General features: G+C 46.8%; 4 protein-coding genes across 6 annotated transcripts; 1 reads left to right on the top strand and 3 right to left on the bottom strand.

Moving 5' to 3' along the window:
- Positions 1 to 2,916: 2,916 nt before the first annotated feature.
- CRACR2B (calcium release activated channel regulator 2B) lies at positions 2,917 to 49,001 on the bottom strand. Of its 3 annotated transcripts, none has more exons than XM_084207257.1 (18): positions 48,922 to 49,001; positions 29,481 to 29,736; positions 27,957 to 28,068; positions 25,317 to 25,491; positions 22,980 to 23,126; positions 22,586 to 22,676; positions 22,370 to 22,462; positions 19,264 to 19,451; positions 18,540 to 18,611; positions 18,056 to 18,110; positions 14,058 to 14,137; positions 11,430 to 11,724; positions 11,122 to 11,263; positions 10,812 to 10,893; positions 8,349 to 8,463; positions 6,790 to 6,897; positions 6,002 to 6,078; positions 2,917 to 4,994 (listed from the first exon to the last, which is right to left on the bottom strand). In XM_084207257.1, exons 2-18 carry the CDS (start codon positions 29,691 to 29,693, stop codon positions 4,910 to 4,912), a joined length of 2,130 nt encoding a protein of 709 aa, XP_084063383.1. In that variant the 5' UTR covers positions 29,694 to 29,736; positions 48,922 to 49,001; the 3' UTR covers positions 2,917 to 4,909. The 3 variants fall into 3 exon arrangements, with proteins under 3 accessions (XP_084063383.1, XP_084063384.1, XP_084063385.1); XM_084207258.1 differs by lacking the exon at positions 48,922 to 49,001 and adding an exon at positions 41,331 to 41,385; XM_084207259.1 differs by lacking the exon at positions 2,917 to 4,994 and having other exon boundaries at positions 6,001 to 6,078; positions 6,739 to 6,897.
- A 1,015-nt stretch (positions 49,002 to 50,016) lies between these two features.
- Positions 50,017 to 79,286, bottom strand: PNPLA2 (patatin like domain 2, triacylglycerol lipase). Its single transcript, XM_084207430.1, has 9 exons — positions 78,945 to 79,286; positions 63,540 to 63,772; positions 63,282 to 63,347; positions 59,108 to 59,317; positions 58,156 to 58,216; positions 57,281 to 57,448; positions 56,709 to 56,841; positions 56,183 to 56,305; positions 50,017 to 55,370 (listed from the first exon to the last, which is right to left on the bottom strand). Exons 1-9 carry the CDS (start codon positions 79,129 to 79,131, stop codon positions 55,106 to 55,108), a joined length of 1,446 nt encoding a protein of 481 aa, XP_084063556.1. The 5' UTR covers positions 79,132 to 79,286; the 3' UTR covers positions 50,017 to 55,105.
- Positions 79,287 to 85,232: 5,946 nt separating this feature from the next.
- RPLP2 (ribosomal protein lateral stalk subunit P2) lies at positions 85,233 to 89,881 on the bottom strand. Its single transcript, XM_084207628.1, has 5 exons — positions 89,784 to 89,881; positions 89,211 to 89,334; positions 87,443 to 87,491; positions 85,762 to 85,860; positions 85,233 to 85,354 (listed from the first exon to the last, which is right to left on the bottom strand). Exons 2-5 carry the CDS (start codon positions 89,331 to 89,333, stop codon positions 85,278 to 85,280), a joined length of 348 nt encoding a protein of 115 aa, XP_084063754.1. The 5' UTR covers position 89,334; positions 89,784 to 89,881; the 3' UTR covers positions 85,233 to 85,277.
- Positions 89,882 to 94,104: 4,223 nt separating this feature from the next.
- Positions 94,105 to 106,687, top strand: PIDD1 (p53-induced death domain protein 1; the record flags this gene model as incomplete). Its single annotated transcript, XM_084208711.1, has 15 exons — positions 94,105 to 94,378; positions 96,080 to 96,493; positions 97,140 to 97,343; positions 98,200 to 98,254; positions 98,433 to 98,634; positions 99,291 to 99,419; positions 99,716 to 99,895; positions 100,462 to 100,609; positions 101,600 to 101,735; positions 101,966 to 102,116; positions 103,454 to 103,577; positions 103,926 to 104,044; positions 104,459 to 104,566; positions 105,517 to 105,722; positions 106,450 to 106,687. 15 exons carry the CDS (start codon positions 94,105 to 94,107, stop codon positions 106,685 to 106,687), a joined length of 2,688 nt encoding a protein of 895 aa, XP_084064837.1.
- Between the last annotated feature and the right edge of the window lie 2,193 nt (positions 106,688 to 108,880).

The following is a 108,880-nucleotide window of genomic DNA, read 5'->3' as shown; positions in this document are numbered from 1 at the left end:
GGCCTCGCATGGTTTTTCAGGAGTCGGATGAAGAGAGGAGAGCTGGCAGGGAATGGAGAGGCCAGCTTAGTGCCTCCTGGGTGTTTGCCTTAACTTCCGCATGTGCCCAACTCAGAAATCACTTCGTGCTTCCCAAGGAGTAAGCTCGCTTTAGCTCAGAGCTGCCGGAGAACCGAGTGATCAAACAGAGCCTTGGGGGATCAGCTTGCTTGCACACTGACAGATTTGTTTGAGGGAATACAGATTTGTTTGTGGCAGAACCTGGTAGCCACAAGAGACACCGGCCCCTGCCCAGGTCCTGGCCCTCCTTGGTGGAGCCCTGGGCAGCCGCCACACTGGGCCACTGCCTTCTTGCCATGTCCAGGGATGTCATGCCTGAACAGGAAACCACATAACCTCCCCACCCCGGCAGATTTGGGTCAGCAAATGGGCATGACCAGGCACAAGGGCTTCTTTGTGCTTGGGAGAGCTGCAGATAAAGGCGAGATACACCACAGGACCCCCACCTCCCCGTCCTCAGTTTATTGCTGGAGTAATGGATTTCTTTTTTTACTGCAAATACTTGTTTACCTTGAGAAAATTAATTTTACCTGGTCAGGTCTCCTGTGGACCAGTATTTTCAGTGTGTGCAGCATTATATATATACATACATAAACATGCCCTGCAGGCTGGAGAGGCTGGAGCCGGGTTGTTGTAGCCACACCAACCAAAATTTCCGTGTGACTCATCCGCAGCCAGATAAGTAAGGAGCACCTCCTAACAAAGCTCTGAACTGCCTGGGTCTATTGGCTCTGAACGGGAGACTGCCAAACAGAGCATTTGAAGGTGTATCATGGGCTGTGAGATACATTTATAATTGGAGATTAAGTACTTGGTCTATATATGTTACATACAGGTAAAGATATTATGAAAGAAAGGCATTATGAAATCAGACCTTGCTCTGCTGAATTACCAGCTGGCCTGTTACTTCTTCTAAGTGCAGCTAGCTAAGTTCCCAGGTGAAGAAATCTTGAGAATCTGTTTGCATAACAACTTATTCTTAGAGAGGAAAATAAGTTGCACCTGTAATAAACAAGAAATCTGTCCCATAGGAATCTGTGAACAAAATATGTAAAGTAACCAAATATAGATTTGACAGACAAACAGCCTAGTCAGTTACCAGCCAATAAACTGTCAGTGTAGTGTTAGCCAATTAGATCTAAGTGCCTTCTGATATTTCCTATAAATATGAGCTTTGTGAATGAAGAACTGACTTTTCTGCATGAAGAAACTGAGTCCATCTACTTATTAATGCAACAAATATATATGTTTATAGTCTAAGCAATCAACAAGTAAGAAGTTCATGAAATGACACAAACAGAAGAAGGTGAAGGGACAGAAAATAATAATGTGTGACTGACTGCATGATCCCCATAACAGGAACTCATTAATTGTATGTAAATGGAAAAGGTCCCTTGGACCTGGAATAAAAAAGGGACTAGAAAACAAGATCTCAAACGTTTGCAATTTCTGCATTTGTCCTGTGGAAAAGCTTCAAATTTAACACTGTGGCTTAATGCTCTCTTTTCAGCCCTGTTTTGCCTTTTCAAAGAGGTGCTGTCAGCCTAATCCTCTTATGCTTACTCTTAGCATATTGACATGAAACAGACAAGTGAAAGCAAAGCAGAGTGAGGTCCCTTTGCTGGCTTGCAGGGATTTGTGGGGCCATGGCTACTTATCAGAGCAGCTGGCTTTTTGCTTTTGCCCCTACACCTGATTGTGTACACAGGTGCACTGTTGCATGTGCCAGGATAAGGTTTCCCAGGCTGTAAGAAGAGTACTTTCTTACGATATGATTCCAAAATATCTTACAGATTATGTGCAAAAAGTCACTTGTTCACTAAGAGGCTGGAGCCAGTATGGTGAATGTATAAGCCCCCAGGCAGTCTTATTTTGCATCCTCCCTCATTTCATGCCCCCTCAGGATATCTCATTATTTGCATTTATGCTACAGTTTCCAGCAGCCACTTACAAAGAGTGGCTGCTCCCAGAGCTTCCATTTAGAGGCAGGAGAGATTCTGACAAAAAAGGGGGATGTAGTAAAAATAAGAACTTTCTGGAAATTCTGGTCTCATTTAGGTCTGTTATCAGACAGGTTTAAAAACTAGCAACATACCCCTGGGTCTTCCAACAGGACATTTAATGATTGTGCTGAGAGACAACAAAAGACTTTCCAGTAATAAACCCCAACCCCACTGCTTACCATTGTCCAAGCTCAACCCACTCAAATTCTGTGCCACTTTGTCATCCTTGAAACAAAAATCCACCCTTTCCTGCTTACAAAAAATATACATTACAAGGAACTACTTGTGCTATCAGTTTATAGCAGGGGAAATGAGTAATAATTTGTTTGGTCAAAACTGCAGAGTGATTAGTTCTGTAAGGCATGAACATCCAGCTGGAGCCATGCCAAGGCACAAGGATTAAAAGCAACCAAATTCCTAACTCTAGTGAAAAGGATGTATGGGACATCAATAAAATAAAGGTTTTGTTCTATGGATACAGGTAACAAGGCGAGAACCCATCCCTCTCTGAAAGCACTCTACCCACAGACATTGGGGAAGTGTCTCCCCTTTTTCTCCTCCGTGCTCTGCCTTCCCTAATCAGCTGGACAGACTCTGGCTGCTTAAAGGAGGTAAAAAAAGACTGGAGATTAATTTCTCCTGAGCTGCCCCCAAGACATGGGTTCCTGGTTAACTCTCTCCCTGCTTGTAAGACCCCCTGTGTACCACCATGGGGGAGAGGCCACTTCCTGAGCAGTGAGAAGGGAAGGTCACACTAGGATCAGTGATTGAGGACAGGAGGCTGATCTCCTGCAGCACCTGAAAAAAATTTCTCAACACAACCACTTGTAAGACAGCATTTCTTTATTGCCTGTACTGTTTGCACACTAAGAAAACATACTTAAAGATGTACATTGAAAGAACCTGCTGGTTCTTGCCATTGCAGAATGACAGCACTGATAAAGGCAGTACACAGAACTGGCCCATATTTGTGTTTCACACCTTTGTCTCGGGTGTGCTGTGTATAGAGCACGGGAGGCACAGGTTCAGAACACCTTAGCACGGATTCCTCTTCCCAAAAATTGCTTCTTGCAAACACGAGCAGGTCCCCTGGCAGCACTGTAGGTCTTACTCCAGGCTCCACACCAGCTACCCTGGTTCCTTCAGGGCCTCTTGTAACTTTCAGATTCCCAGTCTCTGGAAGGTGTTAGAGCAGTTAAACAGTGTGAGCCACAGCCAGCTAACAGTAAGGACTGAGCAGGATCTCATTACTTTTAGCTCTTCCTTTTACTCAGAAATCCTGCTCTTCCAGAGAAAAATAACCTCTTTCCTAACAGAAGGGCACCGGGAGGTGCCATGGAAATTCTTTGTAATGTGATGTCTGTAGGTGACTCAGAGCAGTTTTCCTGCCTGGGATATTCCCAGCAAAATCTGTGCAATAAATAGACATTGAGAGTAACCGCCTCATCCCAAGAGAGGAAAAACCACAGACCTTCCGATGCCGCAAGGTTTGGGGGCTTCGTCACAGCTACAGTATCACATCTTGTGCCTAAAATGTCACTCACAGACAGAAACAGCCTTGAAGACAAAAGGGGAAAGGGCACTAACAAAAATCTCACTTAATCCCAAGGCTTTGAGAGCTGCTGAGCTGCAAACCAGAAAGCATCGCACCCTAGAAGCTCCATGGCCAGGCACCACAGCAGCTTTGCTGACAGGAGCACTTCTGGGGACAGTTTCTACCTCTGCCCTGCTTCTCCTCGCCCTGCTTTGCCCCGCCCCTTAGTGACAAAAAGGCTCCTTCCCAATGGGAACAGATTCAGTCTGGCTCTTTCTCAGGCCCTTCACCAGTCAAGTCAGGCTGTTGCTCAAGATCCCTGCAAGAGAAAAAGGTACATTTCACACAGGCAGCTGCCTTGTGCTTCCATCCAGGCGCATTTAAAAGCACTCTAGTGGGAATCTTTCAGGATGGCGGGTAAGGCAGTTGGAAGTTGCTGGAGATTCTTCAGGAAAGGATAAAAGAATGGGAGGAAACAGGCAGCATTCAGCCTTAAAACAGGCTAAATATGGCTCCCCTGGTTTGTACTGACAGCTCCTGCAATGGACTATGAATCAGCAGCACACACCAGCGCCTGCAGGTCCCAGGGCAGCAGCTCTGTATTCTGTAAACATACGACAGGACAGTGAAAAGGTCCATAAGGGTGACAAAGCAATGAAAGCCATTGGGATGACTCATCCTATCAAATCACATATGGAATCTGTTAGTACAATACTGACAAGTCCAACAAATGCTGCAGTAAATCCAGGGCCCAATCCAGATCTTGCAGGAAGTGGTGGAAGTGTTCTCATTCACCACAGTGGGCTCTCAGCTGCGCACTGCCGCTGCAGAGCCAAGAGGAGTTGCTTCCCTCTGAGACAGATGGATCACTTCGTAGAGCTAGCCCAAATTTAAAATAATATCTTTCTCTCTTACATGGAAATTCTATTTAATACAGACCCACTGTGTCCTCTGCTCTCTGCTGCTAGGCCACTTTTTTGCCAGAAGGATAGGAACAAGACTTCATCCCTTTACAGGGAACCAACCTCTCCAGACAGAAGGCCCAGTCTGTGCTGCTAGCTAAGACCAGCCAAATTCCCCTAAAGAAGCAGAGGCCTCTAGAGACCAGGGCTGCAGACTTGGGAAGTAGAACAGTGCAGATAATATGCACATTTTGGCCTGATTTATGCCTCAAAATTCACAGTTTGGGAAAAGCTGCACCCTCCCCAAGCCTCTAGAGAGCTGATACCATCAAATTCAGCTTGCTTGAAAGGAACCCCCAGCTTCATGATGCAGCATTGGCACATGTCTCTTGCTGACACCTTGGTGTGCTTTATGTGCAGCACCCCTTCCTCCTGCTGATATCTTCCAGCTGCAGGGCATTCTCCCTCTGCCTGTCTTCTTGTGCTGTCAGCAACCTGAAAGAGCAGCACAGATCAAGAACACAACCTGGTTACTGAGCTCTTCCTGCCAAGGCAGTTGCCTCTGCCCTTTGCTCACCACCAGCCATTCAGGATTTACATTTAAGATTGCAAGAAGTGACAGGCCCAAAGACTGGACTTCTCTGGAATGTGAGCTAGATAAATCACACATAGAGCATGAGCATGAATTTCTAGGGAACAGGGAAAGAAACTGGACATATACAAGAGGGGGTACCATGGCTTAGCAACCTGAGCACCAGTGTGAGCAGCCTGTGCCTCATTCCCAAGATCCCCTACTGATGTCAAAATCCTGGGTTGTTTGCTCCACGTGTCTGGGCCATATTGGGCAGCACCATGGTAATAAAGCATGGTGAAGGCATATGCTATGGGAGATGTGATTCACCTAGCTGATTAGTAAATCCACCCAGTTAATGAACAGCTAAGTCCGGCTGTGGGCTTCAACACATATGATGCAGGAGGATGTGAAGAGGTAAAAGCAAACAAAAGGATAGTTTTCTTGCAAGATTTGAAATATTTTTTTTCCAAAAACTACCTTTTTTTAATTAAAAATTTTAGAGCAGATTTCTTTCAGCTGAACAGCATTTTACCTCCTTTTAAAACGATTGCCACTGAAATAGCTCAGTCTGTACAGTGCTTATTAAGATAGGAGAGAAAGAACCCTTAGACCTGCATGAAGACTTCCAATTGAAAACATCAGCTTAAAATCTGAGACAGTATGCAATGTTTTTGTGATGAAATATTCAAATTGAACTCCTAATCTGGCAACAGCCAGTTCTACTAGGTGAAGCTTTTTGTGCAGAGTCCAGTCTACACCTGGTGCTTTCCAGACACAAAAGACAAGGACCTGGAGTCAGGTCTCTTTTGGGATGTGACAGAAAGTTCGTCTCTGATACCTCTCTCTTCTTGCCCATTCCCCAGGAGAGCCCACACCAGTCACCTCCAGCTGGGGAAGTGTCCCAGGGTGACGGCTCGTGTTCACTGACCTGGCCATGTGCAGCATGGGCTCCATGATGTTGTAGCCAGTCATGGCACTGCACTCGTAGAACACAGCCTTGTACTCCTGCCAGAGAGCACAGCAAGCACCCATGGTGACTGCCAGCTCTCCACCATCACCATTCAGCCACAGCCTTGGGAGCTGGCCCACCCTCATCCCCAGGAACCCTGCCAAGAGCCATTGGAGCCAGGAGGGTGGCTGCTACCCTGCTAGGTGCACACCCTGATCACCAACCCAGGAGGAGATGCTTTTTAAGCATGGGGGGCCAAGCCAGAGTGTCCAAAAGGGGGAGTTGTTTGGGAAGAAAAAACATCTGTCCAGGGTACTTTGATTCCCTTACCTTTTTTTTGCAAGTCCAGAAGGCAAGAAACCTTTGAAACCCTGTTTCCCCCAACCCAGGGGCCAAGGTGCCAGCAGAGAGGCAGACAAGGGAGTGAGGAAAGAGGCAGGATGATGTTGCATTAGGGAGCCCTCAAATGGGAAATCAGCCATGCATGTTCCCCTCAGAAAGACTGTAATGAGGCATCGAGCTCCAAGAGAAATATATGAGCCTGCTCAAGGGCCATTGTCTGCCACATACAGGACACCACCTCATCTTCCCTTGTACCAGAGGGACCTGGGTACCTGTCCACACTGGAGAAACAGGGGGTGGGAGGGAGAGGGAAGGTACCATACGGGAAAAGGGCTCCAAGAAGGGCTTTCTGCCAGCCAGTCTGCCCTGCTCACAGCTGGAGGGTGGCCGCAGAGCAAGTCAAACAGCAGAGCACTGAGTCACACCTTCGCCAGCCTTTCCCCCTCCACCTTGGGCACTTTCCGGGTCTCTCTCTGCACAGCATCCAGTTTATTTCCAAGCAGAAAGACCACAGCTCCGTCCTCTATACCTTCCTGCAAAAGAAATAAAGACCCCTAGAGACCCAGCCACTCAGAGCAGATCCTTTCCGCCCAAGCAAACAAGACCTTCAGTGGCAGCAGGATCAGGCCCATTAGATCATTAAAGGGCCATTCCTTCAATAGCCCCAGGGATTTGTGAAGGGAAGCTTGAACTAGAAAAACATTCCAAATGTTGGGTATGTTAAGCTGGGACAGTGACAGAGGGGAGACAGGACATTAAGTGCCTCTCAGGAAAATAAGAAGCCTAAAGAAAAGCAGCTTCCCCCATAGGCATTTTGGAATTTGTGATCTGGCAGATCTTCTAAATAAGCTCAGTAATTTTTGTATGTGATGTACAGTGTCTAATGTGCCGTCCTAAACTCAATGATCCCTTGCTGAAAATCCATTGGCCAAACAAGTTAAGCAACTTTCACCCCTTGTAAGCTGTCTCTGTAGGAACTGTTATTCCTAGGCAATTTCTGCAGCCCCTTACCTCTGGTCAAATTTTCTATAGTTCCAGTGGCTCACTAGAGCATGGTCAGAGTAAGAACAGGACTCAAAGTTATTTCCACATTCAAGTGCCCTGGATGGCATACAAAACCTGAACAGCTTCAAAACAAAATACATACACAGATGGGGAGAGGAAAAGATGACAGAGATTAAAATATATAGATTTCATGTGGTTTGATTTTCTGTGCACTCAGTTTAACCTTCCTCCTGAAAGGAACCTGATTTTCAGAGGCTGGTTAGTTTTGAAGATCTTAACATTTGATCTTTTAGAGTCCAAAGACGTAAGTGGTTGTTTGTTTTTTTTCCTCAACAGGCTTGTGGAAATTAACAGTGCCAGAATCCTCCAACCAATACTTACTCATTCCACTGAGATCTTGGTTTTTTGAGACTCAGCACAATCAAAACACAACTGCCCTTGAAAATTTTCCTTCACCTCTTATCATCTACACACAAATAATTTAAATTATAAAGAGAGGTATTTTTGTGTCCCCAAGAAGATATAAGCTACAGGATAAATTTTAGTGAGCGTTTGGAAATAAAAGACGGGGGAAACCAACAGTATTAATACATTGTTACCAAATGTTAAATTTAAAAAGGAAATAAAAAGAACCGCCTCCCTTTCCTGTGTATAGGCCAGACACCAGGAGATCTCCCTGCCTGAACACAGATGGGATGTAACCACATTTAGCAGATATAGCCAGCGCACATGGGCTGCTTGCAAACCCACACTACTGTTTACACAGAAACAGCCCTCCCTGATTTAATGGGCTACCGCTGGCTTTGTTACCTTCGACACAAAGCCTCTGGTTCTAAACTGACCAGAACAGGCATCTGCTTTGATAATTCAGCTCCACAAGGTCAACAGGACTTCCTGGGGCACTGAAAAATGTCACTTCCAGGCAGACTGTAGGAGCAAGGGAGCAGCAGCAGCACGGGAGGCCAGCCCCCGCTCTCACCTGGACACTGCTCATCCAGTTGCGCACGGCCACGAAGGAGCACTCGGCCGTGATGTCGTACATCACCAGGATCCCGTCCGCCTTCCGGAAGTACTGCTTGGTGACGCTCCGAAACCTGGGCCAGACAAACCAAAGGCACCCTCAGAACCACGGCTGTGCCGCAGCAAGTAACACGGTGGGACTGTCTGTCTGTCTGTCAGTGCAGGCTCCCTGCAGGGCTGGCAGCACCTGTGCGTGATGTGTCCCTCAGGGCTGGTGTCTACACACAGGTGACAGATCCCTGCGCCTTTGAGACAGGTCAGGCAGCCGTGGGTAGGCAGGAATCTTGCCAAATGTGTGGTGCTGAGAAAGCAAGAAGGAAGACCTTTGCAGGTCAGGAAGAAAGAAGCAGAAGAATCTATTTGGGTGGGATAGGAAAAGGTAATTTCCTATTAAAAGGGAAACTCGTGGAGAAAACATGATCTTTCTCTACGGTCTGGAAGAATCTGCAGACTAAGCTGTCCCACAGTACAAACTAGGCATGCGTAATGCCAGCCCCAGGGCTGCCAAAACAGCAATTAAGAACTCAGCATCAGTACAGTCTGTTTCCACTATTGAATCTGTAAACCAATGGCATTACACATAAAAAATTAGGAGCTAGACACAATTTCCAGGAAAAAATTCTGCCAGACATCTGCTTTTTGTTGTTTGTACCATTGAAAACCACAGGCTTGTATTTTGTGAATAAGTTCCAACCAAAGCAAACCAACCTAACAAAAAAAAAACCAAACCAAACAACCAAAACAACAAACCAAAACCTTAGAATCTGTAAGCACTTTGTGACAGAGCCATGATATAACCACAATGATTGCAAACTGATGGAATTAACAATGTAATTTGGGAATTAATAAATGTAACAAAAGTCCTGAGATCTCACTAGAGAGCTGTGTATTTCAGCCCTGCACAGGACAACAAACTCTCCTCTTACAAGCCAAGAAAACCTACAGCTGTTACCCTCCTGTACTCTTCAGATAGTTGCCTGAAGCCTGTTCTTTCTCACTACAATATTCTGGCACCTAGCCAACTGAGAAAGCACAGACTGTATCTTTGGCAATCAAGGTGCACCTCTGGAACTGCCAGCAAAATGCTCCAGAAAAGCCATCAAAGGTAGCGTGCATAAGTCTCAGGGAAGTCACCAAGGAGTTCTCCTTGCATGCTCCAAGGGGTTCTTCCAACTCTTCCTTAGATATTTACAACTGAACACTTCTAAAATATTCCTCCAGAAGAAGAAAAGGCTTTTTCTTCTTCACAGGTCTCCTATTTGGTATCAGCACTGAGCCAAGCTCTCTCTTGTGGGTACTCATCTAAGACCTGCTAGCGCTGCAGGGGCATGTGGTAAAGGTCCTTCTGTAGAGACAACATCTTGAATTTGGCCTCTGCTACAATCTGGCCTCAATAAAATGTCACATTTCATGTCATAGCAACTCCCCTTATTGCTCAGTTTCAGCATCAAAATAACCACAGGAGTCCCCTCAGAAATAATTATTTCTTCAGCATGAAGCCTAATTTTGGAAGAGAGAGTTGCTTTTCAATAGATACTCCTACTTAGTACATTCCCACCAGCTCTGCATGGTCTAGCTGCCTGAGATGGCATCACTGGCACAGTTTAGGATTAGAACATTCCCATGACCTTGGCTGCCCCCTGAAGGCCTGCCCCCATAACATATTTAGCTCAAAACACCCGGTGCCTATTTTTGTCAGGCCCTTGAGGTTCATGGTCCTCTTGAAATAGCTTTTCATCTTAAGCTTTGAGTTATATCCTGCATAAAATGTAATTTACATGGAGCCAGTGATGGGCCTTCATCTCTAGTAGCAGATAAGGGTCAAATGTGTCCTCTACTACTCTTGTCCTCACCAACACTGATGGTAACATCTAGAGATATCCCATGCTTTTAAAACTAGAGGGCTTCAAATGGGGGGCAAGTGTTCACTGTCACAGAATGCTGCACAACCCCTCTACCAGGGATTATCACTTGCACAAGTCTATCAGCAGAAGGGACAGTGAAAGGGGCCAATAGCCTCACTGACAGAGTGCAGCAGGGTAGTTCAAATCCCCTTCCCCACAGGCCATGCTAATTCAGCCAGTTTTGAGAGCAGAATCGGATCTGGAAAGGTTCACAGTCTTTTCCACCCTTTGAACCCCCATGACACACATCTATGGACAGATTGCTTGGAGCCACAAGCATGCAGGTCAGACACACGGAAAACTACTTTTCTGTCAACGGTCAGAGTGATCTCCCCAGGCCCTGCTTCACAGTCACAGCTTCTAGAAATCTCTGGAACAGACCTTTGCTGCAGGTTCAGCATGGGAATAGCTGTCATGACCTGTCTGGTCCTTCTGAAGCTGATAGTTTTCCCAAAACCAGAAACTAGCTGTGTGCACTCTTTCCCTTTCCTCCACTGAGCCCGGCAGAAATCGCTTACCTCTCTTGTCCAGCTGTATCCCACAGCTGCAAGGCAACCTGGGTGTTATCCACCATTAGACTCTTCACCTGGTAGTCGATACCTGTCAGGAAGGAAACAATGATTACGAGGTAGGATGGGGAGAGAGCAGCTTGCCATTACAATGTCCAGACAAACTCCATTTAGTTCAGGGAAATTGCAAGATTGATTCAATAGTGGGAGAGAGACCATCTTTACCCTCTAGCTGGGCTATAATACAGGCAAAAAAGCATTTTCCCAGGCTGCCTTTCCCACCATCCTTATCCAGATCAACCAGGACCCTGTTACTTACCAATGGTTGCATTGAGCTCAGCCAAGAACCTGTCATAGCAGAAGCGGTGGATGAAGGAACTCTTCCCAACACCGGAATTCCCCACAAACACCACTTTAAACATGCGGTCTGGAGAACAGCTGGCTGGTTCCAGTGCTTGGAGCTACAATGGGGAAAGGCATGAGGTGTTGAAGAGCCCAGCTGCAGGCAGTGCTTTGATTTAGGGATTGGACCCCTGCACTGAAAATCTGTGGAGCTGGAGTTTGATGGGAAGAGAGACACCAACCCGAGCAGGTATTTGAGGAATAACCCCAGGTAACTGCACTCACCCTAGTTTCAGTGCCAACAGGCCGGGCTCGGGGAAGCAGCAAAGCAGCATCTAGGCCATCTGCATTTTTTCTGCAGTCAGAGTCACCCTTCAAAGTCATCTTAAACCACTCAGGATCTGCTGCCAAGGGCCATCTCTCCTCATCTCTGCTGTTCTCTCCAAAGTTTGTGCTGCCTTCTTCTCCTGTCTTCAAGCAAACCCCATTGCCTGGGAAGTATTTACAGTTCTTTCTGTTGGGTTCTTCCACTGCCACGTCCACGGGGAAGGTGAAGGGAGGGTCCGTAGAGGCCAGTTGTCTGTATTAAAGTCCACAGGCAGCACAGATAGGGTGGGAGGGGGGAGGACATAAGGAAAGAAGGAGGTTGCAAATTCCCAACCAACCATTGCAATCCAATTAGTGTATATGAAGCTCTCAAAGGAACTCTATATATTCACTCCCCACACTCCCTGTGACCAAGGCATCAGTGGCTCCCCGACGGAAAGAGAGACAGAGCTCACCAGAGCTGTGCTATACTCTCATGTGCTGACAAATATTTAATTAATTTTAATAAAAATTACCACTTTGGGTTTTTCAAGAATTCTTTGCCTACCACTTCCCCCAGTAGTGAAAAAATGAGGCAAAACGTACAAAACAAAAGCCCCTTTAAAAAAAAAAATAAAAAGGAAAAAAAAAAAGAAGAAGCAATAATTAGCCCCGTATTTTTGTTACTAAATATCCTGTGAAAAGAAATAACAGACTGTGCCCACACAAGAGCAGGCTGATACACTGGGGGTAGAGCTGATGTGGTAGCTGAAGCAACAACCTTCAAAAGAACACCTAAAATAACCAAGTTAAACTTCTTGCTGAGGAGCAAGGCAGCATCACTGGTTTTCTATGGTTAAAGAACTAGGCAAGGAATGAGAAGACCTAGAATTAAGCTGAAGATATTTATCCCCCACAGATGTCTCCATTGCTTTCACTGTCCAGCAGATTGCATTTGGAAGGAAATTAGAGTGACCAGAGTGTACTACAGTCAGTCTCCTCGGAGGCACAACATCCCACCCCCTCGGCAACTTTTCGATTAGTGCAGGAATCCAGACAATTCTTCTTTCTCACTCCAGCAAGCACACTTCATCTGGGTTGCAAAATCCATGTGCTGCCATGCCTACACTTTTTTCTATGAAAGGGAGCTCACATTCCTGGTTGCGCCCCCTGCATTTGCCCCAAATGCCAGTCCAGAGCCAGGCCAGCTGGAACTCCTCCCTCTTGACAATGGACACACAGTCTCAGGCTCTGGAGAATGATGCCCATCTCCCAAGGCTGGCAAAATCACACAATGAGGAGTCTCAAGACCCTCTTTAGTGGGAGCAAAGGGAAACACAAAACTCTGAACAGTGACCCCAGATCTAATGGGTTTCTTTTCATGTTTCTCAAGGAATGTGGTGTGTCACAGCACCGGGACAGAAATGACACAAACAACTACTTCTCCCCTTCTCTCATCACCTTCATTGCCAAACTTCTCCAGCTGTAAAGCCTTTCCAGGAAGTTTATTCCAGTAGCAGCTACAAGGATCTTTGCAAGAAATAATTGGGGAGGAAGATGGGACAACTTGGTTATCTGATTCAATGGATAGAATGTGGCAGTCACACAACCATGAAAGAGCTCTGCCTCAGACCTCACCAGGCAACCTCCTACCCTGGGCTCAAGAATCAGCCCTCTCCAGAGTCTGCCTGGTTTTCCATAAGTCCACGAGCCAAGAAGCCTTGAGCTAAATCCTTAAATGCCACTACCAGAACTGCAAGCGTTAAGGGTGAGTTGAAGTTGGAAGAAACAGAGCCTACACCTTGTGTCTCTGGCTGGCACCAGGAGAAACTGAGGAACAATGGGACTTTCTGCAGAGACCTGGTAAGAAGCAGAGGAGCACACTGCCTCTAAAACTTGTTTGGGGCCAGCAGTTGCAGGCAAGACCCAGCTCCAAGCCAGGTCATTGTATATTCTGCATGCAGAGTAGGAAAAAAAATAAAAGGCCTTGGCCACACAGATGAGTTGCCTGCCCTGGCTGAAGGGAGGTTTGGTGTGCCAGGTGAGCATCTGCATAGGTGTAGAGGGAGATGAGCAGGATAAACCCATCTGGAGCCAGGCCCTCTCCCTGAGGCTTTCAGCTGCCAGAAAGAACCCAGCCCTTGTGCAATTTTTGCCCTCTCCCATGCCCCAGAGATAAGGACTCTGGCACGAGGCACCAGTGGACAGGATTTGTGCCTGAGGACAAACTGGCACACTTGGGAGTTGATCCAGTCATTTCAAGAGAGCTGTCTGACTCAGAAAGAGGCAGCCTTTGTGACTCCCACCCCATTAACAATCCCAGACCTTCTGGTGATATTTAAATTTTCTCCCCCATTGCTGCAGGCATAAGCAGCAGCAGGGCCACCTCCCTGTGAAATTAGTGAACAGTATCCTCAGCTTCACGCTGAGCTAACACCACCTGATGCCAAGAGACAGCTAAAGCCACAAAAAAGCTGCACCCCACCTCACTCCCAAAACCAGCCAGCACCAAGGTGGGAGAACCAGACCCAGGACACAGCTTGACTGACAGGGTAGTGCAGTGGGCACGGACTGACACCATGGACACGACACAGACACCCATCTAACCGTTTGACAGGCTTGTCCTCCAGCAGGTAACTGCCTAGCACTGACCCTTTCTTCAACAGGGGATTTTTGTTCTGAGGCACCTGGAAGTTGAAAAGAGAAGGAATGAAGAATGTGATTACAGCCCCAGTTCAACCTCTCCCACCTCTGTAGAGCACTTTGGGGAGGCAAGGCTGGAGCCCTGGCAGCCCCACACCATGCAGTGATAGTGCCTCACTGGAAGGCTGAAAGAGGTGAGCACAGGGCTTGCTTTCCTCAGTTCAAATAATTTAATTCCTGCAAGAAGCCATCACTGTTGCTGCTTTCTCCTTCACTTTAAAATCCATCAGAATGGTGATGCCCCTAACTGATTTCTTCCTCTAGCCAGCCAGAATTGTTATTTTCTGGCTTGTTCTCCACTTGGTCTCACAGCTGAATCTCTTCCCCCACCTGCCTCTTTCTTATGCTGATGTTTTGTGGGCCAGACCAATTGCCCTTTCCTCAGAAGACACTAATACCCTTCCTCAACCTGTACTCACCTAGAGCTGCACAGGAACCCCAGGAAAGGGAGGGGGCAGCTCAGGAAAGGAAGGAGGCAGCTCTACAAAGGGTGGTGTACATGCTCTGCCTTACACCAGCATCCCTCCCCATGCTTTCCTCCTACTTACCACAGAATGAACACTTCCTACAGCCAGTATTTACCAGCTCCTCAGAGAAGGAGAAAGCAGGACAACCTCTCTCCCAACCCTCTTCCCCCCATACAGCAGCATTGCCATTCCCAGCAGAGTCACTGCTCTGGCCACACAACTCAATGTGAAGTGAGAGACAGCATGGAAAGGTACCCATCACATGGGCACTAGGGGAAAGGGAGAGGTATTCAGTCTGCAAATCTGAAGATTTCTAACACGTCCTTACTGGTTATTTTGGGGGGAAAGGTGGAGGAAGAAGGGTTTGCAGTCTGCCAGATCTGCCTCTCTCAGCAGTTTTGAACTGACCAAACACCTGCAGGCAGCTCTGGACAGGCCTTCCTTCATGCTTCCCAAAGCCTAGGGGAGTACAAAGATTATTTCTTCAATAATCCTTACTGAAGGCTCATTTTAAAATGCAAAAACATTAGGAAGCTGTTCTGTTTGTCAGAATTCCCAGAACACCTTTACTGCAATGCAGTCTAACAAAGGGAGACACTCCAGACTCCACAGAGGGCCTGACCCAACTAGGAGCTTTGCACAGAAAGAGCAAAACATTTTTTACATATGAAACTGATGTTCAAAAGAACATCTCCAGCCACAGAAACAATCCAGCACTGAGAGGCTCACAAGGGTGCAGCACAAATCTCCCAAAGCAAATTACTCCCAAGCCCATAACAACACTCCAGTCAACACAGCCAGGCTGTGGTACAGACAACCAGTGGTTCTCCAGCTGGGACAGAAGGGCAAGTTTTCATTGTTTGAGCAGCTTCACTCGAGGGCACCCTCTAGCTACACAGGAGGAGGAAATTGTGTTACTGGCCACTGGAGCTGAGTTACAACCTTTAAGTCACCTGTGGAGCAAAAGGACTCCCACACAACCTGCTCTGCCACCACCTTACCTGGAGAGGGAACAGCCTGCAGAGCACGGACTTGGGTAAGAAAGGAGGAACAATGGGGCATGTTTTGCCATTGGTTCTGCCATGCTTTATTGGCCTGCCAGGTTTGTGTAACATTTGGCTTTTCACCAGGAAGATAAAGGGACAGATGCGACATCACAGCTGTGTAACACATGATGACAAGGATTCTGCAACAGCACATGTACAAGCATTTTGGATGGGAAAGACTGTGGTTTACCAGAGAAATAAAAATACATGTCAAAAGTAGTCAAAGTACCAAAACACTCTTCATGATGAACAGATTTGAAATTTGCTCTGTCAACATAAAGCATACAAGCATAACTCCACAGCCAGATGGGTCATGGGTGTGAAACTGAACCTGCAACTCCTGGGTCTTAAAAATACCCGTCAGTGGTTTGCACATTGACAGAAATAGCCACATATCCCTATCTGTGAGCCAGCCTCTCTTCCTAGGACAAGAGAGTGCCCCACAGTGCAGTGGGGCCAGGGTCTGCTCACCCTGGCAAGGCAAGAAACTCTTATGAAGAGCAAGGTATTAAGCTGGGAACTGAGAAGAGCGAAGGAGCAGTGACTGGGTTGCTATCAGCCACATACAGCCCAACTCCTCCTACCAACCACTTCAAAATCTTTGCTATGAAAGAACCTCTGTTCACCACACCTTGATTTCACAGAAATAACTCTTTCCAGCACTAAAAGAGGGTATTAAGGCCTTGGGTCTCTTTTTAGCCTGTAAAAGCACTGATAGTCTCTGGCAGAGAGTGTGTCGCACACTAAGGATCCCCATCAGAAGGCTGGACTCTCCTTTTTGCTTCTGCAGGGAAGTATTGCCATTTCTTCCTCCCTTACTGTGAGACAGCTGGAGAGCAGACCTTCTGCAGGTGTATGATGACAGCAGCATCTCTGCAAGCCCTTGGAGCCCTGCTTCCCTGCGGACTGAAATGAGAGCAGCCAAAGGAAAAAACCTTATTCCAGTACAGGCTTCAACTGCCCAGCAAGACACAGCCTTGCCAGATGAACAGTGGTGGTAGGAGTTCACCCTGTGCCTCCTCCCCTATTGCCAGTGCTGGGAGAAGGGAGAAAGCAGCCCCTCTGTGCTTTGACTCTCTGCTAGGCTCTCTCTTGGGTCCCCCTGCAGCAGCAGGTCTTAGCAAGACAAGAACAGAGGAGAAGCAGACAAGCTTTGCACACACAGAGGTACAGACATGAGCTGTGGTCTCCACAGGCCACCCACCCACCCACAGGAACCCACGAGCTGATGAAGCACAACACATGGAAAGAGAAGAAACCATTTTCTTTGCCTGCTTGCATTGGACTCTGCTACAGAGTGACTGTGTTTATGGCTTTTCCAAGAGGGAGCAAGAAGCTCTGGTGTACATCCACATAGTTAGCAGCTTTAAAAATGAAGATTGAATAAAAAAAATCATCCGGACTTTAGAAACACACATACCTCACCTCTATCCAAAATTGTCACTGACATTATTTTATACACTCTCCACCTGGAGAACTCCAACCTCTGGACTGAACAGGGCATTTTGTCTCCCATACAGGCACAATCCCTGTGTTTCCTTCCAGAGTCATTTACGCAGCAGTCAAAAAAGCTCTTGCAGCCTATCACAGCTTATCACTGTCCTCCCAGCAAGTCACCTACTTCCAGATCTTCAGGTGGGGCATGATCCCAGAGCAGGCAAAGACATGGTGGCAAGGATGGGTCCTAGAGGGCAGAGCAGCTGTGCAAGCAACATTTGGGAACACAAAAGCTTTATAATGAAAAAATAATAAGAATTAAAAATAGACCACATATCTGTGCTTATCTTGGTGCCTGGGAAAGGCCAGAGATTGACAGTTCCAGACGGGAGAGATCCTGCTTTCTCCTAGTTCTCTGACACAAGGCTCACTGCTGCACCCAGCAGAGTTCACAGGAATGGGGAGCTCCTGAGAGGAAACTCTGAAAACACCTGCTACAAACTCAGGGGGTCAGAAAAACTCCAAAACCCTCCTGTACCACTCCATGCCCAGTCAGCCAGCAGCACATCTGAGAATCCATCTTCCTCCTCACCACCCAGCTCCAGGATGCATCCAGCTTCTCTCCCCTCCTTGCATGTGCCCAGTGCCTGGCACAACACACAGACCCACACGTGCAGCAGGCAGCACCCACTGCAGCCCTGCACAGTGCTGTGTGACAGTCCCCAGCCAACGTGCCCTGGGTTAAACCCAGGCAGCTGGCAGCAGCAACCAGCAGAGCTTGCCTCCAGCACGGACACAGAGGCGCTGTAAAGTCTGTATTAAGCACAACACCAGGCCCCGAGAGCTCTTGTCATTGTCCCCCGTGGAAGTGACAGGCCCCCGAGTGGTGACAGCAACAGCAGCAGATGAGAGGAGGGTGGTTGGGAATTAAGGTTTTCTTTCTTAGACTAACCAGCTTCTTGGCTTCAAAAGCATCTCGCTCATCTCGAAGTTTCTTGTTCATTTCTCTGCTCCATAGGAAGACACAGGAAAGACACAATGAGATGCTTGTCAAAAATTAAGTAAACCTCAGCATTTGAAAGTGAGAACAGAAAGAGAGCTTGGGAACAGAGATAAAGATGTTGTTTATAGCCAGATGTGTTGGGATTTCCACGTATCCCGCCAAGGTCATGGGCTCTACATGGTTGCTTTAGCCAGCAGGAAAGCCTAAATTCCTCCAGAGGAGGGATTACCTCGCAAAATAACATAGTCTGTAATGTGCCAGAGCTGGCCAAATTGCACAACTCTGTCTGGACCTAGAAAAGCAAGCAGAGTCTAAACACTGCTTGAATACATCCCTGTAGCTTTCCATGGGAGAAATGAGCACAGTGCTGAAACCTCAGCCCTCTACAGGCTTAAGAGCTCAGCATTTCCCTCCAGCTTTCACCAGTTCTCACCTGAGGAGCTCCAGCTGTCGAAGGAGGCTTTGTTTCTCTTTCTGCATGTTCTTGGAGACTCTAAACACATCCCTGGACAAAAGATATTTTAAAATAAGAGGAAATAAATTAATGGGAAAGAAAATACAAACATCCCTCTCTCAGGGGCACTCATGGTATTCTCAAAGACAAGGGTGTGCCTTATGCTTAGCAGAATTCAGAGGAAGCAGCACTGTTCTGGGAGCCGGGATGATTGTACCAGAGCTCTCTTGCTCTCCTCAAATATGAGAGCAGGCAACTCATCCTCTCCAGTTCCTCAGCTGCTGGAAATGGGAAGGATACTCACTGCCATCGGGATCTGAAACCTCTCAATGTTTTATACAGGTATTGTTAGATTTAACCCAGAAATGGAAACAGAACTGATTAGAAGATCTTTAAAGCAAACATTATAGAGGGGACGATGAACTGGAAAATACATGGAGAAGCCTCCTTTAGGCTGAGGAACATCTGTATTTTTGTACTGATTTTCTAAACATATTCATTTCCCACAGAAGGTAGGCAAGAGTTAGCAATATCACTCTCTATTTAGCCCATAAGACCATTGGGATGCTTCTTCTTTTCCCCAAAACGTGACAGGCAATCTTCTAATGAGACCAAGGCTCCTAACTAGGGATACTTATTAATTAACTGCTTGCCCACCTTTCCTTCTCTGTCCATGTACTTGCCCTTTTCTGTTTTTTCCCACCTGTCCTTCTGCTCTTGCTCAATCTGAGCCTCTTTCTGGAGCTTCTGTAATTGTCCCTTCACTGCCTCTAGCTCCCATTTGCTTTTCTCCAGCTCTTCCAGCAGGTTTTCATTCAGGTGCCGGAGCCTTTCGTTCTGCACACGCGTCTCCAGCTGCTCCGAGTTCAGTGACTGTAGCTGATGTTCCAGCTGCAATGGGAGAGGAGGAAGAGGAGGGGTTAAACACAGAGGAAGGGTTTTGTGCTACAATCACAACTGCAAAAACAAGCTGAAAAAGCAGATGCAAACAGTGAGGCACAAGGGGGTAAAAAACCCGTAAGTCTACAGAGCCACCAGTGGCATCGAGAAAGTGAACTGGAAGGAATTCTCTCTCATCATGTCAGCACTGGGGAACCAAGCAATGCAATTAGGCACAGCTGAGGAACTGCTTCAGGCAGCAGGAGCAGCCTGATGCTGTCAGGCATTGTAGGACTCAGAGTGCAAATGGGGGTCAAAGGAGGACTGGAAAAATTTGGGTGGAAGCAGGGTTGTGTCTGTCAGGACTTATTAAGCAGAGTTGTTGAAGTGCATCCTCTAGTTTAGAGGCTTCCTGAGCCCATGGCAGCTGAAAGGAGGATATATTGAGGCGCTAGGGGCATTTCACACTACAGCTGGAAAGTGAAGCGATTGGGTGGCCTGCTAGAGACAGGACCTTGGGCTAGACATGTAATTTAAGTGCCACCGGGGCGCAGCTGCACTCTAGGCAGCACAAGCCCCCAGCACAACTAACAAGCCTGATTTGGGAAGTTCAAAGCATGCTGCCAGTGACTCAATTCCTTACAAATGGCTGGCATAGTCTGGAAAAGAGACAGACAGATGTAGCAGCCAAAGCTGCCCACCTCAGATGACATGGAGGGCATTCCAAGAGGGATCATGGTGACACTGCAGTATCCAGCCAGCCACACCAGCTAACCAGGGCCCTCTGCTGAAGCTCCTGCTACACAGAAATGCCAGTACCCATCTGAGAACTTACAGCCCAAAATAACAGCATGCAATCCATGCTCATAACTAGAGAGAAACACCAGGAATCAGGTCTGATCAGGGTAGCAGGTGGCAGAGTCAGCCTCCACATTTACACCTTCAGCTTGCCTTTTCTCTCAGCCTACTTTCTCCCCCCTCTCAAAAGAAAAATAAAGCAGTACACCATGGCAGAAGATAAAACGCTTTTTTCTTGCTACCCTCCTCTCTGCCAGCACACATGTACTACTGTCAAGAGCAGGAATTAATAGATCTGACGTTTCCTAGGTTCCTTGAAACACAAGCCTCACTTCTCTCCTCACGGAGGCTAGAAGGGCAAGCCACACCCAGCTTTGCCTGGAGTCCTCCACTCCTGTGGACACTGGGGAATATTTCAGCAAGACTGCATGAGCTGAGCAGTGGAGTTGAGACCAAAAACCAGCAATCCCTGCTTACAGCCTTCGGATCTTCCAATAAGTCAAGGAATCAGCTTTAAATAAAGCACACCTGCCCCCCCCTGAAAAGCCTCCATCGCACTCAATTCTCCCATGTATGTGGTCTGTCCTTGGAAGCGATGCTGTAGAATAGCACCCTCACAGTACCGGTCTTAGGCCACAAGAGGGACCCGATTATCCACGCAGCTCAGTACAAGCCTCCGTTAAGAGCACCAGAGCTGACTATTTGAGTAACAGCAACAGCAAGTGTCCATGAAGCCCAAGTTTTCTACTCTGTCCCTCAGCAAGAGGAGATGCTACCTAGGAAGAGCATGCCTGAGCTCCTAACTATGGTCCATTCCACTCATATACCCCTTCCATCTATGGTCCCTGGACTAGGGATGCTAGAGACCACATCTCTGACTATTCTTCCTTTCAATGAATATTTACAAGCCTATTTGTTTGTCCAATTCATTTTTGAACTGCTGATACTGCCTGCCTCTTGGGGCCAAAAGTCCAGCACTGATCTCTATATAAAGAAGTGTGTTCTTCTAAATCAAATTCATACTGGTGTCATTGAGTGTCCCTCACCTTGGCTCTTGCAGGACTCGGGGAATAACAGTTTTGTGTGGACCTTATCCATCACTTTTCTGAGTTCATAAATCTCACATGCATCTTCCCTCAAAAATCACATGCACCTTCTCTCCAAAATCTAAAAGTCTAGACTTTCCTGGTTTCTCTTCCTGAGGCAAATTTTCCATTTTCTCAATAATATTAGCACTCTGTATTTCATACTTGAGAAGGACACAGTGGAATTAGAGGAGACCAGAACTGCACACACTAAGGCACATCAAAGATGTGGGCATTAGTAAAACCACATCCTCTATGCTATTCTCAATATCCTTGCTGATGGCACCTCAGTTGTGCTGGCTTTTCCAGATGCTGGACAATGAGCTGATGATTTCAGAGAAGTCCTGTTTTATCCACATCACAGCTGGGTATCCAACTGGGACACCCCCGGTCTTCAGCATCTTGCAGGTACCTGCCATGACTTGTTACTTTAGGGGCCACATCTCAGTTCTTGAGACACTGAGGAAAAAGACACCTGGAATGGACCATCCATACAAATGTCCATGCTGGGGATGGCAGGCTAAAGGGAAGCTTCTGCTTTGATCTTTTATGTGGATAATCAATCAGAATGTCATCCAGTGCCCAAATGCAAGTAATACAATATGCACCTCTCTAAGCGTCACAGAACTAACTGTTCACTCTGGATCATTTTGGAGTAGCCAGAATATAAAAACTAGAGAAATCTGGCTTTTATGTCCACACACATCTTCCTTACACACCAGAAAAAGCTTCAAACTCACAAATTTTTACCCCATCTTCCTTGCCAGCATTGTAAAATTGATAGGAAGATTGTGCCAAGAGAACACAGAGCAGATAAGAAAATGCATGAACAAAACATTCACAGAACAGCATTACAGCTGAAGACAAACCAATTATTTGACAAACCATCTCAACACCTTCAGAGACAGGAGAGGACTTCACTAGTTAGAGCCAAATTATCTAGTGCCAAACCCTCAGCAGCTGAACACCATTTTCCATCAGAAAATGCCTGAGCAGAAAGAAGCAGAGGGGAACGTGCTTTGGTAGAAAGGATTTGGATCCCATTACCTTCTTCTGGCGGTAGAGGATTTTCTCCAGCTCCTGCTCTTTGTTGTGCAGTTCCTTCTGGAGCAGGTTACTCCTGTCGTGTCTCAGCGCCTCCTGCAGAATTAAAGACACAGAACTGTGCACAGCACCCAGCACAGAGCTTTTCCTTGGCCAGATGAGCCACCACCTCTACTTCAGAACAAAGGAAGGTTGCCTTGAAGCCAAGAGAGAAAGTACCTGGCAGACCAGCCTCTCCCTTTCTGCTTTGATCTGTTGCTCCATTTCTTCATAAAGGCACCTGACTTCTCGATCATGGTCTGACTCCTTCCTACAAAACACAGGTGCAAGCAGGTCAGGAGAGAAAAAGAGTACAGAAAGGAAAGAGGAGGGTGGGAACAGATTCCTACTAACAGCTGTGTGGCACTGAGTGGGACTTTAACCAGACTGAATGTTATGGGTGAGGACTGCTGCAGAGCAAACCCATGGGAACAGACCAAGATAGAGTCATTTTATTACAGCAAGAAATATCTTTTTTACTGGTGCATCCGTAACCCAGTCTCTCCTTGCACCTGAGGCAGGATCCAAGCATCAGCTGGCTCCTGGCAGCAAATGGCCATGATGTTTTCCTTACCTCTTCAATGCTTGCTCCATAGACTCCTTCTCATGATTCACCTCCTTTATGTACGATGAAACACGCAACAGAAACTCTTCAAAATTGGATAAGAGCTCTGGACGCTCCTTTCGTAGGCGAGCCCAGAGCTCCCGAATCTCATGTGGGCTGCAGCAAGCACACAGGAGAGAAGGAAAGCAAAAGGGTTACTGTGTCATCTTATGGACTGCTATTCCAGCTCCAACATGCACTCAGGACAGACTGCCATTCTCCTGTGATGATCTCTGTTACACCATTACAGCAGAGAGGGAAATTGGACAGTGACAGAGCATGCTTGTGGAGTAAGATCTATTGTGAGGTCAAAATAAAGGAAGTCATCTGCAAAATGGAAAGAAAAATAATCTAGGAAGCAAACATGGAATGATTGCTTTTCCAAATATTCATAGATAAATTTGGTGTCTACATTAAGACTTGGAGAAATTAATATTCAGCAAATTTGCTATGTGTTATAGTCAAACTGTTATAGCACACAAAGTTTAGCACACATGACACATTATTGGTGTTTTTCTTACACTTAGACTGTACTGGTGGCTGCTACAGTCCTCCTTATTTTTTTAATAGGTTTGGAAACCGTGGCACAAAAAAAGATGCAAATTTGCTGAAGTGTCACATCAGAATAACAATGGAGGAAGCCCTGGAAAACCAAAGATGTCTTTTTCTGAACCTGCAATAATGATTACACTATTTTGACATTTAATTCATTGCAACTTGAACACAGTACTTCCAAACTTCATTCCAAAAGTGTCTTTTAAGCCTGCAGACATCACTTCATGCTTCTTTATAGGGAAGAGCTTCTTTAATTATTATTTTTTTAAATCATTAAACACTTTGGAAAAACTGCCTTGGAAGATACAGAATAATTATACCTATAGTCAGAATCCAAATAGCTATTTTTCTTTGCCTATGTATTTGTCTCCCTTAGTATTCTTTGGGGAAACACACAAGCAAAACAAACCAACCAAAAAGCTTTTGATTTCCTCTGCCAGTATTGCATAACAGCCTTCTTTTTCTGTCCCAAGTTTAAAAAGTTGTAGCACTTCATCAGATCTTTATATTCAAAATAAAATAACATATTGAGTCCTGCTAGGAAATGAAACTATTTATTTCTAGAAAAAGCAGTGAAAATTTCTCATATTCCTGCTTTCACCCCAATTAGCTTCTGTTTGATATTACTGCTCTACAACAGCTGGTTTGGCACAAAGATGTGACATGTAGTAGCTACTAAACTCATTGCATAAAACTGCCAGTAAGTGGTCAAAATAAAACACAAGATAATTCCACTTTGGACTTCTGCTTCTCAAAGCAGAGTTATAAACAGTAGAGACTGTTTTCCCAGAACATTAATATGGCCTTTCACAGTGTCATCCTGTTGTTTGAAGCGTTAAGAGCTTTCCAGAATTTCTTCCAGACAGAAGTTGTTTATCACTAAAACATGCAGGTGCTTTGCATCACAATGAAAATAAGGGGGGAAAAGTCTGGTTTGTGACAGATGCGCCTCTGAAAGCAGCAAACTCCATCACTTTCAGCTTCTGTCTCCAAACCTGTCCACCTCTTTCCCTAACCTGGACTGCTTCTTGCAGAATGGCAACACAGTTGGAGTGCAAAGCCTGAAAAGGAGGACAGCCACAGATGCAGCTGGGGACCCCAGGCCCTGCAGATGTGCATCAGTAAGAACCAGTTATGCATAATGTCTCATGTTGGTAAGCCTAAAAAAAGGCTGGATGACACTGGGGCCTGTAGACTCCACTGGGGCTATGTGCAAGGGCATTAGTAGTACCAAGTTTCTCACAGGAACCCCCCCTTTGCCCAGTTTAGCCTTTCACACTCTCTTCAAGACCAGCACAGTCCCGAGCAGCTCCTTGAGCACAGATCCTTCACAGAGACTCTTGGAACTGATTGTCTGAAAACATGTGAACAGTCACACACCATTCTGGAAGAGAGAGCACACTCGTCCCCCTTACCTCATCTAACCCTCGCATGCTTCTTTTCATTTGCTGCCTGTGCTGGACTTGCATGCCACCAGCTGTTCCATTTAACAGCTGTGTTATGAACTTGAATTTGGGAAACTCTGAAAAGCACCGAGCTAAAAGGAATTGGTAACCCACAAGGAAACCCAGACCACAGTGCATTTGCTACCAAGCACATGAAAACCCATGGCAGCAGTGCAGAGAGCCCACACAGTGCTTCAGAGAGCAAGCAGCTCAGTTCACCCTCTTTGGTCTTTTCTGGTACTTTGAAGTTTTGGTACTGCAAGATCAAAACACAGTAGAAGCAATGCCATATGACTCCCCTACTTACTCTTCAAACAACTGGGCTGCTCCAAGCTGCTCCATCATGGAACAGAATCGTTTCTCTTCATCATCATCATCTGCAGGCTCCAAGTCATCTGACCAGCCTGACTCAAAGGTCTCCTCGTGTCTGGAGTGATCCATTCTCCCAGCCCCTTGACACAATTCAATCCCTATTAACTTTCCTGGTGGAAGATGAAGAGAAGAAGAATAAATAAAGTCAAATTGGATGTCATTGAATGAGCTGCTATTTACATGGCAGCCTGACAGTGCTCCAGGAGAAGCCTCGTGCATGCTGCTGGTGCAGGATGCAGCTCCTGGTCAGTGAAGTGCCTCTTGCTCTGACGTCCCGAGTGATGTCAGTGTCCGTTCCGCAGCGCTGGGACTGACCCTGGCCGCCAGCCCAGCGCAGGCTGCCGGGCTCCGCTCACATCTGTGCGCGGATGAGCCACCACGCCCGGCCCCGGGCTGCCAGCACGGGAAGCGCGGCCGGAGCTCGCTGCGCACGGAGCGGCGCTCCGGGCTCAGCCAGCGCTGCCGCCGGACTGCGTGCCCCCGGCTGCACCATGCTGCAGCTCCTCCGCTTAAAAACAGGAGAGGAGGGGCTCAGTACCCTCCGCTCTGAGTCAAGCGCTGCGCAACAAGGACTGCCTCTAGCTAGGATTGTGTAGAGCAGAATGAACTCGCCCTCCAAGCACCTCCTCCTGCCCCGTCCCACGTCCAGACGGCTTCCAGCTATCGGGATTGTTTCGTGCTGAGAATGCCACGAGAACCTCCTGCTATGCAAGGCATGTGACAAATACTGGTGCTGGGAACAAATCTTTCTCAAAGAAACAAACCGAGCAGTCCTATCCAAAACAAAGCCCCTCATCTGTTTACAGAGGTCAGGCCTTCAGCCTGAGCTACTCTTCCTTTCCAAAATACATCTGCTTGGTTCAAAAGGCAGAAATTACATCCCAGCTAGGAAACTAGGAGTCAAAGGATGTTCACAGAGCACAGATGAGAACATGAAGCTACCCTAAGGGGAAAAATATCCATCGTTATTATACTTCAAGGACTCAACTTTACCTCTTCTTACCTCCATAAACCCAGAATTTAGCTGCTTCTCTCCCACTCTTAAAATGTGCTGTAAAAAAACTTGCAATGTGGAGAGCCAGGCCCTATTTAGTTAAGACCTGATGACCAGACAGTTAATTAAGGAGAATGGTTTAGATTAGGCACTTTTGATGTCTGCTTTTGAGGAAGAGTCATTATGTCTCATTATTTCTCTTTTACAGATGGGAAAATTGAAGTAGAGAATGATCTGAAGATTGTTTTGATATCCTAGAAGGAGCAAGGAGCCCTCTCAAGAAGCAGACTTGATTGAAGCTTGAACTGCTTTCCCTTGATTTGCTCCTGCACACTCCATAAGAAAGACAGCCAGGCCAAACTCTTGAGTTAGCGCCAAAGTCAGTCTGAAAAGGATTTCCGTGATGCCAGACACAAAGAATAACCATAAAGCAAAGAAATGCAGAAATTAAGTGCTTTGCCTAGACTGGAGCAAGTGCCATGGAGCCAGGCTGCCAGCACAGGGTGGTACCTGATACAAAGAGAAGACTTCCAGCAATGGCACTGAGGCAGGTGCCCTCATGATGCCCATGGGACAAATGCCTCATACAATGAGATTTGGGAGTAACCAAGTCATAACAGAGAAGGCACCGTGGATGCCAATGTGCCCAAATTGTGCCCATTCACTTGCTACATATATGGACTGGAAAGCCCCCACTCCTGACAGGACTCTTGTTTCTGCCAAAGAAGTGGAACCAGACAAGAAGGACAGAGGCACAGGGCAGGAACAGGTGTAGTCAGCAGGCACTCAGTGGAATAAAGAAGTCCCTGTACAGGCTGGGCCAAGACACAGGTTACTGGGTTTATTTAAATGAAATCTTTGCAACTTCTCCTCTCATGGTGGCTGTTTCTAACCATTCAAATTGCATCATTAAAAAGCCCTCTCTCCCAAGTTGTGAGAAACCTAGGAGCAAACAGAATCTGAGCAATCAGGACAGCAAAATTCAGGAGCCTCTTCCATCACTTCTGTAAACCCTAGACTACCTATGTACACTTGCTTTGACCTGATCCACTTAACACCTCTGCATGTCCAAAGAAGGCACTCTCAGAGGTGCAGATTTTCTGAGAGCTGACAAGGCAGATGAGCACCTGGGTGAGGACTCTGGTCAAGGATTAGTATTCTAGTGTTTGGAAAAGACAGCAGTAAGAAGGGAACAAAGGCTTATTTGCCAGTGTTCTAGCCTACCAACAAGGCTCCTACTAATGCCCTTGAACAGCAATGCTACCAGCTGGGGACAGTTGCCAAGGGACATATTTCCATACAGATGAACAACTTTCCAATCAGATAGCCAGGCACAGTTTGCAGCATGTACCCTCTCCAGCAGGAGATGTTCTGTGGCTGGCTCTAGCAGGTAGGCAGCACAAAGCCTCCAGGAGGGGGATACACACCCACCCTTCTCCAGTGATGCTCACATGAGCATGGGGCACTGTCCTGCACTGCTGGTGCAGCTTCAGCAGAACCACTGCACTGTCTTTCTTACCAACAAAAAACAGCCTGTCACAGGTGGGCTTTTTCCTTACTCTGCCTCTATGCAGTCCTTACCTAGACCCATGCTGAACTCCACAGGTGTCAGGTATCCTTTATTATTCTGTTCCAAGCTGTCAAAAACAGTCTCCAGCTGCTCAGGGGTTAGGGGGAGTTCACTCTGGAGCCGCTGCAAAGACAAAATAATGCACAAACTTGAGGCATAGCTCAAGTCTTCCCTGTGAGTGTCCCTGCCATCCTCAGCTCTGGCCCACAGCAATGTGCCCTTTCAGCACTGCATCCTGCCCAGTCTGCCAGTAGAGCTGAGTGATGACACTAACACCTGTCTGCAGTCATTGCTATGTTGACTTTTTCCATTACTGGATGATCAACCTGGACTTCAGAGAGGGAATTTCAGGTTATTTTGTTTGGAGAAAGCTCAACCTGCTTCCTCCCCACTACAGAAGCACTGTCTCTAGCTCACTGCCTGCCTCCCTCCCCTCCTGCTCAGAGGTGGCACTGCCAGCCTCCTGTGACCACAGCTGCTCCCAGGAGAGCTCTGGGCACAGCAGTACCAGCTCCCTCTCTTTGGCCAGGGAGGGAGGTCAGACATGTGGGTATCTGGATTCAGTTCCAAGCTCTTGCAGATCCTAAAGGAAATGTTCAGTCCATAACAGTGAGTTAGCTTTCCTCTGTCACCTTCTGCCTGCTGGGACTGTATCACTACTCCCATGGACAAGGAGCAAAACAATTCCCCTTCATAATGCACGTCCAGAGCACCTAGTGTGGAGGGGCACCCAAAGAAACAAATAACAAAGGGGTGTAGGCTAAAACCTCGTAACTGTCCATTAAACATGCAGCTTTACATAAAAACTTAATAAATTAATATAACTATAAAAATTAGGCATCACACCAAAGCAAAATGAGTCAATATTTAAAGTGGCATGAACCTGTCAAGTGTTATTTATGGATGTGGGGAGAGATGGGGCAGGAGAAAAACAATCCACATGTAACCTTTCTGATAAACTTTTAAAGCAAAAGTCACTAAGAACTACAAGGAATTTGTTAACAAGTACTTTTGTAATAGAAAGCAGCAAAACACATAATTGTAGAGCAAAGTTATGGCTCTGGTCAAAGGTGAATTCTTGGATTAGGCTTTAACTATGACTGTATAACTTTGTCATCTCAACTTTTTTTAGAGAGGTTGATGCTTTGTTCATTGTGTAGGTTTTTTGGGGGGCTTGTTTGGTTTTTTTTTTTAATTAGACCAAAGATTTTTTTTCCCCTCCAGATTTCCCATCCACTACCTACTTGATGTTTGTAAGAACAGTCATAACTTTTTTTATTTTATGCATTCCTTAAAAATTTTGAATTGCAGTCCCACTTGTCTCAGGAATTCCCTGGAGGTGCGAGGCCCTCCTGGGAATTTTAGTTCCTAGCAGGTGTCTGTGCCAGAGTCTGGTTCTTAGAAATCTGAATAAGACAGAAGGCACATGCACACCCACACTTGCCAAGAATGGAGGCGTGCCACATTGTCCCCTGTTTTGCCACCCATGACTTTACAGATCCTCCCAGGACAGAGGAAGACTTTTTTTCCCTCACCTGCATGTCCACCTTGGTGATAAAACCCTTCTCATCCTTGTCACACAGCTGGAAGAGCTCCCTTGCCTTCTCAAGCATCTCCACCTGCACATCTTCCAGTCTGCTCATTTGGCTGGGAGGAGAAACACGAGGAGCCACCCCATTCTCCTCACCCCCTTCCCCTTTTCCTTCCCAGCAGACATATCCCAAGAGCACTCCACTCTGGTTCTCCATCTTCTCAAAGTCTTCCTACCCCAGGCACGGCCAATCAGAAGAGCTGTGGGGCAGGAAACAGAGAAAACCCAGTCAAACGTGACCCTCCACTTCCAAGCCACACATGATATCCTTAAATGCCTCCATGGTTGACAGAACAACATTCAGCATCTGTATCTGAACAAATAACCTTTGAAGTCCCTTCCAACCCAAAGTATTCCATGGTTCTATGAACTGAGCAGAGGAGGGAAGGAAGTTTGTGTCTGAGACACACCACACTGAGGCACACACCACATATGGATTAAACCCTGTACACAAGGTGGGTGTGCTAAGCCTTCCACACATCTGTAACCCTCCGCCCTGCACCCAGCAGCAGGGCTCTGTGGCCATCTCTCCTCCTCTGCCTCAGACCCACAGTCCGGTCAGAGTTCTCTGCTGGTGAAAGCCAGCTGCCAAGGGAAGGTTTCAGTGGGGACAAGAGGGTGAGAAGGGAACATTAAAGCACACAGGTAAATCTGCATGGGAGCACAGTGACAGTCCCATGTCAGCTAAGATGGGGCTCAAACGCTGCAAGCTGCTCCTCCTCTGGTCTTGGTTTCTCTGGCAATAACATGTACTTTTCCTTCTCTTGTTGCTTTTCTGCAGCACACCTTCAAGCACCCAGCCTGCATTAAAACTGCAAAAACCCAGAGCAGGATGAGAACAGATAGGAGGATGATCTGTGCAAGTGACAGAAGAAAGAGAAGAAATGTCCCTCCCAGCCCTCTCTCAGCCAGGTCTTCTGCCTGGCCTTCCACCTCTGACATTTTCTTATTAACGCTTTCCAAATAGTAGCTCCATCTCTTTTTTTTTTTTTTTCCCATATGCTGTTACAGTACAAAGAAAGGTCAGACAATTCCTACACTGGGAAAAATTTAATAAGCTGGGCACTCCTGACCTCTTGCCTTTAAGAGTCTGTTTTGAGAACTCATGAGAATTTTAATCTGAAACATTCACCTTTATAGGAAGGAAACCACAAAACTATGGAGACATTTCAGAGGCCAAAGAAAATATTTCCCATCACTTACAAGTACCTAAAGCAAAAAGGAAGGGGAGCACCCATTTCAGCTTGGCACTGTGACTGTAAAATGCCTACAATGCTTCCCTACACCAAGCCACCTTCTGACTTACTGATCTCATGGAATCAGACACCTTTTCCAGACAGATCCTCTTCAGCAATGCCACCAGATTTCTGAAGCCTTGTTGCACCGATTGCTTTAGATTTCTCCGTCTGCAGACTTGTTTTCTGCATTGCAGGGCAGAAGTGAGCTGTGCAAGCAGGCTGAGAGCAGATTTAAACACTGCTGGACAAAGAGGGCTTGAGGGTTGGGTTGCTTGCGTTTTTTTAACCTCCAAGAAATTAAAAGCCACGTACAGATGCCACGATAACAAACAAACTAAATTCTGTTTGCACTGTTGGTACAATGGGAGGATAAAGAGCACGATGGCCAGGAAGAATGTCACATGTGAGCACGATAGGAAGCTGACACAAAAGGAGAAGGCGATTGCGCCCCACGCTCTCTGACTCCGTTTATTACTGCTGCTCCGTGAGCCAGCGGGTGGTTCTGCTTCACAGAACAAGCAGAACACTTCATTCCCCCTTTCAAATCACTGTTTTTCCAGGGCACCTCTGTTCCAAATAAATATCTGCTTAAGTGACACTCAACTCTGCAGAAGACTACCTATAAATGGGGACTATTATATGTTTCTATCAAGTAAACACCCCTGGCAAGCAATGGGCACAGAGTTGGACCCAAGCTATGGGGAACACAGCAGAGGAAGGAAAGGGAGAAAGCATAAAAAATAAGGAGGCAGACCATGTTTTTCTCTTTTGCTCTTTCTCAAACAAACCCTCCTACCAAACACTTTTTGTGTTATGGAGCCAACACAGCAAAATTTGGAGACTACACATTAGTGGACAGTCAACTTGCTTCTGATGGCAAGTCTGTGTGTTTAAGTCGTAAAGAAGTCAGAAGGAACACCAGCTTACTTTTCATGGTCAAGTAAAAGTGACAAAGCTGGCCTTGAAAGAAAAACAAAAAGGACCCAAATATCTTATGCTTCCTAGATTTTACAGGTGATTATGGTGAGGAATAACAGCCACACTGGTGAATGATAATTACTGGCTTCTACAGGCCACCTTCCTAAGGGTTTTTTCCAGACCCATTCCTTTTGCAAAGATACAGCCTCAGCACAAGCAGCATCCTGTTCCAGACAGCAGCAGGGGTGGAAAGCAAAAGGGATTTCAAAACAAGAGCCAGGACAGGATTGTAGAAAATAGCCAGAATAAGAAAAGGCACAAGTAAGTAAAGTTTTCTAAAACATCCCTCTAGCTGCCTAAGAGACACTGAGAACCCCAGAAGTAAAGATGACCTTACTTTCTTATTATCAGCTTCATCAGTTCTAGAGCAGCCCACACAGTTGATGTCTCCCCAGCTTTGCTGCAGCAAACAAAAGGTGCTGCAAGGAGGATGTTCTGTTCTTTCTCAGAGACATTTTTTTGAAGCTGAAATCCAACCCATTACATCCCTACCTCTAGCATTTCCTCATTTTATCAAAAGCCCAGCTGCACTGTAGCTCCCAAACACTGGCTGAGTTAAAAGCCTCTTAATTAGAAGAGCTGACATGGGAGCCTGACATGGAAAAAAGTCTGAAAGGATTTCAGTCGTGTAAAAGACCAAGCCCATTAATTCAGTGTTCAGAGCAGGAAGTCTCTTGTCCAAGCTGCTTCAAGTGGCTTCAAGCCAGATGTGACTTTTTCAATGGTGAGACAGCACTTGTAAAGGAGCAAAGCAGCAAATAAGAGAGAGCCCCAGGAAGCAAAACACATTGCAGCTCTGAGGGACTTCTCTCCCCGAAGCCTGTGACTGAGAAATTCTTCCTCTCTGTCCCTGTTTGCAAGGGCTCTGCATGGTACAGGTGGGGCACAAAGCAGATCTCAGTCTAACAAGTGCTGCCATACCTTCCCTAGTTACAGATCATCACTGCAAAGGACTGGGGCAGCAGCTTCATCAGCATGATGTACAAGATCACAGAAGGACCACTTTGAAAGAGACTGAGGTCATTGGAGTACCAGAACTGTGGACTAGCATCCAAAAGTGAGGGAAGCAGAGCTGGCTTAAGTGCAGAGAGATCAGCTTGGGAAGAACCATGCTTTCCTAACACAAGGGGCAAAGGCAGAGGAGATGTGTACAGGCAGCTAAGGCTTTTGGTCGGCAAACTTGCCAGGCTCTGCCAGAGAGATGACGTCAAGCCACCTCCAGTGACAAAGCCAGTGGTTGTTACCGAAACTTTTTGCCAGGATTAGTTTTTCCAGGTCCCTTCTGGCAGGAAAAGGTGAGCACCAGTAAGAATCAATTTCCACACTTAATCTGGAGACAGGACAATCTCTGCATCTTGAGCTGTTGATTTCCATCATAAAAAGGTGTGCAATGGGTCACAACAGAGTTGGTCGAGCCTAGCACCCTGCCCTCAACAGTGGCTGTGAATGGCTGGTGAAGGAAGAGTTACAGCAGGGCAAGCAAAGAGAAGACTTCCCTGAAGACATCTGCCAATTAACAGCCACTGTCAGCCTGGGGCAGTTCCTGAGCCACTGGCTCCTTCCTTATCTTCCAAGACACCTGTCCAGCCTCCCTTTGAAACTTTATGAAAGCATTCCCTGTTCCCATGAACATGCTGACGGAAACAGGGTGCCTGCTGCAGCCAGTGGCTGCTGACAGAGCTTCATGGGACTATTCCAGTTTTCTGGATACACAGTTCAACCAGCATCAACTCCACGAGAGATGGAGTCCTAACTTCACACAAGCCCTTCACCTCTGGGAACTGTGTTGGAGACCAAACACTCCTCTCCCAGGGCCTGGGATATATAATGGGAAGATGGGGAGTGCCAGTGATGGGAAGGCTCCAATTTCCCTGGCCAGCAATGTTCTTCTCGAGCCCTGTCTTCCCCCACCCCACAGGATTGGCTGCCTATGCTCAAGGTCAGCTCTGATACAGCACAGCCCAGGTTTGGGCAGTGTCCAACACCTCAAAAACCTGATCCAGAGCTATGGATAATACCAGGTAACCCCTGCCATAGTATGTGCTGGGGCTTAGCAAGCAAAAATTCACCTGCTCCTGCAAGATGACTTTCCCAGAGCATGGAAAGCAAACAGGTCTTCTCAGACACAGCACAGAACAGGAAATTGCCTGCCATAAAGAAAGCTAGCACCAGCTCCTGTGTTTCTACACTGAGGAAACTCAGACCAGTCTTACATGACTATTTTAACTACCTAAGGCATAAACTGAGTTTTGTCCTCTGCAAAGCTGTGGCAGAAAGTCAGCTGGCTCCCACGGGCTTGGCACTGTTTAGGAAAATCATTAGGCTTGAATTGTAACCCTGACTCAGCTGGCCATATGGCCGTGGGTAAGTCACGTCACCTGCCTATGCCTATAGACTGTCAGCTCCTCCAGTTTGTTTCCTGATGCTTGTGACAGCTGGCACTTTAAGATTCAATATCTGGAGACTGATATTTACATGTGAAATGCAAGCATCCAAATAGTTTCAAAGCCTCGAAGCTGAAGAATGAAAAACTTGAACACAGAAACTACAAATTTCAACAAACAGAAAGAACAGACACAAGTTGCTTTTCCGGGAAAAGGGAGGTACTACTTTCAAGGTAGCAATACAAGGTCATCATTTACAAATTACTGCCTCAAAAAACTTCTCTTGTAGCTGTAAGCAGTGTTAAAGAGGTACAGGAAATAAATAATATAAAAAAATGATAAAATGCTATCAACAGCCAAGCCCTTATCTTGGTGACCCTGACCACCATGTGCACATGACAACTTTGGGGTGTTGGGGTGTTTTTTTGTTTTTTCTACAACCTAATGACAAGGAGGGAAGGAAAGTGAGGAGTGCAGCCAAATTTCCACAGCTGGTCCTTAGATGACCCTAGTTACTGCAGTGCATTGTGCATGCACTGAATACACTGCATTCCTAGCAGTCCTCCCCAGTGCAAGACAATGAACCAACAGTTAATGAAGGAGGGAAAAACTAAGCACAACTGGCTAAGTGGCTTACCCAGGATTACAGAAGAGGGTTAGAAGCATTTGTTGTTTGGGTCCTGTAGAGGGAACCTATAAGGAAAAGCTTTCCTCTACCAACGAATTTTTGGTGACAGAGCGGTAGAAGGGAAAATTAAAGAAGAATAATATGTAGGTGTACCACAAACTGAAGTGCTCAGATACTTGCTGGGAGGTTTCCCAAAAGACATCCTCCTGTATCTCCGCCTAAGACAATATTATTAGAAACAACAAAACCACCCCCATACTAAAGCTAAATATTTAAGCCATTTATTTAAACAAATCAGAAGAACACACACCCTTTCCTTTCTATTCCTGAAGCAGAAAAAGAAGCCTTACCAATTCAAAGGAAGGAATTCACCAGGTGTTTAGGCACACAGTGATCACACTCCTGGTGCACACATTGGATGAGACAGTCTTGATGCCATACATGAGAAGTTACTACACAAAGAGGGCATGAAGGGTATCACTGGGTAAGGGATCACTGCAGCACAAGTGATCACTGCTGCTCCAGCACATTACAAATGCATCTTGGCCTGCTTTTGTTGTGCAGCAAAGCATTTGTTGCTTGGTCATGGAATGGACGCATCACGCAGGAGCGCGTGAGCTCCAGGTAAGTTTTACAAGAAAAGGGCAATAAAAACTTTACAGGTCCTTATACCATTTTATATCAAACATATGCCACTTGCTCTGTTTGTTCTACCTACCTTTTGCTCCCAAGGTTTTGAAAGCTAGCAATTGCTACACAAAGTGCTCATTGTAGGTCACAGTCACATCTACAAATCCCAGATTTTATAGCACTGTGAGATTTAGTGATCAAATATAGGTATTTACAGTTACTATCCTAGTTGCAGGCAAAAAGCACATATGGATTGACAAAAATCCCAGCCATACAAAACTGACTAGGTGAAGGAAGAGCAGAGACCTTGCCAGGGAAAGACACTGACTGCTGTGACAAACCAGCTTCCATAGATGCAGGACTTCCAAAAGCTGCTCAAAGGAACTGGGTACTCAATTGATGAAAATTATTTTTAAAGGCTCTGACAAGTCTCAGCCTGAAAAGGCTGGGAGAAGGGCAAAAAGAAAGTAGTTATTTCTCTAGTGTACTTTGTTCAAAATTAATTTTGCTCTTTCCCTTCTCTAAGAAATTTGTTTCCATTGTTTGGAATTTGTTTGGGTGGTTGTTGGGTTCTCCCTTCCCAAAGGGAATGGCAGGAAAAGAATACACTAAAAAATGAGAAAAACATCAATTGTTTTGTGAAAGCTTTTTTTCTTTTAAAAAAACCTAAGAAACCCATACACACCCTGGGCAGAAAGCCTGAAATCAGGTGTTCATATCTAGAGCTACACTTTACTCTCTCTCTTTTAATTGCCTGCACTTGACTGTATCCCTTCAAGGAAACAGGAACAAATCCAGGAACCTTTGTGTTGTTTATTCAGCAGGGGATTAGCCCAGCCTGATAGCCCTGAGCTAACCCCTGCTGCTGTACCTTGGATGACTTCATCGTGGGATATGCCAGTAGGATACCGAGGTATATCCCAGAAACACCGACAAGCTCAAGAGACTTCACCATTCGGAAGAGCAACTTAAAAAGAGGCTCTGCTGCAATTCACTATTTCCCTCACCAAAGCTCATCAAAGAGGAATTATCAACTTTATTATCAGCTTCTTGATCTTTGCTAAAAAAATCTTGCCATGGGGAAAGTTGTTTGAATCAGACTCTATTCTCTTATCACCAAGCAACCTGAGAGTGGTAATGGTTCTCTTTTTCCATTTCAAGAGGTGAACAAATAAACTTGTTAAATCTGCACTCACCCATGCTTCCTGATTCGACAGCTCAACAGAAACCACCGACTGTGCCAACAGCTATCAACATAAGCAGTCTGCAACATAGATAGGTATTTACAGCATCCCAAAACAACATCCTTCACCCCAGAAATTGCCACAAGTCCTCCGTCACACCCTCGTGCTGCCCCCAGCTTTGGCACTGCCAGCTAGTGGCATTTTGCAGCTCTCTCACACTGGCACAGCACTGGCACAACAAACAGTGAGGGAAAGTGTTTGCACTGGAACCTCTCCTACTAATTGGGCTTTTGGCTTTGCTGGGTTGTTTTGCTTTGGGAATGGAGAGAGAAAGCATCAGTTTTTCCTCTAATAATATTTGGGCCAAGAGTTAATTCTCAGCAATTAAAAACAAAATCCAAACCACATTTTTTCCATAAACAGCTAATGGTCTTGGATCGGTCAGTGTAACTAGCACACAGCGGATTTCTCAGAAAATAAAGAGCACGCCTGCAATAAGACATGACAAATAACAACAGCTAGTTTAAAAACAAGTGCCATTTTCATTAATTCCTTTGCTTTACGTAAAGGCTAACAGGTTTCCTGAAACTTTTCTTTAAAGAGACAGAACAGAGCATTGCATCACATAAGGATTCATCTTTACACTGCAGCATTAGCTGAACACCACTAACAGTCCTGTGAAGTTGGAGGTAGATGCTGCTTGGAGTTCAGCAATCAGAAATTAGATCATGCCTAACACCAAGTATGTGGACAACAGAATATGTTGTATGTGAGAGATACCTACAGACCAGGCAGGAGGCAAAGAAACTTTATTTGCCAGCCCAGATGTGGGAAAAAGAGGATAGAAGACAGAGGACTTGGTGCTTGACATCAGATACACTGGATCATTTTTGAATCAAAGGAAAAACTGGGCACTGAGCACCCAGGCTAAGGAGATCCCTGCTCTCTTCTATTCCTCTTTTCCAGGGGTTGTTGAGGCAAGTAGGAATGTCCCATAAGGAATACAAGATCCAAACCTATTCTGGCATTTAAAGCTCTTCAGGAAATTACATAAATCCAGGGCAGATCCAGAGCTCATTTAATGGAACATGAGTGGCAACTCTCTCCTGCCTTACCTGCCCCTTTAAAGAAGGGAGCTCTTGCATGCAGAGCAGGTTGTACCAGAGACAACAACCAGGATTCAGCACCCTTCTGCTGGGCTCATGCCACCGTTTACTGAACAGCTAAGGTGTCATCGAGCTAAAAAGGACCTCAGCTGCTGCAACTCAGCAGGGACACATCAGGAGAAAGAAAGGCTGCTGAGGAAACTCCGTTCACACCCTGCAAGCAGCAGAGGCACCGGGTACATGAGGCTCTTCCCCAGCCCTCAGGAATGCAACCACACTTGGTGTCCTGCAGACAAAAATTCAGGCTGAAAGCAGGTACACCTCAGTCCTCTGCTGCTGGAGGGCCAGACACCTTTCATCAGTGCTCTTGAAGTATGTCTAAGGCAAAATTATGCAGAAACAGCATTTTGTTTAATAAATGGATAAAAGATTCTAAAGGATAAACAAAGCTCCAAATGCTAAAATTTGGGCGTTGTGGAGTGGCCTGTGTAACCAATTCCCGAATGGCAGAGATGGTGAAGAATTGTCCTCAGTCACTGCTTCCTTTAAGAAAAGAATCCAGGAGCCTCAGATTAAGCTGATGATGGCACTTGCACATCAAACAGAAGGAAGCACTTCTCTATAAACCCTTTGAGTGTGTCATCTCACTGACATGAAATGATGAGAATGTCACAGGCATTCATGAGCTACAGAAGTGGCTGTTTTCTTCTGCTCTGAGTCTGTCCGTGAAGGACTATTACAAAAAAATAGCTGTTTTGGAGAAAATTTTCTTTTCCACAAATAGCTAGAAGAGTGTCCTAGGAGAGTATCATCCCATTTTATGCTGGGAGGATGAGGGTATCAGCCATTAGCTGCTGTAGGAGACACAGGGCTGGTTCAGCTTGTTCCTCAGTGTGAATAGAGGCTGCTATCACAGCTGCAGATACGCCCCTCAAAATACATCAAATCTTTGACCCAAAGGGCCACAACATTTGCTGCATTTTCACCAGCAATAAGTCCAATGAGCTGGACTTGGTCCTCCAACAGCCAAAGGCCAGGCTTCTCCCCACAGCTGTCACGGCCGTCATGGGTACTGAAATGCACTCAGTTCTTCCTTGGAGTCCTCAGATTTTAGCCGCCTGTGTCATACCAGAACAAAGATTTTCTTTTCCAATAAGGATCTGAACCTCTCCATGACAGCCTCACACCTTGCCTGGCCTCAGCAGGATCCCTCCTGGACTGCTGGTACATATGCACCCTCACCCAGCAGAGTCACTGTTTAAGTCAGTCCCACTCTCTAGGCTGGAGTAGTTTTCATCTCTTGTAGAGGGAGAAACATTTGGCGCTGCTTCATGGAGGATGAGCTTTCTGCCAGCCAGCCTCAGGATGCTGAACAAGAAGAGTGTCCATGGCTTCCTCCAGGGGATTCCCAATCCTGTTTTACCACTTCTTCATTAAACTTCCCAACAGCCACCCACTGACTTGAGCACAAGTCCCTCCCGGCCAGCTACAAGTTTTCCTCATCCACTTCAGTGCCCTCTTTGTACAAAGGCTAAAAATCCTGTGACAATGCCATCTGACCTGGAGTACCACAGGTGTGAGCTCAGAGAAGTGCGCAAGAGCCTCACCTTTGTTGATCAAGAGCCTTTGTCTTGAAATCAGCCTCACACCATCAAAAATTCATAGCCTTATGTTGTCCTCAGACTGCTCCCTCAACATGCACAGATAAAATATCAAACCACAACATCAGACTGCCCAATCCTTTTCTCCTTTCCCCTTTCAAAGGAAAAAATTGTTTTTGGTAAAACATTTACATTGTTGACTGAATACATGTGGTAAACAGTGATTTCTTCTCCAGCTGAGCCAGCAAGTTCTCTGCAGAACCTGAAACTTCCTTACCCAGAGGGCTGGATATGACTGCTGGGGGGATGCGAGAAATTCAGGCATATTTTCCTCATCCCAAGAAGCTCTCCTCCAATATTTTGAGAGCTGAACACCACTATCTCACCCCCATAATATTTTCTAAGCTACATGTTAGCAATGGGAACAGTGGGAAAACTTTATCTCACTGTTCTGAGCTTGCAAGGTGCACTTAAAAAATATTTGCAAACATTAACGAGTAGGGATGAGTTTGGATAGGATTTACAGGCACCACAGCTCCCTGTACAAGTATCTCTCTAGCTGATGCTGTATTGGTTTTGCCCAGGAGGGATGCATGGACAGTTTGACCTTTCTGTTGTTAGAACAACAAACAGAGCTGAGACAGATGGGTGAAGCCAATTCCCAAGAAGACTGTTAACCCATTCTCTGCCTCCCAGAGTGGAAAACTGCCCTGTGCATGGGTGTGTGACACTTGGTTACCGCTCACCTCTTGATCTACTTGCCAACAGTAAGGTAAAGGTAAAAATTCACTCCTTCCTGTGAGCTCAGGAGGTGTTGGCTGTGCAAAACACCTTTCCTGAAATACCAGTGTAACCTATGCACTGGAAAAGAGTGAAGTCCATGCCCTGAGTAGAGACACTGCCTGGCTGTCAGATCATTGTGGGGAGCACAGGTAAAAGTCCTGAATCCAAATACCACCACTCCCTCCACTCCCAAAAGAAGAAAGGATAGGTCTGAATGTACAAGAATTCCAGGATCTAGTACATGATACCAGAAATATCCTCTCCTTTTCTCATTCAGAGGGGACAATCACAACAAAGTACTAAAAGCCTCAGACTTCTACAAGACAGAAAACTGGAGAATGTTTTGAGCAGCCACAAGCCTTGAGCTCCTCCTCCACAAAGCAGGATAACACTGGCACATGAAGGGCACCTGTTCCTGGCATACCAGGCACAGCTTAGGGCAAAGAGCAATCAAAGCAAGCAACAGCATGTGAAGCAAAGTTGGGAGCAGATGCTGTTTGAGAGGAGCTTTTGTTCAGTGTGTACAACTGTTCTAGGAAAAGTAAAGTCACTGCAAGGTTGGGGGGATATTCCTGTCTTTGACAAAATCTGTCACTGAGTCAGAAGCCCACAGCAGAACAATGACGTGGGATTGCAAAAGAGGGTGGAGGAGAAGAGGGGAATAGCTATGTTTATGAGATATAGTGGGAAATTTCCTGCCAAATGCTTTTAAAGAAAAATTTCTAGTTGCCTTCAGAAAGCATGCAGCGGAAAAACCTTAGTCAGACCAGCACAAAATATCCATTTCTTTTAAAAAAAGAATTTTAAAAAAATCACAATCTTACACATTCTAATATTCAGCTATTACTCCAAATCAGCAAGTCACTAGAATCAGTTAAGCATCTCTCACAACCACATGAGAACTGAGAGCAAGTTTCTTCAATTCGGCATTTGCAAAGACCTCAAGTGATCCAAAATGAAGCATTAATTAATTAAGCAACCCCAGCTCTTGAAAACCAAACAATTAATTTTCCTTCGTCACAGGACTAACAACTCGTTTTTGCAGTGATAGACAATGCCACTGCACTCAGTGAGCTCCACTTTGCTGCTTTAAAGCAAAAGCAGGAAGTCAGAACAGAAAATTCCTAGGGAGAAACTCTGCTGAGACAGAGCAACTCAAACACTCATCCAGACTTCCTGCTAAAACAATTCTTTGCCCAAATGAGAGACGTTCTTCCCTCCCCTCCACCCCAATTTATCTCTCTGTAGGTGCCCCCAAATACCTGGAGCAGCAGGACAGTGTTGCTCCCCTTCCCTGGAAGCAGCAGTATATTCCACAGCAAAAAGCTAGCGGGGAAGGAACACGGCCACTGTAAATAGAGGATCAGAGCCGGTCCAAGCCAGGAGGTGTGGTCTGCACTGCTCCCTACGCATCTCAGCCCCTTTCCAACACAGCCTCCGAGTCCTCAGTTCAGAGGGCAGCACAAGAAATCCTGCCCTTGAGCTTCCAAGGTAAATTCCCTGTAATCCTGCCTTGTGCACAGCTTTGAGGGAGAAGGGCTTTCTGGGCTGCCTTAGGCAAGAGGGGAAGAAGGGGTAAGAAAGCAGATGATCCCTCATCTCACATTGAACTTACCTTCCCTGAGAAACTCTAGCTGTGTTTCTGCTTAGCTTGCTGCCTTGCCCTTGACTAGTTTCTTCCAGGCAAGAGCTGGAAATACCCCTGTGAATCCTGCTTCAAGTTTAACTCCAGTTTTACGAGGCTGGCAACCTGCTTTCACAAAGAGAAGCACGGAGAACTCAGAAAAGAGAGAAGCAAAGCATAAGATGACAGGACAAAGAGCATGTTTCCAAAGTATCATAAAACACACACCAGGGCTGGGGTGCACATCCCAGGACTATCTCACTAAAGCAGCCTCTGTCCTGCCACTGACAGAGCATCACTCTGTCCCACAGCATCCCCAAAAGGGAAGCAAAGCCATCCCTGCCTGCTGACAGCTGGAGATGCTGATGGGGATTTGTCACTCAGTGGCAGCTCCTGACTCTCCAGGCAGCACAAAGATGCTCTCAGCTGTGTCAGGTCCTACTAGCTAACCCTGAGGTCTTCTCAGGAAAGGTGACAGAGGAAAGACAAAAAGGAAAGTGTCAAGACCCTGGCAGGCTGTCTCTTCATCACCTGGCAAGGTTTTGTACCCTTTTCTCACCCCTACCCAAATGCCTGTTTTGCCCAGGAAACAAGCTTTGCCATACAAATCCTGAGCAGACAAGTCTACCCTTACAGAGGGGAAAACTCCCTCTTCCACCAAATTTCCACTGAGAAGACTCCAGCTGGTGTCTGAAGAGCAGAGACCTCATTAATCTGAAAAGAGAGGAGCTCCAAACAGCGCCATTCTCCCAGCAGCAAACAAATGGGACTTGCAGAAGGCAAAGACAGGTCCTTCCTTATTATTTTAAGATTGTTGTTTCAAAACCCAGACTAAAAAATGGACATGAAGCCTACTACAAACAATCACAGTTGTCTTTACTAGAGATTTAACAGGGCCAGGGAGTCCCCCTAAACAGCTGGAAGGTCTCTCTACTAGCAGAGGGCATGATTACCTTTCCATTCATTACAGGCTGAGCTTTGCCTCAGCTGCAGGACAAAATCCCTGGGGCAAAAATCCCAATAAAACCAAACAAACCCATACCAAGTAAGGTATCTGCCTCCAAACAGGAGAATTTACTCACTATTTTGTTCACCATTCCTGCAGAAGTCCTGCTTGACACTGATCCATGGTCTTGGCTGGGATGCTGCTAGAACAGCACAAAAAAGGGAGCAAACTGCTTTCCTGCACCTTGCACCCTGTCCTATCTCTAATCTCCTCCCGGGGTTCTTTATAAAGGTTCTCTTAGTACTGACCACAACAAAAAAGCTTATAAAACACACCAAAAAAAAAACCCCAAAACCCCACACTTTGGAGGCACATTAATGAATCCTTAGTGTTACATGGATAAAGGTCAGGAAATACAAAAAGTTATGGTTCCCATAGTAATGCTAATTCAACCATACTGCACATCCTGTGTATTTAGAAAGAAAGAAAAGAAAAAGGCTTCATCTACCAATGCTTAAAAGGTTTTTGATTTAGTAAAGACACTTGAATACCACCCCCCACACGCAACATTTATTGTTCAGAGCAATGGATTTTCAGATGGAATTGGATTAAGCCAATCTAAGCATCATTCCAGCTCCCCATATCTAGGGCAATAGCAAGAGCTCTCAAGCGTGATTACAGACTGAACATTATTTGCCCAGCCTGAATACAGGAAAGGGATCCAGGCGTCAGAGTGGCTTGAGTCACCAAATCGCAGTCGGCACAGATTCTGCACTGGGGCGCAGCAGGGACTTGCTAAGGAGAGAGGGGAGACAATAACCAGCCAAGCCCCCCCCCCACCCACAACTAACAGGTGTTAATCGATTCCTACAAACACTCATTTATTTGATGCCAACAGCTTGAAATATTCTGCCTGGTGTCCCACCTCGCAAGTCTGGGAACAGGTGAACCACAGCCATGCTGACCCTCTCTCCGGCACAAATCCGTGTGTTGCTCTGCTCTCCCAGCTCCTGAGGGCTCATCCCCATGCTTTGCATAAAGCCCACACCACTCTTGGAGAGGGAACAGCTACAAGTGGTCCATTTGCATTTAGCGGCTTTGACTGAGCAGCCCAATTTGCATAGGAAGCGAAAGGGACTTTGTGCCATAGGAAATCCATTAAATCAAAGGGGTTTGAGCACCTCTACCGGAGCAGAGGATTACCCCTCTGGCTACGTGTCTGGGAGAAAGGAAAGGTAGATCAGGCATCTTGCAAACTCCTTAAAGAGGAAAAGAGGATAAGGAAGGAGGAAGGCAGCTCTCAAGCACAGGAGCAAAGCATGCAACAGAAGAAACATGAACATTTGTGGGGGCGCCCACATGTCCTTCCTCCCTCCAATAAATCAGCATTTTTTCCTAGTTCCCATGATTTCAGACAGTTCAGGACAACAGATATCTCAGAACTTCAAAAACCAAAGGAGAAGAGAGAGAGATGTTGCTGCTAAAGAGGTTCTCAGCCCTGAGAGACACCAGGTCACCCACACAGCCCTGCTCGGAGGGCACCAAGCTGATGGAGCTGCCATGGAGCAGCATGCACACCGGAGTCTGCAGAGGGGACAGCCACAGGGACACACAGCAGATGTCCTTCTGGGAACAGCCATCCAGAGGGTTACTGGGGGGGCTGTTCCTTCACTCACAGCCTTGCACTCACCTTCCCTGTTGGGCTCCAGCATCAAGTCTCCATGTTTTAAAGAGGCTTTTCCACCCTCCCCACAGCTGAAGCACCTGGCTATTCCTCTGAGCTGCACCAGTTCCAGTCAGATTCTAGCCACACCTGCCAAGGGTTTGGGTCATGCTTTATCTTATCTAAGCAATGATGACGCTTGTCTTTCTTCTTGGGCAAAGCTCAGTAGCTCAGCACCTGCTGAGGAGGAAAGCTGGGCAGGGGCCAGGAGCTTCAGTCTGAAGCAATTCACCCCAGAGCAGATGGCTCTGCTGGCCTGCCTGTCCCACCCCACAAAAATTGGGCATTCAGTCCACAAACTAGGGCTGGGGGGGAAAATAAAGCTCAGCAATACATATGCTTCTTGCCCCACCTTCAGCTCAGGTGCTGGCACAGGCACAGCTCATCTTCCCTAGACACAATACAGCCCAGCCCCACCATTCCTTGCCAGGAGACAAAGCAGAGCTTTACAGGGAGGCAGAAGTCTGGAGATAAGATTTCAACATCTCGTCCTGCTGTTGGACTTGTAGGTCACCTACCACTTCAATTCCCAGCTGGATATGAGCTTGGTTTCCTCCTCTTCATTTTCCAGAGGGAAGAAGGGAAAATGAGGCAGATAAAAGCATTACTCTTACTCACAGATGTTATACTGAACAAACTGGAGAGGAACTGTAACAGTCAGGGCCACCAAGTTCCTGTAGGATGTGTTAAATCTGCCTCCCTGCACTTGAACCTCTGCCCAGCTCCCACCATGCCTAGCCAGGGGTTCACAGCTAGCCTGCAAGTTTGCTGTCTTCCTTTTCCAGAGGCTTGACTCACCTAGCTATATCCAAACATAGCTGAAGTTTTCCCCAAAGGTTTGCTTTCCATAGCCTAAATGACATATTTAGACATTCCGCAATTTTATTTTTAACACCACACAGCTACTCCTCCAAAGGTCTGCAGATATCCTGCCTGCTGTTCATTGGAAGAGCTTGAAGTAGGAAGCAATAAACAGGTAGATACATTACCTTTATTGCACAGTTACAAAAATTAGGCTTTTTTCAAGCCTTTACCGCACTGCTTTACTTTCATCCAGCATATGTGCTAAGGGCTAATTCTTTCAAAAAGCTGTAGGATAGGTCTTCAGAGCTTTCCCCTTATTCATAGTCTCATCTTTCCAGAAATACAGGTTGCCTCAGCCCAGGATATCTCACCTGCTGTGGGCAGGGACACCTTTACACCTGCCAGGATTTTACCAGCCCCAAGCCCCACACAGTGCTGGACCACCACAGCAAATCTCAGGAGGTTCACGGTTCCCAGGCACATTTTCAGAGCTCTTCTGCCATCCCCACAACACAAGCCTTTCCTGCAAGGCTTTCAGGTGTGTGTAATCCTCAGACATCCTTCTGAACCAGGCAATCCCTTCCACACAGATGGGACAGTAACTGGTGCAGAACAGTGATACAAAGCCTTGCACCAGCAGAGACTGAAGGTACAGAAGCAGAGGCAAGAGCTCCTCCTTCAGATGACATCTCTGCTAAATTAACTGCAATCACACACTCCACTGGATAGAAAGCAGGGATGTTACAAGCCTCCTTGCTCTCACTCTTTTTACTTGACAGATTTTCCTCCAGTTATGCCAAGCAGATAAGAACACCGTACCCTTCCAAAGCATTGCACCATATCTCATTTCCTCCAAAACAAACCTATGATTAGATTAAAGCCACAGTCTCTGAGAACACAAGACAGTATTTGCTGCTGCTTTAGCACTCTGTCACACAAGGTTAAGAGAAAAACATTTGGTTAAAAAGCCCACAGGGCTTCCCAGCCATGTTACTCCAGACTGAACTAGGCAGAGGAAAGCCCAGCATGGCTCCAGCCTTCATTTGAAAGTCCACAGAACCACAACCCACAGCTACTTTGGGTGTTGTTTTCTCCCAAAGCTCACAATATTTGTTATTTCGCTTGAGGCACCTAGGTCCTGGCAGTCAGGTGAAATACTGAGATTCAAGCATTCCTGGCAGCTTATACAGACATGCAGAAATCTTCAAAACAGTCAGAAATAAGCAGGAAAAAGCAAATTAAGAACATGACTTAAAAAAAAAAAAAAAAGTCATTTTATGGTTTGGTTTTTTTAATGTGTGGCTGGTGGTATATAAAATCTTAGGGTTGGCAAACCTTTTGATCATGTGGCTGGAGGGGAGCACCTGGTGCTCCTAGCCACAGCAGAAGCCCATGGGAATACTTAGGAGATCCCCCCAGCTCCTTGCACAGCTGCAGAGGTCAAGTTTTCTTAGCAAAATATGCATTAGGGCCATGCGGAGGGAATTCTTCTCAGCATCAGCCAAGAAATTAAAGGCTAGGGATGCAGGATGAGGAAAAGAGATCATGGCAAGGAAAATATTAGGAGGGTCAATGAGGACATCCAGAGCACCTCCCTTTCAAGCTGCTGGGCTAGGGGTACCTCCAAGGACACACAGTGACAAAGGACAGAAGCTCTTGCTAATTGTTGCAATGCTGCTGTTCTGGTAGGGGGGACAGCAAATGAATCCTGAGAGATTCAGACATAAAGAGTAAACCAAGTATTTCCAGCCCAGACTTCACATGGACAGCAAGCCAAGGCAGCTGGCAGGAAGGATGGAGACACTGCTCCACTCAGTGAAAGATGACACATTTGCTACAGCTGAAGTTTCTTGTCACTGTCCTTAAATCCAAGATGAGCTCCTGCAAGCAGGGGAGGAGAGGAGGGAGGATTCAGTCCCCAGAGCAGCCTTATGAAATCAAAAATATTTAGACAGTGAGTAGCTGCATTACAGAAACCAAACCTAGCTTGCTGTACAGAGGGATCGATACCCTTAAAGCTCTCTGACCATGAAGAGCACGGTGCACAGAGCTGAGCCCATGTGATTTCTGTTGCTGTCAATTGTCCTCGTTCCATTAGTTCATTTTCTGAGGCTGCCTGGCCAAGTCATGAGGAACAGCAGTTCCCCAGCACTGTGTGTGTGCTGCTAAAGACAGCCCCACATGGAGCCCTCCTTTGCAGCACCATCTTCAGGTCAGTAGACAGGAGGCTCTTGAGTCATCAAATGCATCAAACTGGGGTGTGGGGGAGAAATTTTCCTATCTGATGGTGACAAAATGACCAAGCAGATTTTCCAGTTGGATAGTTGATAGTCCCACTGTAGCTTGCCACAAGAAGCCAAGAGAAGAGTGACGCTCCAGGGAATATTTTTTGCCCAGCAAGGTAACTTCAAAGACCTTTTATACCATCTCATGAAGGATTCTAAAATGTTTTATCTCAGGCCTCACATGACTCTGTGGAGCAGGGTGTCCTGGCAAAGAGAGGATTCTTCTACCCCAGCTCACTACAGCTTTTCAGAACCTCCTCTGCACCACCTGAACTGAACAGTGAAAGGGCACACTAAACTGATTATCTGTTTGATAACGAAAAGCATTTCCATAGCCCTCAGGAGATGTATATGTATAGATATATATTCATCTACATATAGCGTGTTAGATGATCCTCAGAAATATAGCTCAAGAACATGAAAAATAAGGTACAACTGCCCCTGAGCCTGCATAAAGCAAAGCTAGAAATTAAGGTATTCTGAGCCCCCTCTGATGCAGAACAACCATCAGAATAATCAAGAACTCAGCAGATCACAACTAAACAAGGAAGCTGTGTTTGGACTACCCTGCCTCCTGAGGATATTCCTGAGCACAGCCATCTCCCTGTGTCTGACACTCTTTTCCCCTCAGCTGACCTCTTTTCCCCTCAGCTGTTTTCAGGAAGTCCTACAGGAAGGACTTAGGTTCAACACACAAATTCACCAAAGCGCATCCCAAGATATTAAAGAGAAAGACGCCGCAGTCTTAGGAGAGGGAAAGCTCTGGTACTTTTTTCCTTCCAGAGAAGGAGAAGCAGCACCAACACGGCTGCTGTAGGAACCTGCAGCATCTTTATATGGTGCAGTGTCATCTGCACCTGGACCATGGCAAGAAATAATATCTCATGAACAAGCGATGTTGGAAAAAGGAAAAGAGAAAATAACAAGGTCTCCACTCAGATTCAACAAGAAAGACCAGAGTTCCGTGACCGCATACCAAAGGAGCCTGCAGACTTCACAGCGACAGAAGAGGAGAGAAGGTATAAGAGACAGCAGCTCCCCGTGCCGGACCCCACCAGGCTAGCGCGCCCCATCCCGTGGCACGGCCGCAGCTCCGCATCAGGAGCGCCGTGTGTGGGAGAAGGCAGCGTTGCACAGGAACGTGGATGCTCCGTACCCGTCCGGCACCGCCGAGGGACCTCGGACAGCTGGGGACGGGGCAGGTGTGCGGCAGCGGCCAGGCGAGGACCCCGCAGCACGCAGGGCCCCCAGCCCTCCGCTGCCCTCTCCCCACAGCCGCAGGGGAGGCCGGCGAGGCGAGGATGAAGGCACTGGCGGGGCCCTTCGCTGGGACAGCCGCTCCCCAGCACCCGGCTGCGGGTCCCGGCCGGGCAGAGCTGGCAGCTGCCCCGGAGAGGGGACCGGCCCCGGAGCACCGCACCCCCGCCCCGCTGCCGCCAGTGCCGCCCCGGACTGCCCGCACGGCGCTTACCTGGCCCGGCCCGGCCCGACCGGAGCGAGCGGCACCTGCGGCCGCCCTGGCGGGAGCGGAGCCGCCGCTGGCGCCGGGGCGGCCCCGGCCGGAAATGAGCGGGGCCGCGGGAGGGCGGCCGGGCCGAACCCGGCGGGCGGGCGGCAGCGGGAACCGGGCCGGGCCCTTGGGATAGGCGGCACTGCCCCCGCCCGAGCGGCAGCACCCCCGAGGGCCGGGAGAGCCGCGCACCCAGCCCCACTCGCGGCCACTCCCCCGGCGGAGCCGCTGGCACCGCCCGGGCGGCTTTATGGGAGAAGGATCCATTTCACTGATTCGCAGCACCGGGCGGGCGGTTTTGTTATTTGGCAGTCATCAGAGGCTAAGAAAGCTGTTTGCTTTACCAGCTGCGTCCTATAATGCTGGTTACAGCGCTTGTCCCCGTCACGCGACAGCACATAACAAAGTGTCTCCCTAAAGTTTCCGGCTGCCAAAAGCCTGGACAAAGAGGAGCCCGAGCCCTGTAGCGTCCACCAGAGCCGCGCAGCGCCAAGCCCCACCGGTGTGAGGCTCTTGTCCCGGCTCCGGGCGATCCCGGCCGCGGCTCAAGGGCGGCCGTGCCCAGATCCCTGGGCTGGCACCAAGGAGGGCCCCGGCCTTCCCAGAACGCAGGGGCCGGTGGTTCCCATGCGCTCCAGCTGGATACCGGGGCAGGCCTCGGTATCTGTCATAACAGGCAGACACACAACAGCCACTACATCCATTTCACCAGCAAGGAAACAGACTCTCTAGAAAGACAGGTCAGTTTCCTCAAGAGGCGGTCCAGTAATGGAGAAGTTTCAGATTTGCGAAAGAGTTTTACTAACAATTTCACAGGTGCCAAACACCTGCTATTCCCACAAGAAGGTGCTTAATTCCTCCTGGAAACCCGGGTCTGCCACAGATCTCCAATAAACAGAGGCTAATAGCAATTGGGGTACTTAAGCTTGAGTAAATCAGAACTGGACCAAAATGCACCTCTAGATCAATGCCCCCTTTATTTGTGTACTGATAAATGTTGACCCCAAGAGGAACTTGAATGGGCTTGGGCCTAGCAAAACAAACCCACATCATACAGCACATCCAAAAAAATATTTAATAAACCTTTAACCAGCAAGAGAAGCAGCCTACCAGAGCCAGGTATATATATTGAGAAAGTTTTTATTAGAAGATATAGTTCTGCCAAAATAAATAGTTACATTTTCTTCAGCAAAACATTAGAAAATAGAAACAGGAAGGAAAAAAAAGCATCAACAATTTAATACTGAACTTTTAAAGTGACTGTGAACACTACTTAGTGACATTGCCACATAAATACATAACTTGTTATGCTATTGCTGGTTTAGTTGCTGCTCTGATACCAGTAATTTCCACTGGTGGAACCTCCACATGTGTCGTGTGCTTAAGGGTCTTCTCAAACTCAGTGGCAGCAGTGGAGTAGTCCCAGGACACACAAAGCTCAGAGAGCTGCTTTAGATGCTGTTTTCAAGACCAAGAGAAAACCCCAGAAGTGAGAGGTATTTATTTCAAAGTTACATTTCTAAGTCCTCTGTTTGGAACTAGAGTTTTGTGCTCCCTGTGCAGGAGGGCTGATGTGGATCCAAAGAGTGAGGTGGATGCAGTTAGGGGCTGTCCTAGTGGAGCTGCCTGCAGGTTGGAAAAGGAGCAAAGTCCTACCAGCCAGCAAGGGGAAGGAGGGAGAGGAGAGGGGAGCGAGTCCTGCTGCACTCAGAAAAACAGACACCAGAGGGACAGGAGGCCAGAGCCCACTGTAAAGGCACAGCGTGTGTTTGGCACAAACAAGCTGGCTGACATGGCAGCCAGGTGAGGTGGTCCATTCTCTCACTGATTTAAGGAGAAGACAGATACAAAGCTTGAGAAAATTGTTGGCAAGGCCCTCTGACTTTGGTGGCCCTGCCATCCACCACATCTGGAATATATTTAGCAGAAATTTACTATTTTTTTATTCCACTAAGGAATAAACACACACAGAGTTTCAGGTATTTCTCCCACAACTGCTTTGGCAAAAGTGAGAGCTCTTTTCTCCAAGGAAGTAGTGAATTACTAGATAATTTTTATAAATTAATAAAACCACTGGGGAATATAAAAGTACTAGGGGCACCCCAGTGCTGGCAGACAGCAGATTCTCTTTTATTCTCTGAGTGTTGCAGGTACACAGCCTTCCAAGAAGACATGAGAAAACAATTCCTAGGTCCTATACATAGTGGTCAGTATTTTCTCCTATCCCTTGAAAATCAGCTTTCAACAGTATTAGCAGTAGGGCAGGCAGCAAACCAAACCAATTACACTACACACTAATTGTGGGTGTGTGCCTAGGGCAGAGCATGCCATAGGCACAGACTGTTGTACACAGCCTACAGTGTCGTGCAGGTTAGGGGCTGGTTAGATGCACAACAAGGTCACCATTAGCCTTGTTAAAAGCAGCAATTAATAAGACAGGAAGGAGGAAAAAATAGTGGATTCCTGAATGCACAGACCCTTTATGTGAAACAGTGGAAAGGGCAAGGAATCCAGTGAATGCTGTAAGGACCACTGGACATGGACTAACAGATGAATTTTTGTCCAGGAACCTGACCTCTCACTCAACATACACTGGGGAGCCCTGCTGGGCTGCCCAGTCACACAATTTGGAGCAGAAAGGACTGACTGCCACAGATGACCTTGCTCCTATGGACTTGGCAAGTGAGGGTTAATCAGCAATGGCTGCCCAGAAGGTAACTTTGTACACCAAGAGCTACACACAGAACAAGGGGCTGAACAGTTCCAGTGAGCACTACTGTAATAAACCCCTCCATATCCAATCCAGAGCCTATCATAAGGTTTCCAGAAATTTCAAAAAGAGTGGGGTCTCATCTAGACAAGGCAGCACTGCATAACAAAAATCTATTCACAAGCTGACACAGCCTTTTTCTACATTAGTGGGAAAGGTGATCTTCCCTAACTCCTTCATCCTTTGCAATCTGTGATGGATAAGCAGCAGGAATTTCAAGCAAATGGGTGAAACTTTTCAAAAGGAAAATGAGGCTAGTGTCAGGTATTTTTAACAGAACTACAGTTCCTTTATCAGAGCTCAAATCTATAAAGCCAACAGGCTACCACACAATAGCCATTGTAACACTTGGGAGAAAAAATAGGCAAAGAAAGAGTTAATACAGAGTGGTACTTTCCCAGTATCCTTCACACCCTGCAAATTAGCATAGGAAAACAAGGAATTTCCTTGTGAAGAGTTAGATCTTTATTTTTAAAGCCAGGCTTTGATTTGTGGTTATAGTTTGAAGTGTACAAAAGTTTCTGTGGAGAAGTTAATATAATAAATTAAACTACAGATGAGGTGAAACACAGAACAAAACTCAGGCCTTCTACCAGGCACAGCTGTTGGTCTCCTCAAATGCATGAGCCAAAATCCTCAAGCCTTCTGGATCAGAGCACTGGAAGACAGTGGCATCAGCCCAGTCAGCACCGGACCAGTCAGTTCTGATGCAAAAGGCAAGGGATAAGGGTGCCAAGCTGCAACTTCTTAGCACACTCTGTTGCCAGGAGTATTTTGTTTCATAGTTTAGTGGTTTACATAATAACTCAGTGGTTTTACCAGTCCAGGAAGAAGGGATAAAAAAATACTTGCATCATTTTCTCCACCCATATATTAACTCAAAAAACCAAAACAAAACAAAAAAGGCAGTCAAAAGGGCAGCAGCTTCTAAACACAAGATTTTCCTTAGGCAGTTTTGCCCCTCTCAGATGTTTTGCTTCTAGACAAAATGCCTTAATTTCTTGCCACTAAATATCTCTATGTTCTTGCCAATTGCTCTGTGTGCAGATATGTATTTAGCAATCTAAGTAGCTGTGCGTGTGCCATTCCCCCCAAGAAGGTAGTCCAAAACAGTGGAAGAAAAGAAATCCTGTACCAACCCACTAGATGAACACCTTTTCTCAGTTCCAATTTTCATCAAATTAATCTTGCTCCCTCTAAGTGACAGTAGCTTGTTGCTGTTCACTTCCACTAGCATCTAGCACTTTTTTTCTGTGGGCTTTAAACAATCACAAGATCAACTTGTTTGGTAATTGAATGTTCTAACCTGATTTCAGAATCCTCCAATTTTTTCTCTTCCTGTAGTGACTTCCCTGTTCCCTGACTTAATAATGCAAAGCTTAAGACTAAATCTGACTGCGTTAAGTGCAGGCCTGCTTTGTAAACTGCACAGGCCCTTGTGTTACATAGTTTCAGCAAGGGCAGTGGGGTGACAATCTAAGTCACAAGTTCATTCTCGCACTGCCTCCTGGGCAGAGGCCCACTCCATTGCCTCCCAGCTTGGCACAGCCACTGCAGCTAAGTCCTGATGCTTATCTGTCTCCACACAAACACCAAACCTGTGCCCAGCGCACAACTGTGCTCATAGGAAACAGCATCCACCCCGTCACCCACACTGCTCATGAAGATTTACTACTTTCTCCAGTGATTAGCACAACTTCTGTGTTTATTTTCCCTTTCTAAATCTAAGGTGCAAAACAGAGTCTATTAAAAATTACTATTCTGTGTATAAGCTACATAATCAGCTTCTGATACCCTTGTCCTGCTCCCCAGCAAAGACAGCATATGTTTGCTTTGGCCATTGCACACTGTTTGTACTAGGAGAGGTAGAAGACGCCTCAAGTAGCAAGACAAGCAGCAGAAAAAGATACCAAGGAACTGGGTTTGTCAGAGTGTGAAGACTTAAGTCCATGCAATCCCCACAGGAAGCCACGTCTCACCCTGTGAAGAACAGGGAGTTCATACTTCTCACACAAGCCAGGACCAGACCACTGCAGAGAAGGCAGTGCCTCAAGGCAGAGTCCTGCTCTGCTACAGCTCTGGACTTTTAAGGGGCAAGACAAAGAGGAGCCAGTTCCAAGGGACTGCATGTGCATCAACAGTCTTCACTTCTCACGCTCCTGCTATTGCTAGCTGCAGAGCAGGACCTGTGAGCCACAACACGAGACAGGCAAGCTGGGATGCTGGTGTATCTACAAGCCTAAATCCTTCTTGTTCCAAAGCCTCAACAACCAAACTTTTTGAGCAAAAGAAAGATAAAAGCCTCAGTTTGGCAGGAGATCCATTCTGCATCACCCACTTGGAATTTGCCTCAGTTGTACAGCCCCTTAAGGAGCAAACCCCAACTGACCCCTGTCAGAGGCAGCCACTTCCCCAGCACTTGCTGTGACACTCCACCACAAGCCTTTCAAAACAACATGCCCTGCACAATTCTCATCTTCCTACAATCACTTCAAATTGCTTCAGCTGCTAAGCTGATCCTGAGATAGCCAGGCTAAGCTTTTTTCAGGGCAACCCCACACCAATTCCATTCACAGAGTGAGGAATAGGGCCTCAAATTCAACATGTTTCCCTGGAAAAAAAAAATCTGTCAAAATTACTTTTAAAAATAAGCTCAATCACTTAACACTCAGAGTTCAAGTCACAGTAGTTCCCTGACGACCCCAATCAAAAAGGGAGAGACAAGGACAACGTGGATCAGGGAAAACAGATATCTTTTCTACACTTCTGCATTTCCAGTGTAGTCTGCTGCAGGACCAGGTCTGGCTTCCAGCGTGGATGCAATTAAGGGAGAGAGGAAAGGACATGATTTCAGCAAAGAAGAAGGAGAGAGATTTGAAAGCCATGAGAAAAATTGGTTTGGCAAGAGGCTACTTCATCTTTCAGTAGCACAAAGAACTAGGGGTTGTCAGATGATTTAAGGAGAGGAAGCAAGACACATGCTCTGAAAAACCAAGGGAGGTAAAAGCTGTATGAACTTGAGAGCGTCATCTACATCCTGGTTATTTGGCGGTAAAAAGCCAGCGGCAATTCAAAGTGCACTATTTGGGAGAGCCCAGCTGGGTCAGCATCAGCCTGGCCACAGGCAATGGCCAGGCCTCACCACAAGTCTAGAGCAAGGAATCAGCCTGTGTGTGGCTGTGAACACAAAGGTCCCTTGCTTGGCCCAGTGGGCAAAAAACGTCTACAGTCAATTCCACCCAGTCTCCATCCCGAGGAAATCCCCTTTGCAACATATTCTGGAGCATGGGGCAGCCTGCTGCTGAGGGATGAGACTGGTCCCATCCTATGTCCGTTCCCCTTCCCACCCACTCTCATCCCCTCACAGCAGCAGGCTCAGAAGAGTGGCAGGCACTCTTTTGCACAGCCTAGAGGTGGAAGCTTTAACTGAAACCCTTCTCGAGGGAAGAGGGAGGCTTGCATGTCCACGTTGATGCAGAGCAAGCCCAGCATGAGCTGGCGCTGGTACTCCTCCCACTTCATCATGACGTCAGAAACCGAGCGGTGGCTCCTCATCCACATGGGCAGTGCTTCACCACAAGGTGCCGGGGGAGAAATTGGGAGCTTCTGGGGCTCTCCAAGCTCGAGGTGGTAGTAAAGCCTGAAAGGCAAATACATGCAAAGACTCAGTACATGGGAAGTCTTGGGCAGGTCACCAGACTAGAGCTCCACTACCACAGTCCCGTTTTGTACTGAACTGACGACATGATTTTAGTGAGAAGTCTCTGTGTGCCCATTTTCCCCCCCCTCACATCTCTCAGTTATTCAGACCATGAACTCTTTTGGGTAAGAATCACACCTCTGTACTCAAATCAAACCACAGCGGGGCCCCTTGACTATTACTGAGAGAGTTTCCTATTCTCATCCACACAACAGTCTTGACACAGCCTCAAGCCAGGGGTTCAGTCCAGAAGCACAGGCACACACTCAGGCCCAAAGCACTCTGTTGCATTTAGAAACTCTCTTGTGTTCCCTGGCCACCATATTCCCTCCCCACAAAAACCAGGCTTGAGGTAGAAGAGGTCATTTGAACACAAGTACTTCTTGGAAAGGATTTCCAGGAGATCCTGGACCAGCAAATGCCACAAAGACAAGCATTTCTGTCTTCCAGAAGGAGCATGAAATAAGCTGGCAAATCAGACTTACTTTAGGCCATGTCCCCCATAATAGGGGACAATTAGACTTTGTCCCCTATAATGGGACAAAGGAAGGGGACCATGTACTGAGTCTATCCAACAGTTAGGAAGCCAAGAAACCCTGGAGCAGATTTGCATTTCAGCCGAAGTGCTAAATCCTTCTGGTCAATTTGTGGCTTACTTGCTCTGCTCCCGTGGAATAGTCTCTAGAATTCAAAGGTGTAAGGGGAAATGAAGGGCTCCTCCAGAACAGTGCTCTGAAGAAAAGCAGACATACCTGGCTGAAAGATGGCTGCCCAGTTTCTTCTTGGCTTTCTTCACAAGATGGTTGCAGATTTCTGTCATCTGCTCCCTCATCCATCTTATATCCTCAGGGATATCCGGGAGCCATTCCAGCAACCTGTAAAGAGAGAGGAGACAACCATTAGCCGAGCCATGCAAGGGAATATGATTAAAAGAGCACCAGTTCCAAAGTCTCTCTTAAGGCTCAAAAATTTATCACCATTTTCTGAGGCAAGTTCTAGCACACAACAATCTTCTTTCAAGCTAGAAGTAGTGGATGTAACTAAATGACATAGGAAGACAGGAAAAGTTTGGGGTTCTTGGTTTTTCTAGTTTTGTAGGGGTTTGTTTGGTTGGTATTTTTAGTCATGTCTGGTACATGTCAAGAACTTCTTCCCCAGGAATACCAGCAGTGCAGAATTAGAGAGAATCCCACTCTCTGGCCATTCAAACACTACAGCTGCATCAAATACCTGTCTGCCCTGGGAAGAGCACCACTGAGGGACCAGCCCAAGGCTTACCTGACAGTGAAGGAAACTGCAGACTCCAGAGGCAGCATGTAGGGGACCATCATGGCCGTGGCCACACGCACAGGCAGCATGTTGCTCAGGCCAGTCAAGAAACTTCTTCTTTCAGCACAAGCCTCCAGGAGAGCTGAAGACAGAAGAAAACATGGTTGAATACCCCCAGTGGGACACTCTTTTCTTGTTATACCTCAAAAGTTACTCAGCCTGAGGCAGCTACCTCCCATTTCTAAGGAAGTCTTGCTCAGGTTAGTAATTCCCTGAGCAAAGCTAAAACCAGCAGCTTTCACTTTTATCAGACTCTGAAGGAGTGAGCAGCCAGACCCTCTCCTCTCCTTACCATGCAGAACACTGTCAAATGAATCAACCTCTCCCAGTCCAGCCTCCACAGTATGAGCCATGACTTTATCTGAGAGCCCCCCAATCCATCTAACCCTCAGCAGGTGTAATTTCAATCCCTGGGCATGACCAACCCCAGGTATAAACAATAACCACATATCCCAGTGATCTTCTGAGGCAGACCAGGCAGCACAGGAAGATTACCCGTGATCTTCCCCTTTGAATCATACCTTGGTTCAGTCTGGGAGGCAAGTGTTCCAAGATATGCTCTTCAACAACAGCAAGGGCAGTGTTGTCCTCTAGTTGGTCCTCAGCTTCTGTTTCTTCCTCTTTCTTCTCTTCTGGAGGTGCTTCTATGGCAAGGAGAGGACGGGCAGGACTTGGACGATGAAGGAGACCTGAGAAGAGAAGTTATTCTGTAAGGATGACACAAACCAGCTGCCCTGCCTGGCCTTTAGAGTGTCAGTCTAGCTCCCCTCAGGCTGAGGTCATGCCCAGCCCCTTTAGCTTACATCTCTTGTAATGCTTACCACAAGGAGATACAGATCTTGTGGTTTAAGTTCATTCTCTCCTTCCCCATCAGTTCTCACATTTCCCCTTGAAGTTCTGCAGGGTGCTGTTTTGCAGAGTTTTGTTGCTATAATCTGCCAGTCCCCCATCTTGCAGACAAGATTTCCCTCCTTCAGGGCAATCCCAGTTATCCCGGTCTGCATCCCTGTCCACGGACACGAGGTGGCAGCAAGCGCACACCCAGCGCTACAGCGGTTGGAGGCAGGAGAGCAGCGCTCAAGTGTCCTGCACCGGGGCTCTGAGGGCAGCACCACACAGACCCAGCTGCACACGGAGAGCAGCAGGGTGTCTGCAGGAGGTCCAAGTGGCACTGCTGCCCAGCAACTGTGTTGGTAACTGCAAAGGTCACCACTCCACCTCTCCTTCCTGAAGTGCTACACTCATTAATGAGAATTCCATACCCTAGTATCTGAGGCATAGTTCAGTTCTTCCCTTCCTCCTTTCATATGCACCATCAACTACTCTCAAAGCCAAGGCACAAAGTGTGGCACAGAACAGGCAAGTCAGTGCACCCTACAAATAGCCAGTGCCTTACCATTCTTCTTCAGGAAGTGCAGTGCATCTCGATAGCCCTGCTTGCACATATTCCGCAGCACCTGTGGGCAGAGGAAGGAAAGTTTCATGTGGAAACTGGCTGAGCAAACATCTACCACAATGCTGGCTTCAGAGGAATTCTCCTGACTCCTGAGCTATCCCAAGAACAAGTCTCATTCCTGCTAGCCTTGCTCAGTCTTTGAGCAGGAATGGGAGGTACAGCATCAACACACTGGCTATGGTAATCACAGGACAATTTAGATTGGAAGGGACACCTAGAATCCTACTGAAGTGTGGGCACAGAGTTGCAGCTACCCATCTACAGCTGATGCTGCTGGGGGCAGCCTTCACTCAGTCACTCTGACAAGCAGCCCAGAATAATTCCCTGCAGATGCCAGGAAGGGCCATTGTGTTTGCAGATAAAGCCAGCTAAGACAAGAGAAGAGGTGGGAAAAAACTTGCCCAAGTAATTCAGCACCTGAATGCATGCTTACTACATCCAAATGTCAGGGCTGTTTGGCACTTGCATCTTCTCAGAAGTACACAAAGTTTGCAGAGCCACTTGCTACACTGATATAGTAGAAAGGCTTCATACTGGCAGCTCCATCCTTACCTTAACACACTGAAGTGCACATTGGTTTTGATGGCCAATACATCTTTGTTTAGAGTGAGCCTGATTTCCAGGCAAAGACTGCTCTAGAGAGAGCAACATGGGAATACTTTCCGAGCAACTGCTACCACCTGAATTCCAGATATTCGAGTAGAAAAAGAAGACAAACCCTTGTGTAGGTGCTCGAGGTTTAGTGAGTCACTGGGTTGATAATGTAGATTAAAGACAAAGCACAAGATACAAAACTACCGGTGTCTGAAATCTTCTCTTGCCAAAGTGCACACAGTTTAGCCAGTACCCAAGATCTGTGGTCCCCAAGTTCTGGTGTGGCCAGGAAACTCACCTGTGGCTCCGGAGGAAACAGGGCCTTGGAGAGGCGGTAGAGGTTGTGAAGGTTGAACTGGATGCTTGTGTTGGTGACTCTCAGCTCGTGCATATTTGTGGAACTGTCCCGTGGGCATATATCACTCTCTCCCGAGAAAGGAGACACTGTGATTGTGTTCTTCAGCTCATATTGGGGCAAATTGTCAGAAATCCCTCCATCAACATATCTCTGAAATCAAGACAAATGCAGGAACCTTCATTCTCACAACTGATCAAGCAGCTATTTTACTCCATGTCCCTTTTCCTGTTTGTGCCAAGAACTTGGGAAGAGAAAGGAATATATCCCCCAGCACCGGAGGAGTAAAAACCAGTGATGGCCCAGCTGTGTTGTTTATAACAACTCCTTTTGCTATGTGCTTTTTCTTGGTTGAGTGTGCTGCTCACAAGTGTTCAGTAAGAAAGGCACATTCACTTGTGTGACTGCTGACTTACAACTCCTATGCAGTCTGACTGCTGTCCAATTAAATAATAATACACACCAACAACCACCTGCAGTGCAAATTAGCACTGATCTAAGCTGTCACACTGTGACATTGCGCCATTTTTCACTTGTGTTCAAAATTAATAAGCTCAGACACAAGTCCCCACTGGCAGAAGGTTTGTTACCTGTGAGTAAAACCAGCTGATTTGTTGCTAGCAGGCTTATCAAGCAGCAATCCCAACACACGCATACACATTGGGAATCCACTTGCTGTGATGTGATAACAGAGCACAAGGACTTGGGTTTTGCTCTTAACAGGCACTCTCTTATCAGAGAATGTTCTGTACTTCTGTACCATAAACACATTTGTGTTATCCTTGCAGGAAGGGCAACCCCAGTAATATGTTCTCAAAACATTCTTTGGATACTGTGATTGCATAAGGGGCTGAGCAAGATGATCCCTATCACAGGTTTTGGTAGAGTAAGCAACATGCAAAAGATAATAGGAAAAGGATGTTGGTCAAGCCAAAAGAGAAGGAAGCTGGGGGTCTTTGCAGATCAACAAGTCCAGCTGTTGTGAACCTCAGTTACAGAAGAGCTCTGCTGGTTTCATATCAGGGTTGATCCTGCAGTTTGCTGCCTGGATCTGTTTCCTTCCTACCCAAACACAAATCATGGGGCTATGCAGCCCCACTAGAAGCAGCTGTAAACATCTTTCAGCTCTGCTGGGTGAGAAGCTGAGCCAGTAGAGGCTAAACTCAGACAGAGCACAGAAATGCTGATCGAAGGAGGAGGTGCTCCATTCTGTATCCTACTTCTTCCTGTTTCACAGGCAGACTGACCACCAACATTGCTCTTTAGCTGCACAATACCTAGGAAAACATCGGATGTGTTGCCTGGAGGGTGCTTTGCACTTTGTTCTCTCTTGCTCTGGATGGCAGACAAGACAGAGACCTTAAGCAGCTTCTCTGGGCCTGGGAACAGTTCACAGGCTCATGGGCTGAAAGCAGATAAATTCAGGTATAGCAAGCCAGCTGCCATTGATGCAACAGGGTCAGGGTGGACTGCACATTCCCTCCTTGGGAGGCAAACTAAACCTCAGGGCTACCTTTGCAAAGAGCCTACAGCTTCATGGGAGATGGCTTGTGATTACAGTGGTAGGCTACAGCAGCCCAAACTCAGAGCACAGGATATTTTATCCTCATGGCAGCCCTCGCTCACCAAACACTGTGCCAAGACAGGCACTTAGAGACTCCTACACCACCTGAATTTGGACAGTGAAGAAAGTGGAAGGACAGGACAGATTAAACTCAAGGGTAGAATACATCCTCTCAGAAACACTAACACAGCTTGCTCAAAAGATGTTTTCTAACAACAGAGATGCCAACAATCAACAGAACTCTGTCCCCCTTCTAAAGTGGGCATCAGTGTTCCCTAAGCCTAAAGCAACCACAGCAAACTGCCACTGTCATCCTCTTCCCAAAGCTGCTCCACTGAGAGCCAGACTAGGCACAGCTAGAGCTGGAGATGTCTGCCTGACTCCTCTTGCAAGGATGAGATTCCAACATGCTGAGTGGGACCAGAACACAGCAAAGCAGGCAGCATGCACTTTTGTTTCAAGAAAAAGGAGGTAAGCTTTAGTGTTGGACAACACTAGTTTTGCAGTAAGGATGCAGAAGACACATTTCCCTGAGGGTGGCAGCATGATTGCACAGATGCCATTAGAAAAAAGGCTCAACTACAACAGAGCTGACAGGCAAACCCTTCTGACTCCATAGAAACCCAGGAATACACAGGCACACCCCCCTCTCTGGTCCACTGCTTCCAAGCAATGCTGATTCACATTCCTCAGTAAAGTTCAGCTGCTACTTCTTTAGATTTGCCTGAACCTCCAGCAGCCCAAGTGTAACCACTCTCCAGCCTCCTGCAAAGCCCAGAACAGCCCAAAACCACAGGCTGGAGCCGCCAGCTGCCTGCAGGCACAAGCAGCAGCAGCAGCTTTAGGGGATGGTTCATAGACTGGGGTGCCCACTTCCATTCCCTTATCATGTCATCCCGTGCACAGAGCCCCTCACTCACATGATTTGACAATCAGCTTTGTGACCCTTGCCAGGGATTCATCTCACCCACAGGCTGCAGACAATTCACAACTACTGTGTGTGCTGGCAGGTCAGTTACTGACTTTTAGATTTCTCAATATTTAAGTTGTTGGGGTTTTTTAAATGCTCCTGCCCATCTCCATGAGACTACCAGACCTCAGAGAAGTGAACACAGGAAAAAATTTAGGAGGAAGACAAAATGTGGATTTTGCACCTTGCACACAGTAACATTGCCTTGAAAAAACATTGCCTTGTGCCAGCTCTGTCAGTTTATTCTGTGGCAAATACAGTCACCACAGGCATGCTAAGAATCATGAATTTCTGTTTCAAAACCATTTCCCAAGTTCATACCCAAACCAATTTAACCTCTCACCTCACCCACAATCCCCCTTCAGAGCCATACTTTTCTGGGGAAGAGGTAGGAATTAAATTTCCTCATCTCATATTTCCTCCCCACCTTTTCCCATGAGAAGTTATCCCTCAGTGTGCCAGGGCAGCTGCACATTCCAGAAACCCTGATGCTGTACACAGTTTTGGAATGGTGAGATTTTTTTCCTGATGCACAATGACCTTAATTAGCCCCCAAAGAGGTGTAAGGCAAGAGCCACTGCTATGGCCCTACCAGCTGAAGGGAAAAAGCCCTGGCAGCAACTGCTGAGTGAACACCAAACCATTACTGATTCTGTCACTTCTCTGAAGGGCTGGATAACACTGGACATCTCCTCCAGGTCATTTCCCTGACCAACATGCTTGCACAAGACAAAACCAGCCAAGCTGTGTATTATGCAGGAGCAAAACTGACCTCACTTTCAGGACACAGGTAGCAATCAGAGCAGATCTGATGCTGTGCTCTGACATACAGGGCACTTTGGTCAGATCACTTATGGTAAATCAGGGCACATATTTTATAACAGTTCTCCCTCTCACTTTTGACTGTGTAGTTTGCAAAATCCCTGCCCTTTAATGTGGTCGTTAACCTGTGTAGACAAGGGAAGCCAAGTTCAACCAGGACACACTTAAAGCATGACTGCAATATCCAGAAATGCTGCAGCTCTGCACAGCTTTCACATAGTTTCATTTCTAATATGCAAACACAGACGGATAGATTGCTCTTGGGCCTTGGACACAATTCTAAGAGAGCTGTGGCGTGCAGCAGAGCATTATTGTCAGAGAAAGGACAGGAAGAATTCCATGGAAAAGAGGGCCAGTATCTACACCATTAGTTAAAGCCCTGCAGAAAGTGTCAGGAACATTGTAGAGGGACTACACTCACGACTTTTATCCTGGGTGGAACTTCTTTCCACATGCAGACAGCTGGAGTCTCAGTGATGGAAAGTGTTGTACCATGCAGCCATGAGAACACTCTGCTAAGCCAGCAAGCCCTTCCCCAGACTGTATATATTACTATATGTTAAATCCACTGGTCTTCAGGACATTCACAGTCAACTGCGTGCAGCAGTGGAAAGAAGGCCTATCCACTGCTGGAAGTTGTTTATTTGGGAATTTCTTGTGTCTCTTCAGATAAATGCTGCCAGCAGGCACACAATAATATTGTCAAAAGCTACATTACTAGTATGTAATTTAATGAAAGACCATCTTAGTATCTTACTTACCACTCCACGCAAGGTTGGAGGTATCAGCCCACAGTAGACAGGGATAAAGGCGCTGCAGATACAGGCCTGAGGGAGAAAGAGATCCAGAATCTAAGAATCAGATCAAAGTCTACTGAAACTATTACTGTTCTCAGAACACCATGCTGGCATGTGCTGACTGCAGTAATTATACTTCAGTACTAAGGACATTTGAAGACCATGGCAAAACAAAACTGCATGCAGCTCCTGCCCAGCCCTCTGCAGTAAGAGTGTATTCACCTGGATCAGTTCCTCCTTGGAATTGAAGTCTGACAGTATCACATTTTCCCCATCAGAGACGCGTGTCAGGGAAATACCCAAACGTCCTGCTGCAATCTCATGCCCATTGTCTGGCAGCATCTTGGAGACGGATGTGCGAATGGTTTTCACCATATTGAAAGAAGGGTGGAGTGGGCCCAAGAATCTCTTCCGGGCTTCTTTTGACGCCCGAATAATGCTGGCACCGGCCTCACCTGCAACGAGACAAAAGCACCATGAAATGCTACCAAAACCAGTCTTCTCCTTTACAAAATTAGGCACAGGAGAGCCTCATTCCCACCCTTCCACAGAGGTTTCCTCCCATTGGTTAATACACAACTCAAACCGAGAGGTTATTTACAGGGGATGTTAGAGAAGTCATGGAAGTTTGCTGTCTTGGCCCTCACACACCCCCATCACAAAGAACCAACCTCCTTTTACTTATGTTTTATGAAGTCAAGGAAGATCATGAGCATCTGACTATTTCTCACACTAAGGCCTCACACTGTTTTCCAGATCCTGTTGCACTAGCCAGTGCAGGGCTGGTGAAAACAGACTGAGAAAGAAAATAAGGCTGATACTTCAATAGTTTTGAGCTTATGGAGAAATCCATTTCAAAAACATATTCCAATAAAGCTTTTCTAGTAAGCATCTTTTTCCTGACAGGAAAACGAATCATCAGCCAGCAAGCAGAAGTGCCAGAATAGGAAAGCTGGTGCTTTCCAGCAAAGTGATCCCAACTCTACTGTGAGTGTCAGCCACATCTCAAGTGAGCAAGAGGGACTAATGCTCCATTAGGACTTAGCTCCTCCTGCAGAGCCTCTAAGGTCCCATCCCTTCCATATCCAATTCCACAGCACTAAACTAGGCCCTGATGGCAAGCAGGACTTGTGAAGGAATGCTTGTTTTACCCTTTCACACAGTGACCCAGCTGGGTTTGAGAAGAGACATCCCAGATGCACAAAAGGGAAGGTATCTGCTAAGCCCATTATCTCAGTCACTCAAAGCTCCATCTGGCAAGCACATCAGACCTCTCCAATAAGAAAAAAGAGATAGAAGGAAACAAAAATACAAAACTATGGCATCCAGCATTTTTCACTGACTGACTACTGCCTCCACACACATCCAGCCATAATGAGATACAGTAGTTCCTCTAAGTACTAGCTAATCACTGCATTGCAAGGAGTGTCAGGAACATAGAAGTGAGAAGAATGTGAGGGGGAGAATTAGAGAAACCAGGAGAAAAGAAGCATGCTTTTACAAATTAAGACTCCTCTCCAATCAAACTGAAGGTCATTTCCTGGAAAAGGACGAATGACTACCAGTTTAAGCCAACATGAAATCCCCTCATTTCGCTCTCCCACTCTGTTTCTCAATTGCAAAAACAAGGCAGAAGAATGAAAGAACTCAAGTTAGACCCAGGTTAATAAATACAATGGAGATAAGAGCAACAACCCTCAATGCTATGTTGACACATCCCAATCTTTTGCAATACACGTGTGCCAGCAGCATGTTTTCCATCAATGCTGCCTGGGAACGTGATTCTGGGCTTAGGAAACCCACCAACACCAGGAGCTCAAGCACGCAGAGAACTGGACCCTTGAACATGACCAGAGATTCTAAGGTCAGGATTTTAGGCACTGTGAGGTAGCAACTTAGCAGAAAAGCCAAAGTTCCCCCTCTGAAGCAATTTTTAGCCCTGTAATCCCAGTCTTCAGTCCTAGAGCAATGTTTAGCAGTCTAATTCTGATCTTATTTACTCAATTAGCAGTAAGCCATTGAGCCCAGCCTGTTTCAGATAGTAGCCACACAATTCAACATCCTTTTCAACATGGAAGAAGTCAGCCCCACAGAAATACACTTTATGATCACTGAGACATTAGCACTCAAAACGCTCCCTAAGACATCTTCATGTCTGTCAAGGGGAGGAAAAACACCAAAAGAAACTGCAATCAAGCAAAAACAGGAGGAATCCCAGCCCAGCACCTTAGTCACACTACCTCATAAAGGAAAATCCTCTGAACTGAGTGCCTTGCAGGGAATTGTTGGCTTGGTTGAAACCCCCATTGTGGGGGGTGAGTGTTGAGCATGCAGCTGAGGAGACATGCCTGTGTGCAAAAGCTGTACTGGGGAGAGTGTGGATTATCCAGGAGATGGTGCTTGCTTACGGAATGATGATTTCAAGCTTGGCATCTCAGTGTGCAGAAAGACGTGACAGCAATACTGAAAACAACTGCAACTAAATGGAGCTTGTGACTGTTTGAACAAAAAATGTGAGCTGGAAGGGATTTGGGTTTTTTTAAGAAAAACAGGAGAGCAAAGTTCTGACTATGCCAGGAAACAGCATTTGAGGGGAGCCCCGAGTTGCAGCTGCCTGGTCTATCAGTGTTTCATACCCAGGAGGGCAAAATGAGAGTATTGCTAATTAGCACGTTAATTCTTTGAATACTTTCTGGGTTTTTTTTTTTTTGTTTTTATTCCTTTTATACATGTGTGAATACATGCATACTCACAGGAGCTTTGAGGCACTTCTGTTTAGACATCTATGATTCTGTAGAACTTGCTGAATCACTTGCACCAAAGCTGGATGTGGAATTGCTCTGTGGGAAGACACGGGCACAGGGTGACCTGCAGTACCACCAGCTTTCTGGGAAATAAGGCCAGCTGAGGGGTCAGCCAAAGAAGCCAGGTTTATGTAGCAAGATCCATGACACATGACAAGTCCTCTTGGAAATATATTTGGGAGGAGAGAAAAGAAGTGACAGTGTTTTAATCCTGTTACTACCAGAAGTGCTATTCCAGGAAAACCGGCTCAAGTTCTGTTTGCAGTCCCTCAGAGGGAGCAGCTGAATTAGAGGCAGTCAAGAGGGACAACTCCTACAGGGGTCAGCCAACAGCTCTCGATTATTTCTAGGACTAGTCCAGTGCCAGGTGCAGCCCTTAGGAAAGATTCTCATTGTTTTTTATGGATCTGGTGATTCATGACACAGAGACATGTGAAAAAGCTGAATTAAATTTGTATTTCCTTATTGAGGTACATACCACGGGGCAGAGGCAATCCCTAGCAGTCAGCAGTGTTTGCTGTGAAAACATTTCATTCTTCTCACACCAACCAATGAATTCAACACCTTTCCCTATACAGATTTACTAAGCCAATATTCCTCTAAAATGTTGCATTAATATATGTGGAATATTTAATTTTCATTAGTAAACCCACATTCCTCCTTACCCCCACCCCCATCACTGCCCCACTTGGTGTTGTTATACATAAACCCAAGTACTGCAGGGCTATTGCCCTTATCTGAATTTCAGCTGTGATGACGCAAAGTAGCATCACACAGTTGTGCCCTGAAACACCCTAACATGCCCCTTGCCAGAAAAGACAGGCCAGCTGCTCCCCACTCTGCTGATTTGTCATCTGCAGTGGCTACAAGGGGCAAGGTAGTGGCGACCATGGGAAAAGCCTGAAGGCAGCTGCTAGCCCACACTTCATTTTTAAGCTGTATCAATCCAGCCTCACATTAGCTTATTGACATGGGGTTAGACTGCTCCCTTTAACAACTGACTTTCATATCTATCAGCCATGCTCAATCCCAAAATAAGCCAGTAACTAAGTCTGTACTGCCTGACATCCCCTAAACTCTAACCTGAAAAGCATTCAAGCAGCACGTGCTATTTATAGCTGTAAACAAACACCCCAGCAGAGCAGCCTGCTGTTCCTCTGCCTCTGGGACAGCAGAGCTGAAGATGGATCACCTAAAACTGTTGTTAGCCAGGCAGATGGGGAGACCCTTAACTGCTGCTAAGGGCTCTGGGGTGAAACAGAAAGGCTACTCCAAACCTGTGCAGTGCATGAGGATGAGGACCATCGCAAAGCCTAAACACTGCTCGACAGGAGGGGTGACAAGTGGAGAAGAAGGGTCTCTTCAGATCCACACCAGCAGCAGCAGGGCTTTGGCACCAAGGGCACCATGATGGTCTCCTGTTAAACCACATGTTAGACCATATTGGTATCTATTTGCCCGCCAGTAAAATCACAGATGACCCATGAAGTATTTCAACTGGAAAAAAAGTGTCTAAGACACAGACAAAAATAGGAGCAGAGCAAGCTAAATAGGGGGAAGGGCATTCTGAATATTCAATCCTGCAGCTCACCCATGACACTGCAGGTCTCTCTGGGAGAGCTCTGTGCCAGCACAAAGATCACCTGTGCCAGGGACATTCCCGCTCCCTGCCTAGTGCAACAGTAAATAGGATATAAGTCTAAAGGAAAAGTTCTCCAACAGGGATGGAGAGCAAAGGACAGCACAGAGAGCTGGTGGATGTAGGGGCAGCACTCTGTCCCTGCTAGCAGGAAGCACAGAGAGGTCACACCCCAGACTGCAGATACCATAACTTGCCTGGACTAGTGGGGCAGGCAGGAAACTGCAGATCCTTACTAAACCTGCTTCTCACTGAACACCAACAAATGGACTCCTTCCTACACATCAGCAACACTCCTCCCTCCTCATTCCCATTACCCAGCTAAGGCTCCAACTGGCCCAACAAACCAACAGCTTTGAAATGAAGCCAAGTAGCAGAAGAAAGCACAGGTACTTTTTGCTATTCTCCCAGTCCTTGGACAGCCCTATGCCTTGCTCAGTTTGGAATCACATGACCAAGCTATTTTGACTGTAAGATTTTCAGGACAGGAGTCCTGCCAGCCCTGTGTACTATAACCAGAGACCTCATTCCAGAACTCCTCAGGTTCTGCTCAGCTCTCTGTTCCAGGGACGTCTGTGCGATACTCAGCATGGATGTCCCTTTTAAGCATACCCAGCTAAAATCTTCACATTTTGCTTTCAATGCAGCTGGTCACTGAATACTGCTGGAATTGTCATTATCCCACTGCTAGATACTAGTCTGGATGTAAATTTAGGAATAGAATGAGTCAGAAGGAATTTATTAGCATGATCTTCCCCAACATTAATTTATCTTGGTTGCCTGTCTCTTGCTATTTCAGCTGTTCTGTGCCACATACGTGCAAGAGCTAAAAGTCAGTCTCTACAATGAGCAGAGGTTTCAGGAGAGCTGTTCCATGTTCTTCCAGGGCACATCCTTACACTGCTTCAGCTCAGCATGCACAGGTCCTGCACTCGCTTCTTTTCTAAGCACCGAGAGCAAGCAATACACATGCCTTCCTGCCCGGCCTCTCCCAGGAGATGATATAGTCCTAATTACAACACTCTCCTGTCACCAGCCCAAAAGAAACCCACAGAAATATAAACAGAATTTTTCAAACTGACATCTAGAAAATAATTAACAGAGAACATTATTGGATGTTTCCTCACGGGTAGCTCAGATCATCATGAAGTACACATTTGTTCATCCCAAGGAGCAGTGCACAGCAATGTGCCAGTGACCCAAGGACAACCCCAATTCTCGTGGGCAATGACCTCAGTTTATGGAAGATCCCACTCCTTGGGTAGACTTCTGTTCCACTTTCCACACTCATGCTGAACTGATTTCTACTTATTGTCCCAAGAGAGCAAAAACCAGCCAACATTTCAGCCAAGATAAACAAAGGCCAGCTTGTCCTGAATGGGAACCTGACCCAAGATGTTCCCTGATGGTCCATCAGAGAGGCTGAAGAGATGTCAAAGGGGGCCCCAAAGACAAATCCATGCCAGCAGGAAATAAAGAGCAATTTTTTACAACCTGCCCTTATTAGAAATGCTCAGGTGATAAGTGTACCCCATTGCTGGTGACAGCTCTTTAACTTCCATCTAAAATCCTGGAGAGACACCTAAAAGCACTGGCTGTGGAAAGAATATCCCTCACTGGCCAGAAGTTGTAAAACTGCCGCTATTTGACACAAATAAAAAAACACCCATTTTCAAACATTGGAGGCTGAGGGATGGCAGCTAGCAGTGAAGTCTTCAAAAGCACCAAGTCTTCTCATCTGTGCACATCCTTCTGTAAAGCAGTTTGATTGAGAAACACCATGTACCAGAACAAGCTGTTCCTCTAGGACTTCCCTAATTTTTGTTGTTTTGATGTATATTTTTTTATTTAAGGTCTTCACTCAAATCTCCTCTCCAACTATTTTGCTGTCAGGTAAAACACAGTTCAGCTCACTTGGCTCCAGATAAGACATACAAAAAGGAAACTTATTTTTGCATTTGGTGATACCTAGGAGGTAACACAACCCCCCTCACAACCACACCCACTCAGTTTACAGACTGTTGTTGACCAGCTGTTCCCTGTGGCAAGATCAGGGGCTCTGTGCAGGGATTTAACCTTAGAGTTCAACAAACAAACAACTTTGTAAAAAGAGTTCTTGGAAAAGCCTGGTTACCCGAGGTACATAATGGCGTTTCTCTCCCCCTTTGCTCGGGAATGAGAGGCACTGACACCTACTGGAGCAACTCCTAGGGATCCCTGTTAGACTACAGTCAGCAGCACCTATTCTGACCTTACAGGTAGAGCAACTGCAAACAACAAGAGAGACAGCTTTTCAAGTAAGGCCAGCTCTTGCAGCCAGAGGCAGATGCTAAAAGAAGGGCTCAGCCCACAATACCTTCTGGTTCAGATTCTTCACACTCAGCATTGCTTAGACCAGACATAAAATGCTTAGCCCAAGACACACTGTGCAGCAGGAGGGCTACATAAATCCAGATCATTTGCAACTGCTTCAGAACCAGAAGCCTACCTCTTAACAGGTTTGTCCCAAGATGTTTGCTTTTCTATTTCAACTTGTCGGGGGGGAAGCTGTCAGTTATGCTACCTGTTTAAATAAAGCCAAACCAAAAAGAGACATTTTTCCCATTTGAGCCAAAAGATATGGTTAGTGTGCTCTAGATACTAGTTAATAGATGAGCCAGAGCTATTGCCACATGCTAGATATAAGGAACATAAGATGAACACTTGCTTTTAAGTTGCCAGGGGTTTTCCCTCTTGCACAGAGCAGCTCACGAGGCAGCGCACAGCGACTGCCACATGCCCATCCATCAGCTGGTACCTGCAGGATACGACCCTCCTGCAAGCCCAAGTGCAGATGCACCAGTCATACCTCACCTTAAGGCCCATTGTTCTGCTTTGCACAGAAACAAACAGGAAGAGCAGGCATAAGAACTCACAGGCTTGATGAGGTCTCTAACTAAATTTCTGCACTGGACTTGAAGTGTTGGCACACCAAAACCTCACTAGAACTGCTGTTCTGCAAGCTGAGACTTGCTTTGTTTCTGCGGTCAGGACGGGAGCACTTACTTCTGCAACACAAACCCGAAAACAGGGCAGCTGCTACTGTGAAAAATCGATAGGAAGGGCAGGAGGCAGCTCAGTGCAGGCAGCCAGCCAGGATCGCTCTGTCACAACCACAACAACAACACCCACTAGTCTAATCTTTCCCTACTGTAATGCCCTAATATATGGCTTAATGCTGCATTCCTGGTCATAGCATTAGAGAAATTAAATGACTTTACAGTGCATGAAAAGGAAAAGCTGCTCAGGACCCCAGGCAAGCTGAACTGAAAGTCATGTTCCATCTTCATCCATGCATCAATCCCTGTCAATGCTCTAGTGCAATTCAGACAGCACGGGATGACAAGAAAAGGGGATTCACAGAATATACAAGGTGCAGCTCAGATCCTTGCTGCTCACTTTGGGCCAAGTAATACTGAGTTTGAAGCAATTTTTTCAAAAACAAGTACTCATCCAGAGAAAGCTGGTGGAGGGGAGAAAGAGACCAAAACCCATGTTGTAATGAGAAATTACCTTTTTCTCTGGTCTGCCCAGAGGCAGAAGTGGTGGCTTTTGGTAGCTATCAGCCTAAGCCCTGCAGAAAGCTTTCCTATGCGGTTTCAGGGGGCAATTGTTTCATGTTCAGAGATGACACCAGAGACATGGCTGGCTCTGTCGCAAAGTAGCCCATCTTCCTCCCTGTCCCTTCCACTGTACACTTGTGTGACTGCTAAAACCCTAACACAGATGAAAGGAACAGGCCTGACACCCTCCACCAGCTCTCAGCCTGCATCATACCCAGCTCTCATGCTCACAAGGCTCACCAACAACCGCTCCAATCCACGCCAAGCCCCTCCTTGTGCACCTGTGAGGGCACTGCCAGCTGGGCCTGCTTTGCCCTCCCTTCTCAGGCAGGTCAAGTGTCACCTTACAGCCCAAACTCTTCCCCACTGGCCCTGACACAAGCAGGGCAGACTCCAGCAAGGAAGTGAGAATCAAAAAGCTCAGTTTCCAAAGCATTCCTCTGGCTGAGTTTCCAAAGCAGTTGGCATTTTGATCTAGAATGATTCTCATTTTCTTGGAGCAGCATCAGGCAGATCACAAGGTTAGGATGCATACCTTGAGAACCACGACAAGAAAATCTAGAAACTGATGCTACCTGTCTCCCAGAGACATCAGCAGTGGACCCCCAGCCAAAACATGACTGAGGTTCTGAAAACTACTGCGTTAGCAGGACAGGAGCTGCTCACAGAGGGTTGTACAGACCCCAGCAGGGGAAAAGCCTATGCTCAACCCTTCCTTCAGGGCTTAGCACACAAACAAGAACAGCAAGAGACAGATGTTCAGATGAACATTTGACACAAGACCTCTTTTGTGTGAAAAAATATGGCTAGTAGTTAAATGCTTCCCTTAAAGATTATTTTACCAATCCTGCAATGTAAGAACACTAGGATAGATAAATCAGTGTAAATCTCTGTGCTGACAGCCCACTCTGAAACAAGACTCCAAGTTTTTTCATGCATAGCATAACTATGGCAGCCTGAATCCACACTCTGCCTCCATAATACACAGGAATTTTTTTTTTTTTGGCCAGGCCCAGCACTGAATCAGCAGCATTCAATAAGCCAGCAAGACTGGCCCTTGTAATTAACATATGCAAAGGGATTCCTGATTCATTTACATTGTCAGATGTCACCTCTTCTACTTCAGGATGCTAAACTAGATAATCCACAGGAGTGGCAAACTAAGAGATTGCCAGAACCTCCAATGCTACAATGATATTCAGTCCTTTAAATCCTAAGCCTAAAATAGGCCTCCAAAACCAATATCACAAACTTCAGTGTATGAAAAGGAAGAGAATGGCTCATTCTCAGAAGAAATCCTCCAGGTACAGCACAGCTAAAAGCCTGGGAAACAGTGGCAGAAGACACTTCATGAAGCTTGCAGATTCCAAAGGTCGTGTCAGGCAGAAGTCATCATTGGGGATCTGGCCTTTATCTGTACCAGAAAGCACGACCAGCTCAGCTCTGGGACAGTGCCAGAGGGCAGCACAAAGCCCTGGGTTCTAACCAAGCTACCAGCTCCCACACCTGATGTAACTGCACCACAGATCAGCACAACCCCAGGGACAGGATCAGGCCTGCCATGAGCAGCTGTTGTATCACAAGTGACAAAAACTCTCTCCTCCATTCCCCTGTCCTTCATAGCTACAAATGGCAGGGCTACAACAATCTCCAGCAACGTTTCTACACTCCCAGGCTCACTAATTGCCTCTCTCCTACGTGCTCCTTGGAAAGGATTTTCTACTGCCTCAGACTCTACTACTTCAAGGACACATTCTGCCTTTTCCCAGGGACATGGACTTATTTAGGGCCTTCCATGGAATCATTTCCTCTCCCCCTCCTTTTCACTAGCTCTCAATCTACTTGCTTGACAAGCCACACAGGCCAAGGCAAATACATAGGCTCTGCTGACTCCCACATAATTGAAGAACACATCCTGACTTTCACCTCAAGTCCCTAAGAACGCTTAGCAGAAAGGAAGAGAATAAGTATTAGAGCTGGGGAATAAAAGTGCAGAAGTGCAGAGAATTCCAATGGAGAAGTGGTGGCCACTTTGGAATTCAGCCACAAGTAGGGTTTATATTGCAAAGAGCAAGGTGAACAGGAGTCACCCACTCACACTGCTCCTTGGAGTAAGATTTCTGAGCTTTTGCAAAGGTCCTGTAATTAGAAGGCCCACCCATTCCCATCTACAGAAAGAAGGAATGCTGACTAATTACCATTTCCAGCCCTTGCATGGTCCTCTTGAAGTTCAGTGGAAATCAAGCACAGAAATCAAGCCAAGGAGCATTTCACCTGTGCTTCATGGAGGGCACAGAGAGAAACATGGAGAAACTGAAGACTCAGGTGAGGCAGAGTGAGCAGGGGCCCAACATCTGAGTACAATCCCAAGCTCACTGTACTGGAAGGCAACACAGCCCCCACAACAGACAGGAAACAAGCACCACCACCAGCTACTGGACATGCAGGCAGCAGCAGGAGTTTGGAACTGAATGACACAGCAAGACATTTGAGGAAGGCTTTTTGATTTATCAGGACTAAACTTTCAAACACAATCAGTAAGTGGACATAGGACCCTCAAGAACATACAACAGCTTCTCCTATTTTACCTGCAGGACTTGCAGTTGCCTTGAAGAGTTTGGGGAGCTAAAAGGCAGAAAGAAGTGGAACAGCTCAGACATGCTGCAAGTTCAAGAGATGTGCTGAACCTACAGGTTGGAAGAATGACCCAAGACCTCTTGTGCTGCTGGCAGTGACACTGCACAGCTGCTGCCATGGCTGACAGCAAGGCTGGGCACGGAGCTGCTCTGCACACCTGCTGTCTATGTGGGGTGCCAAATGAACAAACACATGCCTTGCTAGGACTGTTTTTTGCTAGAAGTGGCTCCTTGGCTTCCCTTGCACTCATCCAACAAGATGCCTGCAAGAGCACCTTTCCTTACGGAAGCTTTCTTGTTAGAACCAGGCAGACAGCAGGAACAAGCTCCTTCCCTCCCATCAAGACGTCCTACAGCTCTGGCTGCCAGCTTACTCCTCTGGACACCTGATCCCACAGCCCTGTGACTGCTGAGGGCACTGATCCAGGCTCAGCAGCTTCTCCACCAAGCCAGTGAATATTTCCGTCTATGTCAGCACAGAACATCTCCCCTCCACCTCTATTTCCACCACAGAAAAAAGCTTTACCATTTCCAAGAAGCACCAGAAGGTTCCCCATTAATTATATCCATATTTCAATGTAAGTACACAAAGGTGTCTCTCCTTCCTGAGCTGGGGCTATTGACCTCAACAACTTTTTCTCCAGGGAGGGCCTCAGCAGGAGGTATAAGTGCCCATCATCTGTGCAAAGAGGGACCTAACTACTGAGGCACCACAGATGCTACAAAACTTTCCTTTGTGTCTCTGTGGAGATCCATAGCTCTCTTCACACAGCCACAGAAGACAGCATTACATATACTTCCCCCTAGGATAAGCATTCTGATTCATGCTTTGGCCAGCATAAACTGGCATTGCTCTGAGGATTCCATAGACTCTAAGCTGGTTTATTTCCCTCCATCAATCTGGGATTTGGTGTTAAGATTACACAAACACAGAGAAAGTAAATCTCCAAAATCTCCATGACCAGTTCTTAAGCCTTTGCATGCACATAATCAAACTGCAAAAGCACAACATTTAAGATGTTGATATTGCTAATTATCTCAGTTTCAAAAGGTTTTGTTCATTGGGCCTTTTATTTTTTCCCCCTCCTGCTACCCAATGGAAAACGTCTCTACAGTTCAGCAGCACATTTCCTGGTGGTCACATGGTGACAGCTGACAAGCAAACCCAAATGTCAAATAACTGTTATGTCATCTCATGTCAAGACTGAGACAGAGTCCCGGTTAAGATAGCAATTAAAAATAATTAAATTTTAAAATGCTGTAAACAACACAGGAAGTGCTCTTCAAACAGCATCCCAAACAATACTACTCCATCTAACAACACACGGCTTCCTTTCTGTACTCTTAGTACTGAAAGCATCTCCTCAGCTTGCTTTTTCATTTTCTGTTGACCTTGTCATGCTTTAGGAGAATAGCTAACTTCCACAGATGAAGTTTGATAGCCAGCTTTGCATTTGACAGCAGAACCCCACCCCTTCCACCTAAAATAGAAGCAATTCAGCAGTTCCAACCTACCCTCAGATAGGGCTGTCTAGGACAACATTCACATGCCACGCAGACAGTTGAGATGCTGTTGGTTAACTATGAGTCAGAGGGACCTTGGTACCAGCTCAAAGACAGCCTTTTAGTGAATACAGCTTCACATCCCATCATTTATTCACGCTGCTATGCTTCCAAAGCAAGCACAACAAACCCCATTCGGCTCACCGAAGTAACATGATTCCAGACCTTACCAAAACTGCACCCCCTACTCAGTATTAGGGATGGAAGAATCCTACAGTAGCTGCACTTTAGCATTCCTCCTGACTGAAAAAGGATGGTCTCACCATATCGCATAAGCCAGTTTTTCTCATTCAGGCCAGTGACTTTAAGATTTATACAGACAGGTGACCATCCTCAAAGTTCCACACCTAGAATTTGTGAAAAGCTGCAGGTTTGGAGGTACACACAAAGAGGAGAGCGCAATGCCCAGCATGAGAACCTTCCACTTGCTTGGCTTATAAAGGTGCATTTCCTGGTGTGCTGGACTTCAAGAGCCCCAGGAGATGGTACAGGTATTACAGAGGCTATTTTCTAGAATATACTTGGGGCAAGAAGCTGTTCATGCCACAACACCGCACCATGCACAATCAAGTAACTTGTAAACACAAGAGACTGCCCAATGCACCTTCATAGCCGTATGGATTATGCTAGTGGAAAAATTGCACTGCTTTTTCATGCCAGCAAACAGAAGAATCTCAAAGCTGGAGAGAGAGCACTTGAGGTGCAGGGCAACATCACTGTTGTAACCTTGAATAACAAATCCAAGATCCCTACAACTTAATGGTAAAGTGCTTAACCAGAGCTAGGCAAGGTCATATCAGACTGTAAATACCTCCTGATCTCTTATATAAATATAAGGTGCCCTACCTAAGTAATATGCACACCCAATGTTGTTCTCTTTGCTATTCTCAAGCACGCCTTTGAAGCCCACAGTGTGCTCTAAAGGCTGCAGATCACTTGGTCACGGCTTTCAGTTCAGTGTCAGCCCACAGCAAAGCCTTCCTGTCCTACACAGATGATGACAGTGAGGTCTCAACTAACAGAGAAGGCAGAATGAGTTCACAGGCAAGGCCAGAGGGGAAAAGCTGGAAAAGAAACCACTAAATGGGATCGTATTCTCTGAACTCAAGGAAGATTTCTGCTCTCTCTGATCAGGGTCTCAAAAGACTGGACTCACGAAAAAATCTCCAAGGAAGAGGTTTTTCCACTCCTCCCCTACAAGTATTTGTCTCTGCACAGTAGAGTCTTCATGAGTTCACAGGCACGAGGACACTAACTTTATCTACACACAGTCAAATAAGCAAGGCTTCTTCCTGCAAAATTCCCCCTTTGTCATTCATCAAGAGACACTATATAGCATTCCAGTTTCATGGACAGGGCAACTCACAGTGCAGAGCAGCAGTTGCCATAGGATACAAAGCCCATGGGCTACCACCTGCTCTTAGCAGCACAAGAAACACAGGTACTCAGGTACCTGTAGGAGCCTGTATGAGAATGAACTGCTCTTCTAGTTCAGGGCAAGCTGTACCTTCTGCCCGGTCCTCTTTTACCCCTATGATTTCATTCTGACCTCTGCCTGGAAGCTACACTGTCAGAAGGGTTTATGACACAGACAAGGTACAGCCATGCACCCCATGTGCTCTTACTTTCAGAAGTCAACTCTGCTCCCTTAGAGCTGCCCTCTACCCAAGATATATGTCAGTCATGCAGCTGAGTCAGAAGAAAACAATCCCAGAGAAGTCAAATGGAAGACAGAACTGGAACACCCAAGACCCAAGCCCTGGTTAGCTTTAAAGAGCATGGTTTGCCCTCCTTCAGGAGGTAGGTGAACGCTTCCCAGAAGGTGGCCCCTAACACTTACACTCTTACACTCCCACTGTACCTCACAGGGAGTGGGAAAACCTATTCTGATTCACAGAAAGCTCTCTACCAGGCTGGATGCCTCCCTCAGGGCAGTGCCTGGCACACCACAGATGCTCTAGACATATAAATAGCCAGGAAAAAGTAAACATGATAACAGGATTGCTCAGCAGCCAGGATGGCATCTGAGCAAGGCAAAGGATTTGGGAACTACCGTCAGCGTGTCTCACGCTTGTGCCATGCCTTCGAGTGGCAGAGGGATCACTTAGGGAACTAATTGGGGAGTCACCCCTTCAACAGAAGCAACAGCAATTAAGCAACTAAATTCCTGGCAGCTACCTGCAAATGGATCTCTACACAAAAAGGGATTAGGGATTATTATCCCTTGTCAACAGTAAAAGTTGGCACCAAGGCTCACTACAGCCTTTGAGATCTCAGACTGGGGTCTGAACAGCTGTTAAGAACTCCACAAGTTATGGCTGCACTTCACTGGGCATTTCTGTAAACAAAATGCTCAGGAAGGGAAACTTCAAACCTAACTACACAGAAAATACTAACTTTTGCTGCATGAGGGCTACATCTCAGAAAGAAGTGCTGTGAATGAACACCTGCCAAGGTGAGAGAACTTCAAGCAATAAACAGCTCTGGCTGCCCTTAGCTCTAAGAGAGGCTCATAATTCTCTGAGATTAAACACATACACCAGATTCTCTCACACCACAATCTCCTTTCAAGCTTAAGAAATTTTTCTGCATTTGTTTTTCTCAACATAAAAGCTTCCAAGTACAGACTCTAACACGTGTTTGTTAGCTTCCTCCCATACATAAAACAACAGAAAAAGCCAGGAGGCACCACAGACCATTTTCTTCAGCTGTTCCCCAGGCACAGGGACACACTGCATCCACTGTGTGCTCGCTTCAGAGATAACTTTTTAATGTTATTCTATAACTTGAAAACAGAGATAAAATCTAGCTAAACTGGAGATCTAGCTCTTGCAAAGGGCAAGAGAATTCCTCAGTGCCCAAGATCCCAAGGAATAACACTCTTCCAGAAACAAACACGCACATTGAAGGCTGTGCTCCTCAGAGATGCTGCCCAGCTCCCACCTGCACACACAAACTCCAGGTCTCCACCTCCAGCCGCTTCACCTCCCGTCACAGCCACCAAAGGCCAGTGACCACACGGCAAGAGGCTCCTGTTCTCACCAGAGCCCTACCAGACCTACACCCAAGCAAGGTAAATCCACACACAGAGGGCAACAAGCCCACGCTATACATGTCCGTGCGGGTGGATGTCAGAACCAGGGGCCCTGCGCTGACCTCCTACCATCAGGGGCCTCCCTGACCTCAGCCACCCGTCAGGGACCGGGGCGGGGGGAAAGGCCTGAAAAACAAAGCGCCGCTCGCACTTCGGGAGGAGGCGGGCGCGGCGCTATTTACACGCACATACATATATACACCCACATCCCCTCGCTGTTGCTCTAATTAACAAATTAGCAGTAACGAAAGGAACAGGAGAAGGAGCGCCGGGCTCGGCCCGCGCTTACCGAGGCAGGCGCCGCTGACGAGGGCGGTGGCGGTGAGCGCCCCGGCCGAGGCGCCGTACACCTTCTTGGCGTTGGCGACCAGGAACGGGGCATGTTCCTGCAGGCAGCTGGCCACGCCAACGTGGTAGATCCCCAGGAAGCCGCAGCCGGCGAAGGAGATATTCCAGGTGGAGTCCGGCGGGAACATGGCCTCCGCGCCCCGCTGGAGGCGGAGGGTGCCGGAGGGAAGCAGCAGCAGCCGCGGCGGAGAAGTGAAGCTGCGGGTCTCTTCCCGCACCGCCTCGGGACGGGCGGGACAGCTGGGAAGCGCTGCCGCCGAGGATGCGATTACGGAACACGGCCGGGTTTGCCGCTGGGAGAGCGGCGCCGGCGGCCAGTTTTATACGCGGCGGCCCGGCCCTCGGGCCCGCCCCCGACATGGCCGCCGCCCCTCGGCAGCCGCGGCGCGGGCGGGATCGCCGGCCCCTCCTGCCAACCCTTCCTCCGGTGAACCCCTCTCCCGGCCCGGGGGATTGCCGGCTCTCGCCGGCCGCCGGGCCAGGGCAGCTGTGCCAGCGCCGCCCTGAAGCGGCAAGGGCAGAGCCAGCTTCTCCGAGGGAGAGGGCTGCGGCTGCTCGCAGCACCCCAAACCTCGCACTGTCCCGGGGCAGCAGGCTGTCCTTCCCTCGCGGAACATCCTGATTTTCGCATCTGCTCCAAGTCCTTGGGGTTTCCTTTGTTTGTCAGAGATCGGGCAAGATCCCTGAGAGAACAGGAAAAGCTATCCCCTTTTACAAAAAACTGAGGATCAGAAGGAGGCAAGTCTTGTCACGGCAATAGGGCAAGAAATGGGAAAAATGTAATCGCCCTGTCCCCCTTCAAAACTAATAAAATCATTGGAAGGGACCCACAAGAATCATCGAGTCCGGCTCCTGGACCTGCACAGGACGTCCCTAAGAGTCACACCATGTGCCCAAGAGTATTGTCCAAACACTTCTTAAACTCTTGTTAAGGCTTGTGTTGTGACCACTTCCCTGGGGAACCTGTTCCAGTCCTCAACCACCCTCTGGGGGAAGAACCTTTTCCTAATACCAACCTAAACCTGCCCTGACAAAGTTTCAGGCCATTCCCTCCAGTCCTGTCGCTGCTCACCAGAGAGAAGAGATCAGTATCTGCCTCTTCTCCTCCCTTCATGAGGAAGTTGTAAACTGTTGTACACAGATCACCAAAACACACACAGTTGCTTACCTTTCCCAACCTTTTCTCAATGTTTTTTTTCTCCACATGCCTCTAAGCTCAGCAAAATGCTTACATTTAGTCAGGGCAACTGTGATTTTCAGCAGTACTTCCACACAGGGTCACCACAGAGCAGCACTGGGTGAGAGGCCAGTGTTAGTTGATCATCAAAATAGATTTCAGAAGCTATAAAGGTCCCCTTGCCATAAACAATACAGACTACAGATATCCAAAATATTGGGTAAGTAGGAAAGTTTTACAGAGACATCAAAAAGATCAGCATAACAAGAGAAAGAGCTGCTTTACTCAAAGCTAGGAAGCAAGATCAGCAGGAGGGGGGTTTGAGGGACACAAAACAAAAAGCATAAGTTTTTAATTGAACCAACATAGGGCAAAAAGCACTTTCTACCAAAGTTCAAAAAACTACTTCATTAATCTTGGCATAAAACAATTTGCATTCGTTTTCCTAGAACTGGTCAGAAGTTTCTCACTTGGATAGTGTTGTATGTATACTCAACAGCTCTTCCACCATTTAGGCTAGTAGAGGTCATCCAAGTAGCCCCTCTTCCTGTTCCTTCCACTCCAAGCATCCTTTCAAATGATATGAGGGAGGCTAATACCCTCCCTAAAGAGTAGCCATCCAGGTTTTTAGAACAGCTGTTTAATGCCTCCATCTACTGCCTCACAGTGACGTGATAGAAGCTAAATTCAGCAGGTAACCCTTGCATAAGTCCAATATTTGAGTTCAAGTTAGACATCATACTCCAGCCTCTACAGACAGAGCACTTTTTCATTAAGTGTTTGCCCTTTGCTTTCATCAGACAGGCAGGAGTACAGCTTTACCTTTCTTTCAGGTCCTGCCCCCAAGCCCACCTCACCTAGCTGCCAGGAACTCCCCTTTATACATATTAACATCCTGGAGTACATAAAGAATTAACCCTGTTTACCTTAATCCTCTCTCTATACCCACCCTTCTCTCCCTTCCTCCATACCTCTAGTTGCTTTTGTAATTTCCTTCCTCCTTTGCATTTGATGTGGTTATTTAACCCTTGTCAGCCCTCATCTCCAGGGAGAGGTGAGCCCTGGCACACCTGAGCCACGACTCTCTTACAGGCCCTTAACACCAAGGCCATCATGGAGCTTCTACCCCATGCTTCTGATGACACAGAAAGGTATTTTCATGTAGTCAACCCCAAAGGAAACATCGTGTCGTGCCTTTTCCAGAACAGGGATTGTTCTGCAGAGGAACTGGTCACTGGGCTGTGACTTGAGCAGAAGTCTGTGGCAAAACTGACCACTGAGCCTTGTCTGCAGATACCTCCCACTTGTAACCATAAGAACATCATTCTGGAGCCACTGCTGCTCCCTCCTTTTCCAGCATTTCACAAGCCTTAATATTCCTAGCTTGTCTGGAAAATAGAAACAACAATGCTGCGACAATGCTGGAGTTAGTTTCACTTGATTTCCCAACAGCAATCTCATCCTGAGTTGTTTACATCACTCTGCCTTGGCCCTCAAGGTTACTTATTTGAGGAGGTTAATGCTGCCCTGTTGAAACAGGTCGATGAAACAAACCATGTGAACACTAATCTCTTGTGGAGTGCTGCCTGGGTACTGGCACTAGCAAGCTGACAAACAACTGTGCTTTTCTCAAAAATAAATTAACCCCTAAAACTAATCTCTTTCCCCCCAGTAAGAAAGTGCTACAGTTCTGCTATTGCTCACGATGCAGCAGTAAGCCAGATCAGTGAGATTTACAAGGCAGCTTTTCCTGCATGTGAAACTTCAAATCCACTCGTGCCCCTGCAAGTTGAGATGCCACGGAGACAGCCTCACATGCAATCTCTCCTTGTTGTGTTTCTTTTCTAGCCTAATGAATGGTGAGCTGTTAGTACCTGCAAGATAATAACATACAGGCAAATAATATCTGCTTTTTCAGGCAAGACCTCGTGTTTTTGCCAGCTGTTGGGAATTCAAAGGAAGACCAAAGGCAGCCTGTTAAAATGTTGATTCCAGAATGTTACTTTGATATTGTTGTCCGTAGTCAGCAAGAAAAGCACACCAGTCATGAAGCTCAACCCAAGTGCTCTCAACATCACTGGAAAGCTGGAGTTAAATGTCTTTTTCTTACCTGTTTGTGTATGTCAGGTCATTCCATGGCAGACTCTTGGCACTCGCTTCATAGGAGCATGTCCTGAGGCAGAGGAGCAGTCCTGCTCCTTTGGGACTGCATTTTTCTTCTAGGAAAGGTTCTACAGCCATCTCTGCACCTATGTAAGTCAAACCTACTGAGTTCAGCAGGCCTGCCTGCATATAGCAGCTTGCAAAACTGGGCCTTGGTAGTAAGAGTGAAACCAGTTGAGAGTGGCCCAAGGGAGCCATTGCTCATTGCTTTACGGTAGTGTCCAGGACATTCTCCCTGCTTTCCAAGTAGTGGAGATGCCTCGTCCCTTTCAGTGAGAGCTGATTTGAGACAGCACGGCATTTGTGTACCAGTGAGGAAAGCCTGCACATTTCAACGTCAAGCCTATGACTAAATCACTCTCCCCTGCTGTCAATTTGGTAATGATCAGTTACTAGCGTAATCTCCAGGCACAAGACTATCCCTCCCTTTCTCTTCAATGCCCTTGAGCCCATCTTTAAAGAAGAATTCAGGAAAAAATTTCTCTAGCTAAAATTGATTCTGTAAGGAGGACAGACTAGGCCACATGTCCAAGTATTAGCAGGCACTAGTCTCCTCTGAGAGAATCATGGAATACAATGATTCCACCCCAGTAGTACCCTTGCCTTTGATAATTCTGAAAGGGCATCACTGAGAATTGAAAATTCAGAACAGTGACTCCAGAGCAGAAGCAGGGATCCCATCTCCTTCACATCTGAAGCTCATTGAAATCAGAACAAAGTGAACTCCATGCAGAGCACCAAACAAGTGTGCAATAGACTTCCAGGCACATCCCTGCTCCTGTACAAAGCCATCAGGTGACAACAGTTTCATAAATAGGTAAGGAAGGGGGAAGTAAACTTAATAGGTTTGATTTTGTATTCAGAAGAAATGTCACTATGCAGAGGTTTTAACAAATTCTGCATAATGTGTGTGAAATCTTGGGGCAGAGCCAAGCCATGCCCTGACCTTCTCAAGAAAAACCTACCAGGTGGTTGTTACATTGACTCCTTGTGGCACTGTGATGAGAGCTCTATTTTCAGTGCTTTCCCTAAGAACCGCCTCCAGAAGTTTCTTCTCAGAACAGTTTACCAATGAGTCATCGGTTTGCTCAGAGCAGGTTAACTGACAGTTTTCATGAAAATCATGCACTTTTGCAAAGGAATTTAAAGGTTGCAAGAGGACACCCACCGCAGGATCAGGCCCATAATTCAAGGTTAAAAGGTCCATATGAAGAAGATAAAAACAGGGTAAAAAGTTATTCTAGGTGTAGTTGCACTCCTCCCCTCATCACAGTAGGCAGCAACTGGCACCACAGGTTTGTTTCATCCCACGAGCCTGGGCACAACAAACTCATCAAATAGCTCAGTGCCATTCAAATAAATTCCTTTGTGCATGGAAATACCCTGCTGAGTGGTGTGCCAGGGCAATCCCTTCCTGTGTAAACACTGATGGTACTCTTGAAGCAGCAAAGCAAGGCACTACTGGGGAGAGGGGGAGGGCACCTCTCAGTAAAACCACATCCAAACCCCACTCTTTTTCAGTGACCTGAAATGGAGAAATCACAAAAAAAAGCACCACAACCCTCCTGCTCCCAGGGCTGAACCACTGCCATTATGGGTCTGACAGCGAACGACGGTGAACAATGAATGGTTTCCATTACTACCAAATCACCAGGCTGGCACTTAAAAGTAGATGAAAGGTATTGGCACTGTTACTACTGTACATTTTTCTGGCACTGGGGAAGAGAAGGGCAGCAAGGGTTAGTTGCTTAAATCATGGCCATTTTGAAACTCTAACTTCCAACTGCTCTCTTGCTTGGCTGTGAAGTATTGGGTGTTTTCTCTCAGTACACCAGAGAGATGAAATAGTTTTTCCTACTTGGATTTCACTCATCTCTACTCCCAGAAGTATTTTCCATGCTTTGTCCAATGACTCATATGAACACAGCTGTATCAGCAATCACCTTTTTTTTCCCCAAAACCAACTACACTAGAAAAGCACCTCAGTATACATGCTGCAGGGATATCTTTTTGACTCTACCTGTCCGTACTTCATCTGCACAGATCATCACACATGCAACTTGTCCTCAACACTGACAGATGAAGGCTTCCACAAGAAGCCACATTAAGTTGCCTGCCAAAAACATCTTCTAGCAATAGACAATAAAGCAAAATTCACCTTCCTCTCAAGCCTATACATTCTTGGCATGCCAGAGATGTTTCAGTTCTCAGAAAACACCATTCTCATGTTTCTTTGTTCAGATCAAAGTATGATTTATGTCCTGATAGCCCACACAGAACAGCCATTCAGCATGAAGGGCACCTCTGCATTGATCTGTGACTCAAAACAGCAGGATGCAGTTAGGCTTTTTTTTTCTGGTTACACACTGTTAAGCATATGGATGTAACAGGAAATCCTAGTCAACCATTTTATCAGCATTGTCCCTAGATCTTCAAAATCTGACAGTAATGAAATTGGTGCTTTTAAATATTGAAAAACCAAATTATTATAATTAGCTCTGAAATTATGTTACTGGCCTAATTCAGGCCTGCTGTTCATTCAGTTTCACATTTTGGAATTGAATAAACAGATCCTGGAAAACAAAGTCCTTTTATTGCTGAATAGACGAGTCACTTCACTGAGTAACCAAGAGCAAAACAGAATGGAGAAGGCTAACATCAGGAAGATTCAGTTTCCACATACTGTTTAAGAAACAGCAGTGTCATAACAAGCATCCAGGTTCACACAAACTATGCCATTTCCTCAGTACTCTCAGGGCTGAGTCCTACGGTCTGTCAGAAAATTCACACACCTATTGCAGACAGAGATAAAAATCAAAGCTGTGTCAGACCTATTTAAAGAACAGCTGAATCCAAGAGCACTTGTATGGTAATAATAATAAACACAAAAACATTTAAAACAAAGAATTTTAATAACGTCTCTATAACAAATAATTAATCAAAGAGGCCGAATCCCATGTCATCATCAGATTCTTCTGATTCCTCCTTTTTCTCTTCCTTCTTCTCCTCAGCTGAAGAAAAAAAAAGACCAAGTGAATAGTCAGTATTAACACTGCACCACAGATTTTCAAGATACAAGTTTTGGTGTTGTCAGCTCCCCTGCCTACTGGTATTGGAGCATCCAGGGATTATCTCATTCCCTTTCAGCAACCAAATAACACTGAACAGATACAGACACTACTGTTGCAGGAATGTGCTTTACACGACCAAGTTTTTATGATTCTCGGTTCTAAGCAAGACAAATCCGAAGGCAGACAAAGAGCAAATGCTTCAAAGGAAAAGTAACTGTTCAGTTGACACTTCCATTACATACTGAACTGCTGAAGTGGAGAAGCCCTGAAATGTTGACTCAGTTGTTAAACTGTTACCAGAGACAAAAGGACTTGCCCTGGAGCCACACCTCTCCACTCACACTCACCGGCAGCAGGGGCAGCAGCTGCAGCAGGAGCAGCAGAGCCCCCTCCAGCAGAGACTGCCACGGCTCCTCCAGCCGGCATGCTGGCAAGTTTTCCATTACCTGAATGGGATACAAGAGATGGTATTTATTTACATGCTCATGCCAAGCACAGAAGTTAGGAGAAACAGAAAAGCGCAGGAAAAAACTGATCCTGTCTCATGAACCCCTCACTAATCTGCTGAAAGGAACAAGAGGCTGCATCCATGATAAATATAAACTGTTCTGTGAAAAACACTCAGGATTTTCAAGATTCACAAAGGCTTATTCTAAGAACACTGGCATCATATTAGTAAGTTTTCTTCTGTTCCAAGAGTCCCTGTCTTTCTTCCAAAAGCTGTCATAAAAATAGCAGCAAACGCATCCAATTTCGCACACCCACGTTGCTCTCCAAATACAGCACAGTAGCCCAGAAAGCAATGATGTACCTCAAAAGTAACACTGGCAGCACTGGTTTCTCCTGCTCCTTTTTTTTCCCTTTAAGGGTAAAGAGAACTCTGAGGGCATAAGGGGATCACACTTACAGGAGAAAAAGGGAAAAAGTGATTTATTTATGGCAAAGAGTACAGTACTTTAAACAAATTCCTCAGCACCCTGTGAACCCTATTGCATCTCCTTTGAGACCCCTGATTTCTGCTCGTATTTGGAAAGCCAGCTGGTTCTCTGGCCTCTTGTCTTTCACATACCAAGGCTCCCTTGGCATTCAAAGGTCACGTACACACTATGTTTGCATGTATTCCAGTTTCTGGGAATCAGTTTCTAAATAATTCCCTGTTACTTCAAGATCTAATTAAACTAGCAAAGTAAACAAACATGTTTCATATGTATGTATGTTCTAAGAAACAATTTAATGAAAGTATTACAGAAAGAGACAGCGTAAGTGTGTTGTAAGCACAAGTATAATAGCTCTCTTAGGTCTTTCAAATCACATGGATAGAAATGTCCAGTGCCTGCCCCTCACAGCAAGGCCAGGCAAAGTCCTGGCTACTTTTAAACAAAAGTATGCCTGCAAATTCCCTTGTGCCTATACACTTGCAAGAAAATAAAAATTCATTAATCAGAAACCTTTGCACTACCTCAGCTCTGCTTTACTTCAGCCCTATGACCCAGTCAATTAATGTAAAAAGTTCCAGCCTCAGTAAGAGCCCAAATTTCTACAGAAATCATCCCTCAGAGTTCTGTCTCAGGGAAAAGGAAATGCTGGACTCTGAGAGCTCTATATGTGCACAGGCAGAGAGTGGAACTGCACAGGCTTGTGCTCATGGCAGAGAGTGGAACTGCCCCACAGTGCCAACTGCCTGCTCCTCATGCTTTACATCACTGCTGCACACAAGTGGGTGAAACACAAAACATCTAGAGACCCCGAAGGACAGCTCAGTCTCTTATCAACATGTCCAGAAAACTCCATCATGAGCAGACTACCAGTGAGCTCATACATGCTTCAGTTCTCCAGTTTAATGTGGTCCACAAGCGAAACCCAGCAGGTACTGGCACTGACCTGCAGGGAATTAGAATGGACCTGATTCCACTCAATCCAGCTGTGAGCCAGCAGAACAGACAAGAAGTCTGACTTGGCAGCAATTCCATACTCTCAGGCCTAGGCTATCAGAGTAAAAGAGGCAATTACCTGGGTCACTCTACTTACCCTGGGCAATTACATCTTCAATATTTTTTCCATTCAGCTCACTAATAACCTGTAAGTAAAATTTACAATGTTAGAGTTTCCAAACAGCATAAGAATAACCTACATTTAAACAAGTATGGATAAATCATCATATGCAGTGCCTCCATCCTGCTGCTTATTGAGCCCCAAAATTCCTTACTTCTAAGTGCCAGGAACAGAACATTGACATGAAAATTTCAGCTAAGTCTTCAATACTTAAAGCATTTTCATGAAATTTGTTACTGAATTCCTAACTAAGCCAATGATCTTGAAAAAAAGAGGATACAGAGATGTTGTGGAACCACTTAGGAAGCCCCACCAACAGTGTAAGTCACCGAGGGACTGTTTACATTTCTTGCTTAATGGCCCATGGGAGGCTCTGAAGCACTGGGTTCTGGACCCAATACCGCAGCCATATCAAATGTTAAAAGCCAAGCTATTGTATCCTTGCCCTGGAACACAGAGTTCCAACTTTAATTTTAGGACCATTGTTGTATAACTAGAGATGACAAAAGCAAAACACAAATCCAAAACTGCTAAAGCAAGCACTTAAAAATAATGCTCCAGAACTTACTTGTGAGTCCCAGCTACCAGGATTCAGTGGCCAAAGCTAAAGGACTTTAGCAAGAGCTTTTTTAACAGGCACATCTGCTTAGACAGAGCATGGAATGTGTGAAACTATGTGTCTGCATGACTGCTCCATGCAGGAGAAAGGTGCTTCTAAGACTTCACCACATTTACACAGGCTTAAGATACAATGAAAAAATCATTTATGACCAAAACAGATTCCAGAATAGCTTTCTGAATATTAGAGAATCAAAGAAAGCAATTAATTAATTAAGGTATTAAACCTAAAGGAGCCAAAACCAAAACACCTGGCATTTAAACAGGAGCACCACAAGTTCAAACCAACATTCCAAACCATAGCAAGGATGCTGTCAGTTCGGCCAACCCTCTGTCTTGTTGGGCCTATGGTAAAATACTAGGAAAAAAGTTTCCTTTTACCTTTACCTCTCTGGAAACACTTCACATATGAGTACAGGACAAGTGATATGATCGTTTTATTGGTTCTTGGCTTTTTTCCCCATCACAAATTATTGTTAGGTCCACAATGTTAAGATCTATTTTACCACAAGAAGCATTCAAATCAAGCTACTCTGTATAAATCAGGTTTTTAACACAACCACGTTCATATTAATTTCCAAAATCCTCCTATATATTATCCTCAAATACCTTTAATCTCCACATTAGGACTTGCCTATGTTTCTTGGTGAGGAAACAAACGCTCCTTTGCAGCACACTAAATAACAATGTATTACTGAGTATCATACCTTCAAAAATGTTAGCTCTGAATCGATACTGACCAAAAATAAGAAGTGAACCTTTAGTGCAGACTATACACCATGCCAGAACATATTCTGTGCACCTTTATATGCAGCCACCACCTCAATGAGGATGATTAGACTGAACTCCCAGAAGCCAGCAACAACTGACAGACACCTTTTCAAAGGGATTGAATACACTCAATACTTTAGCAGAGGTACTGAATAAGAAAGCCAGACTTTCAACAAAGTTGTAAAAACTTATGATTGGCTCAGCAGTGTTTAGAATTCACACTGGTAAGGATCACCAAATGTCTGAATAGCATAAGTATACATCAATAGGGAGGCAATGGGAACAGTGAAGTAAAAAAAAACAGCTGCAATGTCTGGCGCTGGCTGGGACATCTGGAATTAAGAGGCAACGCCACCTTGTTCATGCGTTCATCGTCCGTCTCGATGCCGACGCTGTCGAGGATCTTTTTCAAGTCCTTGGACGTGGGGGACTCGTTGCCCCCGAGCACGGCGAGCAGGTAAGCAGCGACGTAACGCATCCTACAAGACCGGAGAGGAGAGTTTCAGCATGGCCGAGTTACGTGTGCTCGGAGGGAGCCCACCCCTGCTCCCTCCGAGCCACAGTCCTTTGGCTCCGCTTCCAAAGCGGGACCTGCGGCCGGCGAGGCCACGCTGCGCCGACTGTGCCAGCACGGGGCCCGCACACACTCCCGCCCGCGCCGCACACCTCTCCCGAAACGAAGCGGCATCGTGGCACTGCCGCGCTGGCGTCCGCCTCAGCCCATCCCGTGCCTCAGCCTGCCCCGTCCCGTCCCGCCTCTCCGCCAGCCCCGGCCCAGGCCCAAGCCGGGAGAGCACATGGCCGCCGTTCTCCCCTGCTGCCCCCCACCGCCCCGAGTGAAGTCGCCCGAGCCCCGCGGTCGCGGCGGGCTGGTGCACGCGGGCCGGGCGGCACCACTGTCGCGGAGGGGGGCGCGCCGCGCGCTTACCTGGGCGGCGGCGGCGGCGCGGGACAGCGGCCTGGGACGTGCGCGCGCGAGGGCAGAGCGGCGGCGAAAGGAAGGGGCGCAGCCTCGGCACCGCCTTCTTCCCGCTACCCTTCAACAAGGAGCGCTGCCATTGGGCCGGAGCGGCGGGCAGCGCGCAGGCCAATGGGGAGACGCGGGTGCGGCCGCCGCCAGCGCGGCTGGTGGCGCATGCGCAGAGGCTGGGCTGCCCATGCTGGGCGCATTGTCCCTTAGTGCTGGAATGGTTGAGATTCCCCAAATCACGGAGTCACAGGGTGAAGGAGCTTGGACAATAGCTCTGCGATCATCGAGTCCAACCTCTGACCGAATGCCACTCTGTCAACTAGAACATGGCACTGAGTGCCACATTCAGTCTTTCCTTGGACACCTCCAGGAAAGGTGACTGTGCCACCAGCCCTGGGCAGCCTGTTCCAATGCCTGAGCACTCTTTCTGTGGAGAAATTACTCCTGATGTTCAACCCAAACCTTCCCTGGCACAGCTTAATACCGTCCTCCAAGTCTGGGATCCTGCCCTGGCCTGGCCTGGTAGGGTCAGCACAGACCCTTCCATTTGTCCCATGAGTTGGGTTCTGCCACCAGGTGCACATGAGGCAGATCCACACACAGAGCCCTCATATTTGTATATTTCGTATCAGCGCAGAGATGGGCAGAGGGTGATGGATCCAGAAAGCCAGTGCCTCTCTCTGTTGCATTTCTTCATGGAAAGGGCGGTCAGACATTGGAAAAAGCTCCCCAGGGAGGTGGTGCAACCATTGTCCTTGGAGGTGTTCTGGGAACAACTGGACACACCAGTTAGCTTTGGTCTAGTTGTCACAGTGGTGTTTGGTCAATGGTGGAACTTGATGATCTTAGCGTGGCCAGCAGGATTAGGGAAGTGATCATCCCTCTGTGTTTGGCACAAGTGAGGCCACACCTCAAGCCCTGTGTCCAGTTCTAAGCCCCTCACTTCAATACAGACATTGAGGTGCTGGAATGTGCCCAGAGAAGGGCAATGGTGAAGGGTCTGGAACAGAAATCTTGTGATGAGCAGCTGAGGCAGCCGGGGGTGTTTAGTCTGGAGAAAAGGAGGCTCAGGGGTGACCTTAGCACTCTGTACAACCACCTGAAAGGAGGCTGTAGAAAGGCAGGGGTTGACCTCTTCTCCCAGGCAATTAGCAAAAGGACAAGACGACATAGCCTCAAACTGTGTCAAGGAAGGTTCAGCTTATACATTCGGAAGAATTTCTTCACAGAAAGGGTGATTAGACATTGGAATGGACTGCCCAGGGCAATGGTGGAGACACTCTCCCTAGAGCTGTTTAAGGAAAGACCAGGCGTGGTACTTAGTGCCGTGGTCTATTGGTCATGGGTTGGACTGAATGACCTCGGAGGTCTTTTCCAATCTGAATGACTTTGTGGTTTTGTGAAATACCTCAACTCCATGTGTGGATTGGCTTCTTGCACACTGGGTGACAGAACCCGCTTGTGGGACAGCACACTGAGGCAAGGCTCTCTGCAGGAGGGATGGGGCTGCTCTCCTGTGCTGGGAGGCTGGGAGGTGGTCATCCTGTGGCCATGGGATTATGGGAGTCACCACCTGTGCTTGTTCACTTGATTTCCTGCACTGGGGAAAGGAATAGAAGTAAAAAGTTAACACTGTGCTGAAACCCATTGGACCCAAACAAACCAGGAGTGCTGGTTCAGCAGCAGGGCTGTGTGTGGGCTGTGGCTGTCCCTGCCTTGCTGCCCTGGAGATGCCCCAGAGATCCCCAGTGTGGTGGGGCTTCTGTGGTAGTTCAGGTGCTCTCAGAAAACAAGCAGGCTCAGAGTGTTATAACTGAGCCAGAGCTTGGAGCAGCAGTCAGTGGTTACTGTCTACTACCTGTAGGAAGAGAAATTTCCCTCAGGGCCATGTGCAGCTTGCATCCAGAGTCCCAGACTCAATAAGTTGGGAAAGCCTTCTGAGATCATCAAGTCCAATCTATGACTGAACACCACCCTGTCAATCCAGTCTTTCCATAAACACTTCCAGAGACGGTGACTCCACCGCTTCCCTGGGCATCTCATTCCAATGCCTGACCACCCTTTCTGTGAAGCAATTCTTCCTGACGTCCAGCCTGAACCTGGACATCAGCTGGAGAGCATGTCGTCCTGTCCTGCCACTTGTTGCTTGGGAGAAGAGGCTGACCCCCACCTGGCTACAAACCTCCCTTCAGGGCAGCCCCAGCCCTGCGCTCTCTTAGGTTCGCAGCCCCTGCTCCATTTCTCTCCCTGGATTTGTATGGAACAAGCACAACACCGGAGCCGCCCGTGCCTCCCGCTCCATTGGAGCCCAGGGAGCTGAACCGGGACCGGCTGCGGTGCCGGGGCCGTGACCGTGGCCATTTCGGGAAAATCTCCTTTCGTGCCCTTGCTGCGGCAGCAGGACGCCTGCATACGGTCCCCCACAGCATCCGGCCATGTCCCGCTGCCTCCGGCACCTCCCCCGTCCCGTCCCGCCCCGGATCGCGGCTCAGCTCCCGAGAACTTTTCAGGAAGTGGCGGGCAGAGCCCAGCCCAGCCCAGCCCCGGCTCCCGGGTGCCCGGGGCCGGTGCGGAGGGGTGAGACGAGCGGGGCCGTGCTCGGCCGGGCACGGGGCGCGGCTGCTGCCGGGGCCTGGACAGCGCGCCTGGGGGGACGGGGCCAGGGCACAGGGTGGTGCGGGCAGCCCGGCACGGCTGTGTGTGACATGTGCGGGCTGTGTGTGTGTCCATGTGCAGGCTGTGTGTGTCCATGTGCAGGGCTGTGTGTCCATGTGAAGTGCTTTGTGTCCATGCACAGAGCTCTGTGTGTCCATGTGCAGGGCTGTGTGTCCATGTGAAGTGCTTTGTGTCCATGCACAGAGCTCTGTGTGTCCATGGGAAGTGCTGTGTGTCCATGTGCGGGCTGTGTGTCCGTGCACAGAGCTCTGTGTGTCCATGTGAAGTGCTGTGTGTGTCCATGTGCGGGCTGTGTGTCCATGCACAGAGCTCTGTGTGTCCATGTGAAGGGCTGTGTGTCCATGTGAAGGGCTGTGTTTCAGAGTGTCTCTGTGGCACCACATCGATCCATGTTTGTTGGCCCTGAGGCTGCCTCTGTGGCTTCTGGAGCTGCCCTCTGGTTCTTTCACCGCTGACAGTTTTACAAAGCTATAGCTGATGGACTTTTTTCTTACACCTGTGTGTAAGGGGGCTGTGTACATGTTGTACACAATGTCTTTGTAAGAAATGCTCACCTTTATACTAAAGAAGTAGTTTCACTTTTATCCCATTGGCCCTCAGTTTCACAAACCAGGTTCATCAAGACCCAGCACAATTTGCAACCTGCCTCTGGGTTCTGCTTCCTCTTCTTCTTGCTTTTAATTTCTGTCCTTTCAGGGTGGGGCATATCTGCCTTTTCAGGGGATGATGCCTCCCCCAGACTGTGCCTTGGGAACATCAGTGCTGCTATGTCCCACAGGCTAACAATAAAAACATTGCTCCTCAGGGTGTTGCTGGGGCGTTATCCTGTTTCTGGCCTGCTGGCCTCAGATGTTAGAGCCAAGTTTGTTCTAATTCTGCATCACTCAAAGGTAACTTCTATTTACCAATTTGATCCATGGCAGGATTTACAAAGAGCTCCTGATATTCACACCATGAGCTAGTTTAATTGCCAAGCTCAGGAGGTGTGCACCACCAACATGCCTTTTCTAACCCGGTCGCTGGCCCTGACACGTTTTCTCTGCTGCCCTTTGTACACATGCTTTTATCCCATTGACGCTGGGTTTCACAACCATGCTCGATGAGGACCTGTCACAGTCTGTTAGCCACCTCTGGGCTCTGCTTCTGGCTCAGTTCTCCCTGCCCCAGTTTTCTTCTCTACTTTTAAATCTTCCTACTAAGGCACCTTGAAATCTGCATTAGGCATAGGCATTTACATTTATGTCTTTTAAAGTTAATATTGGTCTTTATTCTGATGGTGCATAATTGCTCCATTCCCTGCTGAGATGTTGGCTGGAAAAATTCAGGTTTTCTCTAGGAGGAGAAGGCTTTGTGACATCTGTCATGCTGCATTTCTGTGCTCTTTGCCTCCAAAGCTTTCAGTAACATGCATGTAATCTTTCCTACCATCTTGCTGTGATTATGAACTGTTTTCAGCCGCTCTGGACTGGGGCAGGAGCCTTCATTGTGCACTTCTATCTTTTTCAGAGCCATCTCTCCTCCTCTCCTTGTCCCAGCTGCCTTGTGGTGCTGCCAGTGCCTGCCTGCCTGGCAAGTCAGAGCATGTCTGGACCCTGTGGATGAAATGCAGAAGATGGCAGAGCTGATGGGGCCCAGGGATGAGTGCGGGGAGGGGACTTTGGGGGCTCCTGCCCTCGCTGGCTCCTGCCTTGCTGACAACAGACTGAACCTGGATGTTTATCCTGACGGCTGCCGCCGTTTCCTCCAGCTGTTCAAGGAGCAACAGGGAGAGCTGGTCCAGGTTGAGTTCCTCCGGCTCAGCAGCAACGATTGCCTCCTTGACACCACACTGGACTGCCTTCCTGATCTGAAGCACCTGAAATCCCTAGTGCTTAAAGGTAAATTCTGGGGCCCATCACCATCCAGCTTTTCTAGGCTCAGATTTTTTGTTAATCCTTTTCTCCATATCTGCGGGACAAACTGCCCTTGGAAGTGTTTTGTTCCAGTGCCCTTTGGCTCAGCCTTGCTCAGAGCTGAATGCAGATTTCAACAAGATACAGCTTCTGGACTCTTATTTCCTCCCTTTGTTTTTACAGCTGCCTGGGGACTGGGTTTTTGGAGTCTCATTGGGTTGATGCTGCAGCATTTTCTGTAGCCATTCTCTAGAAGAGCATTTTTGCAGTTATGCAAGAAGAGGGGGATTGAAAGGTGTTGAATCTTTTGGTGACTGTTCAGCCGCTATTTAATTTTTGAGATTATAATAAGCTGTATTTGTTGTGTTTCTGTCTGAATCAATCCTTGCTTACTGTCATTGACTGTAGGTTTAGCAAAGTTCAAGACAGACCAGAAGAGGCTGTTCAACATTTTCTCTAAAGTAGGACACAGGGTGTGCATGTAATTTGGCAAAGTGTAATAACTGTTAGAGCTATAAATATTAGATCATTATTTGACTGTCTCATCTATTTATTGTGGTAGGATATCAATACAATTTGTATAATTTCTGTATGAGACTGGATAATTTGCTCTTTGGGAGGTAGAATTTTAAAAATAAATGAGAACAAAAAGGGGGAGTTTGGGGGCAGAATTCAGGGTTCCAGCTGAAAACTGAGAAGTCTGAGGTTTGTTTCTATATTTGTCACAAATTTCTCATGTGAATGATTTGATTTGTCTTTCCCCCCTTTAGTAAGGTGGCAGTAACAGCAGTACCTTTTATCAGTCTTGTTTTGTGAGATGTATACACAACCTGAGCATCCTGAAGTGCAATTAAGTAGTTCAGTAAAATCCTATGTACAAAGTGCAATGTGCCTGTTTGGTTGTTCTCATTTTGTACCATTATGCAGCAAAAAAAAAAAAAAAAAAAATTTGGTGCCCTCTGCTGTATATGGATATAAATAGAAAACAGTAGAGAAGGGGTATGAAACAATGAATAAGTGGAAAAGTTTGGAAGTTTTGTTTTGTTTGCTCAAGTTATTTTCCAGGGGTGCAGCCCTTCTGTAATTTGAGTGCCACAAGCTGGCATATGGAACTTTCATTCTTCCCTCTCTGTGCTGTCTGCCCTACAAAATACTGAATTAGCTACTTTCCCCCCCACATTTTCGCTGCTCTTTCCTCAGGTGTGCCCTCCAGTCTTGCAAGAGCAGATTTCAGTCCTCAGGGCTGTTTGCTTCTCGGCAACATGGATAAATCCTCGAGGGCAAGGACTATTTCCTTGATCCGGAAAGTGTTGTGTGTTGGCCACTGGTAGCAGGGAAGAAGAGTGGGATCTTGGAGGTGTATGGGTCACCCTGCTGAAGTGTGGTAAATGTGTGGGGTGGCCTGGCTCGTTCTGAGCTTTGACTCCAGATGTGTTTAGCAGAGCTGTACTGGTTCACTGTGGCATCTCCTGATTTCTTAACAGCTCTTCACTGTTACACCCCTTTCACTGATCGGGAAACTGAGGCATGGAGCAGAAAACTCACTTCCCTGAGTACTTTGTGATTAGTGCTGCTCATTGTTATCAGTAACTCCCAATCTTGTGGATCTCTGTGCTGAGTCTCACATGAGGCTGGTGAGCTTTCATGGTAGCATACTGACCTCTTCTTCCACTTTCCTCCACCCAGGTGGCCATGCTAGGGATGAGTTTGGTTCCTATCAGCATGGCTTCCTGACAAGCTTGCCACCAGACTTTGGGAACCTCAGGTGTCTCACCCACCTGGATCTCAGCTTCAATAGACTCTCCACCTTGCCAAGCTGCATTCTCCACCTCCCCAGCCTCCGTGTGCTCCTGGTGAGCCACAACAACCTGGTGACACTTCCTGAGGACTTTGGCTGTCTGAGCAAACTGACTTTCTTCTCTGCAATGAAAAATCAGCTGAAAGACTTACCTCAGAGCATTGGGGAGCTGTCAATGCTGCAGGATCTGGATCTCTCAGAAAATGCTTTGGAATTGCTCCCTGAAGAAGTTGGGAATCTGCACAACTGCACAGAGCTGGATCTCTCTGGGAATCGCTTATTGAGCATCCCAGACTCCTTAGGTATGTATTTTACTGGGGAAGAGAAGGACATGGACTTGCCAAGCTTTTGGTACAATCCCTGAGACCCTTGGTCTCTATCCCCAGAGTTGTTAGCATAAACCATTTTATATTGGAGCCAAATGGAAGGGATGTCCAGAAGGATCATGCTTGGTTCAGTCAGTGCCTTTGAGCATTAACAACTCTCTGGACCACACTTTCTGTTTCTGTGAATCAGCGACGCTGCTGAGATTTCAATGCAATTTACAATGACTGAGGATCTGGCCTGGCTGGTTTTGGGTCGCAGAAGAGCTGAGGTTTGATGGGATGAGAATCTGGGACACTGTCCAGTGTGGACCAGTCCACAGAACTGGGCTCTGACTTCTGCTGCCCAGCTTCCTGGGTCCTCTATTACCTTGTGACCAAGGTTGTTTTGATGCTGTTACAGAGCTGTCTTATAGCTGAAAAGGAGAGGACAGAGGAGGCTGTGTTACCTCTCAGCTAATTCCTTGCACTCCTTCATTTTGTGAGCTAAAGGGATGTTAAGCTTCTGTGCTTTTCCCTCATTGTGTGTATGTTTACATGGGCTGAGGAGAGAGGGAGGGTTCGAGCTGATTCGCAGTGCAATTAACAGCACGGATGGGGGGTCACTTCTTGTTCCAACCTGCAGCCAATTTGAAGTCTCTGCGTCGGCTGCATCTCCACAGCAATCTCCTGGTGACAGTCCCTGCCTCACTTGCCAGCCTGCCCAACTTGTCCAGACTTGATCTGCAGAACAACTGCCTCCGTGCCATCCCTGCTGAGATCCAGACCTTGCCGTTCGTGCACGTCCGAGGCAATCCCTTGGGAGAAACGGAACCATCCCCGCAGGCTGGTAATTGCAAGGCTTCTGCTGCTGTGTGTTCTGCCCAGCTGTTCCCTCACTCAGCCCAGCATGGTGTAGATGGGTTTGGATTAGAGAAGACAAGCAGGGGGGAATCAGATCAGCATTTATTTCTCTGGAATAATTATTAAGTTGTAAGGATACAGACAGTGTTAGTTATGTTTTTATGAGGCCTGTCCCAGTCTGAAGGGCTCAGTGGTCCCTGGAATTGGGCTTCCTTGGTAGGGTTTTACAGTGGAAGTGAAAATGGGTCTCACAGGAAACAGATCAGGAGGCGTCCCTAAAGGGGTCCAACCTTTTTAGCAGAGGTGAGCACCAGTTCCTGGACTTGCTGCATGGCCCTAAGGCTGTGGTGGCTCATGCTAGAGTCTCAGAGAACAGCAAGGGGTCATTCTGCTGTGCAGCTACCTCTTCCTTTCCTGAAGTTCACAGGCTGCAGAGGAGCAGCACTTAGTCCAAGAGGAAGGTGATAAAATGAGCAGGAATCTGAACAGGGTTTCCCAGTGGTGCTCATGTTCTTAAGAGCAAGCACTGATTCCCAGGGTGGCTCCAGGCAATCAAACATGGCCCTGAGAGCTGCAGAGGTAAACTGAAATATTTTTGAATTCCCTCTGCTGCTGAGTTTCCCTGGGGGAGAGCTAGCATTTTCAGTATGTCCTGGGACCTCGAGGCCACATGCCATCCTCTTGCTGCAGTGTGTTCTTGGGCCCACTGCAGTGTGACCAGAATTCCATTAACAACTTCTGTCAGATTAGGATTAAGCCAAAACTGTTCAGTCTTTCTTTGTCTACCTTGGTTTAAGTAACCTCTGTCTCCTTCTCCTACCTAAATCTTCTCATTGCCACAGATAAATCCAGTACCAGAAGGCTAGAAAGACTCTTCCTTTCATCAGGAGAGGGCAGGTAAGCCTCTGTTATTAAGAATTTATGTTATAGACAAGTGCATAGTGGGTATTGCAGGAATGTATAGGAGCCTATAGCCTCAGTAGGCCTGTGAAACACAAGTATGAGATTATTCTGTCAATTTTTGGAGGGCTGAATCACTGCACAATGTCATAAATTCATGCATGTCTTTTGGAAGCTTTACTGTCACCTCTGAAGGCTGCAGAGTGGTCCTGGCCTGTGGCATCCATTTCTACTTTCCGCCGGGGGCTGCCTCTGCTCCTCTGCGGATCCACTTCCGATCCCTCATGCCGGATCCACAGTGGGTAAAGCTGAGACACCATGATGTCCTGCTGAGTAGAGTCCTGGAGCTGCAGCCTCATGGGATCCAATTCCAGCAGGTGAGGATACACCCAGGTCACCTCCTGATGAGTCTGTCTTTGCAGTAGCTCAGTGGAGTTTTCTGAGAGCGCCTTTTGGGACCTGTGAGACAGTTACCCCCATCCCTGGTGCTTTTAAGTAGCTGCAGGACCCCCTCTCAAAGAAGCTCTGCTGTAGAGAGAAAGGAGACAGCCAGCTTCTCTGATACTGTGCTGATCTGGCATCTTTGCCTTCCCCACTGCTCTGATTGAGCTGAGCTCTAACCTTTCTCACTCACAACCCCCCTGCTCTACCAGAGGATAAGTCCAGCATCTGGCCTTAGCCTGGAAGGAGAATGGTTTGCATCCTTCTCTAAGAGTCTGATTGTGTGGTTTGCATTCAAGCTGAGGAGTAGTCATACCATCCACCAGCCCCATCATGGCTGACAGCAGCTCACTGCAAAGGTTGCTTTGCCCTTTTTGCTCAGAGGCTGCTGAACCTTTCCTACCGTCAAAGTCCATAGCAGACCTGACATTTCCTGTCACCTCCCTGGACACCACAGGGCAGAGCAGGTTCTTTGATTCCCTGCATACAGGCCATGCTCTGCCCTCCCTTGTCTGCATAGGAAGCCACAGAGCAGAGCTGGCCTTGGTTTTATCCTTTCAGTTGGTGGCTCACAGGAATGCTTTTTTGCCAGGAGGTGCAGATCTGGCTGCCATATATCTCACCTCAAACCCCTCACCAGCATGAGGTGGTAGTTCGGACCTTCAATGGGCAGAGCTGGAGTGATCTGAAAACAAGAGTGAAGCAGAAGAGGAAATCAAAGGTGAGCAGATTGAAATTACCAGTGACACACTTTGCTCCTGTTCCCTTCTTTGGTTCTGCCCAGCCAAGAGTGAACCTATTTGAAACATCTCATGAGCTGTGTTTTCACCAGCTGCAATAAAATGTAGTGGATTTCAGCTCCAGGTTTCCTTTCTCATGGAGAGAGTTGATGAGTTGCATCCTGCCATGTTTCATCCCTGATTTAGTACTTTCTTCTGCTTGGCTGGTACTCATTTTCCTGCCTTTATTGTATTAAGTTATATGCCTATATGTTTTCTTCTTTGTCCTCTGTCACAGAAGTGTGTGGCCCACTGTTGTGTCCTTCACTTCTCTTGGTTCCTTGTTGTGTCTCGACTTGTCCAAAATGAATGCAAAGTACCAGCAGAGGGGACATTGCTCTTTTCCAGTGTGGATCCAAACATCAAGGTGATCTTTCCTCCTGGAGTCACCAAAGAGCCTCGTAGTGTCAAGCTGCAGGTATGTATGCTCTTTGGTGAGCTCTGGTGCAGCTGTTTTCTCATGTTCAGTACAGAACCAAGCAGAGATGCCCTAGGGTAATTCATCTCTAGACATAGTTGCTTCATGGGCTGACCCATCTCAGATCACCTTCTCTCTTCACTTCCATGCAACATGGGCCTTGCTCCCTGCTGCCCTGTGTGGGAAAGGAATCTCCAGCAGACCAGTGTGTAGCTGCTATGAAGGGAACACAAAAAGGTTTTGCCTCTTTTTCCCTTGCAAAACTGACCTAACAAAACAGCTCAGTGAGAATTGGTGGTGGTGGGGGAATCTAATGTGAATCTAATTCTAAAATCACCCCACTAAAATTAATTGTTCTGTAGAGCTGCAAGATGCTTTTGTAATACTTTAAGTCCATCCCAGCCCGACAGGTTGCCAGGCTTCATCTGAAGTTCGCTGTGCTTTATTTCTCAACGGGCCCTGCAGCAAGAGCAGCATTTGCCTGCTGGGTGCTGGAGGAACTGAGTGAGAAGTGTGGGAATTTGGTGCCTGACTGCTCTGCTCACTGTGCTGTCTGCCACATCCAGGTGCTGTCAGTCTCTGCAGAAGAGATACAGGAAATCACAGCCAATTCAGGGTGCAGAGCCAGTCCCCTGCTCTACCTCTCCCAGGACTCCACGGTGGATTTTCTCAAGCCAGTGAGAATTCAGCTGCCTCTTCCACCTGGGGTCACAGGTCAGTTTATTACCAAAATTGACAAAGGGAAATGCCATATTTGGAAAACCAAAAAGGGCAAGAGAGAATTTTATTTGCCTCTCCTGTTGTTAATAAAGCTTGCTGCTTTTCCTGCAGGAACAGCAAGGTGTGTCCGCTGACTGTGTGGTGGTGCAGAGCGGTGGGAGGTGAAGGTAGTTCAGGTCCATCAGATCAGGGCTAGGGTTCACAGACCAGACAAGCTGGGAGAATGGTCTTGGCAAAAGGATTTCTCTGCCAAACCACATGTGTATTTTAACTGCTGGTTTTACTATGGTGGATTGGAGAGGCACTCCTGCCCACTGAGGAGATGCATTGCAAAAGGGCTTTGATTCATGATTGGGAATAGCTTGAATTAAGAACTGAACATGCTGTCTCCAGGAGTCTGCCTTCTCTTTTCCTTGCGTATGAATCAGGTGCTGAGCCACTGCATTTCAAAATGTACCGTTGTACTGATTGTACGCTGAGCCACATCCCACTCTGAAAACTGCTAAAAACAGCCTCAGTCATGCCAAGGATTCCTCTGTTTGCTGAGTATCCTCAGTCTCCTTACTCCTATTTTCTTTGACCCTCCTGGTTTTCTTGTAAAGAAATACATGGCCTTCATTATAACATCACCGGGTGTTTGTATGCCTGAAGTGCATCAGGATTGAAAATGTACATCTGTGAGATACACATTAGAAAGAGACAGAACTTAATAACCCTGGATTTTAGTGATGACTTGTCTAATGAATCTGTTGGTGGGAATATCTGCATATTTTGCCAGAATATCCCAAAAGCAATAGCATAACTTGGTCCTTTTATTGCTGCTCTTCTTTGACCAAAGTTCAGTCCTGGATGCTGAAGAGAAGGCTGTGAACCCTTACTTGGGTGTCTTTAAAAAGTAAATCACCCAAACCTGTGGCTGGGTTTGTAAAGCCATGAATAAGGTTTCTGCTGCATATAGCATCTCTTGTTCATTGGTGTCTTTAGGACTGAATTTGGATCAGTCAAGGCTGCATATACTCCATGGAGACCTGGATGGCCAAACCTGGAATGACATCACCAGTGAGGTGGTGCTGGAATTTACCCATCTTTATGCAGTGTTTGAAGTCACTCACTTCTCCTGGTAAGTGCAAGATTAGTCCTGAGGAAAAGATGCGATGTTCCCCTGCCTTGCTTTTCCAACACTCTGACCAGAGGCCATGACATTAACTCTCTCTGTTCCCTCTTCCTTTTACAAGTCAGGCCCAGTGTTGCATTTTGTCTCTACCTGTCATTCTTTCCGATCATGTGGGTGTGACACAGTCACCTTTCTCTGGGTAGGGTCCCTCATTTTTTTTAATTCCTTGTCTCCAGGTACTGGCTGTGGTACACCACTAAGACCTACATTGGAGGCATTGCCAAGAAGGTCTATGAGCGGCTGCGTCTGTACCAGGTGAACTTCATTGCGCTGCAGAGGAAGAGGGATCCCGAGCAAGTCCTGCTACAGTGTGTCCCCAAGCACAAGGTCTGATCGGGGTTGCACTGCCTTGCTCCTGAGCTTCCCAGGCTTCCCTTTGTAGGATGTAAAGGCAGCAGTGCACTGAAGGGTCCTGTTCACCACCCCAGAGTCACGGCTGGGGTATGCTGTCACCACACTGTTGGTGGTGTGATACTGACTCACAGGGAGCTGGGGGAAGAAAAAATCTCATTCTATGCAGTGGCAAATGCCATGCACTGATTTTCTTCCCTGCAAACCCTGAGGACTGGGCTGCTAAAATCAGCTGAAGCACAGTTACTGGCCATGTATATGCTATTATAATCCAGCAAACATGAGGTAAAACATGTTGCCTTAAATTTAAGTCAAAGTTTACATGTCACTTGTCTGACATGGGCTAGTGGTGTGGGCAGCAGCACTGCTTTGTTTTCAGCTGGAGTGGTTAGATGGTAATTTTCCTTATGTTCCTTGCTGTTCTCAGTTCTGGAAGCACCGGAACAGAACATATGAGCACTCCTTAATCTGCTTTAATGCAACATGAGGTTAGTTTGTGCGATGAGTGTGAGCTAATCTGGCTGACTTCGTCAAGAAGCAGATGGGAAGGGCTCAGGCATTCTCTTCTGCTGCTTCTTCCTAGGGGTATCAGCCCTTAGCAGTGTTGTTTCAGGTTAGTGTAAGCGCAAGTGTGCAGCTGTGGAGAACGTGTCCCTTGGCAGGCAGTGCAGCTTGGTGAGGTGAGGGTTATTTTATCAGACTGCCACTACTGGGCTGCATATCCAGCTCTGCACAATTCTCTGCTCTGGTTGCTCCTTCTCTTTACCTGTGCTCCTGTACTGAAGTGACCTGTGGACACAAACATCTGCAAGGATTTTTTATATAGGGTTGTGGGCTAAAACTGTCTCCAGATGAGGCGTCAATGACACTCAGAGTGAGATAGTTGTTTGGGTGTGTCTGTAATCCTGCTGGGAAAGGTCATGGAGTGAGAGAAGTTTAGTGTTACAAATAGAAAGAATCTAACCTGACTCTTGCGCTGCAACTGTCATCATAGGCTACGAAGCCAAAATGAGCTTTCTAGTGTCCTCAGTGGTGTGCTATTGTAGCATGTGTCTTTTTGCAGAGAAAATGTATTTGGATAGTGAGTGAGATATGGTAGCAAGTAAATCCCTCCTTGTCTTTGAAGTTAAAAAGACCTGTTAAAAAAACAGAGACAGTGCTGAAATGCTTTTTTAATAGGTTTCTGTTCATTTGTTTACATCCTTTTCATGTAAATTAGTCTTTCCTGTTGAAGGTGAGAGGAACATCATGGGTATAGAAACATGGGTTAGGGGACAGATGTGCTTCTGACCAAACACTCTCATCCTTGTCAGGTTGACCCAGTGCTGAAGAAGCTGCAGGACCGCTATCGAGGACCTGAGCCATCCGACATGGTGGAGATGTTTGAGGGAGAGCAATTTTTTGCAGCTTTTGAGCGAGGCATCAGCATTGATATGGGTATGGCAGTATTGGGCTCGTTCTGCTCCTACCTACTTCCCTCTTGTCCTGCTCTGGCCCTAGACATGTTTCTGCCGTGGGTTGTACTCCTCCATGGCATTCCTCTCTGTCTCCAGCTCGCCTGCTACTCACAGCAGCCAGCCCCTGGACATTGAACTTGTCACATTCTCTGGTCACATAACTTTTCTGTCTGCTTTTCCTTATGAAAGTGCTGTTTGCAGACTTTCATTTCTTCTCATGCTCTTGTAAACCTGCAGAGGGCAGTAGTCAGGTGGGTTTATTTTTATGACTGATCTGTTTCTGCACACTTTTCTTCACAAGTTGAATGTTTCCTGCTTCTCTGCACAGATCGCCCTGACTGCGTGGATGGACGTCTCTCATTTATTTTTTACTCCCACTTGAAGAACATGAAGGAAATCTACGTGACCTCCCCTGTGGACAGAAAAGGCCAGGCTGTAAAAGGCCAGGTGAACAACCAGTTACACTTCTTGTTTCCTCCTTCATCATTGCTTTTACAATACTCATTATAATAATCTCTGAGTGCTGGCCATGACTCTTTTCCTACCCTCTTTCTCTGGCTTTGCGTTTCACTGGCTAAACTCTGAACAGTCAAGAAGTGTAATCTCGAAGGATCACTCATCACTTAACGGTCTGACTTACATTGCTGCCATTAATTTTTGGGGTGCTGGCAGAAAGTCCAGCCTTTATGGCAGAACCTCAGTGCTCCTCCCAGTTACACATAATTGAGAGGCCATATTTCTGGGCTGAGGATAGCTGAGAATGCTGAATTCATGCTTTCCCAAACAGAAAAGACATGGTGCCAATAGGCTGGGCCACTGTGCTTGAATCAGAGCCTCACTGCATGCTTTCTCTTTGCAAAGGTCTCTTTCTACCGAGGGGCAGTTCCAGACAGCATCCCTGAAGATGCCAGCAGGAGGAGAAAAGGTCCAGACTCCCTCTGGCTTGCTACTCTGCCCATCAAGCTGCCTGTGAGTTGTCTCCTACAGAAAAATTTATCTAGATGGGGTAAGAGCATAGCATTTCTGCTCAGCTAATTTTGTTTCCTCCATGAGAAGGCATGCAATGAATGAGCACAAGGAATAGCTGCCCAGCCATGTCATGGTAGAGATTTTGCACTCCCTGTGAGTGAGCTCTTCTGAAATGAGAAAATTAAGAGCTGGGAGTGGTCTCCTACCTCTCCTGCTCATCTTGCCTGTCAAGCACAGGCTTGTTGGGTGGGTGGTCAGAGTCGGAGAGGGTGGATCGTTTGAATAAATGAGAATGTAGTACACAAGGAAGCTTGCTGTAATTGAGGGAAGTGTCTGTTTTGTTTATCAATTTCTTAATTACACAGCTCATGCAGCAGGAAAAGAAAGGAATAGGATGAGGTAGTTATGCTGGATTTGAACACAGACATTGACTGTAGGTATTCTGCTGTGAGCTTTAAAGGCTGGGTTATAGGTTACAGTGAGAAATGCAACTTTTGGTTACAGAATTTAAGTGACATTTCAGAAGCCTAAAACAATAAATACCTTGGTAGGCTGACTACTTCCCTTCTGATCACGTGTGATGATCTCACATCCCTTTCTGGCACATGCAACCTCAACTACAAATGTACACTAAGTACTCTCTTACTGCTGAGGCAAATATGCTTCAGGGATGTGGCTTATTTTAAACTGCTCTGTAAATGCAGGAAAGGAAATTTCCGATGTGAGCTATGACTGTGAGCATTACAATTTGATATTTTCCTGAGGCAGTGAGCATTACTCGTCACTGCCGGTGTAAGTCCTCCTTGCTTCTTTCAGCCTGACCCTTCAGCCCCAAGTAGTTCCTTTCTCCCCAGTAGAAGGAAGGAGATTTCACTGTGGGGAGTGAGTGGCCAGACACTGTCCTCTATGGAAAGAAAGAATGTACTTTCTCTCTCTTCTTTGTGACACAGCAACTGAAACCCCGGTGGGATGAGAACCCCGGACCCCTGTATGGCTTCTCCTTCCCTCCCTTGAACCTGGGCAATGCTGAGACTGGCTACCTGACACAGGCAAACCTGCTGAGCATTGCTAGGCGCGTGGGAGCTGACTGGCAGAGCATCGGCCTCAACTTGGGCCTGACCTACCAGCAGATTGAGCGCATAGGATACAATAACAGGTGAGAATAGAACACAGTAACTAACAGTGATGCATTATGTATGTCTGTACATCTGTCTGCAGTGTAATAGTATAAATCAATGCTTGGCTGGTTCAAAGTTCTTCCACTGTAATTGTTTCACTGGATTAAAGAGGGGTTGACTAATGATTCTTCTGAAAAGAATACCTTTTATAATGGGAAACTGATTATGTTCTCTTGCCATTATAAAATGAAGTTTTTTGTTTGAAAAACAAAATCGGGAAATAACAAACCTGATGAGCTTTGTAGTTCAGCTGAGTTGCATTCCTGTTTTGTTCTATGATTGGATTCCTGGCCAGACTCCATCTCTTACAAAGAGAAATGATCTATGGCTTTAATAGTGAATATCATTGTTAATCAAAAAGAGCTTGTGTTACATCACGGGACATGCAGTCTGACCAAAAAGCCAAAGCAGAAGGAGAGAATTAGACTTGTTATAATCAAACTAGTGTTCCTGTGAGGAAGTTATATTCAAAAGTAGAATGCCTTAATTTGATACTTCTATTAGGAAAATATTTTATAGAGAAACATTCATGCAAGAACTTCAACTCCTCTATGCTGGGTAGGAAAGAGGCAGGCCCACTGAGTGCTTTGTGTGTCTGGATGGCTTCTTCAAGGCTCTAGCCATGGCTGGGACTTAGATAAGGTCTCTTTGGTTTGCTGCTCAGGAGAGCATGTTGGTTACTTCTGTCTTTCCTCCTTTCTTCAGAGAGGACCTCAATAAGCAGATCCTAGACATGCTTTTCTCGTGGGCTCAGCAGAACTCAGAGGATCCTGACTGTGTGAGCAAGCTGATCACAGCCCTGAAAGAGAGTGGCCGCCAGGACATCGCTGATGAGGTTGAAGCCATCGTTGAGCTGGGGCGGCAGAAATACAGCGAGTCCATCCGCCGGCTGGGCCTGGGGCAGGAGGGCAGCACTGAGGACTCTGCAATAGCAATCCTGTAGCACCTAGCAGAGGAAAATGCGGTTTGTGTGGGACTCCTCTGTGTACCCAGAGTGATGGTGCTTGGGGACTGCTCCCTCCCCAAGGGCCTGTGTCTTCCTGAGGAGCTGGGCATTGATTCTCTCGGGTCTGTACTCACATGCCCCTTCTGCCAATCCCAGGAAGTTTAGAGTGGATTTATGAACCTTTTTTCTACTTCCACTTTGTGACCTTCAGCTTTAGCTTTCAGAAATGTGGAGAAAATTAGAGACTGAAGTGTTTGTCTGTCAGCTGAGTAGTGGTTTAATGAATAGCGTTTGATGAGTTAATACTCATGTTACATGTATTTATTTATAACTTATTCCTGAAACTGGAAACACTGCTGGAAACACTGGGTGTGAGCATTTGGGTCCATTGGTGCTCCAGTGCTTGACAGGAGAGTGGAGGTGCAGTCATGTTATGAAGGCCTGTGATGTGGTGGGGGCTGTTCAGTCATTTCTGTCAATGATGTGTTCTGCTCACATGAAAATGTGAACTGTATTCCCCATGAAAATCCAAATCTCTTCCAGTTCCCTTAAGTCCAAACAAAACCTAAGTATTTGTGGGGAAGAAAGAAGAAACTGATTTCTGGAAAAATTACTCTTTTTTTTTTGTTTTGTTCCAAAAGCTATCATGAAACAAATAGCCTGTTGCACCTGCAAGCACCTTTTTAGATGACACCTACATAGGGCTGTTCTTTGACAAAGTTCCAGTTTTAATTTGTAAAAAAAAAGGTAAAAATCCATGATCTCTTCTGGGACAGACTCTAATTTAAGTGCAATTAAAATTTCTCTTGCAGTTTCCAAGAGGTAGTCCTCATATCTTCCCAGTGAAATGTGAATGTGTAGTGGTGAAGGTGTGAACCCCTCCTGAAGTTTGGTGAAAAGCGTGGCTTTAATTTGCAATTTAAAAACTGGTCTGACCAGCTGTGAAATAAGGCACTGTTGTATGTTTGGCATGAGCCATGCTGAGCTAACTTCCCAGTTTTTCAGCCTGAATATCTTGTGTAAGGCTGGAAGCATTTTGCTGCTTTTTAGCTGCTCAATGATTTATTACTGAGGTGCCCTTCTCTTGCTGTTCCCCATCTCGTAATGGCCCTCAGTTAATGACCCACTAATGACAGTGGAAAATTACATGCAAGCTTTTTGAAAGACTACTGTCATTTAAATAAATTCATGTATTTCAAGACAGATTTGAATTCAGCATAAGTCTCTAAACATTACTTAAAAGTCTGTTCTTAGCCTGAAAAAAAACCAAAAGTGTGTTTAAAAATGCCAGGTTGCACAGCCCAAAGTCAACATGCAGTTGCAGGTTGGATAAATCCTGGCATTTTCTTCCCCTCATGAAGAATCATCGGTGGCTTCCCTGATGCTGCTTCAGACCTGCCATCAGTATTACTGAAAGAGAGATATAAAATTGTTCTGCTTTTTCTCTAATTTAGGGCTGTTCTAACATCTCAGGCTACAGAGTGCTTAGTGTCCAGTCCAGAGCACTGGACAAGGACTTGCAGATTTGAGCTGTCACTTTGGTCCTAGGACTCCCACAGATCTGGCTTCTTAGGTTGTGCTGCGCCAAGTCTCATGCTGGGTTGAAGTCAGCAGTGCTCTTTTGAATGTACATTTTCTCTTGTATTCTGTGTCATATGTTATTGTTTGTAATTTTCATGGGTACCAACAAGGTATTTGTTCTTTCCTCCAGTTTTGGAGAGATACATTTGAGCATATTGCTCTCACTGGGAATAAAATCAGCACTTAACTGTTTCATAGCATGGTCTGCTATTCCATAAATGCCTTGAGTGAAATGGAGACTGGTTCCTGTAAAACTGCTGGCAGGAGAACACAGGTGAGCCTGGCTGTGCTGTGCAGAAATGGGAGAAGAGCTCCTGTTTGGATACTGCTGGTTGCAAAGCACAGGACAGACTGCAGCTGAGGTAATGGTGTCCCTGGAGGGTGGCTTTCCTCCAGTGGGGCTAAGCCAGGAAACACAATGTTCAGGGAATGAGCTGAGGCTCAGGTGGAGCAGGTCTAGGGAGCAACAAGGCTAATCTAGAAGGGACAGCATGTAAGGTAAGCCTGTCCTCTGGTGAAGGTGCAGGAGAAATCTACAGGAAGCACAAGGTAGCATCCACAGCTACAACAGGATGAAGCTTGGCTGCACTTAGCTTTCCATTTGTGACG

The sequence above is a fragment of the Fringilla coelebs genome (genome assembly GCF_963513975.1).
Source record: "Fringilla coelebs genome assembly, chromosome: 6".
Lineage (NCBI taxonomy): Eukaryota > Metazoa > Chordata > Aves > Passeriformes > Fringillidae > Fringilla > Fringilla coelebs.
Note: the sequence above shows the minus strand (reverse complement) of the source record. Positions and strands in the feature narration are given on the sequence as shown.

What these genes read in the sequence shown, in the direction of transcription:
- CRACR2B (XM_084207257.1), bottom strand. Translation starts at nt 29,693, where the DNA reads ATGGAGAACCAGAGTGGAGTGCTCTTGGGATATGTCTGCTGGGAAGGA. An exon ending in GGGAGAGGCTGGTCTGCCAG is followed by an intron (nt 22,463 to 22,585) that starts GTACTTTCTCTC and finishes TTAATTCTGCAG; the next exon opens with GAGGCGCTGAGACACGACAG. An exon ending in ACTGGATGAGCAGTGTCCAG is followed by an intron (nt 6,898 to 8,348) that starts GTGAGAGCGGGG and finishes TTTCTTTTGCAG; the next exon opens with GAAGGTATAGAGGACGGAGC.
- PNPLA2 (XM_084207430.1), bottom strand. Translation starts at nt 79,131, where the DNA reads ATGTTCCCGCCGGACTCCACCTGGAATATCTCCTTCGCCGGCTGCGGC. An exon ending in GCACTTCCTGAAGAAGAATG is followed by an intron (nt 57,449 to 58,155) that starts GTAAGGCACTGG and finishes TTCTCTTCTCAG; the next exon opens with GTCTCCTTCATCGTCCAAGT. An exon ending in GCCTCCCAGACTGAACCAAG is followed by an intron (nt 56,842 to 57,280) that starts GTATGATTCAAA and finishes TTCTGTCTTCAG; the next exon opens with CTCTCCTGGAGGCTTGTGCT.
- RPLP2 (XM_084207628.1), bottom strand. Translation starts at nt 89,333, where the DNA reads ATGCGTTACGTCGCTGCTTACCTGCTCGCCGTGCTCGGGGGCAACGAG. An exon ending in ACGATGAACGCATGAACAAG is followed by an intron (nt 87,492 to 89,210) that starts GTGGCGTTGCCT and finishes TTTTACTTACAG; the next exon opens with GTTATTAGTGAGCTGAATGG. An exon ending in TGAAGATGTAATTGCCCAGG is followed by an intron (nt 85,861 to 87,442) that starts GTAAGTAGAGTG and finishes TATCCCATTCAG; the next exon opens with GTAATGGAAAACTTGCCAGC.